Here is a 119,303-nt window from a genome sequence, read left to right as displayed (position 1 = left end):
AGGGCAAGAAAGAGATATATATATATATATATAGGTGAGGGTCGGGACAGAGGACATAAATGAAATGATTTTATGACACCGCCGGATTTGGTGATTTTCTAGTATTTTTATTTGAATCCAAATGTGGTAAGGACATTTAGAAAATGGAAATAAGAAAGGAGGACTGGAAGGAAGAACTTGAATTTAAAGGAAGAGAAGAGAAGATTTAGAATGTGAAAGGAGGACATGGAAGGAAGAACTTGAAGAAGAAAGAGAAGACATTAGATTGTTTTTAAATTTTAATTATCCCTCTCTGACGCTACCCCACTACCCCTTTATTTCTGGCATTACTTAACCGTGGATATGGACATGCATGCCCACCACCGACAGCTATTCCCAGCTGTCAATATTGTTTCTTCTTATTTTATAAGGTAAACTTTTGAAAACTTTCCCTTGAACTATAACGCTTGTCGAAATGTCTATCATAAATTATTTTTTCAGACAATTTAACCATCATAGACTATTTTAAATAGGTCAATTTAGCCCATACCGTTAGTTTTCATGTAATTTCATCCAATTTTCTCGTTAAAAATAATTAAATCTTTAAAAACTTAAAAAACACAAAATACAAAAATTTTAAAAACCCTAGCAATCAACGTCGTTCCCCACCTCATCTCCCAAAAACTCAATTTAGCCCTAACCTTTAAAACTCAAATCACCCAACCCAGGAAGGAGAAGAAATCCCTAAACTCCAAATTGGTACCACATCTTAAGGGGTACGTAACTGGATTAGGAAAAATATATATATATATATATATCTCTCTACTTAGCTATTGCTGGAAAGAGTAAACTGAAGAAGAAGGCATATGGATTTTATATCTTGATCCTGCCTTTTGGTTATCGGAGTAAAAAGAATCTCCTGTCAACAAATTGTATTGTGTCAGAATTCCCTTTCAAGATTTCTCGAGTCCTTGGCTATGGAGGGGATCAACTTCTCTTGAGTTGTTGCAATGCCAAAATTGCAAATGAGGCAGCAAGTATTGCGTCAGCAGTAAGATGGGGTTATGCCGACCATTTTGGCTTCAAAAAAGCAAACAGCAACTAATAAAATTTAGCTGGTTTACTTTTCTTCTTCTTTTTTCTATTTTGAATTTTTTTTTTTTGTTTTTACATTTTATTTTTATTTTTTCAATATTGGACTTTGTAAAATGACAAATTTACCCTTATAATTGACTGAAAATTGAATGGAAGCGTAGAAACTTGACGGTAGGTGCTTAAATTGATGATAAAATTTATTATAAGGGCTAAATTAGCTGAAAAAATAATTTATGATGGACATTTCAACAATCATTATAGTTCATGGGAGTTTTCGGCACTTTACCCTATTTTATACTAGCTTTTCATTATAAAAATATCTATGTAAATATTATTCTACGAGAGTCCTATATTTTAACAATAATCTACTGATTAATTATCCAAACTCTAAAGAAATGAACATCACTTTTACACAATAATTTGTTTTCAAAGTTTATTAGTATTTACATAAACGAGTATTTGAAACACATATGTATGTGATATTTGTTAAATTTCAGAGAGATAAGTCAACGGCTCATTACTAACAATATCAATATTGTCCCTAACTTAACTACTTATATAGCATAATAAATATAAAGTTTTATCACAAAAGATATCGATGTTATTAATAATGAGATCACTTATTATATATTATAATTTATTTAATCAAGTATCCGATATTTGTTATTAAAAAAGATCTCTTGCATTAGTTAATGGAAGTCCCCAAAAACGCGATTATTGCTACCATTTTTTTTCTTAAGAAAACATCTGCAATGTATTATAAATTGATGGATATCCAAATGCGAGAGACAATGAACACTCCCCTATGTAAATATGTGGGATTTAATAAAAAAAAAGGATAGGCTTCATCAGCAAGCACGTGTTGGAAGCAGAAGGTGGCGGTGGTGGAGGCCCACCATTTTGATATTGGGGGGTTGCATGGGAAAAACAAAAGATTTTGCACAAGAAAGAGTACCAAGCCGTACGATGCGCCACTTGTTGTGAGGAAAGTACGTCCCCCTTTTGCCTTTTCCTTTTGTTTTGATTGATTCATAATCTGACGTGATTCTCTTGATACATCACATTACTTTCGAGAGGAAAGGCTTTTGAATATCCTCATGCAAAATGTTACATTACCTTAATTATTTTTTAGAGTGGCATCTAGTTTAAGAGAAGAATTTTGACACCGCAAGTTTGTAGGTGATTTTTGATCGTTGATTTACTTTGGACTACATATCCATTGTATCAATGTTTGATATTCGTTTTCTTTTTCTCGAAACAGACGTTAAATTTAGAGGTTTTTTTCTTATTCTTCTGCGTAATCTTCTTTTCTTTGTGCTCCCTCTTTACCTTTCCATATGAATTCCCTTGATAACATCATCAACCATGCTCTATAATATTGGTACGAAATCAAATTAAGATACAGCAAAGCTTGTGGGACTTTTGGCCTTAGCGAGAGAGATGCCTCGAATCACGTGACATATATGACAGCAAAAATGGTGATCCCGATATTTAACGCATTTTCTTTTCTCAAAGTAACCCACCACAGTGCATGCATGTGCATGCTCATGTGCTCATTGATCCTGATTAATTAAAAAACAATTCAATTAATTATTTAATTATTGGCGTCAATTGATCCATCATCATATATTTCTGCCAATACCCCCGTATATATTCTCTGGACAAGTGATTCTGATTCTCTCAATTTTCAAATGGAATTAATTAATTAAGAAAATAATTAATAATAACAATCAAGTTACCAAGAAAAAAACAGTATATTAATTTGGGCTATGTCGGTGGATATGGGCTGTGGGCCAGGCTCGCATCACTTCTTAATAAGTGAGATATCAACTTTGGGCACGTGTTCTGCGTCCGTGATAGGAGACACTTCTCTGATGAGACGGCCCTTTTGCATGCAAAATTTGGACTTTGTTCTTCTTCTGTGTTTCGTTTCCATTGGTTGTAAGACTTCAATATATATATATTTTTTGAAGTTATAAATTTCTGCAATGGGCTTAACAGGTTCAAAAAATTTCAATTCTCAGAAGAATCCTCAAACTCCAACATTTATTTTTTGTGTGTATATAAATCTGTATATCAGTTGTTTTTTTAATTCGGATGTCTGACGTTATTATCATGTGGACGGTATTGTAAACGGAGAGAAAAGAGGAACGGGTAGTAGAAAATATATGGTGTCAACACTATAACAACATCCTAACATACAACATAAAAGAACAATCTAAAGAATAATAAGCATAATTTCCTCTTAACTTTGACATGTTATAGACTTGTATTGTGTCACTTGGTCAACATAATGTGTTCACTTCTTTGTATTTAAATTCGATTATCCTCATCTATACTTTCGGCTATTGTTTATATTAAAAAATAAGAACAAAAAACTTTGGTATTGTGTTCGCTTGGCATCAATTGCTAAAAGTTTTTGTTAAAAAGATAACTAAATGAAGTTATGAAGGAGGTAATCTTGCCCAAAAACCTCATAACAAATAAGAAGCTCTTAAATAGATTATCTGAATCTGATTGATTAGACAATAAAAAATCATATTAATTCTTCTAATAGTCATGAAATGGCTGGTAAATGAAAAAAGGGTCATGAAATGGGGGACGCCACGTGACTTGGTGAGTCCGTACAATAACTAGCGAGGCATTGCAGCATATGGCCATGTAGAACTCACATGCCTTGGAGTTTATATTGTATTATAATACAAAAAAAGATCACAAATTCACAATCATGATCCTCTGTGATCACATGGATTTCAGAGTTTAGTTTAGGGTGAGTTCTTCCGTCTCTATCTGCTATGCTAAGGATAATATTTGTTATGAGAAAAGTAAACTCTTAACTAGTGTAAGAGAGAGAACACTCCTAGCCCCACCCAAAAAGGAGTGGTGACTGCCATGAGTTTGGTCCCATCTTCCTCTTTCTTTACTTTTCTCTCAACATCCTCCCCTTCGCATCCCCTTTGCTCCCCCTTTCAGCTTCATCTTCCTCTCTATTTCGTTGTCTCGTTTATGACATAATTCCATAACATATTTATGAGGATCTATCCTTTTCAGTGTATGTGCTCGATTTGTCAAAGAGGAAAATCGATTGGTATAAATTTGTTATCTTTTAGTGCTTGCGGACAATGAGTTGGTTTTGTGACAACAAGGTTGCAATCCGATTAGTTTAGTTTCTTTATTTTTGGGATAAGTCGCACAAACTCTTTTCGGGTTTTCTCTTTTGTGAGAGTTTTTCACATCTTTTTTGTGAGAGTTTTTATTTGTATTCTTATGACTTGGTTTTTCCAAGCTTTATCTCTTTTTAATTGTTAAGAGTTTGCAATCTTAATTTAGATGCCTATGCCAGAGTTGAGTGATCATTAGTGGATGCACAACAGATTCTCTTAATGTTGAGTTTAGATTTCTCCGTAATTTTAATGGCCTTTTGTGGCTAATGGCTTATTTAACTAAATTATGAATACAATCCCACAATTTCTCAACAACAACAAAAACAAAAACTAGTTTAATAAAGACCATTAGATCTTCTATAGAAAAAAAGTACCATTAGATATGCGACTATTCTTTTTCTATATTTACTAATACAACTTGTAAGGAATTTGTCACTACACGCATCAAGTTTTTCACCAAGTTTTTGTTAGTCTACTAATTTGTAATTCAGTCATTTATATTCAAATTTCTAACAGATCATTTGGTGGATAAACCATGAAAAAAAACTTGGTGCTTCTAGTATTACTACTCCTAGAGTAGATTACTATACTATTATGCTCAAAATAATACAAATTTGTAAAGTCAGACTGATTTATGTTGTGCGTCTTTCTCTATTTGTAAGAAACAATGCCTATTCTCTTGTAGTCCAAATGGGTGTCTTCAGTTGTGTTAAGTGCTTGAGTTGAAGAATTCTCATTACTACATCACGATTCCTAAACTCATTTACGGATCGTATATATGAATTAGTCAGTTGGCCAGTTGGCCATAGCAGTGATCCCGCCTCTTTACTCCCAAATTTGAGTCCTCCCATAGATTAGATTGATTGTATTAACAAAACAAAATTTCTGGGCCGGCCTTGTCAGTATTAATCCATCAACTCCATTCAGACTGGACCATGGAAGATTTCGCAATCTATCTGGGCCGGACCATACAAAATTAAAAAGATTTTAGCTTTCCTTAGAGTTTTGAAGCCCTTGTATAAATTCGTCATTTTTTAAATAAGAATTCCTAATTATCTCCAACCTTTCAAGTTTCAACCGCCAATTATCCAGTTGACAAAAACTACCAGTGCCAGCCATGAACTCGAAAGCTCAAAACTTCAACACCATTCCCTCTCTCACAAAAACCCCGAATTCAAATGGCCACGTGTCTCCCATTCGGCACCATCCCCTTCCCCCACTCCCCCCGCCCCGCTAAGATCACCTGCTCATCCACGACAGCCCAATCACAGCTCGCCAAGCAGCACCTCCTCAGCCTCATCTCCGATCAGGATCGAGGCCTCAAGACACAGAACAACCCCGCAAAGCTCACCTCAATCGTCAGCGCCATTGACGACTTGGCTGCTCTGGGAAAAGATAGTATCACCACCGGCGGGTCGCTGTCGGCCACGTGGCGGCTGCTCTGGACCACGGAGAAGGAGCAGCTCTTCATCATCCAGAACGCTTCCTTGTTCGGCACGCGAACCGGCGACGTTTTGCAGGTCATCGATGTTGAGCAAAGGGTTCTCAACAATGTCATCACTTTTCCTCCAGATGGGGTCTTCTTCGTCCGCTCTGATATCGCCGTCGCTTCAAAGCAGAGAGTCAATTTTAAGTATGCATTGGTATTTCGTATAGTATGAACCAAAAAATAATTTAAAAAATTGGAACTTTGGGAATTTTTCTTTTCTCTGTATTAATTTTTATGTTTTGGTGTTGCTTTGTAATTAGTGATGTTGGGTTGTGCTAGATTTACAAGTGCGGTTCTACGAGGGAAGAATTGGGAGATTCCATTGCCACCGTTTGGGCAGGGTTGGTGAGTTCTTTTGCTTTATTTTGTGATATTAACAAATACCCAAGTGATTGCTGGTTTTGTTTGTGTAGTTAGAAATGTTAAAATTCACTTACAGATAGATAATTTGCCTCTGTTTATCAATGCCTTTATAATTTCATCTTCAATGTCTCTGTTTATGTTAGCTATTAGCTTGTTTTCCTTGCTTTGTTCTGTTAAATTATATGAGAGTGGACTTATTATAAGTGCATTCTGGTATTTTTCTCCCCTTTTGAAACAAATGGGAAATAGCAATGACAGGCCATAGTCCATAGAGGTGGGATAACTTTCTGCCTTTCTATCCCTCACTTTCCATGATTTAAACCCAAGTACTCCTCAATAAAGGGGGAACATAATCACTTAGTTGCAAGTGCCAATGATTGGAAATCTTTAGGATTCTTCCTGCCAACAATAGGTTATTCTCATCACTGCTCACCTCCCAGTGAAATTTCTATTTATGAAAGCTGCACTCCCTTTAAATTTTGTGACAATGTCTGAACTGAATTCTCACAAGTTTCTTGGTTTGCTTGGAATGAGCCCTCTTTAATTTTCTCTATTTTTAATTATTTTGAGGTGATTTTGAGGTGCAGCATAGAACTGTTTTGAAAAGAGAGGCTTACTTTGTAATTTGGGATTTAACTACTAAAGGAGCATGCTTGTCCATCTCGTTTATTATGTAGGAAGTGAGCTTGCTTATTATCTGAGCGTGCCATGTGCTTGAAACCAGCCTCAAATATCAGATGAATATAAACTAACTTGAGCCCTGCCCTATTTGTTTCAGGCCTATTCCTTGATATCAAAATCAAATGTTGGCTTGTAGAAGCAATTTTAAATACCTATTTGTTAAGGATTATCAATAATTTCTTTAGGTCGTTGGATTAAGTAGCATCACTAATTTTGGAATTCAGCTTATTGTCTGGCAGAGAGTTGCTAAACTTTGGGTTTTTTTTTCAAGACCATAGATTGTAGGGAAATAACTTTATTCATAATTGTTCAGGCTTGATTTTCTCTCACAAGGCAGTAATATATCTTCCCCTAATAGGTGATATCTTGTTGATTGTCTTGTGCACCTGGTTTCTTCCAGAATATTCATCATTTCTCTTTCTCCTGCAAGAAAACTGCTGATTCAACTTTTTAGTTGTTTATCTTTCAAAACTAGAAATGAGAAAACTTTGCAGTCTGCCTTAGTTCTATAACTTCTATTTACCCTTGAAAGACAGGAATGCAACACCTGTGATAGGAAATATTATCTACAGGAATACAGCTTGACATGTACAGTTTTGAGGCTTCACTACTAATGTCCTTCTCATTGGTCTAACCTGTTACATTATAGGTTTGACACTGTGTACCTTGATGATGAGATTCGAGTTGTGAAGGATATCAGAGGAGACTATTTGGTTGTGGACCGTGCTCTCTATGCTTGGAAAGAATAAAGAAGAAGTTGTTTGCTACTGACTTCATTGTTGCTATTGGTGCGACATAATGTGAGTTCACTTATTCAAAAGCCATTTATTTGATTAAACCCTAATAGTGTTGTTCTTTATCTGAATGTTACTACTTTCTCATAATTTTCCAGATCTGATCTGTTTGCATAACTTTGGTTTGTTATCCCTAAGAAAACTAGATGATGCTGTAACTTCCGTTAAATTTACATATGATATTTCATCAATCCACAATCCTGTCAATTCCCCTATTTTTGATAAGTCTGGATAGGCTGTTAACCTTTCCATTTTCTGTGAATTTTCCTGTCTCATGCCTATATTTTGTAAAATTATGGGATCATAATTTCTGAAGAGCCAAAGTTACGTACTATCTAGTAAGATTGGAGATGACACGAGTACCACAACAGATTTGGAACTTTGAAGAAAACAATTGTTTCAAGAAGTCAAAATGATGAATTCCAGACCTTTCCACCTGCTATTTGTTTTACATTTATCCCATACTACTTGAGGTTGGCTACATGAATTTATTCTGTCATTCAACTCTAGTTCTCGAAATGTTGTATAAACCATCTTATCAGTTGAGTAATATCAAATCCCTTGATACCCATTGAACCAAATAGTCCTGTAATCATTTTCATGGTTGCACTTGCACATCGTCAAATCCAACTAGGTCACCTTTCCCTCATTAAGGGTATTTTTAACTTCATACAAAGACATTAATTTATCATTTATTTGATTGATGAGAAACACAATCATAGGATATTTTATTAATCCTGTAAAAAATGGTATAAATTACAATTTACAGAGAACAAACTGTCCCTCCAATCCGAAAAATAGCAAAAGGAAAGAATGGAATGTCCCTAAATATCTCTCACTTCATTTTGCTCATGGTGTTGGTTGAAAATCATATAGCTTGTTCGAGACCGGCATTCTCTACACATTGTCTAGGATTTTACTCATGGTGTTAATTAGATTATTTTCCCTCTCCTTCCTCCTCTTTGATTTATTCATAAGTCTTTGATATAATGCATCTGCTATTTTCCATGAACAGACTGATGAGACTTGTTGAATGTGGAGCCTGAGATAATCTTGTTTAAAGTCCCACCTCAAAAGCCACTTCCTCACCCAATAAAATAAAGAGAAGACTTCAGTGATGATGCAATCGCAGGCAAGAGCAAAAGGGATATGAGGGATATGGGGAGGAAATCACAATTCTATGATTACGCACTAATAGACGTGCCTGCAAATTTTGTCTCCCATGGCTTTGGATCATCACTCATTCATTTATAATCATATATACATATATATTATGTGGCTTGGGATTCAGCAAATCTTGTCTATGATTTCCCATTTCTCCTTTTTCAAAATTGTACTTGGGTAAGGTGCTGTGATTTACAACACAACAGCAAAGTGGATGAATCTTTTTGGCTTAGATTTAGCGGCAAAGTATCCTAATAAGAGCTTGATTAAAAAGAAAAAGGAAAAAGACTATCAGGGGCACAAAGATGGGATAAAAGTCCCCAACTTTACAATTTCCTTTTCTGTTTTTGCTGAAGTGTGAATTTGATTTACACAGATGAGTTCTGATACCAAATTTATCTGTATTGTTTGTGCTTTTTCATCTGGATAGATTGGTTGTTGGGAATTCTTGCACGACAAGTGGTACACAAAATCTGGGCCGTACCCTGGCCGAACTGAACCAAATCTAGTGAGCCCCGCGATTAGGGTCGGTTGTGAAACACATTTAATGTGGCTCACGGGTATATAACTTTAGTTAGTTGAAGGTTACTCTTGTACTCTTGTAAGAGGACCTCCACCCTATTGTGCCATGAGAAAGAATAAAGGTAAAGCAAGGGCAAATACTATTCACTTGAATGGTGACTGTCTTAGCAATTTTTTGATGCATTTCCACATATTATCAAGGGCAACCACTATTTACATGAGATATGAGGAGAGAAATTTATATGGAATTTGGTGTGGGAAGTGAAGAACATGACTAGATATTTATAGAAAAAAAAATTCTTATTTTTTTGATAATTTTTTTGGTATTTAAATTAGTCGTTGATGTATGACATCAACTTGCCTATGCAAGTCTTGCCTTCGAGCTTGCCCAGTTTTGTGAGCCTACTTCTTGCCATGGTAACTTTTCATTTGTGGAGGTTGTTTTTGAAGCCTAGGCCCCTTTTTGCCATGACAAAAGGGGAGGGGTGGAAGTGCTCTAAGGTGAACTTCACATTGTATTTTAATGATTCAAATGATTTTATTTTTTACGTCTTCATTCAAAGATTATCCGGAAAACATTAGATTGGAAGCCATTAAGACTTCTAATTTTGACCAATGAAATAGACAAACCATTTAAGAAAACACTAAAATGACAACTATTTAATTTAGTGGTCAAATTATTCGGGTACAAGTGGGGGTTTCATAGCTACTTTTTGAAAAAATACCCAAAAAATAGACTGGTTGAATCATTGACTTATAATGCGTATCAGGCCTCACAAGGATTATTAGATCCCAAATACATAAATTTACCAAAGTTATTAGTTAATTTTCATATTAGTATCGAGGAGGCGACCCAAGTAGCACGCTTAAGAAAATTCTAATTGGAGGTGGATTTGCAAAGGACCATGTTACTCTTGAAAATGTAGGAGGTTGTAATGGATGGTTAGCTTAACTTTGATCTATAAATGAAGACTTGAAAAATAGACGGTTCAGATTGTTGAAATAAAATTCGTAGTGGACCGCACAAGGCATATGTCTATTTAAGGGATCCCTTAAGAGAAGGGATTGATATACATAAAATTTCAGTTGATGGATCTTTCAAATATGTTGATTAGGGCATTCTTGTGAGCTTACTTGCATTGTATTTCGATAATTTAAACCTTCTATCTTTCATGTATGCCTTCAAATATCATCTCCTTGAATTTGAAAAATTTGACAATTCAATTAATGGTTCTCATTGTTAAGATTTCAGAGGGACGAACCCTTGGCCCGTCACTAGCAACATATAAGACTTTCTATTTTGTAAAGTTTCCGATGTAAGACTATGAATTCTTCAAGACTTCTCCTAACGTGGGACCACTTTTTAGTGAGCTACACTTGCAATCAATTCCACATCGCCCACCCTTTTTTTTTAAAAAAAAACAATAATTTAGTTCAATTTGGGGTTTTTGTTTGATTTGGATTTAATCGGGCCTAGTCAACCGGTCCGCTTTGATACCATGTTAAAATTTCAAAGGGACGACTTGGTTTACCACTAGCAACATCGATATTGTCCCCAACTTAACCATAACCACATGTTTAGCAGGTGTAAGGTTTTATACAAAAGGTCTCAATGTTATTAGGAGTTGAACCATTTATTATATAGGACTTTCTATTTTGTTAAGTTTCCGATGTGGAACTCTGTGTATTCTTTAACACTCATTTTAGTGTTTTCTTAAAGCATAATATTCGTTTATTTTATTGCTCACAACTGTCAAACAAAGTAGAGCAAATATTCAATTATGCTCTAATATGCTCACATCTTTATTCTTCTCCAATATTGAGGTATTTATAAAGAAGTATAACCCTAAATAAAATAGAAAATAAATCCAAACTACAATAGAAATAAATCTATATTGCAATAATACTAAATAATAATTGGTAAGTAATCAACATTCTCACTAAATAAGGAACCAAAATCCTAACTAAGTAAGGACTCACCAACATTTCCACTCAAGCTAGGGCAAAGATGTTTTGCATGCCCAACTTGACAAGTGAGTCATAGAACCCCATACTTAACATTGACTAATCGAACAATTGTACAGAAGTGTGGAGTGAAACAACTGACAAACCAAATCAAAGTTCGTAGTATAAACACAAGAGCAAACCCTAACAAATATGGCACATAGCAGAACACATAAAAGCATAACATATAAACCTTAACACGACATTAGGTAAGGTAGAACACAAACTATGTGAGCACGGGAATAGATAAGGCAAAACACAGTAACCTTGTGAACATGTAGTAGGTAAGGCGGAACATAGAAATTCCGTGAGCACAACAATAGATAAGGTATAACACATAAAAGCAAGGCATTACGTAAGGTGGAACACAGAAACCTCGTGACCACGACAGTAGGTAAGTCAGAACCAGAGGTAAGTGAAAAAAAATATAAGGTATCAACATTCGGCATGGTAATGGATGGCGGGGTGGTGGCAGCGGCGGTAATAGTAAGGAAGGCGACAACGGCAGCAATAACAAGGTAGGCAGCAGCGGCAGCAATAGCAAGGTAAGTGGTAGCTTTGGCAATGGCAAGGTAGGCGGAGGCAACGGCATCAAGGTAGATGGCGAGGGCGGGCTAGGATTATAGGCAACTGCAATGATCAAAAAAATGGTGGCTGAATATGATAACAAATTCTTCCATATCAACTTTAGCTAATTCACGCACACACAACTTCTCTTCAATCATCATCTCCCCTTAAAAAGAAGAGGTTGTCGGAGTAAAAAAAGAGGCAATATCTTCATTAAAAAGAGAAACATATCTTTTTCACTCCCCCTCCCTCCTTCTTGAAGATGAGTGGAGGAGAGTACTTCAATTGCAAGGATAACGCAAGCACAGGTCACAAGAAAACCTAGACTCTTATACCATGTTAAATTTTAAAGAGATGGGTCAGCGGTTCACTACTAATGATACTGATATTGTCCCCAACTTAACCACCTACAAAGCCCAATAGGTGTGAGATTTTATTACAAAAGGCCTTAATAATATTAGTAGTGGAATCATTCATTATATGTTATATTTTATTTTGTCAAGTTTCCGATATAAGACTTTATTTCTATAACAACAACTAGATGTCTTAATGGTTTTCAATGTGTATAATTTTTTGTTTGGATGATTTATGAATGAAGAGTTGAAAAATAGACGATTCAAATTATTGAAGTAAAAGTCATATTAGACCGCACAAGATATCCATTATTTGAGGAATCTTCCAATAAAAAAGGACTATATAGATATATTAGGTAGGTGTCGATTCTAATCATGACTGTATATCTCTATTTTTAAATTCTTTAAAGTGGAAGAGCCATTCTGAAAATGAGGTTTTTGACTATTTAACCTAATTATAACCTTATTTTATTAGTGAGTTGAAGCTTTCAAATCTCACAACAGCAATTATAAAGTATGGATAAAAGAAGTCGAAAATTGTCAACAAAAACGGATCTTCTTTAAGTGGATTTTCACTTATGATTTCTTATGTGATGTCTTTTCACTTCATTTTCATTCTAGTGATGGATGCATAAAGTATTCATATTTTTAAATCCAACAATGAAATGAAGATTTTTTTTTCCTGCCAGCAAGATGATGTTTTTTTTTTCGGCGTAAACTATGATTATTTTTTCTTGTGTTGTGTGATTGACTTGAGCACTAATCTCACATGATCGGAAAAATCATATTCACCATATCTAAGTAGAGCAATTTCTCATGCTCTTGGTTTGGGGTGCCTAAAGTTTTCTCAAATGGGAATTCAGTAATTAAGATGATCAATTTGATGGATGGTAAAAAATTTCAAATTGACAATTAAAACCTAATCACCCCCACTTACATGTGAAGAAAAATGTTCGATTCTTTATTTTTCTCATCACGTGACGTAAAGAAAAGTTGTACACAATGATGATACATAAGTTTGTCTCTTGCATATTTGAAGACAGTCATAAGAATTTTTTAAATAGGTTTCGGATTCAAGTGATTTTTCAAATGCAGAAACTAAATGATCATAAGAATCTTTCAAATGCATATTTCAATAAAATAAAATAAAAACTCAAATAATAATAAAACGTGTTCGAATAGTGTAGTGTTAATCGGGCATACAATAATTTCTCTAATTTATCTCAACATTAGAATGCATGAGCAGATCATGTAGACGTGGGCGGTTGAGATTGTATGTGGGCACTTAAGAATGTCTGCACAATCAGACTAGTGTAGAATTGCCCAAGTATGAAATTTAAAGTGTGGTGCAAATCTTAGGCGGTCCCAATTAATGTGATTCATGGGCTCTGGTCGTCAGCAATGGAATTAAAAGTGGTGCTGCCAAATTGTCCTTCTTTTGGGAAACACTTGAGTGTGGTTGTTGACGTTGCCCTTTTGTTTTGCCACCTCTCTCTGGGACTATTTTGATAAAATTGAAAATATGCAGACAATATAAAAGCATTGGTATTGAGTAGTGTGACAATGTAAAAGATATGTCGAAATTACCATATAAGATCACTAGAAAATACTAGTGTGGCATTTGGTCTCTGTTCAAAATTATCGTCAGTTCAAATTTCACGAACGATAAATAAGTTTTAAAATTAGTATTCTTATGTTGCATACAATATTAAGTAATCATACCGACTAACATGCATCTCCTCTACTTTAGCTAGATGTATATAACTCCCATGATCACTCTAGCTCGCTCGGATCATGTAACCGTGGAAGTAACGTTTTGTGCAACATGATGACTTGAATTGCCACATGCAGGGAGGCTAGCAGCTGGGCTTGGGTCGATCCATCTTTCAATGATTTGATGATGACTTAACTTACTTGGCATATGCATAACCACATTTTAGTTTCATACATACTTTGAGTACACCCCAAAATAGGTACACTCTTACAAATGTTCTTTTCTTTTTATATATAGCCCTGGTCCCCAGAGATAAAACACTAGCTTGCCCTCTGGTAACATGAATGCATGCATGTGCATGCACATATCTATGAATTCGTTGATATAGCATATGCATGCAGTATGCACATCTAGTAATCATGCATGTATGCGACGTGTCTAACATAAGAATTTAATCCATGATGATTAAGAACTGCTGATACAAAAGGAGACGTGGCACCCTCTCCACCTGGGGAATGGAGGATAGCTTTACACATACCATATACGAGTGATCGTACATAATGTTATTAATTCACGTATTAAAATTCATATGTGATGAAATTAAAGTATAACATTAATACATAAGTACACATTTCACCATCCATTCTACTTCACCAATAGAAACCAATGAATTCGTCATTTGCCTGCCTGGATACCTTTTTCTCGATTGCGATTGTGGTGGCCGGTTTGCTCGACTCAATCTTTTGGTTTACATTTGTCCCCTCCCACCCAACCATCTGATTACCTCGTACAATACTGTTACTCCATCACTTGATTATCTTTTGCTGTTGTTGATAATAGTGATAATAATAATTATTATTATTATTTAATCATATAGATTAGGTTTAATTTTCTCATCATATAATTGATTTGATGATTGCTTTTAGATGTGATGACAAAGTAGCTAAATATTTTGAAGAATAATTATGGGCTAGTTAGTTAAGAATGATGGCTAAGTTAGTTTTGTGTCGTTGTTTGTGATAGTTGATTTAATTTAGAGATTAATATCAGATTAAATTTCCTAACCCCACAAGGGATTAGGGGAGGTAGCTTTGCCAACCCACCTATCACCTCCTTCACGATCTTCACCATCACCATCCATCAGCCCCACTGCTAGAGTTTTTTTTTATAAGTTTTTTTATGACAGTTGATGATGATTAGCTCCTTCTGCCGACCTTTCTAATTGATTTGTAACTAATTTATCCATCAACGTGCGTGTTAGGACAATAATAAAGGAAGAAATGTCATAAGAAATGCTAGTCCACAAGATTAATGTTGGCTGAGCGGATCTGAGATGCGATTTTGGATTTATTTAACTTTAATTTGGTGGTGTTTAGTCATTGAAAGCAACTCCAATAGCTCGATTAAGGAGAAATTCCTTTAATCAAACCGTCAAAATTTCTTGATCTATGCTAAGAGAGAGAAAGCAAGTGGCTTAAAAGTAGAACAAATGTTAATTATCAAAACACCCTTAACATTTAAATTAATTATCTTAATCATTTCACAAAATCACGGCAACGATTGCTATTTACGGCGATATTTGCAATGTGAGAGAAAATAAGAAATGATTTACAAACGACTAAAAGAGAAATGGAGAGAAAAGAGAAATACAACGGTCTGCAGAGACAGAGAAGCGAAAGAAGATGAAGAAATTAGGGTTATTGGTGGGTTGATTTGATGTTGAGAGAAGAGTATGATAAGGTTAAAACCCATTTAATAGCATCAATACACGTAGAAACAAATAGCCGGTTTGATTCGGTTTAACACTAATTAATTTTAAAACAAACAAAAAAGGGAACAAAATTGAGCTAATCGGTCTAATTAACCAACTTCTTCGATTTACAGTTTGAAATGCCAAACCCTAGTTTCTTTATCTGCTCCTATGCAGTCATGTCTCACCCAACATACAAAAAAACCAAACAAAATCAAGCTAATGGGTCTAATTTGGCCAACTTCCTCGATCTATAATTTGAAATTACCAAACCCTAGTTTCTTGATCCGCATCCATGCATTCATGTCTTACCCAACATAGGGAAAAGAGTATGTGAGGTGTGGTGGAGAAGATATTTTCCACACACACACCCCAAAAAAAAAAAAAAAAACTTTAATTTCTGAAAAGAGGATAAGTAAGAATAAATGGGTATTTTAAAAATATAAAAGTACATGAAAAAAGAAAACATTAAGTGACAAAAGAATCCCCATAAAAAATTACATTTTCTTCTGAAAAGGGCAAACAGGCACCAGTAATTGGAGGCTGAAACCGGTACTCGCATGCCAATAAATAAATTCGAAATAAAAGCAGACCAAAAGTGAAATCCGGGCCCACTTTGTGCTTATCAGCGACTTGGGGTGAGGTACAATTTTATAATATCGCACATGAGTTGCACATTGAAACCGATCTCTGGCCGTTGGATTGATCTGCTTACGCTCTCTCTTTGCTAGCTTTCAGTCCTTGTTGGACCGTCATGATCACGGTACTGTTTCGTATATTTATACCCCTCGAAGCACTGTAGCAAATCGCAGGTTTACTTTATTTTTAGTGGTGTGGGCTTTGTCTAAAGGTAGCAAAAGCAGCACTGTACGTGGAATTCTTTATATTCCTAATCTATCCAGTACAAATATATTATTGACGGCCATATCCCCTACCTTTATAAGTTGACTAAACTATTAATTTACCCAAGAAAATGTTGACCATACTATTTACTTTTTACCCTTTTACCACACCGCAATGCTTGGAACTTGCAACCGTGATTCTCCAAAAGCGCGTGAAGTTGCTCCCCACTTGTTTTTCCCGACTTTCACATTTTGGATTTACTGTACAATGTGAGAAGGTCAAGGATTTGGTCTAACTTTTAGAAATATCTAGAAATTAATGCACACTTCGGTAAAATAATTTGGTAATATAAGCCAAATTTGTTTAAAGAGGATAAAATGATACGGCCGATAATATTAGAGGAGGGGGAATTGAACTTAAAACTTTGATTATAAGGGTAAATGTTTTTAACCACTTGAGCTGCAAGCTTCTTGTAGATATGATAAAATAATAAAATAACATAATATTATGCATTACGTGTATGTTAATTTCTCACTCACTAATCTTATCAATATTTAAAGATGTTACAAATTCGAATTCCTCATCTCTGTTAGTAAAAACATTAAGTTGTTTTGCAACTTGCAAATATATTATTCTATTAGAAATCCAACTTTGGAGGTAGGCAAAGGTAAGCATTGACGTTTAGTTTGATGGCATGAAGCTTTATTGGTTGGTACTTAGAATAATTCATCAATCTAAAATTTGATGAGGTGGGATGGTTCGACACTGGCTCGCATAACTAGTGAACGAATTGTCTTATTATACACTATAAAATATATATAATCTTAGAATGTAAGCATCTAAATGTGTCAATATGATTTAAACCGTTTTCCTATAAGAAATAATATAATACATTGACTCGCAAATATTTACATTTGAATATTTAGTGTCGAGTTATAATTATGACGACGTATTACATATTCTTTATTCATAATAAATCTATTTAAAGTGGAGTATCTTGTTCGTAATGAAATTTAAATTTAATTATTACCTAAAATTCCCAATGAGTTCCCATCGTGCATTTGAGTATTGATGAAGGAATGCTTCATGCGCCTATATTCAAGGCAGCCAACAAGTTGTTCTTGCCCCATTTGTTTCAATATAAAAAATGCAGACAGCAACCACATCAAGATGTAAAGTGCAAGTAATTAATATCAATAGAAAAATAGTGACACTGTCTATATATATAAAAAGTTGTTACTAGTGTACGATGAAATCTGAAATGTGGGCAAAAAGTTCATACACATACAAATATATAAATCCAAGTGCGTATATCACACTCAATTAAAGAGGAGCGTAGTGATAGCTATTGGGATGGAACATGCTATTTAATTAATTATTTATTTATTTATTTATGATATGGACATTGAAATGCAAAAGAGAAATGACAGGTAGGGAAGAAGGCAAAGCTCAGCCCGGGGCAGAAGTGTCATTTTCCCACCTCTTTTTTAAGGTTCACCATTCTTCTCCCCTCTGCCCTAACTGAAAACGACTGCAAGCAACCTGTGGTCTACCTGTGTATATATATCCTCCAATATATGTATTTATATTTATAATTATTAATTATTTCATGTATAAACATCGAATTTACACACCGATTTAAAATCATTAGTTCTCATCTCTTCTCTTTATATTTAAGTCTCTCTTTCTCTCTTTCTCTCTCTCTCCTTTTAGTCTCTCTGTATATCTTTTCTCTCTGCTTGGGTTTGGTTTTTTGGGTTCTTGGGTTTGTTCCTGATACAGAGAAAATATTCTGTGTGTTAATTAAAGGGTTCGTAGCTCTTGAATTGCTTCAAGAAAAATCAGCCATGGTGGATCTTCAAACTGTCTGCTGCATGTGTGGTGACGTGGGTTTTCCTGACAAGCTCTTCCGCTGCAACAAATGCCGCAACCGCTTTCAACACTCGTATGGATTTTCACCATCATCACCATAATCATCATCATCATATACATGCCATGCATCATACATATATATATATGGATATATAATATATGCTAGCTAGCTTGTGCATAGATATGTATGTATGTGTGAGTCAGTGGGTGTGTATAAATAGAAATCATGATGTTTTATATCATCACCATCATCATCATGATCATCATGATTCATGTGTGATAGCTACTGGTAACTGAATAGGTAGAAACCCATCTCCATAAAACACCCACCCAACCAACCTATATTATTATTGGTACCATACCATGCACATATATGATGCTCATCATATATAGTACCATAGCAAAACCATCCTATGTCATCATCAACATTTATATGTATATAAACATGTTTATAATGTCATAATCTAATTAATGCTGATACTAAAAATAAATAAATCATTTACTAATTAAGCATGCTACCCATGTGAAATTGTGTTACACTTTTTTTTTTTTTTTGGTGCCTGATTAATTGTGCTTATTATTTACTTTGTGAAACCATTCGCAATCAAATCTCATGAACGACAGTTTGTTTGTTGAATAAATGAAAGAAACAAAACTTAATATATATGTATTCAAATATATGCAGGTATTGTAGTAACTTTTATAGCGAGTACGCGGAGCCAATTGAACTGTGCGATTGGTGCCGAAGTGATCAAGAGAGAAGCACCGCAAGGCACGGTGGCTCTTCCAAGAAATCGAGCATGGTGGGAGGAGTTGAGACCGGAGGCGCTTCGAGCCGGTCCGAATATTCCGGTGACCACAAGATCAAGCAACACGATCATCAACAGCACCGTGATCATCAAGACGGTGGCGGCAGCGGCAGCGGGGAGAAGGCTAGTAAGAACAGCGGCGTGCCGTCACCAAGACCCACTGCACGAAGGTACAAGCTTCTCAAGGATGTAATGTGTTAAGACAGCTTAAGATTGTGTGTGTGTGAGTGTGATATCAAAACAGCTAGCCATGATGATCAGCAGCCTCGTCAAACTAAAAGGGTTTAAGTGTTTATAGAAGTAGATTATGTTAATTATATATATAACTTGTTTTCCATATGGGGGGGTCTAGTGTTTTGTTTTCTTAATTTGTGGTGTGGTTTTTCAGTAATTAAGTTATAAATAAAATAACGTAAGCTTTGTTGGGATCAATGAATGTCATGAGCTAATTAATTTACAAATCAAGAAGCTTTTCCTGCATGAAGTACAAAAAAAAGCTTAATGTCATGTGATAATTAATCAATTAAGGTAGGATTGTTGATGCTAATTAAAATAATACAGATTTGTGATTCTTCTTATCAATTTGATTACCCAAATGTACAAAAAAAAAGGTCGTAGACGACGGATTTTTACGTAGGGAAGAAGTATTTGATTTGTACGTACAAGGAGAGTAGAGTATTTGATTTGTAAAAGTGTAGGGTTTGTCTCTGGCACAGCAGGGGGTTCTTGGGGGAGTTGGAAAGAAACAACTTACTTGCACCCTCCTCTTTGCTTGGTTAAGACTGTGGTGATGAGTGAGGAATTGAATGCCTTCTCACCAAAGAATTCATAGTACCTAAAGCTGCTAACTTTGACAGATTCATTGAAGGACGGCCTTTAATAGATAGCTAGGCCCTCTCCATTATTGTCACCAATATGAAAAGAGTCATGCTAGAGATACTTTAATACCAACATATTATCTCTAATAAGTAGAGCCTACTAATACAATAGGTTTCACGCCTATTAGAGAGATATCATAGTTAGTATCTAAAGTTGATATCTCTAACATTTTCTATATAAAAAACTAAGGAAGAAATATATATATATATATATATATATATGTTTTCTCCCAAGATTTTTCTTTATTTTGTTGTTTTTGTTTGTGAGGGAGTGCTTGGAATTTGAGGGTTGGAGATGTGAAATTTGAGTGGATGTTGTTGCTTCCTAGGCCATTCATTTAAATCATGAATTCTTAATCATTTTTTCTTCTGCTTACACATGCTCGTTTCTGAAATATCTCCAAAGTACACAAGCTGATAAGGTCTCTTCCACTGTACGTGTTTTGGCCATTTATGAGAAAGCAACAAAACTCCTCCTCATTGGGGGTCTCTTGAATTGACAATGAAGCCATCCTTTTTCTGCCATATCCAATTCTATTTTCTTCTTATTTCTTATTATTATTTCTTATTATTTTTATTCTCTCTGGTTGATTGGACTTACAAACACTCAATAAATTACACACAAATCATACCAAAAAGTCATCAGAGCTTTCCCAAAATATCAGTCAACAAATAGTCCGAATATATTATTTAACAGAATAGACTAGAAATGAAATAAAGAAAATAGTGTCGCATCATCTAAGAATTCTTTTTTTTTTTTTTTTTTTTTGGTTTTTTGGTGGAACATCATCTAAGAACTCAAACTTACATATTTTGATTTGAATTCTGTACAATTACTTTAAATTATTTGTTCGTAAGAGACATTCATCGCTCTGTTTGAGAGTTCTTTTGAAACAGCTAAAAATATTTCTAACAACATTTGACAGAAAAACTTAGAAGTGCTTCAAAGTCATAAACGTGCTTTCTAGATAAGCACATAATGTGCTTCTTCAGAAAGCACTTCAAGATGCTTTTCCATGAAGCACTTGAATTTTTTATATGAAAATTTCAACATTTTTATAATAAAAGCACTTTTACTAGAAGCGATTATAAACAAAAGTGCTTCTTAAAAAAAATTCCCAAACGAGCCCAACTCTATCATATTACTCTCTCTCTCTCTCTCTCTCTCTCTCTCTCTCTCCAAACAACATCAATTGGAATTTAAAAGTTTAATATTTTGTTTTGATGTCTATACAATTACTCAATAGAAAATGAAGTCCTAGAAACATGGCTTTAGCCAAGTTGGTTAGAGAGAATGTGCTCCATATTCTGCATATGAATTCGACTCCCCCTCCTATAGTTTAGATTAAATTAAAGTATCGTTTGTATAATAAAAAAATGAAGAAGGAAACTAACTAAAAATAATACATGATTTACCAAAGAGACGTTTCCTCCATTGGTCCACACTTTCCTTTGTTTCCAAACTGTCATTAAGATGGGTCACATGGTTTGCTTCGCCTTCATACCCTCAACCTCCTCTTATCCCACTTACAAGCAAAGCTGCATCAGTAAGTTGTATTTGCAGTTTCTAGCAACAAAGCACATGAAAGTAGTGCTATTTTCGTTCGTTCCAGTACAACCCCAATCCTTCGTTCTATTTGATTCCCTTACTTATTTTGAGCTGCACCGAATTAGTAACAAAGAATGATTAGTAGAAAGCATATATGCTTATCGATCTTCAATGTATATCTTCTTTCATAAAAGATCGTCACTAATTTGTTTCTCTTAATGGGAACGGATTCTCTATGGTTATCTTGAATTTCCTTGATTTTCAATCTAGTTGTTACAAATTCAATGGATTTAGCAATCTTACGTAGCTCGACAAGAACTAATTTGATCAGTGGTCTGTATTCACAGTTTGATAAAATAACATTTTTCTATGTGTTAGAAATTTGATGTCTATTTGAGCTAAAATTTGACGGTTTGATATTCAAATTTTAAGAAAGCACTTCTTATTTTATTATTAATCAAAGTTATCGATGATATGAAATCATATATATCCAAATATACACTCGTGATTAACAAGTATTATTGCAAATAACATATTAGAGTTCTTGGCTACAAAATAATACTAATCTTGGATAATTTTATTTTTTTGTTCTCTCTTGGTGATGTTAATATATGATGGTTTGCGTGATGATTTGGGGCAATTAACATGTCAAAATTCTAATTTCTAAGCATGTGGGCATTTCCTCTACGCTAACATCCAGAGAAAATTAATTGGGTGTCATCTTCTTGATCACAAAACCAAGAATATCTTCATTCACGTACGTATATATAACTTCTTAGAGTGAATTTAGTTGATTGATTCTCTCTCTCTCTCTCTCTCTCTCTCTCTCTCTCTCTCTATATATATATATATATATATATATATCTTATTAATAAGAATTTCAAATCCACAAAACAAAACAGTGTCGTCTAATTAACGATAGTTGACCTCTTCAATTAGACAAAAACAAATCTTAATTTGTGGTCTGAAATAATGGATTTTGTAATCAAAGTCTTGGAACACATGGAGTTGCTTTATATCAGCCACTTAGGTTTCATTAATTAACATCGAAATGTCAACTCTCTCTCCACTGGAAATCTTTTCGCGTTTTTAAGTAGTACTTCTCGATGTTGTGATGATGAGGGAAAGTGATCATCACCATCAGAAATGTCCTCTTATGTGTAAAGCAAGTCAAATTAAAGATGTATTGTTATTGTCACGTAAAGAATTTGTAGCTTAAATGATTAAGAGAAGTTATTCTTGCATTCGAAATTTTCTGTCTTAATTCACCTCTGTAAACCAATGTCATTTTTTATTGAGCTAGACCACATCGGCATGTAAAGACTCTTTTAAGCAATTATTTAGTATATCTCTCACCGCCATTATTATAGGTAAACATATAAACATTTACTTGGGTTGTGAGAGATGATCTCAAGTTCACAAACCACATTTTTTATATCATAAAACATGTTGGTCAATTTCACTTGGATTTGTGAAATATATAATATATGACTCTGGCAGGGACACAAATGATTATCACGATGATATAAGGGTTATTAAATATAAGGTACACTAGACAAGATCTTGATAATGGGTTCTTTAGTATAAAGATGTCCACTAGTCAAGCACTTAAGCATTAATTTTTCTTGATTTTATCAGAGTGCATGCGCATGCTACCTAAAGAAAATTCTAAACATGGATTATTTTTTTTCCTATTCTTTTTTAATGCAAATAGACGAAATTGTGACGAAACATTTACTAGGATTCAGAATTAGTAAGTCCAGTGGAAAAGAGTCTTGATTTGTAGGTCAGTGGTCTCATATTCGAACTCCCATGACACATTGATAATGTGTGTGAAAAAAACCTCGATATCCTTGAAGTTTAGACTATCGCTTATATTATATAAAAAATAAAAATTTAAAATTCATGAGCAATAAAGATTTCTTTTTTAATTTTTCTAAATAAATAAAAAATCCTCATGAGGAATATTCAAGATTGTTTGCAAACAAACCAAACCGCACGTCTGAGATAATATATTCTTTTTACACCAGCGATATTAAAAAAGGAGAAATTAAAACGAAAGACCTTGTGTATAAGCAATACCTTTAATCATTAGAGCTACAAACTTCTTTGTCTGTGGGGGATAACTAAAAATTGAAATATGCTTGTAGGTCAAGATATCAATTTTATAAACAGGCACACGCTCACTGACTTTTGAGATGAAAGTTGCTTTCCATCTGAGAAAATGAGAGAGAGAAAAGGGAGCGAAATGAGTTGCCAATGGCCAATGCCATCGACCTCCCAACCACCCACCAATACATTTTTCGTTTTTCTTTCTTGTATCTAATCTACAGATATTATTTTACTCCGCCAGCCTCCACATCTTCCTGCTAGATCTTCTTCTTGTTTGTTTGTTTGTTTTTCTTTAATGACAAATGAAATTCTCTTTATAGATTCATTTTTCTTCAACACTTGCATCATGGTATATGTATACACACACATATATATATAATATGTTGTAATCAATGCTGTCGTCTATAGTCCAATGGGTCCAAACAAATTAATCACATCATTGGCCACCATGTTTTCCTTTATATTGGTTTAAAGAATACCTTTTGATTAAGACTCCGATTTGACTTTATGGCTTGATTTCCCACGTAGGAAAACGATAGAGATCTGGTTGGTGCGCCCAATAATAATGACTAATCACAACTTATATTAAAGTTTTTTTCCATCTACATATTTAGCATCTCGTATACATTGGTTTAAGGTAGCATATGGGTGTGGCACCACAATGTAAAAGTGGGTCAAACTCTCACTTTTCCTTCAAGTGTGCACCCGGGTTCGATTTACGTAAGAGACAATCTTGAGGCAACCCAATATAATACTTCCCCTTCCCCTCCCTAGCAAATGACAAAAAAATACATTAGTTTAAGGTATATTTTAGAGATCAGGTCCAACTGGAGCCCAACTTGATCCAAATTTGATGTCATATAGTGCTGGCCCAAGTTTGCCTATATGGGCTAGGTTGGAGCTCAGCCAAGTTATACCTAGTTTATCTCGAGAATTTTATAGGAACTACCATATTGAAACTTAAATATGGAAGCTCAAATGTGACATTAGTGAACTTCAAAACCTTCTAAAAAGAAAAAGAACAAACCTTTATGCTAATGCAAAAGAGGACCATTATTCTCTCTGATCTGATCTGATCTGGCCCCCCCAAAAAAAAAAAACTGAAAGATATGAAGAAAAAAAAAAAGAAAAAAAAAAGAAAACAAAGTTGTGATGCTAATCAATTACATATGCACAAACAGATTATGATCAAAGCCAGGATGAAATTGGCCCATTTTGATTGTCTAGAAGTTCTGAAATCAACGGCCAAATTTGTCGAAATGTATGACTCGGATAAATCTCCAACCGTATAATTTGGATTAGATCCGTACAGAGCTTGCACTCCTTCAATATCATCACGCTGCAAATCAACCTTTCTATCCCTAGGCTTTAAATTCGGGTACATAATAGCCTCTTTCACCAAACTATGGCCTAACCCTAGCAAATGACCAATCTCATGCGTGGCCACCGACTCCAAGTCCACGGCCACCGGGGACTTCTCCGTCCCAAAGTCCACCGCCCACGTCTCCGCTGCGTCGAGGTGGAGCCGCCCGCTCTCCGGTGAAAACGAGTGGGCTAAAATCCCAAGCACCCCATCGAACGGCTCTCCGTCCCCATGATCACCACTATAAAACCCTATTCTGATGTCTGCGAAGCCATAGTCCTCGGCCTCGGCGAAGCTCACCGGAATCACGGATGCCCATCTGGCAAAAGCCCGTTTGAACACCTGTCGTATATCGGACAAGCTCAAGGAGTTGATCATGTTGTCAGGAGAGAAAGCGTAGGTGAGTGTCATGGGCATCATGGGACGCACCCACCTAGGTTTTCCTGTAAAGTAGACGTAACGTTGTGTGCCATGCAACGTGAAGTGATGATTTGTATGCTCTGATGATAAGATTCCGGTGTCGGGGCTGGCTCTCAGAGCATGGAGGTTGAGGAAGAAGAAGAAGAAGAAAAGGGAGAGGGAGAGGGAATAACTGAATAACAGAGACATGGCAGGTAGAGCCGTTAAAGGGGCTTCGAGGTTAGGGAAGGAAGCTTTAATATAGAAGGACAGATGGAAGATAAGATAGCAGACATCTTATGATAGGGAAATTATAATGGTGTGTTGTGTTTAAGGATGTGGGGTTACTACAAATGAAACATTTTTATCATGATGTGCGAAACATTTCTATTATATATGAGTCAATGACATAATTGTGATGATCATGTGAATATGTGATCCTACTATAAAATGAAGTTTCAAATCTTGTGTTTAAAGGTTTCAAGGAGTGAATTCACCAATATTAAATGTTCCTTATGATCATTTGTCTTAAAAATTTATTTTTGACAAATTTTCTTTTTCGTATTTTTAATCGAGACGACAGAGTTATATGTTCTGATAACATTACTAATCGCATCTCTCATAAGTTTGGAAACCCATTTATAAGACCTGTAATTAACATTTCTTGACAAATAGTTAAAATCGGGTGGAAACCCACTTAGAAGTTAGGGAAATCATTAGCTTTCAAATCCAAGTTTGGTGCATGTATGGTAAGGATAAAAAGGTAGCTAGCTAACTCAAACGTCTGAAATTTGCACTCGTGGTCGTTAGGATTGTGATAATTTTTTTAGGCGTGTGGATGACTCAATCAGTCAAACTCTGAGAAAGCATTTGATTTGAAACAGTTTCATACTTTCTTGTTTGGAAAGTCACAAACAACAACCATGTTAGGCCACGACACAACCAGAGTGTTGCTTCCTGACTACTTTCTATTGAGGCCCAAGTTTGTGTCTAGCTAGCTTGTTCTCAGTTTGTTAGTTCATATATAACTTGTCAACGAAGTACTTGACACTACCAAACCAAATTTTGTAACAGAAAACTGTCTTGGTATACAGTAACTTTTTGCAACCTCAAATTTCCAACTGCTGGTAGTTAGTCTATGCTGTTCCTGCTGGAAATTATTTCCCTTTACAGAACAGCAATTGATAGGCCAACCAATATAACAACCATGGACCAGTTAGTCATGGAATTAATAATATGTGTGCTTCCGTTTTATTATCAATTTTATGTTTGGCTGTCTTAACTTGTTCACCAGAAAAAGGAAAAACAATCCCAAACTACAGGAAGCTTTTACAAGTCTGGCAATGGAGGAAAATTTATCAAAGGTATCTGACCATCAAGATCTAACTCATCAATGGCATTCGAGCCAACTTTCGAGTGAATAAGTTCAAATGTGAATGTCAATGTGGTCTAACTTAGTGGAAAGGGTCTTGATTTGCAGATCAGTGGTCTCACTAGTTTGACCCTCCATAACACATTGATAATGTGTGTGAGAAACTCTCTTATTTTCTTGTAGTTTAGACTATTGTTTGTATTAAAAGAAAATATTAGAATGTGAACATTTAATTTAAAATTAATTAGTAATAGTGGAGTATGAATTTCCAGGTAGTAAGCAAATCTGGGCTCGACTTGTTTCTGTTGGGCTTATATTTTCATCAACAAAATATTCAGGTAAACATGTATGACCCATATCTGTCTAACTTCCTTCATGTGCCCTATAGGCTAACAGCTCCAGCTAAGTTTGATTAATGGATTATTTTTTCAAAGTAAAGTCCCGATGGAAGTGTTTTTTTTTGTGGTTGAAAAAATGTGATGTACATTATTGAGAAACCAAATTACAACCGACAAGAGAAAGCCGTGAGGATTACGCAAACATCTCTAACACATGAGGGCTTGCTCATAGGACTAACAGATAGTCTACCCTCTTCCTGCGCGGGTCCCTATACAAACAATGTCAGTAAAAATTAAAGACTACAATGTTCAAAAATTACATAAGAGACAAGATCAAGGTCCTTATGTGATGTGACAGTGACGATGGTGTACAATACTTATGTGATGTGATTTCTGGTAGGCCTCAAATTGGAGAACCAAACAAGACCAAGCTCCTTGGGAAATAAATCTGGGCCCCCAACCCAACAATTGCCAGCTATGCGATCCTTTCCTTACTCTACAGCTCATCTGTCCTACCTTGGATTTCTTGGTTCCAGAGTTAGACACCAGATTTGCCATGGGACCAACACTCTACAACCGTAGAGCTAAACGTGGGCCAGGACAAGCCCAAGTAGCTAGTTTTGAATGCCAATGCCAATCCCCTTTTTTCACGCAATTGTAATATCAAGGAATAACAATAGAAACCAAAATGAGTTTTTGCCAAAGTTAAGAAGAGGGTGGGGATTTTTTCACACACTGCCAAGTAGTGGGGATTTGAACTTAAGTAAGTTAAGACCATTTTCTACTACGCTAGACCCGTTGGCATAAACCAAAAGGAGTTTTATTCATGCATTGGTATGGAGTTTAGTTAAATCTCTATCATTCGAAACTCCCTTATTATAGAGAATATTACCCCGAACGCAAACATGATCAAAGTGGTTGATTGATGTATGGCATAATTTTCCAGTGGGTTACAGTAGAAGAGCACTATGGAATGGAGACCAAAATCCTAGCTCTACGTATATATCTGACACACTTTTCACACGGTTCATCAATTGAATTCAATGGATCTGGTGAGCCCTCTGGCTCATCCATCCAAAGCAGCACGCATGTGACTCCTCTAAAGGCACAAAGCTCCAATGGAATTGAATTTTCTATAGTAGACATCCTTTTAGTCGTCGATATGAAACAGATGATTCAAAGTGTGAAGTAAATGGGGGATTTCTGTTTCACATCTATGGAGCTGAAAATGATGGGAGATTAGCTTTTAGCTGGTAGGGTCCATATAATATATGTATATATATACCTACAATATTCTGCACCCACTTTTCTTTTATCAACTCAGAAAGATGGAGGGTTGTGCGCTAAGCACTTAAGCATGGCCCCCAGATTGACTCAGCAGTCTCAGATTCATACAATAACTCCTCTGTCAGTCTCGTTTTTGCTTCCACACACGTCTTGAGGTTTTATTTTTTTGGTGAAAACTTTCCATGTCTTCAAATTTGAAACCATCCTTGTTAATGGGATTTTTTCTACCCTTTTGCTTTACCAAAACGAATTTTGCTAACGCAACTAATGTAACTCTCTCTCTCTCTCTCCCCTGTATATTCTGGATGGATAATGTTATATCAGAGCTGTGTACTGTGTTTTTCGTTTGAATGATTTTCTTTAGGAACAGTGAACTTTGGAGTTTCTTTTCACAGTGAAAGGTCGCAATCATCTTCTCTTTTTTAACTGACTTTTACCACCCTTGGGCTTGTATCTTAAGATCTGCTCGATCCATTGGCATTGGGTGTACCTTCTTTGAGGAAGATTGATTCTCTCTGGATATATACGATCATATGATATGACGTATTTATGGATATTAAAGATGCCTTTATCAAAGCTGGAAGATAGCTACCTCTACAAAGAATAAGGACTTGATCACACAAGCCATGCGTAAAGTTCACGAGTGTAAGTATGATTACCATAATTGTGATGCTTTAAATATAATATCCGAATTCTCGTACAATGATTATCCCAAAGTCGATGAGATCTCCAAGTGAAATTAAAAACATGGTTTGATGGTCCCCCCCACTCCTTATCCTATATCATCATCATCACCCTTAAAAGATGAACCCAGAAAATAAAATAAAATAAAAAAATAAATAAATAAATGGTCCCCCACTAATGCTTTCTTCATCTCTTTTGTAATCCCTTGTTGGTGTTTCATTAAAAGAAACAACGTAGCCTCATGCTCCCCGTGTATCGTACACTCAGTTAACTTGCACGATCATCTCTGTTATTAGAGTACTTACATTTTTTTGGGAAACCATGGTCTGTTTGGACACGTGTCGAGTACCCACTTTGCCATGTAGCCAACAAAGCTAAAGTCCGCCGCAGTTAGAATTTCCTCCTCCTCCTCACTCTCTCTCTCTCTTCTTTCTTGATCTTATATGTTTGGGGAAAATTCTAAATAATTTCCCGCAAACTACAAAACCACATAAAGTTTTTGAGCTCTGAGTCTTCTGCGCATGTACGTTTAAAGAGACCATACGATGCACAAGTGAACTTTACGACCATACACGTGGCACAATCTCAGGTGTCAGAGTTTTAATCAGTGGCATGGGTCCCAGTTCTTTGGATGCTCATTTCCTCCCCAGTCTTCTTTTTAACCTTGGGCATTGATGGCAAGCCAGGAGAAGCGCATAAATCGCGATCATATTATTCAATGAAACATATTACGTGGTGTTATATTATGATTAAATCATAATCTCGTTTACCCAAAATTACATATGTAATTGTACTATGAATATAGGGTGTGTATAAATAAATATATACACGTGTTATAATATAAATATATTAATAACATCATGTATCAGTATACTGTAAGTGTCACACATATTTCATATACCCTCTCTCTCTATCTCTCGTACGAACTAATTAATCATTTGAGAGATAGAGATAGAGTGATGCATGAAAGAAGGGAATGTGGAAGTTACATGATATGCATATTATGCATCATTAACTGGAGTGATAAGTACATGCTACATCAAAATGATGCTTTCTCAAAATGAAAATGAAATAAAAAAGAAAAGAAAAGAAAAAGGGTTGACAAGTGACTGTCGGGCAGTAACTAATATGTGGTTTTTTGTTTTCGTTTGTGGGTGCACCGACTGCTGATTAAAAAAGTTGTCCATAGTTCCCTGAATAGGAGCAGACAGCAGAGTACTTTTGCTTTTACTCAATTATCATAGTTAGTTTTTACTATTTTACTTGAAGCAAAAGTGACAGTAATTCCAAGACCTTTTTTTCACGGTCGTTTTGCAGCTGTCTGGTACCGTTTGGGGATGGCTGTTCAGAAAAGTACTTCGATCTGTCATTATTACTGCATTTTCCACGATTTCCTGTAGTAATGTCAGGACAATTTGGTTTGTTTTGGATCCGAATAATTGTTCCAAATACAAAAACTACTTTGAAACTGTATTGTTTTCACATTGGCATGCATTGCCACTTGGGATTCTTACGCAGTATCCTCAATTGTTTCGTTTACTTATACTTGAATAAGTAAACGATGATAAGAAGATTATGCAGAAACAGAAGAGTTTCTAGATAGCTTGGTACGTGTTAATGACTTAACTTTAGGTTTCAAAACCACCATTTGTCAGCAAAAACAGTCTTCCAAGTATGAATTATTTTTCTGACCATTCAAAAAGAATCAGCCAATGTGAGGAGCAATGTTTGGAAATCATAGATCTTTTTTCGTGGATGATGATGACGGATCCCAGTTCCCACTATTGGGTATTCACAACCAAATTTATGTCCTGCCGAAACTTAACTGGGAGATTCATTATTATACCAAATATAGGAGTCTAAATTATAAAAAAAATCATGTACGAAATGGACTTTAAAAACACACTCAAAACTCATTTACAATATAATAAAAAGTCTTTTACCTTCTTTTAAATTACAAAACTGTCATTGATTTCTTAAAACAAACTCGACCTCAAAAATCTCATAAAAAAGCCCCAAAACACTCAATGGAGTATCAAAGTAACTTAATAATCAAAATGAAATTCAATATAGTTAGCTGTCATTCTTTGAGTTTTTTTTTTATGTTTGTTTATAGAAATTAAATGGTGTATGATTTATTTATATTATTAATGCTAAGAATAGATATATTACCAAATATCTCGATTTAATTCTGATGACAAAGAAACAAAAGCACAGTTCCAAGATCCATGTACACAATTTACTTGTAAGTAATCAAACTGTTGAAATTTTTCGGCCCTGTGCCCATACAGATCCGTCACTGGTCACAATTATATTCAATGATTTCACTCACACTATTATGATATGGGTCATTATGTCGAAAGTCTACGATGCTGGAATATGTTTGTTTGTGAGCAAAAGAGTGGTGGATATTCATATCATTTTTTGAGTACGTGGTTGGAGAGAAGACCTCACAAGGGAGAAAATATATGAGTGGGGTATGTAAAATCTCAAAACCAACTTTTCATCCTATATTAATTGTGGAATAATAACATTGCCATCCACCATCCCAACCAAAATGATCGCATTTGAAGGTGGAACCTAAGTGAAGTTCAGTTTTATATATAGGATTTTTTATATATATATAAAGAACACCAATCCAAAAAGTCTAGTTGATTGAATCTGAAAAAAATTCTAAGAACGGGTGTTGAGAAGGAGAAACACTCAGTTGGAACAGGGATAACATTGTTTTGCTATTTCCAACTAATAATACTATGACATGTGGAAATGTTATCATGTGCTATTCCTGTTTCATGGAAGTCTTTCTCGTTGAGAAGGGACATAAATGTGGGTTTAGGGGTTTTTTTTTATACTCTTTTTTAACTAATTGATATTGAGAAAATGAGAAGGTAAAAAAAAAAAGGGAGTTTTACTAAAACACCCAAAATAGGGGTTGAAATTATAAAAAAATCAAATCACTATTTAAACATATAAACACACCCAAAACGCATCATTACATACACTCAAAACTCATTTATAAACATCTAAAAAGTTGACTTTGAAGTTGATTTTGGGTGTGTTTCTATGTTTAAATAGTACTTGGGTTTTTTTATAAATACATGTCTAGGATTGAGGTTTATTTATAAATTTGTAAAAAAAAAACCAAAAAAGGGTCTGTGAGTTGACCTATTTCTCTCCAACTTTTTGTGGTCGGATGAATAATATGAAGCTCAAAATATTTAGGCAAGTTCGTACAAGAACCGACAAGTATTTCATTGCACGCATTTTATTGTAAAATTTTTGTACAAAATTAGTAGGGTCGCATGACCAACAGAAAAGGTATGGTCAATGCAAGAATTTGTAAATTCTGGGTTTGTTAAGTTTAAGTAAAAGATGAAACGACTTAAGGAATGACTGACACCAAAGTTGCCACGTATATTTGCAAATTATTTATTTATTATTTGTTTTTTAAGTCAAATTTTGTCAATGTTGGCATGAAGGCTACGTATATATGATTTGAAGCTAATTTGAAAATTTGTCAATATTATTCTCTTTTCAATTAAATAAGTTATTTACATTATTAATCTGTTAATTGTGAAGGGTAAGGCACTCATGCCGTATATGTCATGGGGACCCTATAAAAGATTTTACTTTCCCTACAGAATCAGGTACATGTCCCGCCATGATGGTACCGGATACCACATTGATATCCTCTATTGTCTATAACCAACCTTTCATGATCCCCTCCCTAATCTAGTAGCTACCAAAACAAAACAAAAACAAAAACAAAAACAAAGAAAAAAATAAAGAAAAAAAATGAGTACCCATCAACCACATTTTTGTCTTTACACAAGTGAGCCCCCATAGTTAAAATTTCACATATTTGGGCATTCCTTTAAGTAAATGGTAAAACCGAAGGCAAGATACGAACTTTTTCATTTTGCTTTTTTCTTTAATACAAATGATATTTGGAAATAGAGGAATCGAAACTAAGACTTCGAATGCATGTGTAAATACAAAGTCTTTTTATACTAAAGCAAGCAAAGAGTAAAACCTAATTATGCCAAACATTATGTCCGACTGGGGTATGCAGGAAGTTTGTCGTATGCGCTTACACAAGTTATGGTCCGCATGCCATGCCAAGCCAATATGAGCCTGTAAAATGTACTGGTTCCATGAACCTTGCGCTCATTTTCCCATCAAGCATCGCTTAGCCCGACCATAGCCCATTATAATAAGGCAGAGCCCGAGCACAAACAAGCCACAAGACACGCAACGTCAAGTGAAGAAAACCTTTATTTTAGTACCTAGCCACACTACAAGCTTAAGTGGACGCAAGTCACTCAAATGCCTGGGTCTTGCTGAGTGGGTCGCGGTATAGATGGTTATGAGTGTTCATGAGGCCCATTGATGGTCCAAGAAGTGGAAGTTTTAGGCTGCTTGGGAGCACCAAACTCATCCTCATTTCTTGAACCCAAATATATGGGTAAACAAAAAAGGAAAAAAAATAGCCCATCACCTTAAAGAAATGACCTAGTACCCTAGAGAAATGGTTTAGCACCTGAGAAAATATCCCAGCACCCTATAAAAACCAAATTAAAACAAAGCCATTGTTAAAACCAAGTGAAACCTATGTGCACGGGCTGTTGAAAGTAAGACACATTTTAGACCAGTACTCTTACCTATTCTTTCCTTTACATGCTTTGGTAGGAAAATCAGGAGGAAAAGCAAGAGGAGCCTCACCCAAGATGGAAGAAGTCAGCTGCAGGAAAACCTGAGAACCCCAAAATGCTCTGTCCTAATGTGCTTGGATTAAAGAATTTTCACCAAAATTGATTGAATCAAAGGAAGTGAAGAGAAGTAGAGGAGATGACTTGGCAAAATTTTGGGAAAGTCAATTAGGGTTCCTGAACCAGAATGGCACCTATAAAAGAGGACATCTCCTACATATCGTCTTAACTTATCCAGAGCTAGCAAACATCCTTACTCACTGCTGGAAGCTTCAATTTCAAGTAGTGTTCTTCCATCTCTTTCCTCTCTCTTCCATGAACCATTCATAGCACGACCAAGCAATCGTCAAGCTGCTAGAAAATCTACTCAAGCCACCCATCCTTTTATCCCCATCTCTCCCTCTCTTCCCTCATCAAATCTTCCCAAATTTCCCTCTCTCCTCGCTCTGAATCTGTGTTTCCCATAAGAAATTCAAGCTATCTCTTTCTTTCTCTCTCTCTCTCTCTCTCTCTGCTAAACTTATTGAGGCTTAGTTCTCATGCCACAAGCTCCTCAGGCCAAGCCATAATATTGATCTGTAACAGTTGTCTATCTTGTTGGTGAAAGGAACCAAAGTGCTTTATAAGGCTTCACGAACTTTTTGAAGCACTCTTGGGACCTAGTTCTTGAACTCAAACACATGGGCAACTTCATCCATTTGCTATTTACAGGAGCCCAGACCTATTTGCAGTTGCTGGAACGAAAAACCCCATACATAAACCAAATTTGGGTTTTGTCTCTCTCGTGTAAATCTGGGTTTGCTTCTCTTGAATTCCCCCGAGATCCCAAAGATGGCTCTGTATTTTTAGGCGCTTTGATATTGCATGTGCCCGAAGACTAAGCACCTGAAACTCTTTGGGTATTTTTCTGTGGCTTTGATTTTTTTTTTTTGGGTCGAAAAGATACTTCAATAAGCCAAAAGGCAAGGCACAAACAAGGATACAACAGGAGAAGGAAACACACCTAAGCCAAAACCAGCTTGGTGCAAAAAGAAGTTCCCAGACCTAGACTTAAAAAGAAGGAAAACAGGAAATTACATTGGTGGCCCAAGAAGGCCATCAGAAGTTAGAACTCGAACAATAGAAGGTGGTGGACAATCAGTCCAGTGTATTACACCCACCGTCTGCAATCCAATCTTCGCAGCCATGTGAGCTGCTTGATTTTAGTTACGTGGAATCCATCGCTACTCCACAGAATCAAAGAAGGATGATGTTCTCCTGATCTCCCTGATAAGTGGAAGGATGGTCCAAGCATCGCTGCCCATATTACCGTTAATACTATTGATCAAGATTTTGGAGTCAGATTTGAAAATAACTTTACGATCTCCCAAGTCTCGTGCCATTGAAATACCAAGTAGGGTTGCCTCTGCTTCAGCGTATAGAGCATAGGATACAATTTTCTTTTCTGCAAGCCATCCTCCAAAATGGCCATCAATAGTCTTTCTGATCACTCCAAGACCCGCCGAGCACAAGACAACAAGCCAAGCTCCATCGAAACTTACTTTGGTGTGGTATGTGATTGGAGACAGATTGTTTCCAGTGAAGTTACAAGGGGGAGAAGATATGGGAATCATGCTGAGGGTAAATATTTGTGGCAGACTTGAAGTCTAGAGCAACAATGACAAAACAGTGATAGTTCTGATAGGATCCAAAGGTCTGTGGCTTTGATTAAATTTGTAGCGAGTGAGAAAAAGAGGCTAATAAAAGCCGAAAACCCATACGAGTATGAAAATGTGAGATCGATCAGAAATTGAGAAATGAGAATGATACTTCTTTTTTTCTCTTTTTCTTATATGTTTTTTTGTTTGTGATGTCAATCTCTCTCTCTCTCTCTCTCTCTCTCTCTCTCTGGGTCGGCGAAGCTATGAACTCGTGATGTAATAAGGCATGAGTGTTGGTCGGTATTCGGACTGGGTAAGGTTTTTAATTATTTGAATATGTTTTTTTTATTTATTTTAATTTTAGTTCTTTTTAATTATTATAATATTTAATTATATTTTTATTTATGTGGAGGTGGGTGCACTTGCCACGTCACTCACCTAATTGCTGGATAATGATCTGTGTATGAAATTACAAAAATACCTCTGTCACGTTATTAAAGTTAACAAACTTTTAGATAGAGTTAACAGTATGAGTAAAATATGTCACCAAATCACGATAAAAGGATAAAAATGGGCCATTTTGAGTTTGGGTGACAAAGTGAGACTTGACTGAAATTTTAAGGAATATTGGTGTAATTAAGCTTATTAGAAGTACTATTTTGTGACATTTTGTAAGAAAATTGCATGCTACGGGACTGGGTAAATGTTTAACTTGAAAACGATAATGTTATGGATCAATTAGTAGGAAGCCACGTGTCCGTCTCTCTTTCTGTTTCAGTACCCTCTCTGGTCTAATCACAAGTTTACCTTTCTCTCTCTCTCTCTCTCTCTCTTTCTCTCTCTCTCATACTGAATACTGATGATAGCAGTGACTCTCCTCAATCAAATCATTTTCCAGAGGAGCTTGGCTGGCTCCACCTACCACTGTTCCCACGTGCACTCCCATGTCCGTCCATTCCCTCTCACGTGTCACTGGGCTCTCTCTCTCTCTCTCTCTCTCTCTCTCTCTGAGCGAACTTAAAATTTGCAGCCTTTTGCTTAATCACTTTAACCCCATTGGTGTAGAACAAAAGAAACCCAGAGAGAACCCTTCACTGCTCTCTCCCTCTCTCTCGCTCTCTCTCTTCTGAAGCCCCTTTCCTCTTATATATGTGATACCCAACCAGCAGGCTAACTCCTACGGCCTGTTGCTCCCCCATTTCTGTGAAAATCTCTTACCCCTTATATACACACACACACACACATATAAATACTCTAGCAGATAGTCCTTTATCTCTGCCTATAATTTGTACCCATATTACCACCAAAACTATCCAAAAAACCCACTCTCTCTCTCTCTCTCTCTCTCTCTCAGATCAGTGGAGGAGGGATATGGAAATAGGTGGGAACATGAACATGAACATGTTAGGGCATGATCATAATAATAATAGTCACATAAGCAGCAGCAGCAGAGGGCAAAATGGTAATAACAACACCTACCTCACCAATTGGGATATATGGGGTGGTGCTACTTCTACTTCTGCTGCTGCCACTAACAACAACTCATTCTACTCTCCGGCGGCCGTCACTGTGGCCGCAACGGCGGGGGCTTCCAGCTCCGCCACGTGCTCCGAGGCCAGCCCCGGCTGTCACGCGTTCATCATGGGCCATCCCTTGCAGCAGCAGCACTCTAGTTTCTACGGCGGCGGGGCCCGCTCCCATTACCATCCGGACCCACACCTGATGTGCTTGAAGCTGGGGAAGAGGCACTACTTCGAGGATCATGCTCGAGCTCATGCTCATGCTCATGCCCTGGATGATCGACACGTGGCGGGGCTCCCGGTGGGCGTGATGAGCAAGAGAGGCAGAGGAGGAGCGGCGGCGGCGGCGCAGCAACTGTATGGGAGCGGGGCGACGCTAGCGTTGAAGGTGGTGCCGCGGTGTCAGGTGGAGGGGTGCCACGTGCCGCTGATGAACGCGAAGGAGTATCACCGGAGGCACAAGGTGTGCGAGATGCACTCCAAGGCTTCCAAGGTCACGGTCTTGGGCCAAGAGCAGCGGTTCTGTCAGCAGTGCAGCAGGTCACTTCCTTTCATTTCTTCTTTATTTTTGTGCTGAATTCTTCTTCTTCTTCTTATTATTATTATTGTTATTCTTATGGATAAAGTTGATAATCTGAACTACAATTCCGTTCCATTTTTATTAATATTTTAAATATTTTAACCTTTTTTTTTCCCAGAAAAAAAACTGGCACCTAGTGGAAATTGCCATCTTGAACTTGATCGTTAGAGAACAATTGTTTTTGGTTTATCATCACTTGCTAGAACATTAACCAAGTGCAAATTACCATCATTTCTTTGAAGGAGTATGAATGGGAGGCTAGACTATTAGACCGGAAAAGAAACAACTTTATTCTTGATACCACATATGTAAATGTCTTCTTTGCCTAAAGTAGTAAAACCACTTATTTATGACTGCATTTTTCAATCACTAATGCAATTCAAAAATCCGGTCCTTCTAACTTATTCTTTTTTACTACAAAAGTGGCCAAAAGGCGAATCGGATTCTAATTTTGACCTTAGTTTCGATCGGTTTCCTTTTGTTCTAAAAATGTGATCCTTTATTGAACTGGACAGTAATTATTTGGGGCTTATTGCTAAATTAACTACATTAAAATGATTAGAGAAAGATACGGCGGATATATATATATATATATATATATATACAAATAACTTTTATTGAGGGATTCCGTAAATTAACTTATTTGAGAGACATCCTTGTAGGGCCCACTCTGTATTATATTTCACTAATTCAAACCATCTATTTTGTAGATATTCATTCAAAGATCATCTCTGCAAAAACTTATTTGAATCCGATGTCATTTGACCACTCAATTGAATTATTGAAATTTTAGTACTTTCTTGAAGCATCGTGTTCATTGATTTTGTAGGACACAATTGGATATCGAAACGGTTTCCGATTTGTCTAATCTTTTGTAAGAATGATCTATGAATGTAGACTTAAAAAATAGATGGTTTTGATCATTGAAAAAATATTTGTAGGGGATTCTAAAGGGTGTTCCTCAAATAAAATTATTTGAGAGATCCCTCAATAGGAAGGGTATACTTTTTGACCCTCAAGAAGAGTTTTATTTCTGCTTTAATTGTAAGATCATGACAACTTTTAGTAACTTTGATGAAGATCATAGGATGATGCTTCTTTTAAAAGGGCTTAAGCTAACTTTTTAGCAACGTTTTCGTATACATTCTCATACATCAGAATTAGTCTGACCCATTCATTTATGTCAGCAAATGTTCAAACAAAAAAAAGATTCATCACACTTTATTTTATATTTTTGGCAATAGTTGGTATTATTAAGATGATGATGATGTTGGTTGTTCTAAATTCTAATGGGTGGGTAAATCGGTAAATGGGTATAGGTTTCATGTAGTGTCAGAGTTTGACGAGTCTAAGAGGAGTTGTAGGAGGAGATTAGCAGGCCATAATGAGCGAAGACGAAAGAGCTCTCATGATTCCCTGTCCAGAATTTCTTCTCAAGGTGTGTATATTTTATCTCCTTATCAGGTTCTTAAGTTTTCTTGTTTTGTTTTTAGCTTTCTTAAGAGTTTTATTTTTGAAATTCTTTAGAGATTCTTTGAGTCTTTCCGAATCGATGCTTGCCATTGCGAGTATAGTTTCGCCAAAAGAAAAGAGATTATAGAAAGGAAAATCCTGTTGCTAACCTCTGATATTAATGAAAGGAAAACCCTATTGCTAATCATGGAGAGTCTCATTTTGTGAACAGAAAAGGGGAGGTTTGGATACTTATCAACTCCGACAGGACGTGCTCTCTCTCTTCTGTCATCCAGGAACACTGGTTTTGATTCCTGGGTATCTCCCTCTGATCTCTCCTCAAGATCCAGTGCTGCACTTCGTGAGCTCATTGCCGAAAACCGCGCAGCCGTCTTGGCTCGCCAGCTCATTAATTCATCGGAAGACAGAAACTGGGATTCATCGTCACATAACAACCATGCAACCGAAGATTTGTTTTGTGATCATGGCCAATCATGGTCCAATTCAGTCGAACCACAGCAGCACCAGATGTTTTCTGATCATAATTATCAACATGGTTGGGACAGGTTCCATGAAGGCAGTGGTGCGCATTTGACGCTTGATCTCCGGCAAGCTCCGAGCCCGGCATACGGGTTCTTGCCTGAAAGGGGCAAAACCAAGGCTGAAGAAGATCAAGAGTGTGATTTGTGGAACTCCTTTCATGGAGCCAGTGTGGTCTAACAATATATATATTTTGTTTTTGAAAAAGGTAGATAATTCTTTGATTGCTTTGTTTTAGTGTGAGGTCAGTTAGCCAATTAGACAAATTAGGGCGATAAATTTTTCCAGATTCATGGTATGTAACACCGTGCGGCATGTGGATATGATGTTTGTGTTATAAGTTGAGTAGATTCATGACGTTATCTATATGTTATGTGGTGTTACTGTCACGCTCGTTATTTTTTTCAATTAGGAGGCTAATTGCTTGTCGAACTGTATATTTATTTTGTTGGTTGATGGATATTATTAAGACATTCTAATTAGCTGGTTTACATATTTTCTTTATGTGTCGGGACAGGCCTCTTGTCTCCCATTTATACTGGTATTTGTTTCTTAAACGCATTTGTCCTTGATAAAGTTCACTCCCATTGTAGGCATTTGATTATTTTGTTGCTTTTATTAGTTTCATACTCTTTATTCATTAAGGACTGTAAGAAAAGGAGGAATATGAACGAGAAAATGAAAAGGTTTGAAGATTGATTACGAGTTTCAAAGGTATATCAAGAACTTATCTAGTTGAAACATGGAGCTAGTTGAAAAACATGATTGGGCCTCCATTTTCCTTTTGCAATCAATATGGATCAGGACTATCGATCTAAACAAATGAGAGATCAAATATACTTCTATCCACGTCCTAATCTTAAAAGATTCCTACATAGCTACATAGCAGCGGGACCAGTGTCAACAGAGTTGGCCAACGAGAATGTTTGGTACATAAGAAGAGTGGAACGTTAGGACTCAAGATCCTACATATAAAAAAAATAGCATATTTCAAGACTCGTGTACAAATCTTAATGCAAGATCCCAAAATGCCGAGATAACATTTTCAATAAATTTCCAGATTGTTTAAACAAAACGAAAATCCCATTTGTGGGAACACATATTTTTCTGCAGCCATTTAGTAAGAGACATATGGAAGATGGAATATTCCTTAAGTCAAATAATTGTGCTAATATCTTCCTAAATCAAGGATTCGATTTTCACCAAATCTCTTTAATTAACTATCATATCATCTTTAATTATATATAAAAGCCAATGTCAATTCCTATTAAAAGGGAATTATTCTCCACAAAACCTACCAAAGAAGGAGACTCTATGTAAAGGCAATCATAACTCACACATGAGGTAATTCCGAAAACCCTAGCAAAAACACACAAGGCTCACACACCACCTCTCTCTCATCTCTCTCACTCGGCTTCTCGTCGTCCCCTCTCTCTCCCGATGTCTGCTCCTCACTATCTCCATGGAGAGAACCCTAAACCCTAGGCATCAGAGTTCTCCGATTGACCACCATTATTTTGCAGGGTTCGAGGAAAAGGACATTCAAGAGATGCAAGGACCTTCTCCGAATATTCCAGGGGAGGAAATTTGCACAAACAAATTGGTGCTCATTATCCTTGCATCTCTTCATTATCTTCTCCCTAGAACCCTACAAAATAAAGCAGTCAATCGGAGAACGCATGTGTGGTGTTGGCCAAGAGCCCTCCGATGCCTAAGTCAGTACAGGTCTCAGGAAGATGCAGATAATACTGAAAGGATGGAGTTTACCTCATGTGTGAAAATAGTTTGCCTCTATATATCCTCGTTTGGTATGATTTATGGGAGAATAATTCTTTTTTTAAGGAAATTATTCTTTTTCATAAATAGGGAGATTGTGTAAATCAATGAGATTTAGTGTCTGTTTGGCATTGCTTATTTGGGATGATAAGTGATTTTTAAACATTTTTGAAAAGCCCACCTTGTTTGGTAAACTATGAGAAAATCACTTATTGTTAAAAATTGTTGTGAGAGAAAGCTAAAAGGAAAAGCAACTAATGAGGTACTTTCATTTTCTGATTATGCAGGAATCAGTTTTGAAAAGGTGTTGGGTTTAATGATTATGCTGGAATTATTTTCTCATTATGCGGGAATCAATACCAACAACACTTTTAACAAAAAGTTTCCCAAACGCCAAACTGTTTTATCTCATAGTTGATTTCTCTTAGAGCAAATCTGACAACAATTATTTTCACAGCACAACAATACCAAATTAGCCAATGAAAATCTGATCTTGATTTATGGAGATATTTCTATTTTAAATCTTAATAATTGGCAAATTAAATGGGAATTTAATTGACACAATCACATGACCTAGGGAATATTCGGTCTTTCACGTGGCGTCACCTGAGTGGTTGCCGAAAATCTGTGTTCCCACACCGTTAACAAACAAAATTACGTATAGTACGTACACTCCCATTGATATATAGTTTAACAATTTTCCTTAGATTTATCGTAAGATGCGTGTATCTTTTTCGTAATTTCCATTGTACTTAAAAAAATCACTGAGAGTACATTGTAAAATACGGTCAAAATGTGATGGAGAGCATCCACCAGTTGCAAGACTTCAAAGTTTACACACATTTGGCAAGTCATTATCTTCAGACCTTCCTACTTTATTAAGTTTGCTTCTAAAAGTCCCTGACCAGTAACGCCAAAGCTCAGAACAACTCCTATTAAATAATACTAGTACCAATGTCCTCTTTTATATAAAAATAATAACGATTGCTATATGCCAAGTCTTCTGCTTCGTGTGTGTGAATTTTTACTAAGGACGACATAGACTTGAGAAATTATGCTTTCTAGTACTGGAAACTCCGTAGAGAAATAAAAACTGCCACTGTTCTGTATGGGGTCACAAACACTACATATGTATATGACATCTAAATCTTGCGGTGGGCATAAATGGTGTAGCCATTGTTTCATTGTAGCATCTGCAACCAAGTACTTTTACCCGTAAGTAAATCATAATTAACAATTTTTTGCAGGTGTTGATTCGATATAAGTCATGATGTGATGTAAGTCGCACATCACATAAATACACCAATAATCTAAAGTTCATGTATGGTTTACTGCCAATTGCACAAAAGCCTTTATTTATTTATTATTATAATGTTAAAATCTCACTCTTAGAGGTCCACTAGGCTTAATCATCCAAAATAATTTATTTTTATTATTTTTATTTTAATACAAGTGGTAATCTAAATTATAAGAGTATGAGAGTTTTTTACACACACACTATCAAGGTAAATTTAATATCGAACTCACAAATTAAAACCCTGTTTTGAAAAAATAAATCCGTTAGTGCACCCAACTGTCATAAAAGTGTTTGCTTAATGAGTACATTTGCACTAATAGAATTTTCTTATGTAGAAACAAGAAAAATGATGAGAAAATAAACTTTTTGAGCACATGAAATATTTTGAAAAGACATTATGGTCATGGGATACTCATAAGCTCGGAGACACTCATAATTTTGTCCTCTCAAGAATTGGCAAATATTACCCAAAAAAAAAAAAAAAAAGAAGAAGAAGAAGAAGAAGAAAGATTATGCCCGTACCTCTGTTCTGCCCTATGTGACACTTTATGTTATTGCCTATATCATCAATAACTTGATGTGCTTGCTCCTGCATCTATCATGATTTTGCCCCTTTCGACAGGTGTGTAGGACTGAACATAGATTTTTTTTGGATCTCATAACTCAAAATTAAGGTAGATTTCGAAGTTTGAATAGGAATTTGAGTTTAATCATCGACCATTATGTTCAAGTTCATTAGAACTTTTTGGATCATGAGTTAAACATTCGTGGTCGAATAAGATTCTATATATGTAATAACTTTTAAACAAGTAATTCAATTATCACAGTCTTTTCATGAGTGATTCAAATTAAGAATTTGACAACATAACACAAAAAATTATCTCGTAAAATCACAAGAGCACTTCTTTATAACACCTTACATTATATGTCTAGGGTTTTGGGTTGGCTCTACAATCTACATACTAAGAATAGGTAGCTGAATTCCATAAGTAGTTGGAAGAATAAAAAAAACGGAGATTTACCGACTTACCCCATATCCATATTTGTGACATTATTTTGCGTGGTCCAACCACAGAACACACAGCAAAAGAAAAGCCTTTGCCTCCACAACACACACCTACCAATTCATCATTCGCATTTCATATCAACCTAGCAACTTCCTTTTTTTTTTCTCTCTCCAGCTGTAGTTGCAAACGGGCAAAGACTATTTTCGTATTGTCACGTGCGTCGCACGTGACCAGACCTGCAAGTACTCTCCATCCATGCCCCACGTATCAGAACTAGGAGCCTACAACAAGTATCCACGTGCAGGGTTTGAAAAGTATGCTCTCTGTGCCACAAGAACAACCCACAGCGACAGTGGCTTTAAGATCGGTTTGCAGTGAAAATTGCGGGGGCCCTACAAATCCCTTCATCACAAAACAATGTGTTGATTTTCAATTTCAACTTCTGAGTTCACTTTCCATGCTACCTTCAAATTCAATATTTTATACTTAGTTTTCCAATTCTCGCATGGGTTTCAATTTAGTCATTTTGTTAATTTTCTTTAATTTTTTCCGTCTATTTGAGGAGTTAAATCGTTAATTTTGACGCAATTATTCTTTAATAATGACTAAATTGAAAAATGTAAGGGAATTGAAAATCCGTAATGACTCAAAAACGAGTTCAAGTATCAAATGAAAATCTGGTATTGCAGTTAAAATCCCTTGTTTTATCCTCACAATAGGAATTCGGAGGGTTATGCCAATCAAATATGTTTTGCTCCTTTACATCTTTTGGCTTTCACAGTAAATCTTCTTTACGGTTAAATTGGGAATCTTAAAGTCGCTATTCTTTCTATCATACAATGGTACTTTCTCAGTAAATCTTTGTTATAGTTAAATTAGAAGTGTTAAAGTCGTTAACTTTTCAATAAATAATGGCGAGGTAATGAGTACGACCAAAGTCTTATATAGCTAGCCAGGAAGTGTGACATGTGCTTCGGTTGCGACCCACAAAAATGGGATGATTTCATTGGGGATTGGGGAGCTGAGGGTAATGTTGCACTGATTGAATGAAACATGAAATGTACCTCCTTTATTCTTCTGACTTCTCTCTTTAAACAAAGAGGTTGCAATATATTTTGATTGTTTGCGTGCCAATTTGGACCACTCACTGACTTGTGATCACTACTCCTCCCTGCGGAGGACTTGAGAGCTCACAAAATACTAATTATTAACCAAAGTTTGGACCACTGACCGTTTTCTTTTTGGCCAATCAACGATTAATTAACAGAAAATGTGTACGTTACCACTATGGCCGGTTTGGGAGTGTTTCTGTAAAAAGTAGTAATAAAATCCTTTTGTTTATATGCGCTTTCATTAAGCACAACAAATTTTATTTTAATAATAAAAAATTGAAATGTTTTTTAAAAAAGCACTTGGAAGTGCTTACTTAAGAAACACCCAATTGTTAGGTTTACCTAAGTTGGAATTATTTTGAAGGTTATGAATATAATGATTGGTTTGCTTTGAAGGTTATTAGTCCTTATGTTTGAGGTTTACCGTATGTATTGGATTATTTTATATTATACTTTATATATTAGTGTAAATGTTTCCTATATGCAAATTTTTTTTTTTGTTTTTTTTGTTGTTGAAAAAGTATGGAATTGCATTCATAATACAGCCAAAAAAATCACTACTCATAAAGGACCAATATAAACTAGCCGCAAATGGCCATTACAATAACAAATCGATCTAACATCAAAATTAAGACAATCTAGTGTGCCTCCACTAACGATCACGCATGATCGAAGAAACTCTATCATAGAGCATTCCAATTAAGATTGTAAATTTTGTCATATGCAAGATGTTTTAGAACTCACAAACAATAATAGCCAGTACAAATAAATTACTACACATCAAATTATATGATTTACAGTTTCAATTACTTTTGGTCCCTATAGTTTAGCACTTTAACAACTTTTGATTTTGTAGTTTTAATTCCGTCAATTTTGACCATGTAGTTTCGTATTTGTAGCAATTCAAGGACAAGTTAGTATTCCTGTCAATTTCTTTGATAGTGTAAGGCAATTTCGTCAACTCAAAATCTTTGAGCATAAAAGTTTGTTTGAAACTCCCCTAATTTCATATTAGGGCTTGAAATTGGTCATTTGGGTTTAGGGTTCTTCAAAAATTAGGATTAGTGGTTGAATTTCGAGTCCTAATATGAAATGAGGAGAATTTTAGACAAGCTATTACGCTCAAGGGATTTGGTTGACGAAATTGCCTCTTGCATTGTTAAAGAAATTGACAAGAATACTAACATGTCCTTGAATTACTATAAATAGGAAATTACAAGGGCAAAATTGATTAAATTAAAACTACAAAATCAAAAGTGGTTAAAATACCAAACTTACAAAACTAAAAGTGACTTTTGTCTTAATTACTTTTTCTTTATATTGTCAGTAAAAGTAATGAACACCAATTGATGAGGGGGTAGCTATAGCCTTTTTACTTTTCTTGTGCTTGATATAGGATAAGGGGACACGAAACTTAAAGTGAGAGGTGCAAGAAAGTGACCTCTCTCCAAACAATTACAAAATGAGCTCATCAGTGATGACGGATGAGATGGGATTTCCTACTTCAGCCACAAGTCATACACACTTTAAAATTATAGGCAACTACACGAGATAGCTCTCACATTATTGGACTGATATTTAAAAAAATTAAAAAAATAACGCTCGTACTTTATTGATTTTAATGGTTTATATGTTAGAAATGCGAGTAAATACATGAACTCTAAATATAGAGACTTGTGATATTTTTTAATTATATTGAAATAGAGTGTGACGGATATGATTGATTGACCTAAAAAAACCGTATACGTCTTGAGGTGAGAGTTCACTTACAACTAGCAAAGTAATGTTTTTTTTAGTTTTCAACACATCCATGATTTGAAATGAATGGAAGGAGATCAATTGCTTGTCTTGATTTAGAACAAAAGCATATCTCAATTTAATTGAAGCTGTTAGCAAAAAAGTAGGATGAATAAAGACACATAGGAAAAGGCCTAACACTAACAACAAATTTCCTGGAAAGTGCAAGGAGGCTTCCACTTCCACATCAGAGAATGAAAAAAAACCCATCACTCACAATCATACATCATATATATGAAGATGATAGAAAAAGATTAATGAAAGCACATAAGAAAACAAGAAAAGGAAACCCCCAGTATTAAATTTCCACATCATGCAACTTTGTAATCTTCAATTGGGACAACGAGTATTACTTTTATTATTATGTCACAATGTCATGTGACTAATTTTGTAAGTCAATGTCACCCCCACTAACAATTCTTCTAGAAAAGGACGACAAGGATCTTTGCATGACTTGCATGCCTGCTACGGTTCTTGCAACTCCATCACGTAATTGTTGCAAAAACACACCCAAACAAAATAAAAATTGACAAAACAAACCCTCAATTTAGTACTATATGCTATACATTAATTCACAAAGTAACATCAACTAGCTCTAGCTGACAGAATTAATGTTGTTCTTATTTTACATTATGCAAGGGTACAATATTGTTCCTTAGAAACTCATCGACCTAATTCGAAAATAAATAATTCGTTAAGTTCCCGATTTGTTAACGCAATTAGTCTAATCAAGATATATTTCGTCAACACGAACAAGATGATTGAAATTCGACTCCATGTACCCTCGCATGACTCGTTGAAAATTCACCTGTACTTGAAAGAGTTTTTTTAGCGCTGTTGAAAGAAGTACTTCCAAAACACAAGCTTTTATGTCCCTGTGTGGAGAGATATTCATATTATGGTGAAATAATTGCTTGCCATGATTAACAATTTCTACCCTCCATGTGATTTCCGTCGAGTAGGCCCCAACGGGGACCTTTGAAATGTGGATGTACGGCTCACAGCGATTCTACGGGGAGAGAGAGGGAGAGAGAGAGAGAGAGAGGGAGGGCAGCATGTGATTGATTGATTTTGATCAAAATTGCTGCTTGATAATGAACTTGGTTTTTAGCACAGCTTCCATTTGGGAGACAGCTTGACGGCTTCACGTCCTCTTTCGATCCTTCATTATATTCCTCCTCAGATTAAAGTTAAAGTTATAAGTACAAAACTGAAACTACTACTAGTAGTGCTGCAGTCAATTTCTTTCTATCTTTCCCTGCATTTTCCCGGAAAATTCCAGCACCAAGACAAACACAAACACATAACTTTCTCTGGAACCAAACACAAACAGCTTCCAATTTAATTTCCAGCAACCTTGTTGCCACTGAGTTAAAATGCATTCATTAATTGCAGAGAAAAATAAATAAAAATGGTAAAGAATCTACTTGCATAGAATATAGAGAATAGCTAGCCAAATTCATGCTCCAATATTGCATGTAATTAATGTGACTAAAATTCGTTCAGACTAAGACTGAAATTTTAGGGAAGACTAGACTAATTAAAAATAGACAACGCCATTGATTAACTCATTCTAATTGGCTTTTACCCACTTGAGAAAAAAAGTGAGCTTGATGACCCTGAAGAAGTTGTGGCAGCAGCTTGATAGGGTCTTTGCCTAAAACAATCCAACGTCATTCGTGGCGGCGACAGGGCCACGGTCACAGAGGACGCCGAATGAGCTGCCGACTCAGGCGGAGACCCTACCAAACAAATCCCAGAAAACCAAATGTTACAAAAGTTCAATTTCCACATACTAAAACAAAATTAAAGAAAGCTTGGTAAAGTCTCAATTTATGAACTAGGTTTAATTAATTACTTGCAACATTATCTGAAGAAGAATTCCGGGCATTTTCCACTAGCTGCTGTACTTGTGAGTTGTGATTCTCTTGATTTGTTTGCTGAGTTTTTCGCCTGCGACGATTGTGATCGGCCAATCTCCTCCGGCAGCTGCGCTTTCCGTTGTCAAACTCGGGAAGAAGATGGAATCTGCAAGAAAAAAAGTTACCACAAAATAAAGTCAAAATGCTGCATTTAATTATAGTTTATTAATTAATACTAATTAATCAACATCAACAAATTCTTTCCATAACAAGTAAAGCAACACGGTCCATAAACGGCAAGCGCAATAACCCAAAGAAGGGTATAATATTTTTCACGGACAGAAATGCCCTCGGGATCGCCCAAATGTACGGACTAGCCAATCATTGGGCCATGCACCAAGCATGATTCGTCTCCCATGGCCATTATCGTCAATCCACAGCAAGACCAGGGTTTTTTTTATCATTTCAGACAAGAAAAACCCTTGCTCACGTGCATTTATCAAACCAAACGGAAAACGGGGCACGTAATAATTTGTATACGGACGCAAATGCCTTTGGGGATCGACCCCCGTGTCCGGCAAACGGGATTGGCCGGGCGGGAGGAGAACAGCAAGCAAGACCCCAGGGGCATTTCGGTCATTACGCGATTGGGGGGAGGGGCATTGGGGGTAATTTTGAACCTGCTGCACTGCTGGCAGAATCGCTGAGTCAACCCGTTGGCGATGACGGTGGAGGCCTTGGAGTGGAACTCGCAGACCTTGTGGCGGCGGTGGTAGTGCTTGGCGTGGGAGAGGTCCGCCGTGCAGCCCTCGGCCTGGCACCGCGGGGCGTGAGTCGACCCGGTGTCGGTGGCCGGTCGGGTACGGCGGTAGAGCCGGTTCATGAAGTCGTCCTCGGAGGAGAAGTAGGTCCGGCCGCCGAGGTTGAGCCCGATCCTCGACGCAAAGTCCACGGGCCGGCACAGGTCCTCTGATTTCGGGACCAGAATGAGCCCGTGGGCCGCGCCGCCGTGGATCGGGTCGAGGGAGAGCAGAGGGTGGTGGTTTGGAGGCGCGTAGGCCGATGCGCTAGCATAGGCGTGGGCGTCGTAGATGGAGTGGAGCTGCTGGGCCTGGGCCGAGTTGAAGTGGTGCGCAAATGCGGCGTGGTGAGATTGCTGTTGAGGAGGAGGAGGAGGAGGGACGAGGTTGTTGAAGGCGGAGGCTTGGGAGGCTTGGGAGGCGTAATGGTCGAAAATGGTGGTGGTGTTGTGGTGGTGTCGGGTGGGGTCGGATCCGGGGTCGTTGTCGGGGGAGAGCATGACGGTGGAGGGGTTTCCCCATTCGTAGTCCAGCATTTTGGTAATGATCTCGTGGGTCTTAGCCGGGGCGCCCTTTCCGACGAGGTCTTTTTAGTGAAAGAAAAGAACCTGCAATGGCCAAAGAGATGATGATGTGTCAGTTAGATGAACATTACGGGTACATACACACACACACACTCTCTCTCTCTTTCTAGCTTGTTGAAAATTGAGTGTATGAAAGTGAGAGTGGCACAGTAACAGAGTCAGTCACTCACTCACTGATTGTGGTGGTGTCTGCAGCTACTTTTCTTCCAATTCTCACACTCTTTCTCTGAAAAGAGGGCTTAGCTCATATATAAGATCACAGTGAGACTGAGACACACTCAAATAGTCACATTGATGGAAACAATGGGGTGGGTTTTCTTTCTTTCCCAGTTTGCTTAGAAGAGAGAGAGAGAGAGAGAGAGAGAGGCTAAAAGGTGAAAAGCAGAGTGAGAAGAGAAGAGGGGGAAGGAGGGAGGGAGGAGGAGGATCAAGTGAGAGAGTAATGAGGTGGCTTCTGCAGAGGGACTTGATTAGTGGATCAGTTTCTCTTTCTCAAAATTACCATTTTGTCCAGCCTCACCCTAATTATTATTGCCACAAGGCAATGAAATTCTGTGTCCAACTAGTTAGGACTGTGGAGGAATTGTGAAGGGAACTCTTTCTCCTCATACGCTGTGGCTTGGCTTGGCTGTTGGTGACCTGTGTGGCCTTGTGGGTAATGGCCAGGCCTCTCTCTCTCTCTCTGTAACACGGTTATGGTAATTAAATGAGGGGCCCACTATCTGTTTTGCCGTGTCGAGTTTTCATCAGTTTGGAGCAGAGAGGATCATCATAGCCTTTTATCACCATTTTCTTTTCTCTATCTACTTCCTTCCTTCGACCTTTTTGGTTCCCTTTCTTTATTTTTTTTAAATTCGTAAATGGTTTGATTTGGTTTTGTTTTGAAGAGGCTTGAAATTTGTTTCTTGATTATTGAAAGCGACCTAACTCAACTTTAATCTTTTGAAAAAAATAATAAAAAATTTATATCATCACTTAAACAAACCTAACATATGCGTCTAAATAAATTATAACATATCCACATAAACTCATCTCAAATTAGGTTCACTTTGTTGCTGCCATCATGCAAACCGGGGAAGATATTCTCTTTCCCAATAAGCTTACATGGTATGCTTCATATAAACATGTCAAGCTTTATCAACATTAATTTGAGTTGACAATATTCTAATATTTTTGAATTATTTAAAATCTCACGTCTGAAAGTTGACAAATTAAAATACAAAATGCAGTGAGTGATTCCAATACTAATACAATACGAGAAGATTGTCCACATGAGTTTATGATTGTTTCAACAAACTAATTATTATATCATATTGAAACACGATCATGTGGTGTATAGGGCAGACGTATTGAAAAACATACACATGTATATATTATAATGATCAGCAATGTCTAGAAAAAAACGAGTGAATGGATCACCAAGTTGATAAATACTTTCTACTAACTAGATATCTTTTGGGTTTAACCCATCCACCTATAAATGTTTCACCAATTTAGGAGGAGAGAAAGCGATGTCTTCAACACATGTCTGGATATTTTATTGCAATGGCAATGGTGACAATAAAAACTACAGGCACAAAAGATTAAAATCAAAATCAAAGAAGAAAAAAAAAAGGGACAAAATTTATATACTTTGATCTCGTTTTAATCTTTAATTTAGGCTCAATCTCACACTTATTTTATGAGAGATTCACTATTATACCCAATATAGGGGCCCAAATTATAAAATGAAATGGACTTCAGAAATATACTTAAATCTCATTTACAACATAACAAAGAGGCTTTTAACTTTTTATAAATTACAAAACTACAATCAATTTATTAAAACAAGCCCAAATCTAAAACCTCATAAAATACTCAAAATACTTAATAGGGTATCAAAGTAATTTAATAATCAAACTTAAATTCAACGAGGCCAGGCCAGCTGTCAATTTTTGGGTTTTTTTTGGGTTTGTTTATAGAAATTCAATGGTGTAGGGTTTATCTATATTATTAGTGCTAAGAATGAATATATCACTAAATATCTCTTTAATCCTAATTTAGACAAATTTACCTTTTTCTTTTTACATAACGTTTTCAATAGGGTCCAAATTTATATATTTACCCTATTGTAATAAGAAATAAAACTAATGAAAATATAAAAAGAAATGGTAAATATTTTGCTCCAATAGTTTGTATCGATGCACCAACTCTTATCCAGACCATATAACTGTCAAGTCTTCTGGGCTCAATAAATAGACCCCACAGTAGACGAGCTGTGGCAGGTTTAATATTAATGGCATCCCTCTGTGTGCAGCTTTCGCTGAAAAAAAATCTTTCTGCAACTTATCTCCTTATAGTTTATAAGTAGCTTTTTGAAAAAAAAAATTATAACTCATTGTAACTTCTATCCAAATAACATTTAATAATTGGCATAAAACCCAATAATCATATCATACACCATTTTTTTGCTTTTTAATTCAACTAGGTAACAAAGTATTCGATTCATGAGCTATATTTTGTAACCCAAAAAAAAAAAAAAAAACCCTAGGCGTTCTCTCCTTATGTGAGTCTCAAACGAAAAACTCCATTGATAGGGAGGAAGCGTCACTGCCCCTCCTCCCTCTTTTCTCTTATAGTCTTTTTTTCTTTTGGGTTAGTGAATAAGTCCATTGTGGCGTTTTGAATAAGACGCCCCTTGTGGTGATTTCTTTTGAGGCAAGCTCATATTGAAGTTCCCATCACCTCTTTTCGACTATGTTCACAATCAAATCCTTCTCCCAAAATTCGCTCCTTAAAACTGATCATGTTCTCTTTTGGTTCTACATCGTCTTTGACGGAGGTTGTTGCACTAAATTTTTCTGAGATTAGGTGGGCTCCGAAAGAGTGTAAATATATATATATATATATATAAAGAATTTAGTGCTAATTTTAGAAAGTTCACCATAGCCTACTCCATCTTAGAAAAATTTAGTTCACTACAAACCTCAGAAGCTCATTAAATGAAAAATAAATAATATAAAAAATCTAGCCCATCCGTATGAAAATTTCTAGTCCCGCCCTTAGTAGCAAGTTGCAACCTAAAAGACGGATTCAAAAAGAAACAAAAATGAAAATGGAACAACTTCGATGTCAAGGAAACATCATTTGTTGTTTGATTAAAGCATGATTCTCTGCCCATGAACCTATTGTTGTTTTTTTGTTTCTTTGTAAGCCTACCTTGATATATAGTACGTAGGTACGATAATGCAAATTATGAGTATGATAAATTTTTTGTTCTTTTTGTATGCATTTATAAGCCATTATGGGTTTCACCATTATTTTAACATTAAAAAATAAATAAAAGAAAAGAGTCGATAATCATCAAGATCTCAAATCGTACTATATATCTACCCTTTTGGCAATATTGCTTTTGGTTTTTCTTCGACATAAAGAAAGATAACAGGATTGGGAATCCTGTGCGACCATGGGTGTGGTGTGGTTTATCAATTTTTTTGGCTAAAAACCCACTCAAGAATATGCATTCTGATTATTTCACTAAACTGGAAAACAATGCATCCGCTTGACTCAAATATACATGTTAAAGGGATTTCGAGCTCTTATATTTAGCTATCGTGCGTATACGAGAAAATTAATTTTCGCGAAGTTAACTTTGTTGCTGATGCTCGGACTAATTTGGGACACCAATACCAACATCAACATATCTGAGAGGGCTATATACCTCATTTTGTTCAGTCAGCCTTCAGTTGGATTTATAGAGTGGTGGTGTTTTAGGGGCTCCTACCTTGTAGCTTCCTAGTTTTCTTTTGCAGAAGAAAAAATATACATGTTGAATCGAGCTTAATACAAAAATAACCTAGAAATTGCTTAATATCACAAATTTTATTTCTCATCTGAAATTACATAATTAAATTACGTAAAAAATGTGTGAGATGAACTGTAAATTTAGATGATTTAATTTCTCATTCTTGCTGTCGCGAAAATTGTTAAAAATAACCTATTAAGTGCTTGCATGTAATTGAGATTTAACTTGTATGTTTTTCTATATCGAGAAAGAATTAAAATGTGCGAGGAAGGAAAAAATAATTGGAAATTTTGTGTATAATGAAGTGAAAGAGAAGGTCACAAGGGTTATAAAAAACCAAGCGACAGATCAACAGATGATCGTATCTTCATCGTACGATGTATTATTCAGTGGAGCAACTAGTTACTAGTTTGTCCACACGTATCGGTACACTGCTGCAGCACAACATCACTCCCAAGACTTGGACTGGAGGCATACTCGCTCCGTGCTCAAGACAGCTGTCTTAACTGATACAAACGATTGCCCTTGAAGGGCGATGAAATTACAGAAATAGGTCACAGCTGGGCACGCGCGGACGAGAGCAGACGAGGAGCGTTGGGTGAGAGTAGCAGATGACCAGAGGAGGCGGAGGCAGAGGCAGTCTGATTATCCAACGGGGAGGAGGAGGAGGAGGAGAGAGTACAGAGACTGCTGGCATTTGTGGTTAAAGGCTGACACAGAAGTTGACTCTTCTGTACGGAATGTCTAACTTTACAGGGCCTTTTATATTGAATGAATTTTTATTCTTTATTTTTATATATATTTTATCAAATAGTTTTGGCATAAAAAATATATTTTTTAATAACATAGTAGGCAGGGAGAAGATGAGAATTTTATAGCTCAATTCTTGTAAATTGGTCCTCAATAATTTGTCATGCTACAGTTTGAAGTGTGACATTGACATTAGAGCAAAATATTGGTGTTGCTAACTTTATAGCAAGATTTCAGTTAACTTATGCAAGTTCCATCCTTGGGGATGTGACTTTTTTTTTTCTTGATACGGGGGATTGCTGTCCGATTTAATAAGAATAGTCTCGCGCCTGTCCCATTTGTCCGTTTTAATTGGAATAGTTGTGTCATGTCCAAGCTACGAAATGGGATTGATTTTGGTTATACTTGTTTGGTGTGTGCCACAAAATTACAAGAGGGGGTAGTCTTCCAAACCAACACCCCACGGAACAAGGCAACGCAAGTGAGGAGGAAAAGGACCAAACATCTCTTCTGCTCTTCACATACATCATATCATAGTATAACTTCATCTTCTTCCCTACGCCCTCACCGCTCCATAGGCTCTGTAGGAGATTAGATAAGTGGCCTGTCTTGCTTCCCACAAATTTTCAAAGCCTAACTTCATCCTGAATGATTTTGCTCTTTCTCAAGTAAACCCTCAAAGCCAACACTGCTCAGAAAGACTAGGCCAATTCTGAGAAGAGCAATCGAATAAGTTCCTCTCTCTCTCTCTCTCTCTCTCTCTCTCTCTCTAGCAATTCTTTATTTTTATTTTTATTTATATTATAAGCAGAAGCACACATACACAACGAAAACAGAGCATCCATACTGATTTCTATTTAGTCCAAGTAAAATTATGTTTCCTAAAGTCTCTATCTGAAACCTCCAGCAAGGGGGCATTTGTGGCAGCTAATACTAGACATGACAAGTCCATTACATTTACCTTCACTTCTACTGGCAGCACACATGAAACTTCCACACAGCAGCCAGTGAACATATAAAACAAAATGGTCCTTGAACCAGACACCGATCTTTTTGGTTAAGGGGGAAGCAAACTTGGCACTCAAAAGGAAAAACAAAGACAAAACATACAATAGGAAGCACTAGTGTGCGGGGATCCTGCAGAACCTGTCTTACCATTGATATTTCTAGTGGGGAAATGAGCACTATTATGACTAGTGTGCAAAGATTTAACATCATACAAGACTCGTGAATCCCTCAACAGATAAACACAATCACTTTCCTATACATTTTCATCGGTACAATTGCATTTTTCCTATTCTGCAAGTGTCAAAACTCAAAATAGCGATGCAACGAGTTCAAACAGCCCTCAACAAGTAGTAACCACATATTAAAGCATGCAACAATTTCTAGCTTTTCCCCTTATAGAGGAAAATGCTGATTTTAAGAGAAGTTGTTTGCACAGAGCTACACTGGTGGGAAAATTATCAACACTAGTCTACACAGAGCTATGTTACTAACTTACTAATGCTAGCCAGAGAGATTAATGTTCATTCCTCTATCCTTAGTTGGGAGTCATGTCTAATTTGTTTTAGATGTGAGGTTACATTGCATGTTGGGAATGTGAATGGAATCAATGCATCAAGCACAATTCACTTTGGTTTGTCTGTCAGGGTTACCAAAGACTTCATCACAGCCGGAGACACCTTGTCCGCAAGGACACCTTTTTCTGAAATCAAAAGGGACTTTTCCTTCACAATGCTTTGTAGCTTTCTAGAATCGAAGTCAAGTTGTTCTTGTTCTGGATCCCAAGGGCAAAATTAAGTTTCAGAATCAGTTACTGAAAAATAATTAAATTAAAAACAATGTAACTAACACAATATATACATACATATAAGAAAACACAGATGACAACTCATGAATCCTGCGAGTTCATGAGCTATACTCACAACTTTAGATAGTAATGAGAGATAAAACAGCCATACAGCAATGTTCATCTCAAAACCCAACTGAATTCCTTTATGTATCCATTAACCAGTAGGAACACTACGAGTAATAACCAGTTGGATTGAAAACTTTTCAGCAGGAACAAAGAACCATGCATTCCTAAAAGATTTCTGATGAACGGATCCCTCTCATCTCCATTTCGAATTCTCTAATATAGTCTCGAGCACAGCTTTTGTGAGATTAATGGATGTTGCATATCAGGAGATGATATCTTTATAAACATCAATAGCCTTTTTGAATGGAAGGTAATTCTAGAGCTCAAGGAGTTTGGGAGATTCATAAATTGGTCTATCAATTTCTTTATAGATCCTACATAGATTATTTAATCCCTTCTGCTCACAAGGGCTACCAATGGATATCCTAGTTCAGAAAAGATTTCAACTTCTTATGCCTTTATTCACTTGTTTTGATTCTTTCCTTATACTCTAAACCTTATAAACTAAAATAACAAAGGAATTAAAATCTAACTATACCAGCTATCCCACCCGATAGCCATCAAGGTTTTATTGTTCAGATATTGTTTGTCAATTTGACCAGTAAAGAATCGTACTGAGTACTATATAAGTTACCTAATGAGAGAAATGACGATTTTCTAAAGTTAAAAAAGGAAAAAAGAAAAGAAGAAGTTTTGAAATCAAAAGTCCACATCTGATTATTGACAACACCAAATTTCCTAAAGAACTCAACAAAGCCTCTTTAAAATATTTCTTGATAAATGGTTAAATCACAATTTTGATATGTCAAATAGTGTACTTACTACTGTTGTTTATGCTCCCAAATAATTGCATAAAAAGAAAAAGGAAAATGAGGCCTGAAAGAAAACCTGACTCCAAGATGGTGTGGGCAGCATGGAATGGAATCCTTGCAAAGACATCAGTTCCTGGGAACATCATCCAAGTGCGCTCATTTGAGTCATGGTTGCCGCATGTGGGGCATACCTCCTTCACCAAAGGTCTTGATTCAGGCCCCGCAATCTCCTTCATTATCGACTCAAAAGGAGATGGAACACTAGTCTTGGTTGTCCGAGCTATCTTCCTCAGAGATGTAAGTGCTTCTCTATTCCCATTCCTCACCCTGTCATTTTCAACCAGCTGCATTTTCGCCATAACAAAATAATCCCTTCAATGTTTTACTAACAAGACCCAATAAAATACATTAGTTTATAATAAACTTGAATTTGTTCAAAAATAAAGCCACTTAACTGTACTGGGATGGATCAATTAACAAAACCCAATTAAACATATTAGTTATTAAGGAACCAAAAGGGAATTTTGAATAACTAAGCCAAATAACCATGATGGAATAGATTAATTTGTCTTGCCAGTTATATACAATATACAGTATCTAAAACATAATCATGTGGTTCCAGTCTTTTAAACCAATCAATTTGTTATTGAAACATTATGTACTATCATCTTTGAGTTTAAACTTGTTTGCAAAAAGAAAAAAGAATCTCTGAGCTTAAACTTTCCAACTTCTCAGGTTCTTCTCGAAGAATAAAAACACAATTACCTGGTGTCGGGCTAAAAGGAGATGCTCGGCTTCAGTCTCAAGCTCAATTAAGCTTTGCATGGTCTCATCCATTCTTGAATACTCAATCAGACTACCTACCTAATTGTGCAGCTGAAACATAATTGAAATTAGCTACAATTTACTAGATGGCTCTGCTTAAATTCTGATTGAAAACCAACCCAAATAGGATAAGAAAATAGAACAGTTAGTCAGAAAAAGAAAATTATAATAAAAATTGTGCCTCAACTTAAAGATTCAGTCATCCCAAGAACAAAGTAATTTCAACACAGCATATCAGCATTTAAAACCCCACCTTCTCACCACGAGCAAAGGTGATAGTACACAAAGAAAAACAAACGGTCAAGGAGAAGTATAAGAAAAATCTCATCAATTTCCCTAGAAAATTGGATATTTGAAAAAGAACCCATCAGATTTTTTTGCTTAGACAGAACCATGTTCTGAAAGCATAAAAGAAAAGAAAACGACAAATAATAGGAAGGAGAAACACAGACAAACGAACGGGCCAACAAAGTATGAAATCGAAAAGCATCCAAGTGAAAATTACATAGATATATATATATGCAGGCTGAGAAATGTGGACAATTCAGTACTCAACAACAATGCAGATTACGCAAGCTTATCATTTATCACGTTAATTACACAAAACATTTAAACCACAATCACATGCAGAAACCCCTTCAATCCAGAAAACCCAGATAACCTATGCAAATCTATTATCTATGAAACACACAAACTAAGCCTAACCACATAATTAATCACAACAGCAGCAAAATAAGTATAATAATAAAAAATCAAATTGTTTCAAATTTGAAAGTGTGATCATAGACAATTAGTATAAAAATGGAACAAAAAATCCAAGTTAAAAAATTACCTCGTCCGTTGCAGACTGCAGTTGGTGAGCCTGGTCCACCGTCGACGTCCGAGGTTTTGAGAGATAGACAGAGTCTGAGAGTCTGAGAGATAAGAGATGATAGTTTGGAATAGGGTTTGAGTTCGAGAAATAGAGACAGACACGATAGAGGCTGAGAAGAGTTAGAGAGAGAGAGAGAGAGAGAGAGAGAGAGAGACTCGATGGCGGTCTGAGATCAGGGATGACACTGGGAGGGTGGCGACGGAATGTCAGAGGCCAGAGCTTAGCCGAGGCGGCGACAGAAAGAAAAGGATTGGGCTTTTAGGGCTTAAAATTTGGGTGGGCTAAATATCAACATAGAAGTAGCCCATTATATTCAAAACTCAAATGGGTTATGGAAGAAATAAAGCAAAAAGGAGTAAAAAAATCTTTCCGGAATAAGAATATTGGGTTTATGTTACCAGAAGAGTTCACAAGTTCTACGCGGTAGTGGCTTCAAGTAAAATTTCGAAAGAAAAAGATGCAGAGGTTCAAGGCAGCTTCATTGGTAAGAAACGGCCTTCACAATTGCCGTTTGCTTAGCCATTGCAGAGGCCTCTGCTCTCTCCCAGACCATGCTCTCAACGATGATCTTGGCCACCAAGTGAGATTTTGTCGATTACCCATTTCTTTATTCTTTCTATTTAAGCTCAGACATGTGAAACGCAAGCTCTCTGAGAGTCTCAGGTATTGGTTGAAGGCAAAGCTTGGTCCAGGACAGCGATTCTCAACAGACCTTCAGCGCTCAATGCTCTCACGACTGCAATGGTGTGTTTTTATCTTTTAAAGCAATCAATATTTTTTTTTAGACCCTTAATTCTATTTAAGGTTTCGTTTGGAACCCATTTCTAAGAACTCCCGTAATGAGTATACAGGGGGCTAGATTGCAGAAACTGTACAAAAGCTGGGAAGATAATCCTGATATTGGTTTTATTGTAATGAAGGTGATTGTTTTTCTTGTTCATAAATTTTGGTCCAATGCTTATGCTGATATTGCTTAGTTGCGATTACTCAGGTGGCAGCTGACAAATTGTTTTGAATTTTTGAAGGGCAGTGGCAAGGCATTTTGTGCTGGTGGAGATGTAGTGTATCTTTATCATATGATAAACAAAGGTGGACACCCTTCTGATTTGCTATCAAACAATTTTATAAGTTGTAGACATATATTTATGGCTTACATACTTTTATTTGATTTCAAATTTGATGAAGTTAGCATTATGTAGCCAGTTGAAAGGGGTGCAAAGTAGATTTCTCTTTTATGGCTCAGTTGGTTTCTTTTTCTGCTTAATATCAGACAATTGTGTTAACAGTCCTGTAAATTTGCCTTACAATGTGCAGGGAAAATAGAAGAATGTAAACAATTTTTTAGTACACTATATGCATTTATGTATATGGTTGGTACATGTTTGAAGCCACATGTAAGTTCATCATTATTGAGTCATTCTCGGGCGAACAAGCATTTTAGGTTCCTAATCTTGCAGCGCTTCTTAATTTTCTTCTCATTTTTAAGTTCATGATTAATCTCCATGCAGGTGGCTATCTTGAATGGCATTACCATGGGTGGTGGTGCTGGGGTCTCAATACCTGGGACATTCCGCATTGCAACTGATAAAACTGTATGTAACAAGGATACTTGTACACATTACTTTTCTCTATTGTAGATGTTTGTTGGCTTGGTGATTGGTCCATATTTCATTGTTCTTTGTTCTCTTTTTCATGAGGATTCCCATCAACTATTTTGCAAAATCCTCCCACTGTTAATTGTATTACACTCAAGCATTTTAATTTTATATGACTAACTGCTTGTGACTTGAGCATGTTTAAAGGAATAAAACTAGTTCTTAATATATGAAAAGAACTGAAACATGTCGAGGTGTTTTGGGACTTGTGTAATGCAGCAAAAATGTCAAGTTATTTTAGGAAGTCTAACCAGTATAGAATATGTCTTGTGTCCCTTGCCCTTTGAAGAATTTAGCGTACAAGCTACAGATGGGTGTTTCTGGTGCAGTATTAATTATTATCTTTACTAAATAAATAAATGTGTTTCACAGCCTGGTTAGGGGTTTATGCTATAGGGGACTGTTTAAGCATCTGATCCCTTTCTCTAACGTCTGTATCTTGTGCACCCACTTTGGCATGACATCTATATGTCAGTTTGCACGTGAATCTGGTTTGGACACTTAAAACTAGCTCACCTTTACATAGTAAAATAGTAAAATGACATACAAAAGGACAAGTGACTTGTGTATCTCATGTGTAATTTCTGCTTCTAACTATGTCGCTCATTTGCTTCCCCTCCCACACCACCCCGCTCCTATGTGGAATTGAAACCAACTGAAACTGTGGAATTAATATATTCAGCTGAATCAGTGCAATGCATTGTACTTCCAAAAAGACATCATATATGTTCATATTTCTGCAAATCATTTATGTGGAATCAACCTATCCATTTGGGGAAAAAAGGTTTTGGCTTGCTCAATATTATATTTGAGCGTGCAATTTTTAACTGTAGCAGTAGGATCTTCCTTTATTCACCATAGAGAAAGGAGTCAGACAAGAATTTGATATTACTTCTTCGTCTTTTAATCAAATGATCAAACTGTTTCCTCTTTACATTGATGTGCTGGTAGAAGCTGCTGTTATAGGGTATCCTTGCAATTTGCAGGTATTTGCTACCCCTGAAACTCTAATTGGTTTCCATCCCGATGCTGGGGCATCCTTTTACCTGTCACATCTACCTGGTCACTTAGGTATGCTTGCTTGGTTTTTCATGCATGTAACTTGGCTTTTAGATTATTCATTTGTAGTACAAGTTCAAAAACAGAAAAGATAAGGTTGCAGATTTTCCTTTTTCCTCCAGACTGATGGAGGATATGTATTTTAACAAGAGAAATGATGGGAATTACATTAAATGCGGACAATTGCTCAGGAGATTCCCAAAGGGTTTGAAATCCATGCTGCCCTCGTGTGAAAGTGACTCAATTTGTCTTCCTTCTTCTCCTGAAGTTGAGGAAGCATCTGGGAGTTATTTAGGGAAAGAATGATGTTGAGGAGCTGTTAAAATTGGCATAATTTTGCCTCTTCATTTAAGACAACCGTGAAAAAAAAAAATTAATGTGCTTCAGCGTCCATTTTTTTCCTTCTTCTTTCTAATTAACCTTTAAGTTGGCCCCTTTCCATTTTTCTTCCTCATCTTGTATCTAACAGTATTCTTTTGCATGGGAGAGTGTCCACCGTCATTACTTTCCAAATTCAGTTTGCCTATGTCTGGTCTCGTTTGTAGGGGAGTTCGTGGCCCTTACAGGTGAAAGGCTCAATGGATTGGACATGATTGCTTCTGGGCTTGCAACACACTATTTGCATAGTTCAGTTAATTTCAGGACTCTTTCCACATTTTTTAAAGTTTGTTTTCGGTTTATCTTTGTTATATAACCTTTGTGATTTGTTTCCCTTTATCCTAGAGGCTTCCTTTAATTGAAGAAGAACTTGGGAAAATAGTCACTGATGATCCTTCTGTCATTGAAGCTTCTTTAGACAAGTATGGTGAACTTGTCTATCCAGATGAGAAAAGTGTGCTTCATAGGTTTGTTTTAATTATAGCAATTAGTTCCAAGGACATTTTATTATATTTACAAATCGTCCTTATATTCTATATTGTCAGCTAAATTTAGATGTTTATTGTATGAATTTTTCAAACTTTGGTTGTGTGCTCCTTTAATATATATATATATATATATATATATATACGATTTTAGCTAGCTTATGTATTCATGTTTGGTTTGTGTAGGATTGAATTAGTTGATAAATGTTTCAGCCATGACACGGTTGAGGAAATTATTGATGCCTTGGTAAGCATGTATCAATTTTGACTTACTTCTCGTTAGTTTGGATTTAGAATCATTAAACCAATAAAAAATTCTATCAGATTTTCAGGGGATCATGGTGTTTTAACTTTTTTCAATTTTATTTCTTAAAACTCAAAGGAGTGACACACGAGATATGTATGCAACATGATGGGTTAAAGTAGGAGAGAATTTGAGTGTGAGGTGTGTACGATGAGAGTGGATTGGTTGGAAGAATAGGGTATGTGTACTATACTATCCTTAGCATTTGAATTTATTATTGAAATTGTTTTAAATTATAGGTTATATTTGTCTCTCAAAAGAAAAAAAAAAGTATATTTGATACTTTCTAAGTAACAATCTTGAAAGAGAGTTCTCTTAATCATGTTGTAGATGATTTATTTACTGTACTGAAAATAAAAGAAGTGAAGAAACATAGAAAATAATTGCAGTCATTTTGAGAAAGATTTATTTGATCTGGGAGGCAAATTACTCACGTGTCAATCTGAGCACCTTCTTTGAAGATTTCCTGCATGGAGAAGATTCCAGATAATAAATGAAATCTTCAGGACGTTGTTCCTTTGAAGTATTTAGGGCTATTGTAGTGAAAAACGGTTTGGTTGCCACCTTTAAAAGGTTTAATGTAATGCCTTGAGAGGGTGCTATCAACTTTTTTTTTCGTTTTGTTTTTTGCTTTCTTTAAAGAACTTCCAATGACTGACCAAAACAAATTGCTGATCTGATTCTGCTACACATAACTTCATTACCAATTCTTAGCTACCTCACAAAGTTTTAAAAACTCCTTAAAAAGATATTCATTTTTCATATTGTAAGCATCTTTTGGTTTTCTTCTGGGCCCCATATTATGATGGGTGGAAGTTCATTTGGATGTTATACCTTCCAAGTTCCAGCAATGAGGGGATCTTTGAGGCATCATTGTACTTTATACCTTCTTGCCTCTTGGACAACATCTGATTGCGTGCTTTAAAAAATGAATGTGCAGGAATGTGAGGCAGGTAGAACAAATGACGCATGGTGCACTTCTACTCTAAAGAGACTTAAAGAAGTCTCACCATTGAGCTTGAAGGTTGCCTTGCGATCTGTGAGTAGGCCTGCATGAAACATGTTTGAGATGACTTGGTTTAAATATATTGCATTATATTATATTTATGACCTGGCCCTTCATTCTTACTTGGTTCAGATAAGAGAAGGTAGATTTCAGACCCTTGATCAGTGCTTGGTTCGGAGTACCGAATGTCCCTACAGAGTATCACTAAGCAGGTTTCAAATGACTTTTGCGAGGTACACAGTTCCTAATTTATTTATTTATTTTTCCGATGAAATACTATCATGCTTTTGTGACTAATATCTTGGTTGGTGACATCATTAGGGCGTTCGGGCACGTGTAGTCGAAAAGGACTTTGCACCGAAGGTACCTTCTTGATCCTTTGAGCCAAGATGGCTTTTGATAATCTAACTGAAAACTCTAGTAATTGAAGAAAGTGGAAACAGGAAAGAGATGGAAATACCTGGAAAGGCTATTGCTTCTCTTTTGAATACCAAAATAATGAGTGGCAATATTGCAACCCTTTCTTTTTCATCTTTAGATCAATGTCCACATTGTCTGTTCATATAATTTTAACATGCATCTTTTTCTGAAAATATGCAGTGGGATCCTCCAAGTGTTGAAAAAGTGTCCAATGACATGGTGGATCAATATTTTTCCCCTCTTAGTGAGTTTGAGCCCGACTTAGAGCTACCGACGGAGCTGCGAGAAGCATTCACCTAGCTCACCTAAACACAATATATATTGTCTCTCCAGTTTTATGATTTTGAAAGCTGGGTTGATTCCAAGCATTTACCTGACCTAGTGTTCTTTCATGTTAGGAACTAATTAATTTTTGGGTTTTCCAGCCTCTTGTTGAAAAGTGGGACGTAGCTTACAAAATAATGTATCCAGTAATAAAATAAAATAGTGTTTCTAGATCTTTTTCTTCTTTTTCTTTGGGGCGTTCTCGCCATGAATTGTTTACATGATTAATATGGTTCTTTTATTTGTCAACTTGTTTTGCCTCGAGAAGGTTTTTTCGCTTAATTGTATCTAGCCATTCAACTTTCTTTTGGATTGGCATAACATTCAGAATTTAAGTAAGGACGCTGCTTCCTCCTTCCTTGGAAAATACTTCCCTCCGTAAGTAGGAGCTCCTACATTCTTGCCAATAGAGTGTGACATATGTGCAGAATTTTTTTTATTATTGTGATTTTGATGAATTATTTTTGTCTATGTGTCAAACTGTGATTCACAGAGTATCTCCTTAGTTTCAATAAGAAAAATTTATATATCACATGTGTATATATGTTGTATATCATTTATATCTCACTCGTTACGTGAGTCGTGGCCTTGTGTTTCACCCAAGTTTTTACTTTCTTTGAGGATGGATACGAACCATGGCCTCCCTTTTTAATTTTTAATTTTTAATTTTTTTACTATAAAAAAGTCAGTTTTATTGTTGGATACATTATTTATTTATTTATATAAGTCATATTTTATTTTAATTTAATCTAAAGAACGAGGAGGGGATTCAAACTCAGGTGCAGAGCGGGCTGCATTGTTGGATGAATTTTAAAGCTTCATTTTCCCTTCATTTTCTCTCTTCTAAGCTAAAAGCCAAACGACATCGTTCTCTTTCTATCTTTCTTTCTTTTCTCAATTTTTTTGTTAAAATTTTTCATAATGTTATTATTATTTTAAGACAAAGTTTGCGGTTTTCCTTTGGGTGCGTGGTTTGGGCTTAGGGCTTAAAGAAAACCCAAAACCCAGCCATCATCATCTTCATCCCGAGCAGCTCCAACGCCCCATCTCCTTTCTGCTCAGCTACCATCGCCATCCCCATTCCTCCTTCGCCTTCCAAAACACAAGGGGCAGTGCAACACGCTACAATCTTGTTTCCATTAAATGGTCCTCAAAATTTTGGCATCAATTGATACGCAGCCAATCTCACTTCTGCTGATTCGCTAATTTCCTCTGCTGTACAAAGTAAACAAGCACAGAGAGAGAGAGAGAGAGAGAGAATGACGACTCGAATAGCTCCAGGAGTAGGAGCAAACTTGCTGGGCCAGCACTCCGCCGAGAGAAACCAAGACGCTACTGCTTACGTCGGCAATCTCGACCCTCAGGTTCTCTGTCCATATTGTTTATTTTTTTTAATTTGGGTTTTTGCTATCGACTAGTATTCGCAGCAAAGATGAGAAATTTGAGCATTTAGGGCCTTTTTGTTGAGTTTGCTCAACTGGGTCTTTCTATATTATTGTTTCAAGTTGTTGATTTTGTTTGATTGCTTTCAGGTTTCTGAAGAATTACTGTGGGAGCTGTTTGTTCAAGCTGGCCCTGTTGGTATGTATCTATGTGTACCTCTGTATTAAAAATCCTAACGAAGATATGTGTACTTGGTTTGATTTAGATTTGCTGATGTTTAAGCTCTTTGTCTTTCAGTGAATGTGTATGTTCCCAAAGATAGAGTGACAAACCTTCATCAAGGATATGGATTTGTTGAATTCCGTAGCGAAGAGGACGCTGATTATGTAAGTGTTGTACATAAGCGACAATGTTCCTTGTTCTCAAGTTACTCTTTCTTTTGTTTGTTAGAGTTTTCTGCTTCTGGTTATTTATTTATTTATTGACTGCTATGCAGGCAATCAAGGTGCTTAATATGATCAAACTTTACGGGAAGCCAATACGTGTAAATAAGGTATTGAATTGTGCTTTCCTAGCTAACATTTTCTGGGTTCTTATGTGCTTTGTGCCACTAGACGGTAGTAATTATGAAATGGAATTTAACATCATAAAAAGCATTCTGCTCAGTGTCTGAATGCCCCATATCATATAAGTATGGAATTTTGATGAATTGTGTGATTTTTTGGTTTCAGGCATCCCAAGATAAAAAGAGCTTGGATGTAGGGGCAAACCTTTTCGTTGGAAATCTTGATGTTGTAAGTTGTTAAGACTTTCGGAAAACCTTATTTTGCAAATAGATAGATACTCTATTAAATCAGTTCTAACATTGCATTTTAACCCAATATTTCTTGTAGGATGTGGATGAGAAACTCCTCTATGATACATTCAGTGCATTTGGAGTCATAGTTACAAATCCTAAGGTAATGCCTCAGCATGTCTTTCATCGCTTAACATGTTTTATTTGAATATTTCGTTTTGTAACTTAAATAACTTCTTGCAAAGGATTATCGTCATTTTTAAAGTTTGTCTTTTTTTCTTTCTTCTTTTGTCATTAAGTTATGTTTGTAATGTGAAGAAATACATTAGCATGCTTGTGACTTTACTTGGAGGATAAATTCATGCATGATGGTCATTGCCAATTTTTTATTTTTCTGTGATAAATTAAATGGTTATGCTTATGTGCAAATTGGACTGTAATGTTGGTAATTCTCTTTTCTAGATAATGAGAGACCCCGAAACCGGAAATTCCCGTGGATTTGGCTTCATTAGCTATGATTCCTTTGAGGCATCTGATGCAGCTATTGAGGTATGCATCCTTCTACTTGTCAGTCAAAGCTTAATATCTTCCAACCATTGTTGTAATGCTTGTTGAAATGGCTGTCTTTTTCATGTTGAGTTTATTAAGAAATTGGGTTTCTTCTTGTTCTGTTTTTTTCAAGGCAATGAATGGCCAGTATCTATGCAATCGTCAAATAACAGTGTCATATGCATATAAGAAGGACACTAAAGGGGAGCGTCATGGTACTCCAGCAGGTAAGTCCTCTTGTTTACTCAGCCGCTGCTTTTGTGCTTGTAATTTTTCTTTTTGCCACATGAAAGCTTCTTCTTTAAGAAGGGGGTGTCGTTGAATTTAGTGAGACCATGATAGTTGATAGAATCCAAAATGAGACACGTATAACATGTTTTTACCATTTGTATGTTCATATGTGCAGCATTAATGTCTATATCTAGCTGAGACCAGAATTTGATTCCTCCTGGTTTTCATTTTATTTCTTATTTGTTGGTACATTACATAATCACATTATGCATTTGGATGAGACAAATATATTAAGTTAGTAGTTGGGTTCACTTCAAAAACAAACAAAACAAATAGTTTGTAGTTGGCTTAGCCTTTAGGGAAAACAAAAATTAGGGATTAGAATGGGTCAATGTTATTATTGCTGGACATTACTTAACTACCAGAATTACATTGCAGAGAGAGTTTTGGCTGCAAGCAATCCTACTTCAAAGAGCAGGCCCCATACACTGTTCGCTAGTGGCCCCCCAACACTTGCCAATGGTCCTCAGTCCAATGGTACCATGGGTGCTCCAGTGCCTCCACGACCTTTTGCAAATGGTGGTGTTGGTCTTCCTCCACTTCGCCCACCACCCCCTCAAGGTATGGCGTTCCCACCCATGCAGATGGGTGTACAACCAGCCTGGCAGGGTCAGCCACAGCAACCAGGTCAAGTGCCTCCACCGCAAATGCAACAGTTCAGACCTCCTCCTCCAAACATGCCACAACCCCCTCCACAGGGTGCTCCGGCTCCTCCAAGGTCTCTTCCACCACCTATGGCCATGGGAAACCAACAACCTATGTGGCGACCACCCCCACCTCAAATGAGGCCCCCAAATATGCAACACGCATCAATGCCCCCACCTCCCCCCCTCAATAACCCTCCACTACCGCCCCCTATGAGTTGACTGAAATGAATTAGTTTGTAAACTCGTTAGAATGATTTGGATGTTTCTTGTTTCATTTTGTTGCTTGTTATAGAATCAGTAATTTTTACGTTTTAGCGCAACAAACATGTTGAGGTGATTACTGATTATTAGAGGCGGCTTCTTCCTATGTTCACATCAAATAGCAAGCTCCTTATTGTGAACAAATTACCATTGTTTTATGCTAGAGTCCTTCCATAAGATTTTTTTGCTGTATGTAGTTGCCGATGTCTTAATTGTCAACATCTTCATTTGTTTTACATAGGAGGCTTCAGATTCCACTGCAATTCTCTACCCAAAAAAAGCCCAATCTGCAACCATGAACTAGCTTACAATCACAAAGATTCAATTCAAAGGAAATTATAAATATAATCCTACTCTCATGTAACACATTATACAACAACTTCCACATTAAATACAAATACATAAACCAACAAAAGCAACAAGCTAAGCGTCGGGCCATGTGGTATCTAAGCCACCTCAGTTGTCCTCGGGAACACCAAGGCTTCCCAGACAGCCTTTGAGTCATCAACAACGTTGTTCAGACGAGGAGGTTGATAATCATGGTATGCATCACATCCCACCCTCGTCCAACACGATGGCCGCCACACTATCCAGTGGATAGTGCCACAACCGGTGTGTTGTCATTGTGGTATTGGTTGTACATTCTGATGGACCGCCCTCATCGCTGCAGACAACAGTGGTGAACAAGCGTAGGTTGTGTACATTTTGCCTTTACAACAAGTTAGGATTCATTTTTTGGTTACATTGTCCAGGCGGAGCCTTCCTGCCTCTAATCCGGCGGCTTGGATGACATTGCTGCTGAGCTTCGGTGACCAAGCAAATTGCTAAAAGTAGAATGACTAGTAGGAACAATGGACCCTTCTGTGAAAAACTATTGAGCTCTTCTTCATTTCCGCTATGTTTCTCTGTGTCTACTTGTGGTGGGGATGGTGTGGGACGCTTTATGAATATAAAGCATTTGAAGGGTGGTACATAGAGCCATTTCATAACACCAAATTATCCTTTTGATGGTATGAAGCAAAGACACAAACTTAGCTACTATATTCAATTGTCTGTATTATACTTGGGGCCTAATGAATGCTGAAAAAAATGCCTTAAATGTATTTAGGGACCCTTTTTCTTTTTATAATAATGGTACAGTACAAGTATTCAGCCCAAAATAATGAAAGGAAACTATATGATACACAGTTCAGGAGAAAGTGATACATCATCTCAGCCCTTAATAGGCAATTTGAGTTTTATTGGTGCTTTTCAAAATTATGGATCATGTAACACAGATTACTCTTTCCCTAAAAGAATTAATAATATTAAAGTTCCAAAATTTTAACATTATAACTAACATATTGGATTCCGGCAACTTGAAAAAGGGGCAAATGCATCCAACGAAACACATGCCATTCAGCAGCACTGGTGCCCTTGTAATTGTTTACCAACTGTGTCCAGACACCGTGTGCTATTCAGCAGCATGGGTGCCCTTGTAATTGTTTATCAATTGCGTTTGCACGTCGTGAGAAACCGGCGAGTGCTCTTTGTACTCCATTGTGAATTCACCTTTTCCCTGCAGAGATAGAAGAATTACTTACACACAATTCAAGTGGGAATTCAGAAATGAAATATTTTTGCACTTGAAAGAGAATGTTCTTCATTACCTGTGTCATTGATCGAAGAGCAGTCGAATACCCAAACATATTGTTCAGAGGAACCTAAGAGCCAATACACGATATTTTTCAGGGACTTGTCTCATAAAAACAGCCATTAATTTTAAGGTAATGCAAACACCACTCCAACCAAATTTAATAAATACGGGAAATGTTTCAGCATGTATAATGTTTTATATCAGACATGTAAGTAATTACTCCAAAAAAGAAACGATGCCTAAATAAATAATATGATGAATAGCAAGAAATATCAGATCTGCCGAGTGTTTTCACACTGCAATATTGTAAAAGTATCAAACCAAGTATCTACACATTCATACGGTTTAAACAAGCAAGTATAAGGGGACTAACTCCAACTGAGAAGTTCTCTTTTTGGTTAGGACTTTTTCTTTCAGACAAAGGAGCATACCTACAAAGTACAAATAGCTGACAATTTAATGAATTCCTACATTTTCTAAACCACTACCATCGACAGAAGCTCCCATATCTCCCAAGAACAAACCTGACGCACATACCAAACCTTTTAACCAGAAGAGAAGCTGGAAGTATGGTATTGTATTACCATATATGCTTGAATCTTACACAGATGTTGGACAAAATATATAAATTTTCTTAGTAGCATTAAAGTCAAGCTGTGCAAAAGCACCTCCTTTTATTGGCTAAGCAAAAAGGAAGAAGTATGAACTACTATTACAAGACTGCAAGAGATACTTACATGGGCAGTAATAACAGAGTCATCTCCCTCCTGGTCATTTCCAATAATAACACCTTTCCTCCTATCAAATGACAGCAGTAACATTTTCAGTAAAAAATAGTGGGATTAACCCATATATTTTGATTGACAAGAAAACAAAAGAAAAAAGAAAGATCTAGTACTTCAGTAAAGTAAGAAAACACTCACTTATTAATATCACCAGCTACAGTTCCCTGAAACTCCATAGGTACTTTCAACTCAACGAGCATAACAGGCTCCAATATCACTGGTTTTGCAGCCGTATAGCACTGTTTGAAAATTTCAGAACTTAATATACATAATAACTGGAGTGGACAAAATTTTGAAGTTGAAAAATAGATCATGCTGGCAAAAGTAGGTTCCAGAATAAGTGTTAAATCAAATTTAAAAAGAATTCACTTCACTCAAGGATATGACAAGGACCTTTCTAAATGCATATATTGCAGCTAATTTAAAGCAAGTTCACTGGAATCCACAGCATGGGCAGCGCCATCAGTTAAAACAACACGAACATGTTCAACTGGATGTCCAATTAAGGAACCCCTGTACAAGGGATATCATTATGAGCAAACACAATAGAAAGGGACAGACATTTAGACAAGGACGTTATAGCAATATAGTAACTTTTATAGTGTGAAATCCTGAATGGATTAGATATTGGATTATCCTTGTTTCTATAGCCAACTTTTAAGACCAGACAGGGACTCACGAATTGGCTGCTTCTTTGAAGCCCTTCTCAATAGCTGGGATAAAATTTGATGGTATAGCTTGTCCCACAATCATGTTTTCAAATTCAAACTTGGTTGGTGACCCGGCAGGCAGCGGTTCAACAAATCTGCAATGTACCAATTAAGAAACAAGTTACAAGCAGGGGAGAAAACACCAAGTCGCAATAAGAAAGCCAATTATTAGGTTTCCAAAAGAAGTAACTTGAGCACATGTAAAAGATTATGTACACATGTATCGCACAAATACAATCATGTCTGAACATCGTGCATATAAAGGCATCATCTGGACTTACCCACATACCCGCCCATATTGACCTTGTCCTCCAGATTGTTTCTTATGTAAATAATCAAATTCAGCCCGTTGAGTAACAGTCTCTCTGAAGTTTACACGAGGTTTTCCAACAGTGGCATCAACCTGTTTAGCACAAATATGGGAATTGGAATACAGCAGCAGTATAAGGTAAAACTTAACCTACCTAACAAAAAAATTCTGATATTATATATTGCAAAAAGAGAACAGGCCAGGCACCTTATATTCTCTCCGAATGCGTTCAACATAAATGTCCAAATGCAGCTCTCCCATTCCAGAGATGATTGTCTACTCAAGGAACAATAATGTAAGGCAAGAATTATTTCTTGAAGTGGAAAAGAAATATACTTTGAACATTTGAGAGAGAGAGAGAGAGAGAGAGAGAGATCATGTTGAACATCAGACCTGTCCACTCTCAGGGTCCAAGCCAACACGGAATGTAGGATCCTCTTTCTGAAAACGATTCAAAGCCTTCGAAAACTAGCAAAAAAAGAAGAAGATTAATGTAAGTGCCATTGAATAATGAGACACACACACACGGCACATGCACACACAAAATCAAAGGGAATCGGCTCACTTGTCCTCCAGAATCTTTTGAAACTGGTTGAACAGCTAAGGACATCACTGGCTCAGGGACATTCATAGAAGTCATTGTATATTTAACTGACCCGTCAGTAAATGTATCTCCTGAAGATACAAGAAAACATGCTTTAGAACAAATTTATGAAAGGAATAAAATGCGTAGAAAACAGGAACAAAGCATTATAATCATTAGGTTATATCGCTTCAAACTAGTTATCAATGTCATGCACAAAATTAAGAAAGCTATGACTTCATCATGATTGAAAATTTAGATGTTTTCTGAATGACTCTGTCTAACATCCATTCTGACATATCCCTCCATCTTTTAGAAAGCTCAACAAGATTTTGCTTATTCCCTACTCAGACTACTAGGTAGATAGTGTAAATCTAAAAAATCAATACATCTTTCCTTCATCCAAAGATTCCCATTTTCATAACAGACATAGGATTCTCTGTGCATGATAAAAGGAAGTCAAACCTGATGCACAGTCTACACCAAATACAGCAACGATTTGCCCAGCATGTGCTTCTTGAATATCCTGTGGATGAGATATCCCACAAAAAATAAAAGATATCAGTAAATTTACCACCACAGACAAAAACCCATCACTAGAGCATCTTCGAGATGTTTTATTGTAAAAATTATTTTCACACACTGAAAGATCAAATAATTTTATTAGCAAAAATTTGAAACAAAAAACTAACCTCCATCTCATCTGAATGCATCCGGACCAAGCGAGGAACCTGTTTTTAGAAGATCACAGAATTCAGCAAAACATTCAAAAGGATACAAATTAAAGTGTCATACCGTTGATATGAAGATAAGACTTGCCAGCAAAGAAAAGAATGAAAGATTCACCACTAGTGATTCACAGAAGGTAACCATACCCAACTGAACACAGCCTTAATCCCAACTTCTTATCCAAACAAATTGGAATCCACCATATCAATTTTTCCCGATTTCAATCCCTATTTGAGAGCTATACCCTGAGCTTCTTACGCCAAAAAAAACTATATCCTCAACTACATCTCTTGTGGACATTTCCTTCCTGATCAGTTTCTACTACTCTTCATCTTATTTACTTTGAATGACCACTCTCTTTCAGAGGAATCACCGTGCCTCACATATTTAAACTATCATAAATAATCAGATAACCCCAGATCATTCCATTTCACATTATAACTTTGTTTTGATAATCCACATATCGTAATTAGCTACCAATTGCTTTAGAAAAAAATATCAAATTAGATTTCACAAGACTAGATGGAAGAAATTGGTGGCACGAAACAATTATTGCAGCAGAAGGCCCATAAGGCATAAAGGCTTAACTTGAACTGAGAACAGGAGATGAAACATTGCATTCCTTGGACTTACCTTAATCTTCTTACCAGTGTTAATGTTGAAAATAAAATCACCCTTCCGAATGACACCTTCATAGATTCTTCCCCAACAAAATAATTGTTAGCATAGTTATTATAACATAATACATTAATACAAAAATAAGAAAAGCTACATTGACATTAAAAGACAGCACCTCTAAGGCATACCTTAGATATGTTAACTGACCAAAACGACCTTCCTCCAATTTGAAAGCCAGTGCTACAAGAGGCCCATCTGGAGTTCCACCCAATGCAACCTACAGTATTGTGGCAATTTTTTTATTTATTACCCAGGCAGGTTTGGAGAATTAAAGAAAAGAAAAGTTTCAGGATGAATTTCCACCAACTTAGTACCTTCTCTTCATTCTTAGTCTGGTCAAGAGCATAGTTACTGACTTCAATTGGACAGGGCAAATAACTAAGTACAGCATTCAAAAGTGGCTGTACACCCTGTACTCATAAATGGCAGAAAATAAAGAAAATTATTAAGAGGGACGAGCAAGTTGCATGTACAAATCATTTTACCTAAATGGTGAAAAGGATAACTACTCTAGAGAACAAGAGGCAAAGCAACAGACCAAAGAAATTCAATGTTTGCTAAAAAAGTTCCAAACTTGTCATGCTGTAATAACATGGAACTGCACCAAGACAGACCATATAGTCTCCACAAAGCCATTCAGGAGAAACCAAAAACAAAAATAACAGCAAGGGCCCTGCGTTAGTTACCTAATTAGCCTTACCTTGAGTAGAACCAAACAGCTACATAAAAGAGCAAAACCTACCGGCAGTTAAGATCTATGATATATCTATACCCACTGAGGAGTCTACTAATTTGTCTGTTCAGAGATGACATAGATTTAATCTGGTGACCATAAATGTTTGGATCCTTTACTGTATAAAGTATAATACATCATAATCTTAAGTAACCAAAGTACGTGAAATTTAACACATCAACCTAAAAGCGTTTGAAGTTGATTGCTGACAAATAACAACAGAAAATGTAACCAATGATGCACATGTCGTTAGAAGGACTAAGTTTTTTAAAAGAAGATAGTACCTTGTTTTTAAATGCACTACCCATGAACACAGGTATGAATTTCTGTGCTATAGTAGCCCTCCGCACAGCTTCCTACTCAAAAAAAAAAAAAAAACAGGCTTTAAACTTCAAGAGCACAGAAAGATATATGCAGAAATTAATTTATCTTGAACAAAAACAAAATTTGGAGATAGCACTGCCTAGAACTTTATAGAAATATATGCCACCACATAATTTTACCCTTGCAAGGAACATCCAACCACCAAAACCCATGACAAGTAAAAATGGAAAAAGATAACTGAAAATTATAGCTTATGTTGCATCTAACAAGTCAAGACAAAATATTCTGTATTCATTTTCCACAACATTTTCAGAATTTTTTTCTTTTGAATTTTGTCTAATGTACCTCAAGATCAGTAGACGATATAGGTTCATCAGCAAGAAATGCTTCAGCTAGTTTGTCATCAACTTCAGATACAACCTCAATTAGCTCACGCCTCTTTTCTGTGACTAACACTTCCATATCAGCAGGAACTTCTTCAATAACGATTTTTTCACTAAAAGATGCAACAAGACAATAAGAAAAAATATAGAAATGGAAATGCATATTGAAAAGGAACCGTGTGAACACAATAGTGTTAAGAACAGACCCACTGGAACCATGAAAATACAAAGCTTTCATCTGCACAAGGTCAACAAGACCCTTAAAATCTTCTTCCAACCCGATCGGAACTTGCATGGCAGCACTGTTATGCCGGAGCTTAGCCCTTGCCTACAGGAGAATCAATTTCACGACCACATCACTATTTAAGGTTCAAAACTCAATAAAATTTACACGATGATGTACAACTATCCTAAATATATAAAAAAATGAATCTGAACCATCAAGGGAAATCTAGCTTGTTCATGTCCCTTGTTTCATTTTAGCATGTTTTGTATAAAAGAACTAGAAAAGTCATGTCTCGCTGTATCAGGTTGTTGCACAAATTACAATAATGTATAATGCATTCCTCAACATACTGAAATAGAAACTGATGTCAATCGACCCAAACTAAGATTAGTTCTAATTCCTTGAACTTCATCACACAAATTCTACAAATTTACAATTATGTTAACCAAATAATTTTATACCCTAAAAATAGAGATTTAAGAACACATAGCCATCAAAATCAATTTTTTCTGGGTAAATTACAACCTGAAAAGCTCAGCACATAATTAGGCGGCCAATATCCTGAGATATTAGTTAATGGTTTGTGTTCATTATGACAAACGAAACAGTATACTGAATGCTCTATCTTCCCTCGTAGTAAAACAATAAGCAAACCTAAAATACCAAGATGTTTCCATGATTTGTCAATTTTGAAATGCACCTGGTTCAGAACTTTCCACGGATCTGCTCCCATACGGTCAAGTTTGTTTATAAATGCAAGTCTTGGAACCTCATATCTTCTCATTTGTCGATCAACAGTAATTGACTGACTTTGCACACCACCAACACTACAAAGGACAAGAATGGCACCATCAAGAACACGCAAAGCTCTCTCAACCTCAATGGTGAAATCAACGTGACCAGGGGTGTCTATTATGTTAACCTGCGATAGAAAATTTATGGTTAATGGAAACATTTTTTTTCTTCTATTCTGCAAATTATTTAACATAAACACAAAGTTGAAGTATTGCAGCTCATAAATTCAACATATTAACTCATCAGTTTCAAGACTAACCACACGGCAAAAGGGTAAGATTACTAACCTCAATTTACTTTTTGACAAGTAATAGTTTTACTAAAGAGAAAGAAGTGAAGGGAAACATGCAAGAGAATCTAAATCTTACTTGGTGATTTCAAAGGTTTTTATTTTAGTTTATATATGTTGGAAAAGACAGTACGCCAAATATCTACAATGCTAATTTCATTTAGCATTAGTAGCTTCGGACAGAACATTTTAATACTGCATGTTCCTACTAACTCCAAGAGTAAGGTAACATTCTAATTTGCTACGCACTCCCTTTGGTGTTCCCAGGTCTCTCAAGCAAGAACAAACGTATCAATAAAAGATTACCCAGGTCCATCTTCCACCAATTCTCTTCATGCAATAGAACTAGCTCAAGCCTCTTGCACGTTCCAGGTATACAAAGAAGCAACAAACCGAATTGTCATTCGATATTCATGTATATCTTAAACTCAAAATCCAAGATTTTCAAACATTTGCTAGAATTTTCACTAATTCAAAACTTATATTTAATTGTCTTTGACTTGTAACATTAAAAGTAGAAGCATATCAGAGTGATCACTTCCTCCATTTTCAACAAGTTTATAAATTTGACAACCCAACTACATCTTATATGCCAAGTTTCCATTTCCCCATACTTTGAAATAAAAAATCACTGCCCACCATTAAAAGATTCAAATTTCCATCAAATCCCATTACTTTCCGAGTAAAAGACAGAAGCAAAGCCAAAAACCAATAATTGCAATTACCTGATAGCCATTCCAAGTACAATAAGTGGCAGCAGACTGAATGGTAATCCCCTTCTCTCTTTCCAAATCCATGGAATCCATTTTCGCGCCAACTCCATCTCTGCCTCTGACCTCATGAATCTCATGGATCTTCCCAGTGTAAAACAGAACTCTCTCGGTGAGGGTGGTCTTGCCGGAGTCGATGTGGGCCGAGATTCCGATGTTTCGGAGCTTGTCCATGGAGTCCTTCCACCATGGCTCTTTGTCCTCCTTGGTACGTGCGAGATTACCGGAAGAGAATTGGCGGAGGTGGAAAGAGCCGAGGAGGAGAGAGGAGGCTGGTGATGGAGAGGGAGATGGGGATGGAGAAGGAGACTGTACCGTTTTGGATGGGCTGGTGTAGAGGGTGTAGAGGAGGCGTGGTGTGGAGGGTCGAGAGAAGCGCGCCATGGTTGTGGTGTCTCGTTTTAGGGCTTTTGTGGGGTTTGACGTAAAACCCTGAACCCTTTGGCACACTGCCCTCTCTGCTGTCACACAGTGCGAGTTGCTTGTGGTTTTGAGAGTTATGCCTAGGCCTTTTACAATCCATTTGGGCTAAACCCAAATTTTTCCACTTTAAAAAGTAATTATTGGGTTTTACTTGGACTCAACCCGTTTTTTTCCCAACCCATCCGGACACAAATTTTAAATCCGTAACTTTATTAAATTGTTTAAAATAAGTTTAAGTTTAATTTTTTTTATGAATAACTTTTCTTCATTTAATCTTATTAAATAACTTCATAATTTGATTTTTTAAACAATTTGACCTAAAAAAATTGAAATTCCACAAATATAATTTTATTCTAAAAGAAAACACACAACATAAAAAAGAACACAAAAGGAGGATTGAAACAATTGTTGACCTCATTCACCATCACTAAAGCTCCTCCAAATGCGATCGATCAAATCATGTTAGAGACACTTATGCACATGTGGAGATCGAACTCTATTATGATAAATCATGTAATCAGAGAAAGTTTGCCTATCTTTGTGATACTCGTATGTAATGCTTGGCTCCAACTCATATTGTCTTGCTCTGGCCCTTCTGGATCATTGTGAACACGTATCCTCATCATCAGATTCCTTTTCAACATATTCATACTCATCCTTCACAATCATATTGTGCAAAATTATACACGTCATCATGATTGAGTGGAGGTTATCCTTGCACCACATACGTGCAGGGCCTCGAACAATAGCCTATCGAGCCTGTAGTATTCCAAATGCTCTTTCAACATCCTTCTTGTATGTTTCTTGCATTTGTGCAAAAAGCCTTTTATTTAGGTTATCAGGAGGAGAAGAGATGGTCTTCACCAAAGTAGCCCAACGGGAGTAGATCCCATCTGCCAAATAGAAGCCCAAATGGTATTGATTTCCATTGACAATATATCTAACATAAGGAGCCATTCTATGTACCACATCATTGAACAATGGAGAACGAGCTAAAATGTTGATATCATTGTTGGATCTAGCGTCTCCAAAAAGGCATGACATATCCATGTGTTGTACGAGGCCATGGCCTCTAGCACATTAGTTTTTTTTTTTTTTGGGGTGACCGGTAAATTGGCATGCCCAAGTATATGGGTAGTTCTTCCATTCCCAGTGCATGCAGTCAAAACTTCCTAACATGCCTAGGAAGCCTCAACGGCTTGCCTTGTGCAATAGCCTGTAAAGGTCAATTGGATTTGGAGGCATGAGGTACCGTTGTCCATACACGGCTTCAACAATGCAACAAAACTTACGGAGTGATTCCAAAGCTGTGCTTTCACCTAATCTACAAGATGCTCGTCAGTTGTGCCAACCGAGCATCCCTATGCGAGCATACAAAAGACAACGGTTAACTTTTGCTCAGGGGATAGCCATTGTCGGCCAAGCCCGTCTTTTTTCTGGCGAAAATATGGCTTGTGGTTGACATCATCATTCAAGATGTGGTAAAACAACTCTTTCCGCATTCAGAACCACCTACGAAAGTCCGTACTATTAAAATGTGGCCTTTCAACGAAGTAGTTGGACATGAGATTGCGATGACGATTTTCCCTTTCACGGTTCTTGTACTCACGACCGACTACCGACCCACCATATTTGGTGACTTCATTCTCCAGTGAAGTATGGTGGAAAATGGCTTGTATCACTTTATGATGATGTTCCTCATCATTTGAATCATCATTAAACATAAAGGAAAAGATGGCCTTGCCACGGTTATCCATTGAAAGCTTGAAATGATATGAAAAGTATGAGAATGAAGAAGATGATGTGCTTGAATGATATGAAAAGTAAAGTATGAGAATGAAGAAGAAGATGATGTGCTTGAATGATATGAAAAGTAAAGTATGAGAATGAAGAAGATGATGTGCTTGAAATGATATGAAAAGTATGAGAATGAAAGGAAATTGATGAAATTGACAAAGGAAAAATCAATTGAGAAATAAAAAAATATATTTTTGGTAGATTAATTGAGAAATGGGTGAGTATTTATAGAGTTTGGAGTGAGTTTTAGGGTTGGGTTTGATTTATATTAATTTAAAATATTATTTTGACCTTTGAATTTAGCCGTTGGAATTTTTTTTTTACCGTTAAAATAGCTTAGATTTAATCTATATCTTTGATTTAAGTTACTATTAGAATATTTATAAAAAAAATGAAATTTGAATTGTTATTGTTGGATTCCAACGACAACATAACCAAAATGTGACATGTGGCAAGTTGCTGCGTAAGGCAGCAGACAAGCACTGCAGCGCGGGCCCTAATCTGATTTCTTGCACATGGGCTACGCCAACAGCATGTGGGCTCAATTGAAATTTTTTTAGGTCTAGGCAATAGCTGGACTACTATTTGTCCCTAAGTTTGAGTTTTCCCAAATTTTGGCCATTTCATTTTCTTGGGTTGGAAGAAGTTTTGGGCTATAATTTGGGATATTTTGGGTTTGGCCTTATAGATTGAAGATGGCCTTACGAAGAGATTTTGAGAGATGAGGTGGAAAAAATAAAACATATAAAAAGTATTTCGGGTTGGTCTTAGTCCGGTCTGATTATTTGAAATTTTAGTTTCATGATTTGAACCATCTATTTTTTATGACCCAGGTCAAACACGACTCATAGGTAAAATAATCCAAATCAAGAATAATTAATCATCTAGTTGTTACTGGAAAACTAATCACAGTGAATTGGCTAAAAGCATTTGAAAGACTATAATAAAAATTAAATATCTAATGAATTTCCAATTTTGAGATTGCTTACATGAATGATCTTTGAAGGAAAAACTAACAAATGAATCATTTGAATCAGGAAATTACCGGTGTGAGGTAGTGCATGTGATTCCACACCCCTAATATCGCTTGTATAAAATAAAATATAAAATAAGAACAATTCTTACATTTTTCTAGCTTAATTTTTGTAGTAAAATTGATAATATTGCACAGATGTGACAGTCTTGAAGTAGGAGTTTCTTAGTTGACTACTATAAGGCAAAATCCATGGGTCAATGAAATTGGTGTCAAAATAATGAACCTTTCTAAACCCTTAGAAAGGAATCAACTTGATGACAATAACAAAGCCTCATATGATGTTTCTCAAAAGCAACAGATCTTGCATCCTAATGATGCTCGAGGGTCTTCAAATTTCTGCACAGGTTGTTGATCTTCTAAAGACTCGAAATGTATGGAAAGAAAGATTCTTTTCATGTATGTAGCAAAATGCTAATCCTCTACACAGGCTGCAGGGCCAACTCCATATTGGTGTTTTTATGATCAGAAGACTCTGCAGACGAAGCAGCATCATTGTGTTCATGACCCGTAGACTCTGAAGACGAAGCAGCATCCTTGTTCTCTCCAGAGTTCATCTCTTGAACTGGTGGAGGGGCAACAAGGGTCATCGTATTGGAAGTATTATCAGATAGGTGGTTCCTCATCTCCCTGTGCTCTTGACACAAAGCACACCAGTGCATGCAGCAGTGCACCAGGCATGGATCACAGGGTGAATCCTGCAGAAAAGTAGCACACTAAGTCAGAACCCATCACCACTATAGGTGTTAATGTTCAAATGAAATAATCCTAAAAGAGTTCATTAGTTTTTTCAGGAAGGGAAACAGATTTCAGGGCTTTCTTTCCATAATAAAAGCTAACACTAAATTACTTTTTTCTGAAAGCAATTGTTACAAACCTCAAGCTACTCTTTCATAAACAAAATATTATGTGTTTCCACCAAAAATTTAAAGCTGTAAATCTTGAGGTTTTGAAAACAGGAACCCTTGATATCATGTCTCAAGGGCCCCGGTATTAGCTCTAAAAATTGGAGTATCTAAACCATTTGATTACTAATGTGTTGATGGCTTCTTTCTATGACCACTTAGGTCTTTTATTTAGATACATCTTTTCAGCATGCAATGCTAGTCATCAGAGAAATTTAAATATAGATATTGATAGCAGAAAAGTAAACAAATACATTTAAAGGCTAAAATTCATCCATTTCACATTCTATCTGGGAAACTGATTAACAAATGAATTTTTATTTATTTTTATCCTACTTAAGTTTAGAAGGAAGTATTGAAGAAAGATAAATTTCAAGCATATATATGAAAATAAATGAAGTCTGCTCTTTCTGAAGCATCAGTACTACTAACACATAAAATTATCGAAGTAAACACTGATTAAAAAACAATCTTGTATCTAAAAGCTCCTTATAGCAGACAATGTAGATAATTGATTTGCTGACCAGCTGAGGATAGTGCAAAGGCAATTTAGCAAACAAACCATCTGGTTTACACGCACACAACAAAAGAACATCACACTTGAACGGGAAAGTCAAACACATGAATCAACATTTCATAGTATGACATAAATTCACATCAGAAGCTATATATTATATGTGAGACAAGAAAAACTTCACCTTATTAAAAGTAGGGCCTATCACCAAAAGCCATTTGTGTACAATGCAAAATCATGGGGAAAAAATTTAACAAAATAAATAGGAGAAAACATAAAATTATCTAAAGTACACAGGCCTTTTACATTTCAGAAATTTATTCACATTCTATTCTTCCAGATGATCTGATTTATTTTGCATGTAATTCCAAGTTCAAGAAATATAAGAACTGAAATTCACCTTGAGATGATACTTCTTTTGCAATGACTGCCTAAACAGTCCTGTGTAGATTGCACACATCCACCAGGCAAATAGCAATGTCTCACAGATGAGAACTGAAGTCTTAGGATCAAGACCATGAAAGAATCCTGTTGCTGCTGCAACTGCAATTCCTCCTTCAACACACATGGCATGGCAAACACAGGCATTGTTCCAGGGAATATCTTCTCGTATTGTTTCAACATTACGCCCAAACAGCACACATGGACAGAAAAGTCCAGTCCAGCCTGCAACATAAACACAATAAATTCAAGGAATTATGAATGATCAGGAAAATGTGATAAAATATATTCCATCAGGGTAGTGACATCTATTTTATCTCACTCAACTAATACTCTAAAATCTAAAAATCTTCACTCTTTTTCTTCAGAAAATCCAAACAAATCTAGGCACATTATGGTCTCAGCAAGGAACACAACATGTAAAAACTAGGAGAGTAACATAAATTTCCAAAATGCTATTCCTCTTTGGATACACAAAGCCTTCTGACCTGCTGAGGTGAGAACTGGTTGCATATAAAAACAATTTTGCTTAACTTGGACAATCTAAAGGTCTGACTTCCAAATCATTAGGTCACATTTTAACATTGTTTTTCTTTGCCTTATTAATCATCATAAGTGGGACACATTTAACCCTGTTTTTCTTCGCCTGATTAATCAACAAAAGTAGAAAATTAGGCTTTCAAACCGCCTCCCATCCAGAGAAAAAAGAAAACGAAAAGTGATACACCAGATGAACGCTTACAACTCTCAGGATCTTCAGCACAGCCAAATATCCCAGTTGTCCAATCTTCATCAGCTGGGGGTTGGTATCTTTCAGGCAGGGGTTGCCCACATTCCGCACATTTATCAACACTTAACTGTCCAATACTAAACATAATCATCAACACCAACAAAAAAAAAACACAAGGACAATATTTCAACATTAGATTGAGGTACATCACATAGATAAATGCACACTAAAACATGTCACCTCAATGTCAGAAATATCATTAGCATTGCACTTATAATTTAAAAACAGAGGAGAGGTTTCTAAGAATATCAATTATAAGCAAACCCAGAAGCTAATTTGCAACAAGATAGAAGAAATCCTCATGAAAACACAAAAACAACAGAAAACCAACATCCAACATTATCATTTTTCTCAGATATGAACCTAAATTTGCGATTTTCTGCAAAAAAATCGAAGCCCAGGAAGTGAAAGAAGGACCTGAGGAATTTGAATCGGTTGGTTGAGCTCTCCAGGGTTGATATCTTCCGTTGGCGCTTCTTGTTCCCTCGTCAGCTTCACGTACCTCGATTGGGGATTTCCATCAGCCATCTGGTCCAACCCAAACCCACATTATACATTTCCTTCATATTTGATATACATGTATGTATAACTCTTATATATAACATGGATAAAAAATGGAAATCAGTGAGGAAAATGTACCTTGGAATTAAAGAAACACAAAAAAAGAAAAAAATGGGAAAGCTACTCCAGATGTGGAGGAGTTTCTGAGAGAATGGTGTACAAATCTATGAGGCTGTTCTTTGTTGCTTTCTTTCTCAACGCAACGCGTCCTCTTCGGCTCTTCATTCACTCTCAAACGTCATGTCTTAATAGCAGCAGCAATTGGAAATGCACATCAATTTTGCATTAATGGAACAAATTAAGTATATAACAACGACGTCGTATTTCCACCATAGATCTTTTTTAATTATTGTTTTTTGGCTTTTTAAGTAGTGTCATCGAGACGAAAAAAACTTACTTATAGCGGAATATAAGCTGTTTCTTTATCTCGAATACTTGATGACACGCGAAAAAGTTATCACATATATCGTTGTGTTATTGACCTGAATAGTAAAAGGTGTTATCTCCATTACATGAGAGTTTTTTCGATAGAGGCGGATTGAGCCAACCAGAGAACCTATCTATGTTTTGTCACAACTCACAAATTTCTTTTGAAGTGGAAGAGTTCATAAAAGTTTGTCCATATTTGTCCAAAATGAGGTGTGAAAATGGAGTGTAATTACTACATTATCTTCAAATTCTAAGTTTGGTATTGAACTTGTCTAATATTTGAAGGGTATAGTTGAGATTAAACCGTCTTTGGGTGACAAAGAGGGTCCTCTTAAGTATTTATACTTGAACGAGTGCGTGATAACTATTTCATCCGCACTAAGTTACTTATCTTAGAACCACAATAAAGTTCAATTTTGGATATCTATTTATGGCAAGTTAAGGTTTTATTTATGGTTTATCACAATGTTAGTTTACTCGAGCTTTTTTTTTTATTTTTCTTTCTATACGAGCGATATTAAAGAGGAGGGAATCGAGTCTAGGACGTGGAATCGCATAAATAAATATTCTTAACCATTTGAGCTACAAACCCTTACTATTGGCTCTTTAAAATGATTGAAAATCTTCTATGTATCCATCTTACAATTCTGAACCCCAAAGAAAAGAAAAAAAACATATATGAAAGGAAGCAACGGCCCAAAATAGATCAACATGGGCCTCTGGGAAAGGATGAGATTTCTCAGAATAGTTTACAACAGATTGGCTAAACATCAGGTGTTGAATCCTTGACGTGTAGATATGAAAACCAACAAACAACATTAACAAGAGAAAAACGCCAGTTCTTTTTTTTTTGCACTTCAACTCAGACGAGCCTCAGCAGATTGAAGAAAGAAAGAACAGCCATGGGAGGAGGAACCATGCATATTGACCTGCCCACCATCCGCATCAAACATTCTTCTTCGTCTTCTTCCAAGCTTCCAGTTTCATCCAGTTATGTTGCCACTGTTAAACCCTCTTGTTCTGCTACATACTGTTTCTGTGGAAGTGAGAGTTGCAGAAAACTAGAGCTTGCATATGGAAAAGAAGACAAAAGAGCAAGTGGGTCTAATCTGAGCTCTGTTTTTGGGCCTGTTCCTTCCCAATTTGAAGTCCAAAATGCAATAACTGCTCTTCTCAAGTAAGTATTTTTATTTTTATTTTCTTTATACAAGCGATATTTTACTTTAATCTAATCTAATCTAAATTACCGGGAGGGGGATTCGAACTCAAGTAAGTATTATTAACTTTACAAAATTTTTAAATTTTTGGGGTATGATTCTTTTGATGGGGGTATGTTATCTACTCTGTTATGGAACTCAAATTTTGTCCACGGAGGAGATGTTCAATCAATCCCATGAAAAGTAGTCAAGATTTTACTTATTTTCATATAATCTAAATCTTTAGCTTTATTTTTATGTTTATATTTCCTTGGATGTCTTTTCCTTATTTTACTTGATGATTATATTTCCTCTCACCTTAATTTAGTTTTATGTTTTTGGAAAACTGATCAAATTTCCCATGCAAATTTCTTTTAGCTGACTTGATGAAATGAAGGGAGGGAAAAACTGTGTTCATTAATGATTGCTTACACAAGCTTAACTTAAACATTAATAAATTATTTTATTTGATTAAGTGATTTGATTAACTTCTTGTTGATTGAGACTTTGAATGTTTCTGATATCATATTTCCATCTTGACCAGTTTTATGCAAGGGATAACTTCATCTCAGCCAGAGTTTCAATGGCTTCAGCAAATATTGGATTGCTGTGTTACAAGAAAGTTGCTCTCCTATGGACAAAGAAGAGTTTATGAGGCTTTCCAATTGTTGCAGACGGATCCTTGTGTTAAGGTGTCTTCTCTTAACCACTTGAGTTACAAGTCCCTTGCTCGTCTTTTACGTTGTGCTGTTTTTTCTCCCAAAATGTTTACTTGAGTAATCTAACTCGAATGCAGAGACTGGTGGTCTCCCTTTCATCTGATAAAGCCCTATGGGAAGCTGTTACCAACAATGAGTTGGTCAAGAAGCTCCAAGAGCCTATCTTCCCTGGTATGCATTTCCACTTATCTCATACTTAATTTACTTGGAAATATTTTTTTGGGGGTATCTTAAATAGATTTCTCATGCACAAACTGGGCAACACCTATTTCATTGATGCATATTTGTTTTATTTTTTCTGTTATCAGTTGTCTTTCTACATTAACTGGTCTTAGAGTAGTGTTTTTGATAAACAGAAAAGTATAACTAGGAAACCACTTTGCTTTTATTCTTCCATGGCAATAAACATTGCCTGCTACTAAATTTATTTTCATTACACTAATCTCTATCTTTGTGGCTCAAAATGAAGGGCTGCCTCAGAGTGAAAACGAAGAACCAGAATTATCTACACGAATTATGAGGTGGATTATGGATGTTACAAAAGCAAAAATTATGCAACTTATTGAGACATTTCAATCGCTCGTGAATGAGATGTTTCTACCTCCAGAAACTCCTCAGAGTGAAAACCCTACGGCGGACGACGATGATCAGTTCGAAGCAAAAGTTAGGTCTTCATTGCTTCTCTCTGTTGTGATTCTCTTAATTGTGGTTGTTACTCGATTCCACAAGGCCTGATCACCAGATCAGCTTCGGAAAATGGTTGTACAAAGATAAGCACCTTGGCCATCATAAGTCCCATTTATGTACAAATATTGTTTTATTAAATAAAGTTTTAAATCATCTTTTGCCACTGTCACTGGGGACTACTAGACTACTATATCAAGGTAGAAAAATAATCCACGAAACCACATTTGGAATAATCTGCGAAACCTCTTTCGGTAAGAAAGATGGGGTTCTTAAAACAGTCAATTACACGAGCAAAATCATTATGGAGGTCAAGTAAACATTCACAAACTGTTAATAGAGATTTGAATATCTGATATAATCATCTTATCCAGGAAGAACATTTATGCACCGCAATGGTGATTACAATGAATATTTGGCATACATCAATCTCAAACAGTTAGAACCTGATCTTGGAGGAAAATAAAGGTAGTTTACACTTCTAAAGATCAGGACATCCAGTATTTTGGACTCATTAATTCACGATCTGCAGCAGGACCTTGATTGGCAAGCTTCTGAATTCGCGATGAGAACTCTTCAGCCTGATGAAATGGAGGAAGATCAGTGTTCCAATTAAAATCAACGTGCATCTGAAAATATAGATCGAATAGTAACACGTGTATTTGAAGAACACTTCTCTGCACACATTTCGATATTACAAATGTTGGTATGTACGAAAACAAAATAACAAAATACCAAAAAACTAAAGAATAAACTGAGATTCTTTAATAAGAACAAGTGCACTTTCCCCCTCCCCAACTTTTCTAACTTAAAGGAAACAGCGAGTTTGAGATTTTATGATTCTCCAGACTTGCAACTCTTCCATAACTACCAGCACATGGGTGCCCAAAACAAACACCAGATCAGCAAGTCCTTGTATTTTACACCTCCTATTTACTAATAAAACCAACTAAGTGCATCCCTTTTAAAGCTAATTATAATAACTCAAAAAACTATGCAACAAAGATACTAACCTTTTCATCAATCCACATTAAAGAACTGAGCTGATTGTTTAAGATTCGTACAACCACATCTAATGGAGCCATCCCATCATTTGTATCAAGTTCTCCTCCCTATACAAAATGAAAGCATCGTTATACTCGTCTACATATGTTGGAAAAGCTTATTAAGAAGTAGAAACACCACTGAAAACCTTTACCTGGTTGGCATTTAGGGTCTGAATAATTGATTTGATCTGTTCTGTCACCTGCTCCAGTTCTCTCTCTATAAACTCAGCTTGCTCATACCTGCAATTGAAATCAGAATAGTGAGAAAAGAGGAACCTTTATGCCAATTTCCACAAAATATAGCCTGACAATCAACAGACTAATCCCATAAACCAACAATAATTGGCTAGTTCATGCTCCCTATACTCCACGTCAAGTCACCAAACTCAATTGAGTATGAACACACTTCACAATTTGATTTCAGGAATGGTGACACCAAAATGTTCAGATTTCTTAATGTGAAAAATGTACTATTGGAATAGGGAAAAGAAAAAACATATGAAATTGGTCCAGAAACATAGAGCTGCCAAAAATATTTCCATCACATAAATTAAAACAATAGCAATAGTACAATAACTCACATAGCATCTCTTGTTGATGCAGCTTCATCATCAAGAACCAATCCACGCTCGTCCTTGTATATACGCTCAGCTTCTTCTTCCATGCTTTGCAAAGCCTTATCAACCTAACAATATAACCAGAAGAAGGAACCTTATCATGCATATATTTGCAATTTCTGTGGTCTATAGGCAGCTCTGTATGTTCTTGTGCTTACAAATTTCTGGAAGGCTACTAACTGAACTAACAAAAGTAAGCTTCTATGTATCAGCTTTACGGCTTGAAACATACACAAAAGTTAAAAGAGAAGATTTTAATAATTATAATGGCCTCCACAAAGATAATCACAATGTGTGATTTTATTTGTGTGCCCACGACATGCAAATCTAAGGGGATCAATCGCAGACCTCATCTTACAAATAAAAGAGTAGCTTCATAAATCAAGGAAACAACAATTGAGATGCATCAGTATAGACTATATACAAAGACGGGCATAATGAGGGCTATCCCAAAATTAGTGCCCAGCAATACAAATTATAGCAGTGTATGGTAAAAATACAAAAGACTTATGAAAGTACCTCTTGCTGATGAGTCTCAATTAACTCTAGCTGCCGCTCCAAGTTAGCTTGGGTTTCAACCACTTTCGCCACTTCAATCTAAATAATTAAAACATATGGAAGTTAAACATTATTATTAATCAAAACAAATTCTAAACAATTCCATATTACTACATAAGAACAGTGTAAATAAATAAAGAAAAACCGGCAGATGAAGGAAAACAGATAGGCATAGTAGAAGAAAGAAGAAATGGAAAAATCAATCTGTGCATGCTTATATAAGTAGTCTTTTTATCTTCAATACAGCAAAATAAGGAACACAAACTGATTGTCCCTTATTACTTACATGGATATGATATATTGCTATGAGTAAAAGCACTACTCACTGAAGACATCAACTAAATGAAGTTTACTACGGTATCAACATACAGAATTGAAAACTGGCTTTAACTTCATATATCTCAACCAGTATACTTAGACGAGTTCTCTGATATATTGGGAAATAGATCACCTCGAGTCTAAGAAGAACATCACGGTTCTGCAAAATTCTCTTGTCCCAGTCTGCTATTGCATTGGCCTGCTTTCGGAATTTTCCAGTACGTTCTTGGAGCTCAGCATTCCACTCCTTGATGATCTTCAATTAAAGTAAAAAAAGAAAATGAATCACAAGGAATATAATTTTTTTTAATTTTAATGAGAAAACAAGGAATAGATTAGATAGGTCATAATACAGAAAGAATTTATCATCGGTAATAAAATGGAGTTGCATTGATAACATTAGAGGGAGTGGGGTAGAGAAACTGGTATTGACAGGTATTTCCTTAAAGAGGTGTGTCACCTTTCATTCTTTTGACAAGAATATATAAGTGGACCTTAAAAATGAAAGTAGTAGCAAACAAAAGATGAAAAAAAATTGAAGTGAGTACTCCACATAGTTGTAGAGGGTATCGTAAATTCAATGGCCTATCTCTGAGGGGGTTCAAATGTTATTTGGATAAACACGGATTTTCATTCTTAGTTTCCTTTTATTCTTTTCAATTCCTGGACTAGCCTTTCAACGAAAACATAAACCATTCTTTAAGTTGTGCAAGACTGAATTTATAGTATAATATTATGTGTGTGTGACAGAATATATTTTGCCTTCACCACATTTAATGCTCGCTAGTTGAATTTTCAAAATATTTTGTTCATAAAGCCTAGCATATGAAAGTTGGATTTAAGCGGCACTTCGCTCATAAAGCTGCATAGGAAAACAACATTACTAAAAACAAAGAGGCAAATATATGAAGTACCTCCTCCACAGTCTTCCCTGTGATCTCAGACGGTAATTTTGGTGCAGTAGATACTGTAGTGCTGACAGTTGAAGTTGTCCTATAAGACAAGAAGGACAGAAGAGCAGAAGAGCAGAAGAGCAGAAGTCAGATAGAAGTCCCAAATCTTTACAACAACATGATAATTTGTACTACATTTTTTTTTTCTTTTCAATTTTCAGTTTTCACTAGATACTTTAAGTAAACCACAAAATTACTCAACAACACTCCATCTAATCTATCAAGTTTAATCTGCTCTTCCATAAGAAAACTTGTTCATAACAAGAAGAACATATGAAATACCGAAATGGATTAAGCCTAAAGCAAAAATGAACACAACGCAAAGTTATCACTAAGGCAAAGTACACAGACCCACTAGTGGAAGCCACAATAAGTGATGTTGATGTCTGAATTGCAGTGGTACTTGTACTGGTTGTCGTTGCAGCTACAAGTGCTGAAGTAGTGGCACCTACAGAATTACATTTGCACAATCACACTTCATCAGAACCTTTCTAGCAAACCAAAAATATACTTGAGCTAGACATGTAAATATTCAGAAAAACATGGTATTTTCATGTGCCTTGTGCAGTGATAACAAATACCAATTCAGGCACCAAGCACAAGGTACTCAAATTTCTCTAAACAAGTAGCCTCACAAAGTTAAAAGTCCTACACAACATAATCTCGCAATGCAATTCAGCATTCTACCCATACACCTATTCTAAATGGGAATTTAACCAATTTAGAGACAATTAACCCAAGAAAATTTCATAAAATATTCAAAATAGCCAAAGAGGGTTGAAATACTCACCAAATGCAGGCAAAGTCGTGGTTGGTTGCGCTTGTGATGAGGAAGCAGGCGTCGACCCTTTTGTCAGCGAGGAAAAGCCAGTATAAGAAGCAGCAGCAGTAGTAGTCCCTAAAGAAGCAGCTGCGGAGGACACTCCAAACCCTGTAAACAAACCTGCTGTGCTGGAAGGCGCAGCTGAGCTGGCAGGCGCCGCTATTGAAGCCGTTGCAACTGTACTCGAAACTGCAGAAGTAGTAGGAGTCGCACCGAAACTTGGCATAGAGAAAGAGGCTTGGGATGTAGTGCTAGCAGCTGGAGTCGAAGAAGCGCTTGTGGTGGTGACTGTCGAAAACAACGGGGCAGAAGGAGTTGAGAAGGACTGCAAGGTGGGCTTTGCGGTAGAAATGGGGGCAGCTGATAAGGAGGCATTGGAGAATCCGAAAGACAGTTGTGAAGCAGAGGAAGTGGGTGGTGCGAACGAGAAGCTTGGAGCGGTTGAAGCCGTTGCTGATGGAGTAACAGTGGTGGGTGTGGAGGTTGTTGGTGGCTTTGAAAGAGGTGAGGCGGTTGGGAACGAGAAGCCTGAAGAGGAACTCGAGAAGCTTGGGAATGAGGGTGTGGTTGACGCTGAAGACGACGAAGCAGAGCTGAACGAGGGTGTCGAAGAAACTGTGGAAGATGAGCCAAACAGGGAAGAGGGCGCGCTGTGTGTGAAGGAAGATGAGCTAAACAGAGATGAAGCAGAAGCGGAAGCGGAGCCAATCAGGGGTGAACTGGCTGCCGATACAGTTGCCCCGAACAAGGACGAAGAGGTGGACGACGGTGCTCCGAATAAAGTAGAAGCGGAAGCGGAGCCAATCAGGGGTGAACTGGCTGCCGATACAGTTGCTCCGAACAAGGACGAAGAGGTGGACGACGGTGCTCCGAATAAAGTAGAAGCGGAAGCGGAAGCGGGCGCCGATGCGGATGAGCCAAACAGGGGTTGGGATGGAGATGAACCAAACAGCGGAGTTGAAGCCGAGGAGCCAAACATGGATGATGGAGCCGAGGTTGCTGCTGAGGACCCGAATCCAAAAGAAGGGGCGGCAGCAGAGGAGGCTGCGGTGGCGGTGGAGACTCCGGATCCGAATCCGAAAGAAGGGGCCGGGCCGGAGCTAGGGTTAGAGGACCCAAAAGCGGGGGCGGAGGCGGGAGCGGAGGGGGAGGCGGTGGTGTTAATGGAGAAGGGGAAGGGAGATGAGGAGGAGGAAGGGTTTGAGGAAGTGGAGGCACTGAAGGAGGTTCCAAATGAGAACCCGGAGGTGGAGGTGGCGGCGTGTGCGGCAGTGGATCCGAATGGGGAAGGGAGGACCCGAGTAAGAACCCGGTTGAGGTGGCGGGGGAAGAGGCAGGAGGGTTGGTGAATGAGAAAGGCGTAGTGGACTGAGAAGAAGCGGCGGAGGAGGATCCGAATGGGAAGCCCGACATTGTTTTCCCTCTTCTCTCTTTTCCCTGCTCTCTTTGTAACAGTGTCACTGAGGTTTTTCAAATTTGGGGTTTTTGGGTTAACGCTTTCATTTTCAGAGAGGGTCTTTTTATTTTAAATTTATTTTAAATTTTTTTTAATTGTTTCCGAAGTGTGCAGTGTGCAGGTGCTTGTCAATGGCTTCAAAAGAGTTCATGGGCTGGACCTTACAATGAACACCCAGAAATTATTTCTGAACACCCAATACCATGACCCAATTTTAGAAAAATAGAATTTGTTTGGACACCCAACAGCATTTAAATTTGTTTATTTTCAAAGATGATACTAGCCTCTTGATACGCGCTCTCTCTTTTCGGTAAAAGATTATACTAGTTCCTTCTCTTTTAGATCAAAGATTATACTAGTCTTGCAAGGTTGGTCAAAGATTATACTAGTCTTGCAAGTTTGTATCTCAAATGGTTAAGAACATTTACCTTTACATCCAGGCCCCATTTGGTTAATGGGAAATGAGGCTTGGGAATAAGAATTCAATTGCTTTCACATGTTTGGTAAGTCCAGGCATGGGAAATGATTGTTTGGCACATGAGAAAGTAGGGGAGAAAGTGAAGCCCTCCTCTCAACTTGGGTTTTGTTTTCCCTCCTCCTAGGAAAGTTTGTGAAAATGAGCCAACATTCAATGCACAATTTTCATGACTATTTTGTCCATATGAACAATTTATAATTACAACATATCATTAAATGCATTCTTTTTTTATTTGATTTAATATGGGCATAATTGGAAAATTATACAAACTTTGTTTTCCATTTCTACTCAAAACAAACATGGGAAATGAAAAAAAGTGAAATCTCCCGGTTACTTTCCCGACATTACCAAACGTGGGAAATGAATCTTTCATTCTCATTTCTTGGGAAATGACATGTGAAGTGATTTCCTCTCAAATCCATTCCATGAACCAAATGGGGACTAGTTGTAGGTTTCATTCCCCCGTAATAACCTCAAAATTAATGTTTTGTTGTTATTATATTTCTGAAAAATCATGTTATGTCGTGTCAATATTTGTGGGCGTTTTATGAAGTTGGTTTGGTTTGGAAATAAGGATTTAAGTGAGTTTATTCTCAATTAGGATTTAGGACTAAAATGCCCATATGTTAAATATATTATAAAACGATTCCTCTTATCAATGCAAAAGACCAAGTTGTGGTTAAATCAGATTGGTAACAAGAGGACAGATTGTAATATTTCATTCGATCATCAAAGTTACGATACTGGTTAAAATAACTTTCAAAACTCTAAACTTGGCATCCATGTCTGCTCTCAATTTTGATCCTCTCAGAATTAATGCGTGAGACTCCTCCAATCCAGGTTGGGCAGTGGTGATTTGTTTTTGCAACTCCCAAGCATCTCTAAGGTTACGTTGCAATTTAATTCGTACTTCCTTTTCCTTAGTCTTGATGGCCTTGAGTTGTGTTTGCAATTTGGCAATCTCTGCTTCTACCTCTAGAGCTTCATTTTTGAGATACTGCAATTCGAAGTCCTGAGCAAAGCATTGAGATCTATCTTTCTCTAAATTTTCAGCAGATCTTTGATAGACATTTCTAGAGGTGATAGCTTGCTCGAAGGAAGTGTGAATTGTTCCCCACAAGTCTGCAGCTTGTTGAAACTCTTGAGCTGAAGTGACTCCAGAACTGAAAATAGACTTGGAGATGAGATTCTCTTCAGCCAAAATTTGTAAATTATTGATGAGTTCACCCACAGATTGATGGCCCTCTTCCACAGCAAAATCCTTGGCTTGCCAGAGCTTGATCCTACAAATGGCTTGTTCAGCCTTGACGCTGGGAGCAAGGCCAGAACTAGAAGAGCCTCCACATATTAATGCCAATTGAGTTTCCAGATCTAGAGCATCGAAATCCAGACTTGAGGGTTGTACTGGAGAGATGGGAGTAGAAGTCTGGACCTCAGCGGCAAGCTTGAAAGACGTAAGGGGAGCCTGACAAAACAGAGAAAGAATGGTCAGAGCAACTCAGAATCAGCCAACATAAGAAGACAACACTAGTCACTGAAGAAATGGAAAAATCAATCTGTGCATGCTTATATAAGTAGTCTTTTTCAATACAGCAAAAGAAGGAACACAAACTGATTGTCCCATGTTACTTACATGGATATGATACACAACTTCGAGTAAAAGCACTACTCACTGAAGATATCACGTAAATGAAGTTACTACTGTATCAACATACAGAATGAAAACTGGCTTTAAGTTCATATATCTCAACCAGTATACTTAAACAAGTTCTTGGAGCTCAGCATTCCACTCCTTAATGATCTTCAATTAAAGTAAAAAATAAAATGCATCACAAGGACTAGATTTCTTTTTAATGAGAACACAAGGCATGGGTTGGAAAACAACAGTAGTTAAAAAGAAGAGGAAAAAAAATGAAGTACCTCCTCCAGAGTCTTAGAAGGTAATTTTGGTGCAGTAGATATTGTAGTGCTGACAGTTGAACTTGTCCTATAAGACAAGCAGGACATTATAGCAGACGTCAGATAGAAGTCCCAAATCTTTATAAGGATATGATTATTTATTTTTCTTTTCAATTTTCGGTGGTCACTAGATAGTTTAGGTACACCACAAAGTACACAACAGCATTCCATCTAATGTTTCAAGTTTAATCTCGTGTTTGTTTCTTCCTAAGAAATCTTGTTTATAACAAGAAGAGCTATGAAATACCGAAAAGGATTAACCCTAAAGAAAAAACAGAACATAATGCAATGTTATCACTAAGGCAAAGTACACAGACCCACTAGTTGAAGCCTCAACAAGTGACGTTGATGTCTGAGTTGTTGTCATTGCAGCTACAGGTGCTGAAGTAGTAACACCTACAGAATTACATTTGCACACTTCATGAGAACCTTTCTAACAAACTAAAAATATACTCGAGCTAGACATGTACATATTCAGCAAAAAATGGGGTTATTTTGAAATGGTATTTTCATGTGCCTTGTGTAGTGATAACAAATACCAATTCAGGTACCAAGCACAAGGAACTCAAATTGCTCTATACAAGTAGACTCCAAAGTTAAAACTCCTACACAACAGAATTCTGGCATTGCAATTCAGCATTCTACCCATATACCAAATGCAGGCACAGTGGTGCTTGGTTGCGCTTGTGATGAGGAAGCAGGCGAAGACCCTTTTGTCAGCGAGGAAAAGCCAGTATAAGAAGAAGCAGCAGCAGCAGCAGCAGTATTCCCTACAGAAGCAGCTGCGGAGGACACTCCAAACCCCCATGTGCCGGACGGAGCAGCTGAGCTGGCAGGCGCTGCCATTGAAGCCTTTGCAACAGTACTTGAAACTGCAGAAGTAGTAAGAGGCATACCAAAAGCAGACAAAGTGGTGCTAGGTTGCGCTTGTGATGAGGAAGCAGGCGTCGACCCTTGAGTCAGCGAGGAAAAGCCAGTATAAGAAGCAGCAGCAGTAGTAGTCCCTAAAGAGGCAGCTGCGGAGGACATTCCAAACCCTGTAAACAAACCTGCTCTGCTGGAAGGCGCAGCTGAGCTGGCAGGTGCCGCTATTGAAGCGGTTGCAACTGTACTCGAAACTGCAGAAGTAGAAGGAGTCGCACTGAAACTCGGCATAGAGAAAGAGGCTTGGGTTGTAGTGCTAGCAGCTGGAGTCGAAGAAGCGCTTGTGGTGGTGACCGTCGAAAACAACGGGGCAGAAGGAGTTGAGAAGGACTGCGAGGTGGGCTTTGCGGTAGAAATGGGGGCAGCTGATAAGGCGGCATTGGAGAATCCGAAAGACAGTTGTGAAGCAGAGGAAGTGGGTGGTGCGAACGAGAAGCTTGGAGCGGTTGAAGCCGTTGCTGATGGAGTAACAGTGGTGGGTGTGGAGGTTGTTGGTGGCTTTGAAAGAGGTGAGGCTGTTGGGAACGAGAAGCCTGAAGAGGAACTCAAGAAGCTTGGGAATGAGGGTGTGGTTGAAGCTGAAGACGATGAAGCAGAGCTGAACAAGGGTGTTGAAGAAACTGTGGAAGATGAGCCAAACAGGGAATAGGGTGCGCTGTGTGTGAAGGAAGATGAGCTAAACAGAGATGAAGCAGAAGCGGAAGCGGAGCCAATCAGGGGTGAACTGGATGCCGATACAGTTGAATCCGAGGAGCAAAACCAAGATGATGGAGCGGAGGACGCTGCTGAGGACCTGAATCCGAAAGAATGGGCCGCGGCGGAGCTAGGGCTAGAGGACCCGAAAGCTGGGGCGGAGGACCATGAGAACCAGGTTGACGTGGCGGGGGAAATGACAGGAGGTTTGGTCGATGGTAAAGGCGTAAACTGAGAAGAAGCGGAGGAGGAGGATCCGAATGGGAAGCCCGACATTGTTTTCCCTCTTCTCTCTTTTCCCTGCTCTCTTCTAACAGTGTCACTGAGGCTCTTCAAAGTTGGAGTTTTTGGGTTAACGCTTTCATTTTCAGTGGGTCTGTTTCACTAAAACAATTAAAATGGAGGTTGAAATTATAAAAAAATCCAACACCCAAAATACTTTATAAATACACCCAAAATTCATCATTACACATACTCAAAACTCATTTATAAACACACCCAAAAAATATACAATTGTTGATTTTGGGGTTGATTTTGGGTGTGTTTCTATGTTTAAATAGTGTTTGAGTTTTTTTATAAATACATGTCTAGGATTGGGTTTATTTATAAATTTGTATTTTAAATTTTTAGAGATTTTCTATTTAAACTCCATACTTTTCTTTGTTCACCCTATATTCGAAGTTCATCCCAACTTCTAATTTAAATTTTATAATTCCTAAGAAAACCCCACTATCTTCCCAAACTACCCTTAAATACACCTCAAGCTTAAAAATAATAATAATAATAGAGATTCTCTATTTAAACCCCACAATATTCTTTGTTCACTCTAATATTTAAAGTTTCACTAAAACACCCAAAATGGGGTCTGAAATTATAAAAAAACCCAAGCACTATTTAAACATATAAACACACCAAAAACCCATCATTACACATACTCAAAACTCATTTATAAACACACCCAAAAAGTTGATTTTGGGTGTGTTTCTATATTTAAATAGTGCTTGAGTTTTTTTTATAAATACATGTCTAGGATTGAGTTTATTTATAAATTTGCAATATTTAAATCATTAAGCTGTAAATTTAATTATTGTGTAAAAAGACAAAAAAAGTCATCCAACTTAATACTTAATTTCAGAAAAATATTCTTGAGCCTAAGCTATGATACCATATGTAGAAAATAAAATTAAACAAAGACCAGAACCAACAAACAGAACACTCACGAAGATGAGTTACAACACTCAGTATTCTCACACAATAAAGAAACCAAAAAAGAAAAACTTGAACTGGAGCAAAGAGAACGATTTTATTAATCTGCAACATTCTTTCGTACTTCGAGGAAAACAAGACCAATATATAGGTTGTGCAAAAGGAGGAAGCTTGGGTCTTTAGAAAAACAAACGACAACACGCAACACCTTCATATAGAGGTGGTGCAACAAAAGAAGATAAAGTAGCCTAAAGACTTAAGAGCCCACCCACAGCATACCTCCTAGACAAATTAAAAGATTAAAAGTCAAGTGGCCTACAAGAACCATATCTTGGTGCTTTCTCAAAACGATTAGGTCCCATTTGGTAATGTTTTAAAGAGTTGTTTTCATTTTTAGATGACAAAAATGAGGTAAAAACACGTTCAGTAGCACCACAATAGAATACTGAGAATGTTTTCATAAAATGAAAACAAGTACATGTGTACTTGTAGAAAATATAAAAAAGGTTGTTTTCATTCTCATGAGAAACACTTTCATAAAAATAACTCACATATTATTATTTCAAATTGTAACACTAGACACATTTTCATTGTTTTTGTTTTCTGAAGATGTTTTCTAATTAATTTACCAAACGAATTTTTATTTCTTGAAAATGCAAACTCATTTTCTTGTTTTCATTCTCTGAAAATATTCTAAGAAAATATTATCCAAAAACGTTACCAAACGAGCCCTTAAATTTTCAACTTCACATGGACTTGGTATAACTTTCAACAGAAAAGCCATGGTTGTTTTTTCTCTCAGTTTGTCAATAACCAAAAAGAAAACACAGGGTTATATTAATAACAGAGAGAGAGAGAGAGAGAGAGAGAGAGAGTTGAAGGTGTTGAAGTGGTTAATTAACAAGCAGCGAACCCTAAAGCCCTAATCTTTTGATTCCCAATTTAGAAATACACCCAAAATTAATTTACTATATAAGAAATGAGTGTTGAAGTTCCTATAAATTACATAACTGTCCATTGATAAACTTTAAAACAAGCACAACACAAAAAACTCAACCAAAAAAAAAAAAAACCAAAAACAAGCCCAAGTACATTGTTAATATCATATCATAGAAGTACATTATTAATACCATGTCATAGAAGTATACTGTTAATACTATTTTATACACACAAAAAACCCAAAAAAGCCCAGAAAGACATCCAATATCCTTTACAGAAACCACCTAGTTTCACAAAAAACAATCGCAAAGGCAAAAGGAAATACCTTTACAAGAAAAAAAAAAGTACAATGTTAATGCTATGTCATAGAATTATCTTCCTAGTAAAAATCACATTATACATATCATAAACTTCAAGTGCACAGCTATATATAAAGCAAAATATAGAGCATGCTTTGTAACTGAAAATCTGTTAATATTATGTTATAGAAATCAACTCAGTTGCAGGGTATGAACAGTATAACAACTGTTCATACCACTTACTAGAAGTTAACAACAATATCATTTCATTTGTATAATAGGTACAATAAAAGTGTACAACTTCATACTACTCAAAGTCAATACTCAACAATGATAAAAATACAGTGAATGACTTCATCTCAACAATAGTGTGCTGAGGACAAGCTACAAAAGACATCTATAATAGATGATCATGAAGAAAAAGCTGGACTTGAAGTAGGGAAGAAGGCAAATGAGGCCTCTAGTAAACCAGACACTCCACTTATCACACAAACAGAAGAGATACACTTGTCGGAAGTAGGAAATTCTGATATATTCAAAGTATATCTTGAAATTGGGTCAGAAGACGTCATCAAGGAGAGTCCAAAAGAACTTGAGTACCAAAATGAATTCCTTGAAGAAACTCTCGAAGCCAGTGACATTGCAAGTGAAACAGTTAACGATGATGAAAATTCAGAATGACTTTTTGGCAGTCCATGCATGAAGATAGTAATAAGGGAATCACAATAGTGTGGTTTTTTGACATACTTTCCCTGCCAATATCAAAGAGTTACAGATATTAACAAAGGAATTGCCTCATAAGGATCAAAATGAAGATAATATGTTATGTTAATCAACATTCCCAGATTGTCCATCCCACCATCTATTTCCAATTCGACATATAAATTTTTTAAATTTCTTCTACTAAATTAAGCAAGTCCTTAATGAACTCAGAGAGATAAAAGCATTCCCAAAATTGCTTAGTACATATATATATATATATATATACATATATATAAGCATAAGGGCAATAATGCTTAACGAAAAACTTCGCAGAAGCAGCACTTTGAATGTAAAAACACTCAAACACTCAAGCACTCAAACACTCAAATTTCTTTCCCTTTTTATGTGGTTTATGTGAATATGATTTTACTGGTTCAAAACCAAATTGTTCACAAAAGTATCCTAATTCTTTTCTTCCTAAGGTCTTTTACTTATCAAGCTGCTTCTTCAATTTCATGTCTGTGCAAAGGGCTAATCCTTCTACGCAATTTTAGAGGATAATTCCCCATAAGTATATGACTCATAAGGAATGACACCACCATTTTGTCTTTATTTCTATTCCTAACCTTTTCAGCGAATAGAATTGGTAATCCCGAAAGAAATTTCTCTTTCCAAAAATTAGCATTACAGTCTTGTCTCGTAAATATCTTAGAGTAGAATACATCCTTATACCATCTAAAATGGGACAAGGTTGGATATTTAAGATTCATTGGGAGTTCTCTAGACCTATCATGCTACAATTGTATAGTTCCTACAAAATGTAGAGTGATTGTGTAAATTAGTGAATTTACCGCATCTTTCTGGTGAACGTTTTCACTTTTAATGACTCCAGTTGCTGGATCTGACACTCTGTTGGCCAATGGCCACTTGAGCGTTTAAGATCTGAATCCTGGCCGAGTCGCTTAGGTGGAAATCCCATCATCCCTTTAATTGACTAACAAAGCCTACGATAATAGCCTCAGCCACCATCCTACCTCCATTTCCTTTTATCTTAGAGGCTATAACTTATATCATCATATGTTTCATTGTATTAATGATTCGATATTCTGTCAGACCATCAATATTCCATTCAACTATGGAGCTTTCGTCATACTAAGCGGAATTCCACATTCCATCTTCCTCTGTAAATCTACTAGTGTGGGTCTAAGGTAGTAGTTTGAGTAAACCTCTTCTCAATTATTAACCTATTAATTTCAGGTTGTTCTTCTTTAAACATTGTTTCAAGGTTATCTATTTCCCTTTCAATGAGAACCGACACTTGAGGACCCTTTCCTTTATCTAACAAATTTAATCTTGATAATTTTTTGGCCATGACGTCAACAAAGTTTTCATCTTCAGATAATGTCATTCCCATCTTAAAGTTTTTATTATCTAAGGCAGAGGTGGTTTGAAGAATGCTTGACTTGCTTCCTTATTCCTTTTGGTTTCTGAGGGACCTGGTTCAAATTTCTGTTCCTTCAAGGAAACAGATGTTTCAATCATGGTAACTTGTTGTCCTAAAGATTGTAAAACAAGTTGGTGTAGTTATTATGCTGAATGACTGCACCTACATCTTCTTTACTAACTGTGCGAAAATTATTGGCACTATCTTCAAGGAAAGTGGTTTCTTTGTAGGGAGCTGCAATCACATCTTTGGTTATAATTCTTTGCACCTTGTGCTACATTTCATATTTCCTTTAGCCTATGCACTTGGTGTAGTAAAATCTTATGCTTTTGTACATTTGTAGTTTGATAAGGGGAGCATTTTGTACTTTTTAAACAAATCTTTTGCACCATGCTATGTCCTTTATGTTTAATCAACTTTGTGATTTTCTTGTTATCTTTTTGTACTTTCCTTATCAACAAGGGGGAGAACACTAACCATGCATATTGTTTCTTTTATGGTATATTTATAATGTTTCTTTTTCTTTTGTGTTTTCCTTTCTTTTCCATCTCTCTTCTCCTCTCTTTTTCTTTTTTCTTTCTTTCTTTTCTCTCTCTTCTCTCTCTCTCTCTCTCTTTCTCTTTCTCTCTTTTTCCTTTCCTCTTCTCTCCTTTTCTTTCTTTTTTTCTTTTCCTTCTCTTTAGTTTTCTCTCATCTCTCTTTTTTCTTTCTTTCTTTCCTTCAATCTTCTCTCCTCTCTCTCTCTCTCTCTATTTTTTTTCCTTTCTTTTCCTTCTCTTTTCTTTCCTCTCTCTATCTTTTTTCTTTCTTGTCCTTATATTTTATCTACTCTCTCTGTTTTTTTTTTAAATTTAAATTTTTCAGTTGTGAGTTTCGTAACATGCATGTTATTATTTATGAACCCGTTACACGACTCAAAATCCGCACGATAAAAGACGATCCGAACCCAACATGACACGTTTATTAAATGGGTTGAGCATTCTTGACACGTTTATTATCCCGACACACGACACGATCCATTGTCAACCCTAAATTGGTTGTTCTTGCAGGTACTTATATTCATCATCTCTATGGGTTGGTTATGGGTTGAGTATATTTAGAGAGTGTATTGTCAAGGAAAGCCAAAAATGGGAGATTGTAAGTGTATGCATTTTGTGATTTTCTTTTGGCTTCCCTTGACAATTTTGTAATAGGACAATCATTGTAATTTCCCAAGCTCTAAGTTTAGATTAAGAATTGCTTCTCTATGTGTTCTTATCTAGCTACATTCTAATGGACAACAATGTGTTTTGACAAAGCTAAACTCTACATTGCATTCACTAAATTTATGAAGATTATGACTAGTTATCTTTCCTTCGTATGACTAGTCAACCTTTGTTTCAATTAGGATTTCAGCTCACTGTTTCTAGCTGGGTCTTAATGATTTTTTTGTCCCTTTCTCAGCTGCCATGTGTCTATTCTTACCTAAGAATTTTTGGGTAAAAGCCAAAGATTTCCTCATTTGGCAACTGTCTCTTTTGTGTGTAAGTTTTGGAAAAGTTTTTTTTGCAAACTTTCTCTTCTTCTTCCTCAAGAGTAACCTTCATATTTTTCATCTTTGAGTTTTCCAAATTGATTTTCAAAAACTGCATTTGAAATATAAAAACTTCATCTTGCTAGATCAACACTCTCTCATATATATCTATGTCAGATTCAAGATTGATTTCTTCAAGAGTATGGTTTCTTGAAGAAATTGGTCATTTTCTCCATGAATCAAAATTTTATTTTGTCTGAGTTGGAGCTAGCTAACTGGTGTCATGGGATGAATGAGTTGAAGAATGAGTTGTCACTACCATGAAGGGCTAAGCTACTAGTTTTGCTAAGCTGGAAGAAGAAGATTGTACAAAGGAGGTATAGCTCACCTTCCTAAATAGACTTAGGATTTCTTGAGCTTGCTAGTGTTCCTTTGTAAAAATCTTTTTGCTTAGTGGATTTCCTGGTTGGTTGATGACCCATAGTTTTTCCCAATTGTGGGTTTCTGGGCGAACAATTTATGCTTGCATCTCAGTAATTTTCTGGGTTTGTGTTCTTGACAGTTGACTAGTCATCGCATGATGTTCATGTACTTCTAGGTTTGTGTTCTTAACAGTTGACTAGTCATCGCATGTGTCATGTATTTCTAGGTTTGTGTTCTTGCGGTTGACTATTCATCATTTTTGTTGTTTGGTGTTTACTTGATTATGATGTATTCACACACTTTCATCATAGTTGTTGCTAGCACAAGGGATGCCTAGATTGACGGGTCTTTCTAAGTGCCTAGGTTGTCACTAGTAATTTACTAAGCTTGCAGGTACATCTTGGTATGCTCTGTGTATGTTCTTGGTTGTGGTAATTCATGTCTGACAGTTGACTAGTCATAAGAGTATTTTGTCAAGGTCTATTGTGTGTGAAGTTTGTTGTGTCTTGTTTGAATATCATTTAAATGTACCCTCACCACCTAAGTACCAATTTCAAATTATCAGAAATTCAAACATACAAAACCAAAACCAGGAATAAGAATATAACGAAATTAAAAACGATATAAACGATATCATTAATATTTAGCAAACTTACAAGAAGTAGAAGGGCAGCAGTGCTTAATGAAGCTTCAGAAGCAGCACTTTGAATATAAAAACACTCAAACGCTCAAGCACTCAAACACTCAAAAGTACAAAGTATATATATATATATATATATATATATGGATTAAAGGTAGACTTGGTCACACTCAACCCAGAATTGCTCAGTATATATATTCGTACATACATATTGATTGGTGAATTGTTGAATTAAAGATAGACTCGGCTTAAATTACTACATTCCTTGAAAAATTCAGCAGCAAAATCAACAATTTGCAACCGAAAATTTACCAACATAACCAGATGATAATGCAAAGCTGGAGAAGTAACATGCAACAAAATAAACAAATTTGTTCAGCTCACAAAAATTGAAATTCAAAAATAAAATTATAAAATTCAAACCACATACATGTATTAATTCCATTGAGAAGCTACAAATCACAAAACGCAACCAAAATCAAAATACCAAAAACTAATCAGAACAAAAACATCAAGATAAGGTAGTAAAGCAACAGTACCTGAGCCAATAAAAGAACCAAATTCCAGTTTGAGATCAAACCGCCAATAGCCATTTTGCTACCAAATTCCGGTTTGAGATCAAACCGCTAGCCATTTTTCTATGTACCTCTTGATTAAAGCTAAAGCTCAAACAATCAATTGTTTCAGCTCAACAAGCTCTCACACAATTTCAGAATTCAGAGTCCAGCAACCAAAGAGCTGAATGCAAGACAAGGAGTGAAAAAACAACGTTTTCACATTCTCAAACGCTAAAATTGATCCCAAATAACTATACTATCAGTAAGAGCATGAGGAGAGACGCAGTAAAAAAAATTTAATATGAATTCAACACCAAATGGTAAACCCGGAAATCAAATATTAAAAAAAGATAGATGGCAATAACTAAAAATGGGTCAATTCATGTAAGATATGGTGTATTTATAAAGTCTATTTAATGTAAGATAGGGTGTGTTTATAAAGTCAATTTCATGTAGAGTTTCTCTATGATTCTATAACTAAATATGGGTTTCTTTATAGTTTCCTATTTTTCAGGGTTAGCCCATATCAATATAATATGAGCTCAGATTGGTTTGGCATATGCTCTTTTTTGTTTTGCTGTATTCTTTTTCACTCTCACTCACTCATGGAATTGTAAATTTGGGGTTTAGAAGGTCCACATTTGTGAGCAAGTGGGCATCGCGTTTTTAGTGGCTCTTGGCCTTCCTACAATAGGCAAATGAGGCGGTTGGGGGTGATAGTGGTGGTGTTGGATGGCATGGGGCGATTGAGGGTGGGGGTAGGTGTGTGGCTAGTGCAGCGCCAGTGGGGAAGGGGTGGGGTGTGATGGTTGAGATTGAGAGAGCAATTTTTCAAAAATTATTCTTATTATTAAATTATTATTTTTAAAGAATTTTTTTTACATGTGGCACTTATGTGACATACATATCAACAAAAAGTGGATTCCATTCATGCCACATCAGTGTTTTTAAAATAATTTTTGACAGACTTTACGATGGAGGGACAAAGTGAATTGCAAAACATCAATCAAGGAAGCAAAGTGAGTCACTTTAAATTTTGAAGAACAATGTGAGACGTAATTATAATTTGAGGGGTAAAGCCCATATTATGTGGGCTGTCTAACATTTTCTTAATTTTTTTTTTCTTTAACCAAAAGTGAAATTATTCTGCAGTGGCCCAGAAACCATGAAAACCAAGAGGAAAATTTAGTTGCTTAGGAACTTCAAGTCTTGCCACTAGTGCATCCTCTCCTCCAATCCTTTTGGAATCTAAGATAACCAGATAGCACCTTTGAACTGAAACTGCATACTGCAATACAAGAAACATATATACCATAAGTCTCACTTCAGAATTTTGAACACCCAAATTCTTCTTCTTCTTTTTTGGGTCTATAAATTCTTTTAGTTAAAAAAAAACAAATGTATTACCTCAACTACAAGAATGTAACCATCATCTTCTTCAGAACCTTTGGGGATGAAAGTGGGCTCTCCGATGAATCTCCGGCTCCCAACAGACCATGTAAGCACAGATTTCGTTGAAACATTTAGCTTGGCCACCATGTCAAATGGAAAGTGAGGCAATGCACTGCGAGAACCTGAAGAAGCTGCTGCATATATGTATGTGTTTTTGCTTCCTGAAAAGGCTGGATTGATAACTGGAAAGTCTGATGACTTGTTCCACTGGTTTAAAGGCTCCACATCACATCTTTGACAGCTTCCATTCACATCCAAGTTTATGGAGACCTGAATAAGATGAGGTAGCGTCTTGCTTTGGCTTCCATTTATGTTCATAATCGAGGGGTCTAGTTTACCACTTTGCCAATCATATCCTGTACCATGGAAGCAATATCAAAATAAGTCTTAATTAGCAGTTGTAGACAGTAATGAGATTTGAAGTCAGAACTTTCTCGAACAAAGTAGAGACTAAATGTCACGAGTTGAAAAATTTACCAAATAATTTTTGAAAATTGAACCACTCGTAAGAGCAAGCCGAAGCATGTATTTCAATCTCCAAATTCCCATTCTCATCCAGATTCTCGTAAGCATTGGCTACATGTAGGAGCCACAATTGTGAAGAAGCTTCGATAGGCACTCTCCAATCTCGACCATTTTCATTAGGAGACCGAGGAAGCAAATATATGGGAGATGTGGCCTTGCTAGGGTTCACCGACAATGCTGTTATCATAGGAGAAGTCCCACAAACTGCAGTCATTGCACCTGCATTTTAATATTATTTAGTAATTTTATCTCGACAGTTTGATTACATAATATATGTCCTTAGCAACATATAATTGATAGACAATTAACCTGACGATGTAACATATGTTTGTCTGTCACTATAAATTTGTAGGACTTTAACCAACAACAATATGGTTGTATCGAATATGCTTTTGCACAAACTTTAACCATTGGCCATCCTTTCTAATTGTTTCTAACGTGGAGAACATTAACCGCAAAAAAAGGAGGTGAAATCTTGTATGAAGTAAGGTTTTTTTTTTTTTTTTTTCTATTAATTTATAGCTCATTAGCAATCATATCGTTGAGCAATAATCTAAAATGATTAAAAAGTGGTCAACATCCAGTTGAAAAAAAGCATTGACTTACAAATTAGTGGTCTCAGGTTCGAACTTCCATTACACCTTGATAGCGTGTGTGAGAAACCTCCCTCCCAAGCCCAACCCACAGATTGTGCGGGCTGGGTGATAGCACAGGATCCCCAAAAAAATGAGACCTCTTATAACACCTTTTAACGCTAGAGATATAGTAGCAAAAAAAAAATGATTTTTATATGTGTAACTGATGCTTTCCAGGCGTGATTCAAAAAAAAAAATTGAGACTTTTTCTTTACTTTTTATATAGTAGGCCTCTTTACATAAATTAACAAACTTAACACCTAAGCATGAAACTTTTATTTTACTTTTCAATGGAACGCCCTGTTCCTTCCTGTAGTTTAGACTTTTACATGTATTCAACTAAAAAAAAATTTAAAAAGCATTGTGAGGCCTAGTGCATTTGGTGAGTACACTTTCACCTTGTAAAGATGGAAGGATCTTCAATATTCTCTAGATCGCATATAATTATCTAATATATAATTTAAAAAATGACGATAACTTATTTAATTAACCTACCGACAGCATCAAGCTTGATGCGATTGGCAAATAATATATAGTGAGTGTCTGTGAAAGCCCAATCATGGATCATCAAGTGATCAGGTATGTTAAACTCTTGCTTTCCCAACACCTTAAAATTTGAATCATATTCTGCACAAAAACCAAAAACAATATATATTATATATTCAAAAATCCACATAATAATTAAATAAAAGTGATGATTTCTCCACTTCAATTTTATCCACTTACACTCTATTTTGTAACAAAAAAAAAAAGTATAAATAGATAAAATTTGAGCGTGGAAATCATTAAATAAAAGGGCTCATGCATATGCCCTTAATTACCATAAAATGTAAAGTTACTGCATGGCAAAAGCATATCCTCTGCATTGCACGACACCATAAGAAGCCTGTTTCTGCGAGCATCAAGCTTATAATGAGACAACAGTCGCTTTGGAGGCATCTTAAAAACTCCTGTACAAGAAATATACCTCTTAGTATGATGAACAATATTAAACAACTATATAATAAAACGTAGATTTGGATTCTCTGCTTAGATTTTCTCGTCATGATCTGCTTAAACAAAAACTTCTATTACCTTTTTATATAAGACTATTAGTTAAATATCAAATGTGTATAACTTCTATGTATTTGCACAAATATTTTAATCTTTACTCTCCAAATTTACAGCTCAGTTCATGCTCATTTTTCGTCATCTTCTCCAAATTTAATCTCTAATTGATATTATTCTCCAAATGCCCATCTGAAACAGATTGAAAACAAAGCTTTCTCTTTAAAAATTCAGCAATTTACTTTGTTTTGTTCATCTATTATATTCTGCATACACACGTACCGTACAGAATTGGTTTGAGCAAACTTGCAGCCACATCCCATACACCGCCACCACGGTCTCTACTCTCCACCCCCGAATCACGACCGTCCATCAGACCTATACTCCCAATCGTATCCAACGTCTCAGATTCAATCTCATACGGATCCCCACCTTCCCACAAACACAACAGCCTCTGGCCCCACCTTAACACACTAGTATTCGCCACATTCTTCATCACCTTAGTATTCCCAACTTTCTGTCCACCTTTCAACACCGAAAACGGCCCCCTGTGCGTGAACCGCCACGTGTCAGTCAAAGGGTCGTGCTCCTCCACTTGAGCCTCAGTTTTCACGTACTTGGCCATGAACTTGACATCTTCGCCAAACCCGTCAAATTTGAAAGCCCTAAGGTAGCCGTGGCCGTCCAATGGGTGCACCGTGGAGCCGTGGTCGTCGGCGAAGAGCCCCGGCCCTGTCAAGTAGTACGTGCCGGAGGGAAAGTCCGATGGAACCGAACCATCCACGACTCTGAGCGCGATGGGTTCGGTTTGTTCGGAGCGCTGTGACACAAAGAGGAATTGGTAGTCCCAAAATGCAGCCACGGAGTCATCTACTACGTCTACGGTTGAAATGGAAATTGGACCGCGATCGGTTTCGTTGGGTGTGGAGATTGATATGGCACGCGGTGGTTTGGTGGGCACTGGTGACGGAGATTGGTGCACCGGAAGCAGCTTTACCAGTGAAGGGAAGATTTGTTTGGGAATAATTTGGAAGGGGTTGGGGTTGGCTTGCATTTTTTGGGGTGGTGAGTTTTGGAAGTTTTAGGAGCTGCCGATGGAAGCAAATGGTGGTAGCATATACACATATATATATGGTTCGAAATTATATAAAGCTTAAGGACACAGTGGTGGGATTTGCCATTGGAAACTTGGTTTAATTACGGATTTGCCATCCCATCTGTGGCTCGGGTTTGTACTTTGTGCCCTTCCAAAGTGCATGGTGGGGGCATGTATGGTTATGGAGGACATGGGCAAAGAAATTTGCAGATTAAATGGCAGACATAATGCTTGGGATTTACTATTTTTTTGTTATAAAAAACTTGTTATGGCCAGAGAATTTATTTATTTATATTAAAAAGAATTCTTCCTTCAAGAGATATTTACATTTAATATATTATGTATGTTGGTTGTATTTTGCTTTAATTTGTTGGACAGTAGAGATGACAGGGAAAACCCACAGACTTTCATAGGAGAATTATAGAATAGTACAGTCACGTAATATAGCTGTTATACATATTTATTAAGCACTAAAAAAAAAAGCATAAAAAATGACTATACATTCCCATTTACTTTTCAATTACAACTTTTAGAATTATTTAAACAAAATTTTAAAATACATATATATTATTTTATTTTTAAATAATTGAGAGTATCAAGTTTTGACTTGAAACATCGTTCAATATTAAAAGAAAACTACCACTAAAATAAAAGCTAGTTGGTTACATATTTTGATTTTTAAATAATGGTAAAGTAGTCGCATTTTCATATCAATTGCCATATAGTTTGATCAATTGATACAATTTGAGTATATGCCACACGTACATTGTTATTTCGACATCGTATCAAATTCGATGTAATTCGAAGCTATAATCAAAATCAATATTACTTTCCGATCTGCTTCGCCAGTGTGTTTTTTATTTGGGAATGCTTGCCAAGGTAATACCAAAATCTAAAATAATAGAGGAAACATGCCATGAAATCCGAATCAGAACACACAGACACACACATGAAGTTGCCCTATCTATCATCTGTTCGTCTCACACAAAGAATGAGTCCCTATTTCAGACCAGCAAGCACTTTTAATGCTAATTTTGACTTGTAAAAATGGAATTAAGTAATTATTACTTGTGATTAAGTAGAGGAGAGAGAAATGGCACTTTGGTAAAATACAAATAAAGTGGAGGGCGATATTTAAAAGTGGGCAGATTATTTGTTTAATAGAACCACTAATAAGACAATGATTTAGAGTTTGATACCACAATTAGGTGTTGGTATGATACCGGGGGAATGATGACAAAAATGGACCACTGATTCCCTACGTCGGCCGTCTATAGAGGACTGATCTCAGCCTCCCACTCAACCCTATTATATTAATGCATGCATTATACGCATTTTACTCTCCATCCACTCATGCTTTCGGATTTGGGACCCACTTTTTTAAATGGAGGGTTACGTGGGAACAAACGATAATTTTATTGGGAGTAGAAATGTTATCGAAGTATGTCGTGAATATATTAGACACCAAGGCGTATCTCATCTCCCTCGTAGACCTGGCATTCATGTCGTGTTATCAGTGTTTGTGTGGTGTTTGTGTCAATTCGTTTTTCTTAACGAGTTGACACGACATGACACGATAAGAAAGCAGGTTGTAAATGCCCAATACAAACACGACCGTTACAATTCGCGAATTCGACACGATATGATTCACAAGATAAGAATTAAAAAATATTAAATATAAATAAAAACAGAAATATGAAATAATTAAAAACAAACAATCACATGATCTGGAAGAGGATGAGAGAGAGAGAGAGAGAGAGAGAGAGAGAGAGAGATGGAATAGGGCTATTTGCACTACCACTCTCTTAATGAGTTTGAACCTTTCTTTGAGAGCTTGGGTTTGAAACCTCCAGAGTATATTCCTTTTCTTCCTCATAAATTGATGCTCTTGGTTGATGACAATTTGCTGCTGCATAATTATGGTGGAGGAAAAGACGGAAGAGACGAAGAAAGTGAAGAAGAAAGAGAAAAGTTGCTGCATAATTATGGTGGAGGAAAAGACGAAAGAGAATAAGAAAGTGAAGAAGAAAGAGAAAAGCAAAGAAAATCGGGGGAATGGGGGAGGAAAAGACGAAAGAGAAGAAAGGGAAGGAAAAAGAGAGATAAATTTACAAAAATACCCCCGCTTAACGGGTTGATTCGTGTTTTCGAGAATTCACACGAAAACGACTCACTAGCTTACAGTGTGGCTAACGGGTTGACACAATAGCAACACAACACGATAACACAGACCGAATACTGAATTTTTTTGCGAATTTGTGTCGTGTATGATATTGCCAGGTCTACTCCCTCGGAGGGTATGAGTTTCATGATATTACAAAGCCAAAAAGTGAATTTTTTTTCCTTATAGTTCATCGGATTTTTCACTTTTGTTTTTGTGGTTCTAATTTTAACAATTTAACCCATATAGTTTGATATTCATCATAATTTAAGGATATGTCCAAATTTCCGTCTAATTTCGTGATAGAGTAAGCAAATATTCCTAACGTGGAAAGGTATTTTGAAAGAATTTAATTGAATTTGTAATGTGTCCTTGAATTATGAGGAATTTAAACTACATAGTTAAAATTGACATAAATGAAACTATGAGGACTAAATGATAAATTCAACAAACTACAATGACCAAAAATTACTTTTTGCCTATTACAAAATCAAGAAAGATATACTCTATATATATTTTTTTGGCCGAAGATTTCCTCCATGTGAGAAAGTTGAGATAAAGGGTGGAATATTAGTTTTAAGTTCGTAGTTGAGTTATGGTGTACTAAACAATCATCTAATACTCACAAACTAAAATGCATATTGAGCGATAAATTTTCACGAAAAAAGAAAGAAAAGAAAATTTGACTTGCATTATATATATGCCTTGCAAGCAAAACAAAGTAAATTGGTGGCTAAGAAAAACTAATTAGGCAAATGGAGTTGCTTGCAAACAAAGTTAAAGCGATTTGCAAGAAAATAAAATCCTAATATCCACTGACGGACTCATGAATTTTTTAGCAAAGGTGCAATTTTGAAAGGCTAAAAACTCTTTGTAAATTGAACATCTAGGCTTTTTACCCAGATTGACCTTAGGTCCCTTCATTCATTCATAGCATACATGAAAAATTGTTTTATGTAAAAATATTGACTAAGTATGAAAAAAGGTTTTTCAAAATAATCATTTTCTCAATATAATTTTTGGCGGCTTTTATTCCTTACACATCAAATAAGAAAACTTGATTTTATGAGATTTTATTATGGAGTATATATTGACTTAATGAGCCATCATTTTTAGCATAAATTGTATTTTTCACTAAAACCGATTTTTCATATTTTGATTCGGTGGGATTTTGATTTTCTAGTTTTTTTTTTAAAAAAAAAATCCAAATGGAGGATAGTTCCTTATTTACATTATAAACTTAAGTAAATAGAGTAATATAATAATAAATAAAAGTAAAAAGACAAAGACATTTAGGTAATAAGGTAATCTGTGCACCATCACCAGCTAAGTAATCATGCACCATCACCGACTAAGCAAATGGGTAATTTGAAGCACCCACAATGATTTTTCTGACGAAAAGAGGTGCAGATACACCTCATTGCGTCTTAATATGTCCGCCACTACTAATACCTCTTTGCCTAAAGATGATGGTAGAAAACGTCAAGAAGTGGTGGAGAAATCAAGGACAGTGCCAAAAGGCCGGTGAAAAGAAGCAATGGCGAAGGAAAAGTTCCTTCTAATAATTGGAGGCCGAATAAAATCGACAAGGGTATAACAAGCCCGTGTAACATTCGGCTTCTCCAACAACAACAAAAAAACCATACGGCTTCTTCATAAAATAAAATAAAAATGCAACATTGGGCTTGAGATATGCGATGAGCCCTTCTGCAACAGGCTGAGAGTTATGGGCCTCGTTTATAAACTCCTTTTGAGCTCAATTAAATGCATCTGGTGGATTGGCATTTTAGCCAGAAAAACGATAACAGAAAAAGCAGCATAGTTTGTGAGTTGTGACATTCAAATTTCAAGCATACGTCAGTAGGTCAGGATAATGAGTTCACCCTCTTACATCTAAGTTTGTATTAATCTTTTCGTTGATTAGATTATTTTAGACTATCACTTATATATAAATAAATAAAAACCAAAAACAACCCAAAAACAAAATCAGCTATAGACGATTTTTACATCTGTGTCAATGGTGAAACTCATTAACATTGACAATTGGGTTTCAGTAAAAACTGAAGTTGGTCATGCTTGATTATGCCAAATCAGGACATCGTTGTTAGATATTTGGACAGTGTAGTCTTGCGCTCACAATAAAAGTTCGACTCCTCGCAATATGAAATAGAATACAAGAATATATGTATCGAGAGTTCTAACAATATACGAAAAAAGAGGGTGTTGATGGTTTATAGTAACTCCGTGTAAAATCTGATTACATGATGACCAGGACAAAAGGAGAAAAAGAACACAGGTGGGTGTGCACTGATTCTTATATTCACTAACTTCTGAGAAAAATGATTAATGATTGATTAGTCACTAGATCATCACTTAATGATAGTTGCTACTAATTTTAGTTATCATTATTAGTGTTATTTGCACTTCTTGCAACTCAATAATAACTCCTATAAAGTCATGAGGGGAATTAATTGGAAAGCCACTAGTAACCTTTTTGTTTTGTTTTTTAAGGGTCAGTAACTGAAAAGAAAAATAGAAAAAGGCAGGATCATATCATGAGTCAACCGAATCACCAAGCTCCTTAAGAACGGTAACCAAAGCCCCAAGCAATCTCTTGGATTATTTTCAAGAAGGTAATGATACATTAAATATTGAATGTATAAAATATGAGGAAACGTGGCATGGCCAAATCTGAGTTTGCATTGTCCTATTTCTGGTGTCGTGGATTGGTATAGAGGGCAGTGGAGTTCAAAGTTATATCCGTAGTTGGATGTAATCCTCGCATTACTTCATAACTACTTTTCCACACAAGAACTCGGTTATATACCAGTGTGGTGTCGTCCAAAAAAACAAAAACATGTGTGGTGGACTATTTTTAAGCTAGTTTACAGCGGCGGCGGTCCTACGTTTTGGAGGCTTTAGGCGAACAACTTAAATGGGGCCTTCTACTTTATATGTATATTTATGTGTGTTTTTTTTTCCGGTAGATTAGAAAAATATTATTTGAACTCAAATGCACAATTGTAATATAAAATAAATAAACAAAATGTAATTTATATAACAACTTTATAAAATGCATCAAGATTCAAACATCACTTAAATATCACTCATCTTCCATTTTCGATACAAAAGTATCAATTAACTTTACGTAATATCTATATAATATAATTCTTTTAAAATAACATAAGTATGTATAGGGTTTATACAAATTGGGGCCCTCTCAATTTGGGGGCCTAAGTAAGCAGCCGCCTTGCCTGCTTAGGGCGTCCCTGCTAGGTTACCAATCAACACAAAGCTCATGATTTAAACAGTGGTTTGACCCAAATTAAATCATGCAATGCAGAGGATATGATTTTGCCATGCATGCCTTAGTTTCATTATAATATGTACTCAGAATATGAAATTCCCAAAGAAAAAGAAATCAATCTGATAAATTACCATAAATAAATAAAAATATTATCTCAATCTGGAAAAAGATTGTACAGAACAAGCTAATAAGGATACATTAAATATTGTAATCATTACAACAATATTACGTACTAAATATACTTCTGTTCTGTAATTGATGATGAGCTATATATGATTAGAAAGAGCTAAAGCATTCATGTTCGGAGGAATTAGAGTCATCACAAGGGGTGTGGTTGTGTCTACCTTCATAGGTTGTTATCACCATTCGACAATCTTCAGACAGTCGTTCAACCCTTTTCTTCACCCGACAGTTACTGTGAGTACAGCGGTAGTAGCTTCTGCATGCATATATTTATGCCATTCAGTTTCAGCACAACAACAATAAACTAAAACCCTCTCATGATCTCTAAATATATCACTCATATGCAACGTGGTATATACTTCAGAGTGGCAAACGATTATAACCGACGGACTTGTTGAGAGTATTATGTCAGGTAAACCCTTTCATAATCAATTGGAAATCGGTAGAGACACAAACAATATATACATATGCATGAAAGGGGTAGTTTGTAATATATACTAAAAAAAAAAAAAGTGGCAATAGTCACCATTATTTGGTGACATTTGGTGACTGTTGTGAGGGTGACTAAAGGCTTTAGTCACCAAAAAAAGCAAAAAATGCTAGCCAAAAAAGTTGACTAATGTCTTTTGTCACGGCCACAAATGTCACCAAATAATGGTGATTGTTGCCACTTTTTTTTACTAGTGATAATATGAGATAACATTCTCAACACCGCTCCTCACATGTGGCGTGATTCGAGTCAAATACATAAACAACTTGAATCAAGTACGCTAAAGCACGTGACCGTTGAATTGGATATGTGATTTGCATAATAATATTAGAGCATCTAACACAAAACCAGTTAGTAATAAAAGGTGGAGGAGTAACTATTATGGAAGGTGTTTCTTGATATATACAACACCAATGAATTGTGGTTTTGAGAAGAAAACATATATATACGCACAAGATAGATGATGCAAAAATAATGTGGCGCAGGCACGTCATAGATGAAAGTACATGATCTTAGAATTGATAACAACCTTATAACTTTGTTAGACAAGCACGTGGTACTATGTGTGAAGTTTAACTGTCACACCTGCTTCACGTTACTTAATTAAATTGTCTACATTTTAGAAATCGTGTGTGAGGATGTGAAGAATTGTCCCACATAGGAAAATTAAGAAATTTTGCAATCGTTTATAAGGATCGATTCACTCCTCAAATTGTTAGTTGGTTTTGGGACTTGAACTCCAACTTCCTTCAAGAATGATGAACATTTCCAGTTATGTAAAGTGTATTTCACATGTGTATTCTCATAATTTTTTTCTATTGGTGCAAAAATTGCGAATCATGTATACCATTAATTTTTAAATTTGTAAATAATTGTCACCGATTGCATACATCTAAATACTAAAAATAGACAATCATATCCTGCATATATTTTCTGTACCCCTAGGCATTGGTAAACAATTAAGTAAAACCCAGGTTGAAAGCTGGTGTGCAAGGGGCTTGTAGCTGAAAAGTGGTTTAAAACATTTACTCTTACACCTGAGGTCTTAGGTTCGTTTCTTCCCTCCTAATATGGCTTGTACAAAAAAAGTTGAAAGTTGGTGCAAACCATATACACATTCTGGACCTCTATAGAAATGCATGTGCACCAATTTATGATGTATACGATAAATATGAAAGATTAAATTAGCCATAGAAATAAAATTAAGTATACCTAGGATGAAGGCTGTTCTTGACAACTTTCTGGCCATATTTCCTCCATTTGTAACCATCATCAAGCACATCCACATCACTTCTGGTTTGGAAACAGAATCTTGGCTCCCTAAGCTTTCTCCTCACCTTCATCTTGCTCTTCTCTGAGCTTGAGCTCCTCCACCTGTCAAATAATTAATTAATTTCAAGCTCCTCCTCTCTTAATACATATATACTAGCTAATTGATGCATGAAAACCAGATTTACCACTCATCTACTCGCTAATTAATTGATTGCCTGATCTCTTTAATTTACTTTTATACAATAATATATTTATATATATAGAACAAATTAATGTGTGATACGAAAATGAGATAAAAGATCTGTATCCTGTCATGGTGGGATCTATATAATTGGAATCTCTGTGTTAAGTACTTGATCGATATACTGCCATATGGCCACAACGAAAGACTGGCACAGGCACACACGCAGAGAGAGAAAGAGAGAGAGAGAGGGAGAGAGAATATATAAGAACATGGTGTAGGACGTACAAATGGCAACACAGAAGCAATATTCTCTCTCTCTTCTATAAGTGGCTAAATCTTTCTAAGATTCTGGTAGAAGAGCTTTTAGAATGCGTTCTTAGATGTGCGCACGCATTTGTGCATGTACATATGCATGTGTGTACTTTGGAGAGAGAGATTGAGATCTAGCTAGGTAGAGAGAGAGAGAGAGAGAGAGAGGAACAAATTAAAACCTATAAAGTAAGTAAATACCATGAGTTGCTGCAATCACTAGCATTACCAGTCCCATTTTCATCACTAATAGCCTTTGGATCCAACGTTCCCACCTAAATTTTCCAAAAAAAGACACAATTATAAGACTACAAAAATAAAATCCGACAACGCGTATAACTGATTCTTTCTTTGGATGAAATCTATAACCCATTTGTTGGACAGGCAAAAAATTAACATATATAACATGGAAAAGCAAGGAAAATGTCTCCAATTTCATGCTTCTTTTCAAATTCAAGATTGAACCACCTGGTCGTTACTATTATTCCAAGAAGGTCTTGCAACAAGTAGGTCAGTATGAGTACTAAACCCCACGGTAACCCCGTTGCTGGTGGTGGTGGTGGCGGCGGAGGCACCGCTGCTGAGCTCAGCTGGCTGATGATGATGAGGGTGATGAGAATTGTTAGGCTGCTGCTGCTGTATATGTGATGATGGGGCCATGAAGCTTAAAACCTGATTATGATGAGGATGATGATCTTCGAACTGCACAAACCCCATTTCGTGGATCGATTGTTGAGGGTTTGGGGTGCTCGAAAACGAAATCTGAACTTCATAACTCGGAACCCCTCTTTGATCTCCTTCCATATATAAATATTCGCTCTTCAACTAATCAATTAAGCTCCTCCTCTTCTTCTTCTTCTTCTTCTTCTTAGTGGAGTTAGCTGTGGTGCAAGCACTTTTTCCGTACAACCTGTTGGTATGAAAAAGGTCTGTTTATGCAATTCACAGTGCGGTTCGTGTGGTCAACTAGTAAACGTAAAATGCTGGAAAATATTCCTTACCGTCTTCTTAAGGTTGTGTAAATGGAGGCAGTACTGTAGAGACTCAGAAAGACTTAAACAACAGCACAAGCCACTTCAATATCTCTCTTTCTCTGTCCTACTCACACATATATATGAGGATGAGCATGACAGATATATATGATATGAACAGTACCAACAAATTATCAAAGGAATGTGTGGTTTGTGTACCACATGGGCTGGCTGGGACAAGATACTATACCCAAAAAATTAAGAAATTACATGTATATATATATACACATATATATATTAATGTATACTCTATGCGTCACTGGTTATACGAATCCATCCATATACATATATGTAATATGACACGTTGCGTAGGGTTTATTTATGATATAGATGTTAATGATATTATACACGTGTTATAATTTAGGTATGTAGATTCGTAATATCATTATATATCACGTATCAATATACACAATAATTTCTTTGTACTTTAGAATACTCTAGTGATTTGTCGTAATTTCTTTATGTTGTATCATATCTTCACTTGATTTCAGGTTTTAAAATAAGTGGACATGAGATGAGAGCATCAGTGAATCCTATGGGGATGGGTTTCTAAAGTACATTGCAAATTTTTAATTAATTTCCCAACCAATATTTTGACTATAATGATTTTCCTTTCTTGTATCTTTTTTTTTTTTTGGGTGAAAATTAGACGGAGTTGGACACATTTAAGCATGCTTTCGGCCATCGAAAGTGTAATGGTAGTTTATCTTTCCATGAAAACGTGTTCATTGTATTATTCTTTCTACATTGTCATTTCAAGTTTTCAACACGAAGTGGATGTCATCGCGATGAATAATCATAGTAACCTTAGTGGTGTATTGCACACTCATGCATCCAGAGTCAGATAGTCTTTCCTCATTTACATGGACAATGGTTTTAGCAATTATAAGCAGACTTCCCTAATGTCTTGTGTGGATTTGCATGTTCCAAATTCAAGAAAAATTCTTAATTTGACAATATATTCTTCTGTTGGATGCGAAATTCGAATGTTGAGAGTATACTACATTGAAGGATGTAAATTTTATAATAATAATACTTTAAAGATCTTGAACATTTTCACGATTGTCAATTAATTTTAAGTTAAATGATTCACATATTATTATTATTATTATTATACCACAACTTCCTACTATGAATGTACCGCAGGTAATTCCGTCATAAGTCAACTAATTTGTCCTCCCCAATTTGAATTGCTTTATAAAAAACAATAATAATATATGTGCTCTTAATAGAAGATAAACCCTAATAAATTTTCTTTTAACTATAAAATAATAT

The 119,303-nt window shown here is 36.3% G+C and overlaps 15 protein-coding genes, 1 long non-coding RNA gene and 1 pseudogene across 20 annotated transcripts; 7 read left to right on the top strand and 10 right to left on the bottom strand.

Moving 5' to 3' along the window:
* The first annotated feature begins 5,311 nt into the window (after nt 1-5,311).
* On the top strand, nt 5,312-9,125 carry LOC103331689 (Plastid-lipid associated protein PAP / fibrillin family protein). The gene is made up of 4 exons (XM_008234335.3): nt 5,312-5,871; nt 6,007-6,072; nt 7,421-7,571; nt 8,581-9,125. Exons 1-3 carry the CDS (start codon nt 5,417-5,419, stop codon nt 7,518-7,520), a joined length of 621 nt encoding a protein of 206 aa, XP_008232557.2. The 5' UTR covers nt 5,312-5,416; the 3' UTR covers nt 7,521-7,571; nt 8,581-9,125.
* A 9,016-nt stretch (nt 9,126-18,141) lies between these two features.
* Nucleotides 18,142-19,595, top strand: LOC103331688 (zinc ion-binding protein). The gene is made up of 2 exons (XM_008234334.2): nt 18,142-18,427; nt 19,040-19,595. Exons 1-2 carry the CDS (start codon nt 18,330-18,332, stop codon nt 19,362-19,364), a joined length of 423 nt encoding a protein of 140 aa, XP_008232556.1. The 5' UTR covers nt 18,142-18,329; the 3' UTR covers nt 19,365-19,595.
* Nucleotides 19,596-24,251: 4,656 nt separating this feature from the next.
* LOC103331686 (Matrixin family protein) lies at nt 24,252-25,855 on the bottom strand. Its single transcript, XM_008234333.3, has one exon. The coding sequence runs from the start codon at nt 25,672-25,674 to the stop codon at nt 24,862-24,864; it is 813 nt and encodes a 270-aa protein (XP_008232555.2). The 5' UTR covers nt 25,675-25,855; the 3' UTR covers nt 24,252-24,861.
* A 10,671-nt stretch (nt 25,856-36,526) lies between these two features.
* Nucleotides 36,527-40,077, top strand: LOC103331685 (squamosa promoter-binding-like protein 7). Of its 2 annotated transcripts, none has more exons than XM_089052909.1 (3): nt 36,527-37,554; nt 38,959-39,032; nt 39,279-40,077. In XM_089052909.1, exons 1-3 carry the CDS (start codon nt 36,866-36,868, stop codon nt 39,764-39,766), a joined length of 1,251 nt encoding a protein of 416 aa, XP_088909035.1. In that variant the 5' UTR covers nt 36,527-36,865; the 3' UTR covers nt 39,767-40,077. The 2 variants fall into 2 exon arrangements, with proteins under 2 accessions (XP_088909035.1, XP_008232554.1); XM_008234332.2 differs by having other exon boundaries at nt 36,529-37,554; nt 38,914-39,032.
* A 768-nt stretch (nt 40,078-40,845) lies between these two features.
* Nucleotides 40,846-41,504, top strand: LOC148917208 (uncharacterized). Its single transcript, XR_016127306.1, has 2 exons — nt 40,846-40,930; nt 41,110-41,504. It is a non-coding gene; the product is annotated as an uncharacterized LOC148917208 (long non-coding RNA).
* Nucleotides 41,505-47,909: 6,405 nt separating this feature from the next.
* SPL8 (squamosa promoter binding protein-like 8) lies at nt 47,910-50,435 on the bottom strand. Of its 2 annotated transcripts, none has more exons than XM_089052907.1 (4): nt 49,992-50,435; nt 49,118-49,845; nt 48,434-48,603; nt 47,910-48,317 (listed from the first exon to the last, which is right to left on the bottom strand). In XM_089052907.1, exons 2-4 carry the CDS (start codon nt 49,771-49,773, stop codon nt 48,160-48,162), a joined length of 984 nt encoding a protein of 327 aa, XP_088909033.1. In that variant the 5' UTR covers nt 49,774-49,845; nt 49,992-50,435; the 3' UTR covers nt 47,910-48,159. The 2 variants fall into 2 exon arrangements, with proteins under 2 accessions (XP_088909033.1, XP_088909034.1); XM_089052908.1 differs by having other exon boundaries at nt 49,996-50,261.
* A 5,289-nt stretch (nt 50,436-55,724) lies between these two features.
* Nucleotides 55,725-58,889, bottom strand: LOC103331683 (P53/DNA damage-regulated protein). 3 transcript variants are annotated; one of them, XM_008234329.3, is made up of 4 exons: nt 58,746-58,889; nt 57,854-57,964; nt 57,165-57,473; nt 55,725-56,135 (listed from the first exon to the last, which is right to left on the bottom strand). In XM_008234329.3, exons 3-4 carry the CDS (start codon nt 57,445-57,447, stop codon nt 55,987-55,989), a joined length of 432 nt encoding a protein of 143 aa, XP_008232551.2. In that variant the 5' UTR covers nt 57,448-57,473; nt 57,854-57,964; nt 58,746-58,889; the 3' UTR covers nt 55,725-55,986. The 3 variants fall into 3 exon arrangements, with proteins under 3 accessions (XP_008232551.2, XP_008232549.2, XP_008232550.2); XM_008234327.2 differs by having other exon boundaries at nt 57,165-57,432; XM_008234328.2 differs by having other exon boundaries at nt 57,165-57,432; nt 57,854-57,952; nt 58,746-58,880.
* A 94-nt stretch (nt 58,890-58,983) lies between these two features.
* LOC103331684 (3-hydroxyisobutyryl-CoA hydrolase-like protein 1, mitochondrial) lies at nt 58,984-64,591 on the top strand. The gene is given in 15 exon segments (XM_008234331.2): nt 58,984-59,367; nt 59,451-59,531; nt 59,639-59,707; nt 59,813-59,876; nt 60,102-60,181; nt 60,296-60,379; nt 61,429-61,513; nt 62,047-62,132; nt 62,225-62,346; nt 62,551-62,611; nt 63,609-63,707; nt 63,807-63,846; nt 63,849-63,907; nt 63,996-64,037; nt 64,275-64,591. Coding segments are annotated over 15 exon segments (1,215 nt in total). The 5' UTR covers nt 58,984-59,244; the 3' UTR covers nt 64,395-64,591.
* A 764-nt stretch (nt 64,592-65,355) lies between these two features.
* EMB2444 (RNA-binding (RRM/RBD/RNP motifs) family protein) lies at nt 65,356-68,522 on the top strand. Its single transcript, XM_008234325.3, has 9 exons — nt 65,356-65,782; nt 65,951-65,999; nt 66,099-66,187; nt 66,298-66,354; nt 66,533-66,595; nt 66,695-66,760; nt 67,060-67,146; nt 67,280-67,373; nt 67,816-68,522. The coding sequence occupies exons 1-9, from the start codon at nt 65,678-65,680 to the stop codon at nt 68,301-68,303; spliced, it is 1,098 nt and encodes a 365-aa protein (XP_008232547.2). The 5' UTR covers nt 65,356-65,677; the 3' UTR covers nt 68,304-68,522.
* A 115-nt stretch (nt 68,523-68,637) lies between these two features.
* LOC148917207 (kiwellin-1-like) lies at nt 68,638-69,473 on the bottom strand (annotated as a pseudogene).
* On the bottom strand, nt 69,424-77,770 carry LOC103331681 (Translation elongation factor EFG/EF2 protein). The gene is given in 21 exon segments (XM_008234323.2): nt 69,424-69,903; nt 69,995-70,048; nt 70,719-70,779; nt 70,905-71,005; nt 71,160-71,194; nt 71,197-71,279; nt 71,446-71,571; nt 71,758-71,879; nt 71,994-72,062; nt 72,180-72,254; nt 72,352-72,461; nt 72,835-72,895; nt 73,062-73,100; nt 73,732-73,798; nt 73,905-73,993; nt 74,091-74,186; nt 74,794-74,865; nt 75,179-75,329; nt 75,423-75,544; nt 76,143-76,364; nt 77,252-77,770. Coding segments are annotated over 21 exon segments (2,289 nt in total). The 5' UTR covers nt 77,681-77,770; the 3' UTR covers nt 69,424-69,798.
* A 2,693-nt stretch (nt 77,771-80,463) lies between these two features.
* Nucleotides 80,464-84,020, bottom strand: LOC103331680 (PLAC8 family protein). The gene is made up of 5 exons (XM_008234322.3): nt 83,839-84,020; nt 83,617-83,727; nt 83,152-83,266; nt 82,369-82,634; nt 80,464-81,247 (listed from the first exon to the last, which is right to left on the bottom strand). Exons 2-5 carry the CDS (start codon nt 83,725-83,727, stop codon nt 80,972-80,974), a joined length of 768 nt encoding a protein of 255 aa, XP_008232544.2. The 5' UTR covers nt 83,839-84,020; the 3' UTR covers nt 80,464-80,971.
* Nucleotides 84,021-84,864: 844 nt separating this feature from the next.
* On the top strand, nt 84,865-86,960 carry LOC103331679 (uncharacterized). The gene is made up of 4 exons (XM_008234321.3): nt 84,865-85,366; nt 85,930-86,077; nt 86,182-86,275; nt 86,574-86,960. Exons 1-4 carry the CDS (start codon nt 85,092-85,094, stop codon nt 86,837-86,839), a joined length of 783 nt encoding a protein of 260 aa, XP_008232543.2. The 5' UTR covers nt 84,865-85,091; the 3' UTR covers nt 86,840-86,960.
* A 61-nt stretch (nt 86,961-87,021) lies between these two features.
* Nucleotides 87,022-92,617, bottom strand: LOC103331677 (uncharacterized). The gene is given in 10 exon segments (XM_008234320.2): nt 87,022-87,369; nt 87,802-87,900; nt 87,987-88,074; nt 88,416-88,519; nt 88,971-89,048; nt 89,461-89,583; nt 90,242-90,320; nt 90,632-90,728; nt 91,071-92,393; nt 92,396-92,617. Coding segments are annotated over 10 exon segments (2,205 nt in total). The 5' UTR covers nt 92,517-92,617; the 3' UTR covers nt 87,022-87,276.
* Nucleotides 92,618-93,689: 1,072 nt separating this feature from the next.
* Nucleotides 93,690-96,949, bottom strand: LOC103331748 (uncharacterized). The gene is made up of 4 exons (XM_089051733.1): nt 95,650-96,949; nt 95,314-95,392; nt 94,958-95,024; nt 93,690-94,502 (listed from the first exon to the last, which is right to left on the bottom strand). The coding sequence occupies exons 1-4, from the start codon at nt 96,887-96,889 to the stop codon at nt 93,756-93,758; spliced, it is 2,133 nt and encodes a 710-aa protein (XP_088907859.1). The 5' UTR covers nt 96,890-96,949; the 3' UTR covers nt 93,690-93,755.
* Nucleotides 96,950-105,328: 8,379 nt separating this feature from the next.
* Nucleotides 105,329-109,075, bottom strand: CCD7 (carotenoid cleavage dioxygenase 7). The gene is made up of 6 exons (XM_089052740.1): nt 108,278-109,075; nt 107,770-107,898; nt 107,444-107,575; nt 106,266-106,532; nt 105,744-106,144; nt 105,329-105,624 (listed from the first exon to the last, which is right to left on the bottom strand). Exons 1-6 carry the CDS (start codon nt 109,047-109,049, stop codon nt 105,478-105,480), a joined length of 1,848 nt encoding a protein of 615 aa, XP_088908866.1. The 5' UTR covers nt 109,050-109,075; the 3' UTR covers nt 105,329-105,477.
* Nucleotides 109,076-114,650: 5,575 nt separating this feature from the next.
* Nucleotides 114,651-118,102, bottom strand: WRKY12 (WRKY family transcription factor). Its single transcript, XM_089051461.1, has 5 exons — nt 117,999-118,102; nt 117,466-117,907; nt 117,199-117,272; nt 116,445-116,606; nt 114,651-114,998 (listed from the first exon to the last, which is right to left on the bottom strand). Exons 2-5 carry the CDS (start codon nt 117,799-117,801, stop codon nt 114,836-114,838), a joined length of 735 nt encoding a protein of 244 aa, XP_088907587.1. The 5' UTR covers nt 117,802-117,907; nt 117,999-118,102; the 3' UTR covers nt 114,651-114,835.
* Between the last annotated feature and the right edge of the window lie 1,201 nt (nt 118,103-119,303).

This window comes from Prunus mume, linkage group LG5, assembly GCF_029339155.1.
Source record: "Prunus mume cultivar Tortuosa linkage group LG5, ASM2933915v1, whole genome shotgun sequence".
Classification (NCBI taxonomy): Eukaryota; Viridiplantae; Streptophyta; class Magnoliopsida; order Rosales; family Rosaceae; genus Prunus; species Prunus mume.
The sequence above is the reverse complement of the archived record's forward strand: the minus strand, read 5'-3'. Positions and strand labels throughout refer to the sequence as shown.

Bases quoted from the DNA above. Each gene is read 5' to 3' on its own strand.
- LOC103331689 (XM_008234335.3), top strand. From the start codon at position 5,417: ATGGCCACGTGTCTCCCATTCGGCACCATCCCCTTCCCCCACTCCCCC. The intron at 5,872-6,006 runs GTATGCATTGGT...GGGTTGTGCTAG, and splicing joins AAGCAGAGAGTCAATTTTAA to ATTTACAAGTGCGGTTCTAC. The intron at 6,073-7,420 runs GTGAGTTCTTTT...GTTACATTATAG, and splicing joins CCACCGTTTGGGCAGGGTTG to GTTTGACACTGTGTACCTTG.
- LOC103331688 (XM_008234334.2), top strand. From the start codon at position 18,330: ATGGTGGATCTTCAAACTGTCTGCTGCATGTGTGGTGACGTGGGTTTT. The intron at 18,428-19,039 runs GTATGGATTTTC...AAATATATGCAG, and splicing joins CGCAACCGCTTTCAACACTC to GTATTGTAGTAACTTTTATA.
- LOC103331686 (XM_008234333.3), bottom strand. From the start codon at position 25,674: ATGTCTCTGTTATTCAGTTATTCCCTCTCCCTCTCCCTTTTCTTCTTC.
- LOC103331685 (XM_008234332.2), top strand. From the start codon at position 36,866: ATGGAAATAGGTGGGAACATGAACATGAACATGTTAGGGCATGATCAT. The intron at 37,555-38,913 runs GTCACTTCCTTT...AAATGGGTATAG, and splicing joins TTCTGTCAGCAGTGCAGCAG to GTTTCATGTAGTGTCAGAGT. The intron at 39,033-39,278 runs GTGTGTATATTT...TTTTGTGAACAG, and splicing joins GTCCAGAATTTCTTCTCAAG to AAAAGGGGAGGTTTGGATAC.
- SPL8 (XM_089052907.1), bottom strand. From the start codon at position 49,773: ATGCTGGACTACGAATGGGGAAACCCCTCCACCGTCATGCTCTCCCCC. The intron at 48,604-49,117 runs GTTCAAAATTAC...TTTTTCTTGCAG, and splicing joins TTCTGCCAGCAGTGCAGCAG to ATTCCATCTTCTTCCCGAGT. The intron at 48,318-48,433 runs GTAATTAATTAA...TTTGTTTGGTAG, and splicing joins TTCTTCAGATAATGTTGCAA to GGTCTCCGCCTGAGTCGGCA.
- LOC103331683 (XM_008234327.2), bottom strand. From the start codon at position 57,925: ATGGATGAGACCATGCAAAGCTTAATTGAGCTTGAGACTGAAGCCGAG. The intron at 57,433-57,853 runs GTAATTGTGTTT...GCGAAAATGCAG, and splicing joins TCCTTTTAGCCCGACACCAG to CTGGTTGAAAATGACAGGGT. The intron at 56,136-57,164 runs GTTTTCTTTCAG...CTTGGGATCCAG, and splicing joins CCACACCATCTTGGAGTCAG to AACAAGAACAACTTGACTTC.
- EMB2444 (XM_008234325.3), top strand. From the start codon at position 65,678: ATGACGACTCGAATAGCTCCAGGAGTAGGAGCAAACTTGCTGGGCCAG. The intron at 66,355-66,532 runs GTATTGAATTGT...TTTTGGTTTCAG, and splicing joins AGCCAATACGTGTAAATAAG to GCATCCCAAGATAAAAAGAG. The intron at 66,761-67,059 runs GTAATGCCTCAG...TCTCTTTTCTAG, and splicing joins TCATAGTTACAAATCCTAAG to ATAATGAGAGACCCCGAAAC.
- LOC103331680 (XM_008234322.3), bottom strand. From the start codon at position 83,727: ATGGCTGATGGAAATCCCCAATCGAGGTACGTGAAGCTGACGAGGGAA. The intron at 83,267-83,616 runs GTCCTTCTTTCA...AGTATTGGACAG, and splicing joins AACCGATTCAAATTCCTCAG to TTAAGTGTTGATAAATGTGC. The intron at 82,635-83,151 runs GTAAGCGTTCAT...TTTATGTTGCAG, and splicing joins TGCTGAAGATCCTGAGAGTT to GCTGGACTGGACTTTTCTGT.
- LOC103331679 (XM_008234321.3), top strand. From the start codon at position 85,092: ATGGGAGGAGGAACCATGCATATTGACCTGCCCACCATCCGCATCAAA. The intron at 86,078-86,181 runs GTGTCTTCTCTT...ACTCGAATGCAG, and splicing joins AGACGGATCCTTGTGTTAAG to AGACTGGTGGTCTCCCTTTC. The intron at 86,276-86,573 runs GTATGCATTTCC...CTCAAAATGAAG, and splicing joins CCAAGAGCCTATCTTCCCTG to GGCTGCCTCAGAGTGAAAAC.
- LOC103331748 (XM_089051733.1), bottom strand. From the start codon at position 96,889: ATGTCGGGCTTCCCATTCGGATCCTCCTCCTCCGCTTCTTCTCAGTTT. The intron at 95,393-95,649 runs GTATATGGGTAG...GTAATTCTGTAG, and splicing joins CACCACTGTGCCTGCATTTG to GTGTTACTACTTCAGCACCT. The intron at 94,503-94,957 runs GTACTTCATTTT...CTGTTTTGTCAG, and splicing joins CTTCTAAGACTCTGGAGGAG to GCTCCCCTTACGTCTTTCAA.
- CCD7 (XM_089052740.1), bottom strand. From the start codon at position 109,049: ATGCAAGCCAACCCCAACCCCTTCCAAATTATTCCCAAACAAATCTTC. The intron at 107,899-108,277 runs GTACGTGTGTAT...TTTCTTGTACAG, and splicing joins GCTCAAACCAATTCTGTACG to GAGTTTTTAAGATGCCTCCA. The intron at 107,576-107,769 runs GTAATTAAGGGC...GTTTTTGTGCAG, and splicing joins CAGTAACTTTACATTTTATG to AATATGATTCAAATTTTAAG.
- WRKY12 (XM_089051461.1), bottom strand. From the start codon at position 117,801: ATGGAAGGAGATCAAAGAGGGGTTCCGAGTTATGAAGTTCAGATTTCG. The intron at 116,607-117,198 runs GTATTTACTTAC...ATTATTTGACAG, and splicing joins AGTGATTGCAGCAACTCATG to GTGGAGGAGCTCAAGCTCAG. The intron at 114,999-116,444 runs GTATACTTAATT...ATATGCATGCAG, and splicing joins AAGAACAGCCTTCATCCTAG to AAGCTACTACCGCTGTACTC.